Source organism: Lepidochelys olivacea (genome assembly GCF_965140295.1).
Source record: "Lepidochelys olivacea isolate rLepOli2 genome assembly, chromosome: 8".
NCBI lineage: Eukaryota > Metazoa > Chordata > Testudines > Cheloniidae > Lepidochelys > Lepidochelys olivacea.
The window spans coordinates 7,405,850-7,527,745 of record NC_140418.1 but is presented as its reverse complement, the minus strand read 5'-3'; the positions used below and the strand labels follow the sequence as shown (position 1 = coordinate 7,527,745).

The 121,896-nt window shown below is 49.0% G+C and overlaps 2 protein-coding genes across 5 annotated transcripts in view; both read right to left on the bottom strand.

Moving 5' to 3' along the window:
- Nucleotides 1-2,473: 2,473 nt before the first annotated feature.
- Nucleotides 2,474-106,988, bottom strand: FLT4 (fms related receptor tyrosine kinase 4). 2 transcript variants are annotated; one of them, XM_084637243.1, is made up of 30 exons: nucleotides 106,747-106,988; nucleotides 68,346-68,442; nucleotides 59,171-59,445; nucleotides 50,787-50,899; nucleotides 49,720-49,882; nucleotides 48,604-48,743; nucleotides 47,184-47,355; nucleotides 46,128-46,245; nucleotides 45,043-45,197; nucleotides 43,598-43,760; nucleotides 31,079-31,220; nucleotides 27,690-27,798; nucleotides 25,612-25,971; nucleotides 25,162-25,308; nucleotides 23,924-24,055; nucleotides 23,387-23,493; nucleotides 22,769-22,904; nucleotides 20,820-20,924; nucleotides 16,110-16,223; nucleotides 15,735-15,823; nucleotides 15,250-15,397; nucleotides 13,988-14,082; nucleotides 13,176-13,298; nucleotides 12,477-12,588; nucleotides 11,999-12,098; nucleotides 11,453-11,558; nucleotides 9,741-9,880; nucleotides 8,685-8,805; nucleotides 7,971-8,056; nucleotides 2,474-6,694 (listed from the first exon to the last, which is right to left on the bottom strand). In XM_084637243.1, the coding sequence occupies exons 1-30, from the start codon at nucleotides 106,802-106,804 to the stop codon at nucleotides 6,484-6,486; spliced, it is 4,137 nt and encodes a 1,378-aa protein (XP_084493369.1). In that variant the 5' UTR covers nucleotides 106,805-106,988; the 3' UTR covers nucleotides 2,474-6,483. The 2 variants fall into 2 exon arrangements, with proteins under 2 accessions (XP_084493369.1, XP_084493368.1); XM_084637242.1 differs by having other exon boundaries at nucleotides 2,474-6,691; nucleotides 106,747-106,921.
- A 14,524-nt stretch (nucleotides 106,989-121,512) lies between these two features.
- Nucleotides 121,513-121,896, bottom strand: part of LOC311525689 (zinc-binding protein A33-like) — a 15,637-nt gene continuing 15,253 nt past the window's right edge. For all 3 annotated transcript variants that reach the window (XM_084637995.1, XM_084637997.1, XM_084637996.1), the window contains one exon: nucleotides 121,513-121,896. This exon is cut by the window's right edge and continues 2,510 nt beyond it. The gene's annotated coding sequence lies outside the window, so the exon portion shown is untranslated.

The following is a 121,896-nucleotide window of genomic DNA, read 5'->3' as shown; positions in this document are numbered from 1 at the left end:
CCTTTTACACCACTCAAGCGGACCTGGCCACTAGAGAATTTCCCTAGGTAGGGCAAATCTCTTGCTAGCATACAGCTGGCATAATGCCTCTCTGTCACACCCCCTGTAGTCACATGCACTGAGGGCCTAGTTAGGAAAAATGGGACATGACCTTATGGCTCTAGGTAGTCAAATTTAAAGTAGAGCAGTCTTAAGGCTTTAATTACAAAGGGGACTGAGCAGGACCCTGGCCAACCTGAGAAAAAGGGAAAGGTAGTTTAAAGCCATATTTGTTCTCTTACACCCTGTTTTTGTGCCAAGGACAGCACAGCTGCAAGGAAGCATTAAACCCAAGAGGCAAGGCAGTTGTGAATTGTACCCCTTCTATGCCTGGAGAGGCAGCACTGGCGAGTGTACTTTCCCTCTTGCTCCCCATGAGATGCAGCTACTTGAAGAGCTGCAGGGAGTTTTGCTGAACTGGGTTGTCACAACGTCATCTTTATCTGCTGTCCAGCATCTGAGGGTTTGTCTACGCTGCAGTAAAAGACCTGCGGCATGGCCATGGCTGGTCTGGGTCAGCTGACTGAGGCTCACGGGGCTTGGTTTGTGAGACTAAAAAGTGCAGTGTAGACATTCTGGCTCAGGCTGAAAGGGGTGGGGTCTCAGAGTCTGGGCTCCAGGCTGAGGTAGAACGTCTACATTTCAATTTTTAGCCCCATAGTGCAAGCCAGAACCAATTGACCTGGACTCTCAGAATTTGTGCCTCAGATTTATTTTTATTTTATTTTATTTTTTTTTGCAATGTAGATGTACTCTGAGGGCCTGTTTTTTTCCACAGATTCAGAGATTTTGCAAGCTCACCCTATTGTGGTTAAACAGAGGAGGCTGCCAGGGTTCGGCTGGCGTTAAAGGATATGTATTTTCAGGAAACGTTCATACTTTTTCTTAACTGCACAAATTTCCCCAGTGAAAGAGCTGCTGAAAATTTCCGTAAAAGAACATCCTTCCTCTACCCCAGTGTAAGAGGCCTACATTTCGTCCTGGTCTTTACTTTTTATGGTACAAACATTCTTTGTCAAAAGTTTCCTCCACCCTTTTCTGTCTCTGTCTCCTGTGTACCCCTCCACAAAACTGGCTTCCAATCTGCAGTGCCTCACCTGCCCCTGAGCCGTTTCCCATCCTGTAGAGGACACTGTTAGAGCTACAGCACCACCTAGGGGAGTACTGGAGAAGAAAAAAATTCTCACCTACTTCTGAGGGCAGCTAAGTGGAGCTCTGCAGCCCACAGCGGAAAGGGGTATGACAGGGGGTGGGATTCACAGGGAGCAAAAATGGAGCTGGAGGGGTCTTGAGACTCTTGATCATGAGGTCAGGAGAGCTCACCTACGGTAGGGTGTTTCTGACAGGGTGCTTTGGGGCTCGCTTTGACTTTTGCCAGCCAATCTCAGAGCATCACCATATTTGGAGGAGGCCAATTGTACATCCTTCTAGCTCAGCCCAAGGGCATCAGAGCCTTCCCAAAAGTGGTGCTCCCCCAAGGCCCCAACCCCAGCCAAGCCGTAAGAGCAGGGCCAGGGAGCCCACCCCCTTCCTGCCTGTGGTGGGGCCAAAAGCAGCTCCCTGCCCACCTCCCCGGAACCCCTGCTCAGGACAGGTGGAGGGACCCAGGCTCCTCACAGCTGCCTGTGTGGCTCTCCCCGACCCAGCTCCAGCCTGGGGAGGTGCCTCAGAGCCACAGCCTGGCTATGGTAAGAGCTGGGCGGGCAGCTGTGGGGAGCTACAGCGCAGACCCTCCACCTGCCCTGGGCGGAGGGCCCTGGGGGCAGGGACATGTGCTGGGGACTGCTCGGGCCCCCCGACCAGGGCAGGTGGAGGGTCCGTGCCACGGCTCCTCACAGCTGCCCAGGCTCTCCAGCTGGGCTCCAAGCTGGCCTGGCCATGGCAAGGAGGAGGGGAAGGGGCGGGGTCTACCCCAGTGAAAAGTGGACAGGACAGGCCCCCCCACTTTTCGGCGCCACTGGCTCAGCAATTCTCAAACTTCATAGCACTACAACCCCCCTCTGACAACAAAAATTACTCCATGACCTGAGGAAGGGGGACTGAAGCTTGAGCCCTCCCAAGCCCCACCACGGTATCTGGTCAGTATTTTAAGGGTCTTGCTGAGTGAAGCTCTTAGTTTTCAGGTCACTGGTTCAGATAAACATACTTATCCAAAGCGTATCCGGCTTTATCCAAGGATCTCATGAGAAAAGACTAACTTTCATCCTGGAAATGCCACAAGAACAGCTGTTTCCTGCCTGAAAGGAGGAAATGCAAAGAGACACAAATGTGAAATAATAAAACCAAAACATGTTAATTGATCTGAGTTAGATTGCAAACAAGGTTTGGATTCAACCTTGAGTTTTGTGCGAAGACCACAGTCATGCGACTTAGCAAGGACCAGCATCTCTGTAGCTGCCGAAGCTATGTAACTTCAGAAATGACAGAAAGCAGGTGAAAGTTATGACTTTATTTTATTTCACATTTAGATATTACAACAAAACTCTTAATGACAAAGTTTAACAAGTACTATAGGAGGAGAGGGGGAAAAAAAGCAGTGTTCTAACTGGTTTAATATATAACTGAACTGTCAGAGACAGGACTCAAATAAAGTGATTTTAAAAAACCCACAAACACTCCTGTGTAACACAGAGAGAGACACACACACACACACACAACATCCACTTACACTCGCACACAAACACACTTATCCATTCACACGCAACCCCTGTTATCCTACTTGCATCAAAGGCCACTTCGCCGAAACGTTCAATGCTGCTGTGGTAACAACTGGTACCAGCTTAACATATTGGCATATAAAGGAAGCATTACTTGATTCACATGTATGCCACTGGTTTTGATTGGGGGTGTGCATATGTATGAGCAAGTAGAGAATCCATGCCCGTGCTCTGTGTCAAACACTTTATTTTCATGAGAGAGGAATGATCTGTAATAACTAATGAGTGGTAAAAAAAATGAAACTAGCAGGATACTGGTCATTTTTTATGGCATAACAACAAATCTCTTAGTCTCAAAAATTAGGTTAAGTTAAAAAAAAAAGAGTGAGGGTGTTGCTAAACCTAATAAGTACAGAAATTAAACCAGGGGTTTTAAAAATTGAAATTGTCTACTGCAATTGTGGAAGCCCAAACATTGCAGCATGGGGCTAGTGCATCAGAACCGAAAATGAAACAGCCATTTCGTTGCTCAACCTAAGTTGCAGAATGTAAAAAATGGCAGATATGATGAAAACATTGATTTTTAAAACTGTCAATTTTAATAATCATGGATGGTGGCAATAACATAGGAAAGAATGTCAACTTTTTACACTATCATTTTAATCTTGATAGTGTGCTTTTAAATGACTGAAAATACAAGTGTCTATACAACTGTGCATGGTCACACGTTACATTGATACTACATCAGAGGGAGTGTCTGCAGAGTAGACAGGTTTACTCATATTATGTGTATGTATTACTGTTGTTGCAAATATAATAGGATTTGATTCCCACACCCCTCCTGTCTCTCCACCCTAAAGAGGGTACAAAGTATAGGAAGCAAAGCAAACCTCTGCTGAAATTGTATGACTGCAACATTCAAAATAAAAGGTCATTCCAGCTCCTTGCCCTTGACCTGCAGATGGGCTCACCCGGGCTGCCTTTAAACAATGGATTTCAGTGCAATAACTTTTCCATAGACTGATGCTTGTGTACATGTACATGGAATGCCCATCCACTCTGTATTCTGAATACAGAAGCACAGAAAGAGTGTGGCTCATAGCCTGGTTATCATCACAAGCAGTTTCAAAAAGCCCTGGACACACTGCTCTGGAAACCTGTGCTAGGACCCTGTTAAATGTGGGGTTTGCTAGTACATTTTCATCGGATGGAGAAGGTCTTTTGGCCCCTTTATACAGTGGTGTTTTATTTGTTGTTTTATCAGTAAATATTTTTCGGCCTTTTTTTGCAGCTGAAGTGTATTTCCAGGTGAAGTCTTTCCTGTGGCACATTGAAGGCTGGCAGGTGTGATGAGTATAGTCAGGACAAAAAAGGCTGGATCTAAAGGATGCATCAAGAGAGTGGGCTAAATTCAGCCTGGGTTTATGCCACAGTGAACTAGGCACAGAATCAACCTCCCCAGTGCCAAGGGCCTGCTGCAGCTGAAAAAGTGGGTGATAGTACAGGACATGGCCTAGGCACCTAGAGGATGCACTGATTCAGTGTCTCTCCTAGCAGCCTCCATCAGTAGGGTTCCTTACTTGAGTCATGACTGCAACTTAAAGCTACTCGAGCAGCTGACAACTGTGGGTTGAATTCCCACGGGGTGCAGTGGGATTAGCAGGCACAGGGAGGTATGAGTTTTGGGGAATCTCCTCCAGCTCTCTGATATGCACATCATACTATAATTCCACTGACACAAAAGGGAAGAACAATATTGTGGTGGACTGATTTTGTGCCTTGCAGATGTCTATATGTAATTTTAAAAACAAAACCACCTACATTCCCATTCATCAAGTAAACTCACAGCCCCACACTTGTGCAGAGAATTGTAATCAAACAGACAAGACATTGAGTGTACCCACGACATACAACTCAAGGTGGGAAAGGTACAGACAATGGTAGTGCCAGCTTTGTAAATGCACAAAACCCTCTTATGGAGGAAAAATATAATCTGGAAAAATATATCTGATACCAAAATAATAATAATAATTAATAATAATAAAAATAAAGTCAAAACAAAACCCTTAGTTCTATACATAGAAGCCTGGCCTGCAAGCAGAATTCCTCTGGTGCTGAGACGCCAAAGGTATAGGGAGCTTCTGCCTCTGAAAGGTGTGTAGGATGAGATGCTAAAAGGAAACTCACAAGCTGCTCAAATGAGCCTCTTCACAAAGATTTCTCTGACACTTTTGTGAAGCTGCTCTGTGGTAGGGAGAGGAAAAGCAGGTGGGGAATGGCAGGGAACCAGAACAGAAATGTGTTTAGAGGAACTGCACAGAGAGTCCACATAGCTTCTGAGCTCATGTGATTTCACATAAAAAAGCCACTGACGCTGCTTCTATAGAAACCAATATTTCTTGATCCCACACCTAAGAAAGCCCATTGGAATGAAAGACAGGTTCACTATGCTGGAGACTCTGGCAAAGTGCTGTGATAGATGCTGAAGAGGAGTCTGTCTGAGGTGTGGTCTCCCCTTTGGAGATCCTGCTGGGGCAATGGCTGAGTGGCTGCTGAAAGTGGATGCAAATGTATGTGAAGCCAATACAGTCTATCCAAGTTAATAGCACTTACCAGACCCACAGCGCAGGGTTCTCTCTTCCACTGCAGTGATGCCAGCAAACAAAGTGATGCAATTAAAGGGACCTTATCTTTGTGCTTTGTATTCTCCATTGTTCATAAAACCCTTACAGCTCATTGCAAATAAAAAGGTCACATCCGACCACTTTGATCTTTTCTTTTCATCAAACACTGATTTTCCCTCTGTGTTTAGAATCCAGCTGAAATTAACATGACTTTGTTTTGTTTATTTTCTAACTGGAGCAACAAACTATAGCAGGGCTCTGAGGAGGGGGATGGTTAGTTACTTGCTGCCAACATAGAGTGTATAAAACTTGACTTTTTCACAGGGTCTACAAAAACAGTGGATATTTCTCTGTCTTACTGGGGTGACTTTAGCTATTAGCTGATAACTGTTTCAGGGCTTGTTGCTTTAAGGTGGCAAAAATAATCCCCCTGATTAGAGATAAAGGCAGGTCTCCATTGCTAGGGATGCTAAATGCTTGGGGATCATTCACAAAGGAATATTGGTGGGATTGGATGAAGTAGTTTTGAGGGGCCGGGAGTGCTTTTGTGCCTACTGAGTTACACACACATTGGTATGTTTACGGGGAATATCTGAATCCACTGGGATCCTCTCATCCATCGCTCGGAAACGTCCTGCTCTTGTTGCTGGTACCACTTTGTCAGTCTTCCCTTTTGTTCTGTCCCTCTCCTCAGTGGCTGAAGTCATGAAGACTAAGAGAGTAGAAAAAACAATCCAAAGGAAATAATTTAAGGCTGCACATCAGGAAGAGTCTTGACTCAGACATCTATTTATATCTGACCTGAAATGGGGCTTAGTGAGTGGAAACCTATCTGAATAGAGGCTGGATGTGGAGAGGAGGTTGCAGCACTCAGCACAGATGCACACTAACCAGTGGAATTAGTCTGTCTCACCCGTACAAATAAAACAAAACATCTGAATCAGTGATGTGCTCTCTCCCGTGCCTGTGTGGATCAGAAGCTGCATCCCGAGTCATCAGTCTGTAATTCCAAGGCGTTCTCGCTCCCTTTCTCCATCTGTTTGGTGGGGATTTCCTGCTGTGGTTTGTTCTAGGTTGGAGGGGAAGCTCCGTATGGCAGTGGCAATGCAGCATGAAGGGTGGAAGGTGGTGTCTCGGCATGGTGTCTCCGCAGCCTGTTCCTGTTAATACTGCTCTGAGAAGAAGGACGCATGGACAGCGGAGGGACTGGCCCCCTCTCCGGGTGGGGTGTAGCTGCCGTCCTCTGAGTGTTCTGACAGTTCCCCATATTCACTGTTGTAAAAAGTCTGGCCTCCGACCTGGGACTGATACAACGGTCGACACCTGCCTCTCAGGTCTGACTGTTCCTCTGCATTTCGACTGGGCCCTTTACTGCTGTTAGCAAAGAGAGATGCAGAGAATCAGTTCAGAGCAGTACTGGAGAAACCCAGCACCTCTCAGAGAGGCTTCCCAGCATCAGAAAGAACCTCATTAAATAGCTGTTAAAGCACGGAAGCAAGGGGGGCATTCAGGAGGACACTCTGCATGCTAACAAACAGCCAATAAGCTAACAGCCAGCTCTCTGACGCCCAGCGTGCTAACATCTGGGGCACCCACCACACTGATATGCAGCACACTCAGGCCCCAGGCCTGAGACTGGGCAGGGGTGCATGTGTTAGAATCTTCCCACAGAGGCTGCTCTATGGAGGCTATTTCAACTCAATGACTGAACTAGTCTTTGTGGGGCCCTTATGTCCAGAGGAGGATCCACAGGTCCCACTCCCTGACCTGCCTCCCCCTCCCCCTTCTCCTCAGTGTGAACTGCCAAGCAGGGAGACCCACACCCACCACACACATTCCTGCATCCAGTTCCCTACTGGCTCTGCTGCAAAGTAGCCTTTTGCAGCTGCTTGATTATTATTATATTGTTTTAGGCTTGCAGCTGGGAACCCCAATCAAGTTTCAGGACCCCATTGTGTCAGGCACTGTAGAGACAAGTAACAATGAAGACAGATCCCGCCTCAAGCAGCTGCAAGTCTAGGTGTCAGACAGGATGCAACAGGTGGCAGAACAAACCAGGTGGGGGAGGGCAGGAGGACAAGGTAACAACATGAACAGAGTTCAGCAGAAAAGCAGAAATCTCAACTTACCCCCTGCCTAGCTAATGCCACGGGGCAATGATTTGTAGGCATTATGACAGAGGAAAGATGTAAGGAAGGATTTTAACAGATGTGGTGGCTTTATGAAATTTGCTGGGGAGATTTTCCCAAATGCAGTGGGTGGTGTGGGAAAAAAGCATGGAGGTGCCTGAGGGAGAAGTGGACAAGTACTTTCATGTGCCTTGTTATCTCAGCAGAGCCATTACTCCTTGGCCTTATGGAATGTGTTTTGGGTGGTAGACAAGGTGTTGTTTTTATTTGACAACTGCTTTCACAGGTCGATTTGCTGAGGTATTTTCCACTTGTTAGTAGTTTATACTCAGCCCACCCATACCATGAAAAAGCTGTAAGACCAATCAAGCCCTTCATTGCAGAGGGCTCTAGGAATTCTGCCTCCAGTAGCAGATTCTGTGGGTAGGCAACTGCAGATATTTCAGTGATCTCAGTGCATTTTGCCTCAGGGTGCCCCACAGCAAGCAAGAGTGGTCCACGGGAGCGAGTTAAGGAGGTACCTGAATCCACCTTCTTTTCTGTGTCTGTTTTCTAGCCTCTCAAATTCCTCTGATGCTAGGACCATCCCACTGTCTGTTTGATTGTCCTGGGAGGAAACAAGGAAGCAACATGCATTATGAGTACCATCCCTGTCAAGAGATCCATTTGCTCATCAAGCGCAGCCTCAATCCTTCATTAAATCAAATACAGGAGGTAGCTGGGAAGGGTGAGAAAGTAGCCCTGAGGGGATTGTGGGACAATTTTATCTGTAAGTGCCATAGTTTCACCCGGGGCCCACTTTTCAAATGTAGCCTCCTAAAAATGGCACATGCAAACGCAGAGTTTGCATGGGGAGCATTTCCAGGTGTTATATGATGCAGACCAGGGATTGTTAAAGTCTGGCACAAGGTTATTAGCATATGACTGGTCCTGTTGTGATTTCAGTGTGCTTGACCTATTGGCCTTGTTCTTACAAACCTGGGAAGGGTGAAGAGCTGAATCCCCTCTGGACGTTGCTGGCAGATCTAATTTACTTGTTCAACACTCAGCTCGTACAGTGATGGGCGCTATAGAAAATCCTTACATGAAAGATCTATGAGTGTGCATGGGATGGGATGAGATAGTGTTGGGATGGACAGATAGAGAACTGTCCTTCCTCCATCACCAGTAAATGGGCCAGAAAACAAACAATCCCCTCATCCCTCCCTGCCCAACTCCACCCAGACTCCACTCACCGGGTGTGTTTTATACATTGTGTGTGTCATGGGAAACTCTTCAAATGTCTTAATTCTGGATGGACACCTTATCTGATTTCCTCCAGTCAAACAACCGGGGAATGACACACAGTTATAATATCTGGCGAGAGAAGCATACAGCACACAGTAAACCAAATAAGCCAATATCTGGATCAGTGCTTCACAACAGGTCACTTGCCCTATGATGCCTTCTCAATATAGAGCTTACTCTGGGGAGCAGACAACCACAATGAGGCATTTAAGGGGGCTGGAGGGATTCATACACCTCAAGACTCCAGTGCTGTGAGGTATCCTCCTGTTCTTACACTCATGGAGTAGACTATTGGGTTCCCTGTCCCTCCTGCAGCAGAAAGCACACTTTAGTGAGGGTGGCAGCAAGGCAGACTTTCCAATCTAGCCCCAGTCCACAAAAGGTTTCCATCCACCCAAACAGAGGAGCCGTTCACCTGAGCAGGGTAGGGTTACAGTGCTTAGCAGCAGGAGTAGCTGCTGATGTATTGCTGTAGGGGACAAGGTGAAAGGGACAGAGCCAGTTACACTGAACAGAGACATGATTAAAGCCCCAACACGCAGATGTCCTCATGTCCCAACATTAGATTGTGGAATAGCCTCCCAAAGAAAGAGGTGCAGGCCTGTCACTTGAGTCATTTAGAAAGGGACAAGATAAAGCACAGCTGGGATCAACCTGCATTGGAAGAGAGAGAGACTGGACAGTCTAACAGGTCTCTTCCCTTGCTAATGCACAGGACCCTGAAATCTATAGCCATGACTGCCCTGTTAGTGTAGCTAGAGGTGGGTGGAGGAGGCAGGTCGTATGCTCAGACATCAAGGTCTCTCCCCAGTCACCGAAGAGAACATGAACAGAACCCGGATGCAAAATCTCTAAGTGTTGGAGTCAGACCTGCCTAGAATGCACCTCCCAACCGAGCACTACTGGAATCTTAGCACTTCCAAAGGGCATCCTTAGAAGTCTGGATCCCTGTTGGCTCTCTCTTTGCCTCTCAGAGTGTTTCCCAAAGGACAGCAGGAACTCACCTCGCTGCTAAGCTGTGGCAGCGTAGCCTCATGTCAAATTCCTCTTCATCAGAGTTCTGCTGGACAGAGGAAGGCACTTGGGAGAAGCCGTCATCTTCAGAGCTTTGAGAGTCATTCAGTGGGATGTAATCCTTCCCCTCCTGAAGGGAAGGAAAGTGAATGTGCTTACAGAGAGAAGAGGACTCTGCAAACAGGAGAGAACTTTGTACATAGACACCATCAATAATGGGAAGGAGTGTTTCCATTGTATGCAGCGTTTTTGTAGCCGTATTGGTCCCAGGATATTAGAAAGACGAGGTGGATGAGGTAATATCTTATATGGGACCAACTTCTGTTGGTGAGAGAGACAAGCTCTATGTAAGCTCGAAAGAACAGAAGTTGGTCCAATAAAAGATATTACCACATCCACTGTGTTTCTCTAATATCCTGGGACCAACACAGCTACAACTACACTGCATAAAATGGAAATATTCCTTCCCATGATTACTTCACCCACCTTGTCTCTCTATTCCTGTTTTAGGTCTTTTGCTTTTCTGAAACACAACAACCCCCTAGAGATTTCCATGTCCTTTGAGTACAGTCAGTTAAGTGCCTGCGTGCATACAGGTGTGTACAGTGTGTGTTGATGTGTATGTATGGGGGGAATAGGGAAAGAAAATAACTCTGATTCCATAACTTGATAATGCATACAGTTTCTTAGGCTTTCCTCTTCGGTGTTTATAACAGGTATGTATGGTACTTGTTCTGCTGACCTCCATCCCTAGGCTCTCTGTTAGCCACTTAACTGCCTTTGGGTGTCCTGTACATACAATACAGAATAAACCCTATGTCAGGTGCTGCCTTGGGTATAGTACTTCCCGCTAACCGACTTATCAACAACTACTGAGTAGCACCTGCAGTGTGTTGCATGTCGCACACCTGTTATGTGATGTACCAATAAAATGTCAGCATTCCAAAGACACACAGCTGCAGACAAGACATGTCTGCATTTATAAAATGGTTAATTTTTGTTTATAATTGAGAAGGTTAGTCATATTTAAGCATCCAGCTATCTTCACCTAAAATAGTGTGCAAAGGAGAAGTTAAAACCACAGTGGTGTGCTCATACCAGATAAAAGTGCTGATAAGCTACTGTGTAGTAACAGTAACACGTTAAGGTAAATCTGTATGGCATTGTTTGCGTGTGTTTATGCAAAAGAATAACTATTTAATTCAAATGTCCATGAAACTCAGATCCGAAAAGTTTCAAAAATTCCTGGTGTTTCTTAATTGTGCCGGACAGAGGCAGGAGCCTGCCAGGAGTTTGAATCAGTTTAAAAACGAACAAGTCATAATTTACAGATAAGGATAAAAATACTAAAAAGACAACTGAGAAATAATTAAAATGATCTGTCCTATAGCTAGACAATAGTGATATGTTTGATACCGTGAAATATACATTTTACAAAGTGAAATTTACACTAATTTATACCAGCAAACATATATATTGTATTTCCAATGGTGCTATGCTGATTTGCACCAATGTAGGCTCTGACCCCCTGCTATGCCCCTCTGCTTGCACACACATGCACAAACACACACGGAGTCAGATGTGGACATAGCTGGCCAGCAGGATGGGAAGGAAGGAAGGAAGGAAGGAAGAACGAGCTGTTTGAAGAAAACTGGCCCAGCGCAGTTTGGTGCTGGATTATGACAGTACACGAGAACCTCACCTGCTGGACATTTTCCTGAAGAAGGTCCCCCAGGATCTCCACCAGGTCTGAGAAAGTTGGTCTCTCCTTGGGGTCCCCATGCCAGCAGCTCAGCATTATACGATAACTGCCAAGAGGAAACAACGTGCACTGTTCATCAAGTTCATCCTTCTTGTTCAAGCTGCAACCCCCAATTGAACACAAGGACTACTGTAACACCCCTGTGATGGAGGGGAATGTGATCCCCCATGTCACCACCTGGCCTCCTACAGCACCATCCCAGTTTGGTTACCCTGCACAGAAGGAAGTTTAAAGTTGAATTATTTTACATAGCTCTGAAACATCCCTCCAGTTCTTTTGATTATTCTTACTTGTTTCAGGCTCCTTCCTGGAGACTTGGTAGCAGGCTAAAGAGTGGCAGGGCCTGCCCACCGCACACTGGTTGAAAGAGAGAGGCTATCCAACCCACCTGTGGGACTTTCCCCTGGCCTCCTTGGCCCCCATGTTTTCTTGTGTTTTTTATAGTATTTCCTTAGCGGGAGTTCAGGTCTGAAATCTCTAACTCACATTTCTGCAGTTGCGTATTCTGGAGCTCTCATCCTGGTACCATCTTTCAGTCTCTGACAGAATTCCTCATTGATCTGCACTCCAGGGTAGGGCGAGGCACCTAGGACAAAAATCCAAAGATGGTCCGGGGGTTGGAAAATGAAGTCCCTAGGATAACAACCAAACTTTCTCCTCATTCTACTTTCCTCTCAAACCAAACTGAGACGCAGTAACTATTCTGTTCACTCCCACTCATGAAGTGGATCTTCCTTCTCAGCCAGAAACCCTCACATTAGGAGGAGGCTGTCTCCAGACCTCTAGTCTTGACTACCACCTTTATTTCACACTGGGAGGAAGTGATCTCCAGAATGCCCTCTGCCCCACATTGGGAGGAGGTGTAATTTTCTTCCCACTTCTCCCTCAGACATACTGCAGAAGAGAACATTTTTCCTGCACAGAAAGGCATGGTGACATCATCATCATGACCACTACCACTTACCTAGTGAAAATATCTCCCAGAGGAGGACTCCAAAGGACCAGACATCACTCTGGGTGGTGTAGACTTTGTCAAAGATGCTTTCTGGAGCCATCCACTTCAGAGGAAGGCGAGCCTGTGGGACAGAAACAAGCTGTTGGAATTCAGTCACCATCACAGCCTGGAACAAGGCTATGGATACCAACAGGGAAGCAAAGCCAGACATCCTGCAACTGCTCTTCTCTGGCCAATGTTATAGACAGATGAAGACGCACATGTGAAGTCAGGCAGTTCTTCAGTCAAAAGTAGGGAATCATTGAGGTCTGGTAGATACAGAAGGGGGTTAGGGATAAACAGGCAGGGAAAAGAGGATGAAAAAGGATAGTTAAGAAGCTAAGAAAGGAGAGAAGGATGGACTGATGGGCAGAAGGGATAAGGATTGATGTCTGGGAAAGGAAGAGAGATGTACACAGATCTGCCATGCTCTGTTTAGAGCTCATTAGTGATTATAGCAGTATATGCACGGATAAGTAAATATCCCATTCCTGGCTGAACCCAGTGAGGGATTACAGTCTGAATGTTCTCCTGTCACAGATGGTGTTAGATCACTCGCTCATTCCTCTTTCCCTGGTCTTTCCCTGCATATACCAGCCACAGGATGGTTTTTATACTTCCAGTCCCAGTTCTAATCCAGATGTGAGTTAGCTTAGATTCTATACTCACACTGCCCTTCCTGACATAGTCAGGATCCTTGTAGATGTCTCGGGCCAGTCCAAAGTCACAGATCTTCACCACATTGTTCTCTGACAGCAAGATGTTCCGAGCTGCCAGATCTCTGTGGATACACTAAGGGGAAAAACAATGGCAAAATCACAAAGAGTGGGACATGTGGGGGATCAGAAGGGGTAACGGGGGAAACTGAAGTGCCTCTCATTCAGTTCCCTCGTAGCAATGAAAGTAGGATCCCAGCACTTAGATGCACTCGCCTTCCACCTCTGGAGATCTGGGGTCAAATCCCATTAGCTCACAAAGAATAAATAACAACCACACAAACAACTGCCTCACAGAGTATTGGATGCTGGAAACAGAATAAAACAAGTTACATTTTGCTTCCTTATGGGAGCTGGTACCTTTTTTTTTTTCTTTTGAAAGAGGCTGAAGTTAAAAATCAAAAGGAAGGTTGGCTAAGGGCCTGCACTGGGACTCAGGAGATCTGAGTTCTATTTGCACCTCTGCCTCAGACTTCTTGAGACCTAGCATAAGTGGCTCAATCTCTCTGTGTTTCAGTTCCCCACCTGTAAAAAAGGGAACTAAGAATAGTTTCCTACCTCACAGGGGTGTTCTGTGGATAAATTGATATCCCCCCTCACCTCATTGCCATTTTACAGATGGGGAACTAAGACACAGAGATTAAGTATATGTGTATGTATAAATAATACCCACACCTACATATGAAGTATTCAGTAACTACGATGGTGGGCACCATGTAAGGTCATTCATAGATAGACAAATGTAAAACAGTAAGGCAAACTCACCTTTCTGGATGCCAGGAATTCCATTCCACGTGCCACCTGGAAGCTATAGCAGATTAGGTCTTCCATAGTCAATGGACTTTGCCACAAATCATCCACTGTCCAGAAAGGAAAGAAAAATTGTTATCTCACCCAGCTGGTGGAATTTACCCTCCCCCCGCAGACCACCTCCACAACTGCTGGACCAGGTCAGCATCTAGGCAAACTACAAGGATGTTTAATGGAACCTCTTTCCTAAAAGTACCAGATCCACCGTACAGTTTCCCTGTGACCATTGCAGGTAAAGAAATGTTCACTGAAGGAGTCTGTGCAAGTTTGAGGAAGAAAATTCCCACAGCTTATGCTCTTCAATTAGGACAGTCACAGAGAAATCCCAGACCTATGGAGTCTGTGCCAATTGCAGAACTAGGCAAGCAGAGGATGCTTCCAGATGAACCATATTCACCACTATTAATATTTATTATTTATATCGTGGTAGAGACTAAAGGCCCTGCGGTATCAGGGCCCATTACTTAGATACTACACACATACAGAGTGAGAAGCTGGTCCTGGCCCCAGAGAATTTAGTCTAAGTTTATTACAAGAGACAAGAGATGGATGGGGGGAACCACAAGGCAACAGCAAAGTGATTAGATTAATTAATAGTCTGCCTCAGCATCAGAGGGGAAGAAGGCTCCCTCTCTCCCTTTCAGGGATCTCCCTTTATCTGTTCTCACATAAAGAGGAAGACGCATGTCCTACATCACATGGGGAGAGGAACTCACTGGGTAGCCCCAGAAAAGCCACTAGTCTTCCATGTGACTTAGTCAACCCATCTGGAAAACTGAATAAAATGTCTAGTCAGGAGACCAGGGTTCTACCCCACCTCTGCCAAAAACTTGCATTGTGCCCCAAGGCAAGGCATTTAAACAGTCTGTGTCTTAGTTCCCCCATCTGTAAAATGGGGTGATAACTTACCTGTCTCTGTGTAGCTTTTTGAGACTCCAGACGAAAAGCTCTTTGTAAGAGCTAAGGATTATTATCTGTTAAAAACTGCTAGCATTCTCCATAGACAGTATTAATCTTCATCACACTGTCTTTTGTAACATAGGATCACGTAATATCACAATTCCAACTAATGCAAGACGAATAGCCTATTTGTCCTGGTGAATCAGAGTTCCCTGCTGTACATTGTCAGATGCCTTAATTATTCAATGTTAATTAAGTTTGGCACTAGTTTAACGGGATGCAGTGAGGAGCTGCTGGTGAAGACTGGGGCTCATTACCTTCCTGTCTGGGCTGTGCTGTCTGGCTCTTGTTCATCAGAAGCCTGTTGAAGATTGCGCTGTTGCTGGTACCAGAGCGACTCCTTCTGTCTGCTCTCACTGCTTCTACTAAGGACCGGACCTGGATGCGCAGTCTGGGTGATTTTTCCTGGGAAGCAGGCCAGGCCCAAAAGGTAATCATGGGACACATCGTCTAACCACTGCAGCAGTAACTCAGTTGACACATTCATTGTATCCTAGGCTTCCCAACTCTGATCCACCAATAGAGCCCAATCCTGGCCTTGAATCACCAATCTCCCATTGGACAGGAAGAAATTTACTCTCTGCATTCACACATCAAACACACTGTTACGTGGAACTGACACATGAGGTCTTTGTATCTTATTGTCAGGGTTAAGCTCATTCCAAGCCAGACATATTCTTCTTCCTTTACTAATCATGGGAAGGGCCCTTAGAGATGCCACAAGATGAAGGAGGCTACATACCGTGTAAGGACTGAATCCTTCCCGTTTGGTCCGCAGGTAGTTGGAGAGGTTTCCATATTTACAGAACTCAACAATAACCATGAGTGGGCCTGGAAGAGAAGAAACAAAGGAGTTCCTGGGGCAGAGTTAAGGACATGGGGTTAAAATCTCTCTTGATTTACACAACTACACAATCCCATTGCGCTCAGTACATACACAATCACACACACACACAAATAAATACAAACAGTTGCATCCTTACGCTAATGCACACCTACACAGTCACACACACAACGGAGGAAATGGCAGAGTGAGGCAGAGGGAATGATGCCCAGCATAGAGGTGAAAGAGCTTTTCACTTCACGGCCAGCTGCCTTGGTGGTCTTGGATATTTACCATTGGGCTTGGTGCAGGCACCCAGCAGGTTAACGACATTGAGGTGATTTCCAATGTGAATAAGGATCTTCAGCTCCGACATCAGCGCCTTGTGCTCACTTGCAGTAGCTCCCTCTGGAAACAAATGAACTGAATTATGGTTCCCCCTTAATTACAGCCCCTTCTTCCTCCCTTCTTTTTACTGAGGCTTTATCCCCAGTAGCCTCCAAACCATGGCAGCATGATCCATAACTGAGTTAAAACAATTCTTGTCAACATGGTTATGGCACTAGTGTAGATATGGCTTTAGGACTTTTGAATATTAGCTTATAAAGTAATAACCTCAGCCCTGCAGAATCACTGTTCGAAGGCGGGGTGGGTTGGACTATTAATGTAGAACACTGAAGTAAAAGCGAACACAGGTTGGGCCCGACACACTTAGGCCAGGGGTAGTTGGAAGTGGTTTATATTCACGGATAAATGACCACACAAGGGTTATAGACACACAGATTTAGACACACACACACACACTTGTAACTTGGCCTTTTGACTTCTTGAGCTGATGTGATGAGCCACAAACCCATTTCAGGGAAACAAAAGGAATTTGGGGTTTTCTGATCCTGACTGAAGATAGGAACATACAGGTTCAGAGTCTCCAGCTTGATTTCAACCCAGGAGTTCACTCTCTAGTCCATTTACTATTCTAAACACCCAAAGGTACTCTTTGAGCAGCTCATTCTACATGGCATTTTCCCCAGAGAACATGAACAGCATCAGGCCTTGTGTCTTGGTAGTAATTTAGGCAGAAAGATACTTTGTTATTTCTCCATGACTCAATTTAACTCACAATTTGTATCCTCCTTTATCATGAGCATTTTCTCTGCTACATTCCTCCCTCCTAATCTCACCACCTCTGGGATTTGCAATTTTTGGCTGTTTCACTGTGGAGATTTTCCTAATTTGTGTGGAAGGAGCTCCTTCTTAAACAAAATCTGCCAGGCCTCAAAGTCAGAAAACAACAGCACCTAAAGGGGATCTGCAAAACTTCCGGAAAAATGTAGTCACAAACAGACACATTTTCAAATGGGCTTCTGAAATTGCTCCCACAGATTTTACATGGTGCATCCATATGTACAAATGTGCACTGAGATGAATAGTTACTTGTAAGGCTGTTGATTAATCGCAGTTAACTCATGTGATTAACTCAAAAAATTAATCGCGGTTAAAAAAATTCATCGCGATTAATTGCACTGTTAAATAGAATACCAATTGAAATTTATTAAATAGTTTTGGATGTTTTTCTACATTTTCAAATATATTGATTTCTATTAAAACACAGAATACAAAGTACACCGTGCTCACTTTATATTATTATTTTTATTACAAATATTTGCACTAGAAAAATGATAAACAAAAGAAATAGTATTGTTCAATTCATCTCATACAAGTACTGTAGTGTGACCTCTTTATTGTGAAACTTACAAATATAGATTTTTTTTGGTTACTTAACTGCACTCAAAAACAAAACAATTTAAAACTTTAGAGCCTACAACAGGGGCGGGCAAACTTTTTGGCCTGAGGGCTGCATCGGGTTTCTGAAATTGTATGGAGGGCCGGTTAGGGGAGGCTGTGCCTCCCCAAACAGCCAGGCATGGCCTGGCCCCCGCCCCCTATCTGACCACCCCGCTTCTTGCCCCCTGACAGCCCCCCCGGGACTCCTGCCCCAGCCAACCCCCACTATTTCCTGACTGCCCCATGGGGACCCCTGCCCCATCCACCTCGCCCCGGCTCTTGGTCCCCTGACTGCCCCCATGCACCCCGCCCCTAACTGCTCCCCACCACCCCATTCAACCCCCCCTTCTCCTTCTTGACTGCCCCCCAGGGATCCCTGCCGCCATTCAACCCCTGTTCCCCGCCCCCTGACCACCCCGACCCCATCCACGCCCCGGACCACCCCCCGAACTCCCCTGCCCTCTATCCAACCCTGCCCCTACTCCCTGTCCCCTTACCATACTGCCTGGAACACCGGTGGTTGGCAGCGTGGCTGCACTAGGACAGGTAGCCGTGCTGCGCCATGCAGCACAGAGTACCGGGTCAGACCAGGGTCTGCAGCCCCGCCGCCCAGAGCATTGCACCACATGGCAGCATGGCTGCAGGGGAAGGGGACAGTCTCCTGGGCCAGGAGCTCAAGGGCTGGGCAGGACGGTCCTGCAGGACGGATGTAGCCCGTGGGCCATAGTTTGCCCACCTCTGGCCTACAAGTCCACTCAGTTCTATTTCTTATTCAGCCAATTGCTACGACAAACAAGTTTGTTTACCTTTATGGGAGATGCTGCTGCCTGTTTCTTATTTACAATGTCAGCTGAAATTAAGAAAAGGCGTTCGCATGGCACTTTTGTAGCTGGTGTGGCAAGGTATTTATGTGCCAGATATGCTAAACATTCGTATGCCCCTTCATGCTTTGGCCACCATTCCAGAGGACATGCTTCTATGCTGAAGATACTCATTAAAAAAATAATGCGTTAATTAAATTTGTGACTGAACTCCTTGGGAGGAGAATTGTATGTCTCTTGTTCTGTTTTACGCACATTCTGCCATATATTTCCTGTTACAGCAGTCTCGGATGATGACCCAGCACATCTTCATTTTAAGAATACATTCAAAGCAGATTTGACAAAACACAAAGAAGGTACCAATGTGAGATTTCTAAAAATAGCTACAGCACTTGACCCAAAGTTTAAGAATCTGAAGTGCCGTCCAAAATCTGAGAGGGATGAGGTGTGGAGCATGCTTTCAGAAGTCTTCAAAGAGCAACATATGATGCGGAAACTATAGAACCCGAACCACCAAAAAAGAAAATCAACCTTCTGCTGGTGGCATCTGACTCAGATGATGAAAATGAACATGCGTCGGTCCGCACTGCTTTGGATTATTATCGCGCAGAACCCATCATCAGCATGGACATATGGAATGGTGGTTGAAGCATGAAGGGACATATGAATCTTTAGGGCATTTGGCATATAAATATCTTGCAATGCTGGAAACAACAGTGCCATGTGAATGCCTGTTCTCTCTTTCAGGTGACATTGTAAACAAGAAGCGGGCAGCATTATCTCCTGCAAATTATAACCAAACTTGTTTGTCTGAGCGAGTGGTTGAAGTAGGACTGAGTGGAGTAGTAGGCTCTAAAGCTTTATACTGTTTTATTTTTGAACGTAGTTATTGTTTTGTACATAATTCGACATTTGTAAGTTCAACTCTCATGACAAAGAGATTGCACTACAGTACTTGTATTAGGTGAATTGAACAATACTATTTCTTTTGTTTTTTACAGTGCTAATATTTGTAATCAAAAATAAATATAAAGTGAGCACTGTACACTTTGTATTCTGTGTTGTAACTGAAATCAATATATTCGAAAATGTAGAAAACATCCAAAAATATTTAAATAAATGGTATTCTATTATTGTTTAACAGCGCAGTTAATCACGTGATTAATCGTGATTAATTTTTTTAATTGCTTGACAGCCTTAGTTACTTGGTTTCCACATGCAAATGTTCCTCTCTATGTGCTTGCCCCTTTTGCTTACATGTTAGGTAGTTGTATATATGCCTGGTAACCAATACGTGCAAACAAAAGTGATTTTTTTTATCCAAATGGGCAACATGCAGAAAAGGAGGGTGCCATTTTAGGGGCCTGCTTGAAAACGTGGCCACAGAAGTTTAAGATCTCAAATCTGTAGAATGCAATTTTACTCCAGCTCTGAAACTGGCCCTAAGGCAGATTCAACTCTCTTGACTTCAACAGAGTTCTGATCTACTTACCTCTGATCTGAATGTGGCGCTTAAACATGAATTACAATCACATTTGAAAGCAAACAATTTGAAAAGCAGCTCCTCCTTCACTGACAAGCCGAGAGTGGGGTTCAGGATTCTGTATCTCTCCTTTAAGAGCCACTGATATCACCCAAGCTCTTGAAATGAAGCAGGAAAGGAGTGTTTTCCTGCTCTATGTACAGCCTCTTAGGTGTCTAATATTGGCGTTAACTCCAGCAGAACCCTGAACTCGAGTTTTGGCAGCTATATGAAAGAACTGATTTTTAAATATTTTGATTCTTAATGTTATTGTACTTTGTCAGACGTGCAGTGATCTAGAGACTATGTTACCAATTTGAGACTTTAAACAGTTCTACACAATTAGGGTCAGGTTTTCAAAAGTATGTAGGTGCCTAAAGATGCAGATGGGTGCCTGGTGAGATTTTCAAACGTATTTAAGCACGTCAGGTGCCTAACTCCAATCTGTGGCAGAACTAGAGCTGGGCACTTTTGAAAATTCTGTTAGGCACCTAAATACCTTTCAAAACCTGGCCCTTTGTCCTTCCTTCCCCTGTCTGCTCTGCCATGCTTCTTCCACTGGACCTGCATGGGGACAGGACATCACTTATCAGAGGTCAACAGGGTCAAAGGCCACGGAGTTAAACGTTAAGAAGGAAGGTTGTTCCTTTAGGGCATGATCCAACCTCCATTCACGTCACCAAGGGCTGGATCGGGCCCTTGGACTCTTTAACGGCATGAGTGCAGGTATGTGCTCTAGCGATGACAAGGGATCAGTTTAAATCACTCGAGATGTTTCTGTGAAAGACAGATATTAACCAGATGGACGTTCCCAGGCAGATGACTAATCCCCTGCTATCCACAAAAACCATTCATCATGCCTCCCCATCTTCGTACCTTTCAGCATTTTAACTGCCACAGTTTCACAGCTGTTACTCTTATTAATCCCAAAGGCAGAGGCTTCCACCACCTTCCCGAAAGCACCATGGCCCAGGACTTTACCTGCCAAGGAGGAAAACATGGGGTAAAAGGGAGCGTCATGGAGGACTGGTTCAGAGCCTGGGGAATGGGACAAAAACAAAACAGGAAACGGCGAGGAGGAGAAAAGGAGTGACAAAGGAAGAGGAAGAAGTGCAGCGTGCACCCTTCCCAGGTGGCTGCCTGCTTAGATGGTTATAATGAGAGAAAGGACAAGGGGGGGAACTGAGACAGACCCAGCACTGACAAAGCAGAGGAAGGAAACAGCTCGTGGAGGTGAGGTGCCATTTGTTGCCCTGGAGCGGAGTGCGTGGGAAAGGTGTGTGGGACACCTTGGAGCAGAATGGCCAGGGCTGATGTCATTATTCCAGTCCTTGGCATTCTCATACACAGCACTCTGTGTAACCCTTTGTAGGCTATAAGAAGTGGAGTGGAGCGGTGTTGTGTGTATGTCTCTCTCTCTCTCTCTCTCAGGGTGGTGGAGTCATTCCTAGCGCTGAGTTTTAGACTGGAGCTCTGATGTGCCCTCAGGCTGGCACACTCTGCCCATGCAGCTGCATGTTCCCTCAGGACAGCTGAAAGGAGATGCATGCCCTGGACAAGCCAGAAGCCCCAGGCTTCAAGTACATTTGCTGCTCTTCTGTTGGCCCTTCTGAGTTGTAAGCCATGTCCAACAGAGGAATACTCCTGAGTGGGAGATGGACCCGAGCGATGGGGTGGCAGAGTTATGAGCTCTGCGGTTTCCCTGGATTGAGGTGATGAATGGAGTGGAGGAGTGTGATCAATTCCAGACCAGGAGCTCTTTCATAAAGCAACCACCACATCAGACAGGACACAAATAGTAACACAGCTCTGCGATAGTAAATTCCCTCCCTGGGTCCCAAATACTAATCAGCCCTTAATCATACCCCTGCCTGGTACATTAGTATTATTATACCTATTTCACAGAAGGAGAAACAAAGAGATTAAGGGCCAGGTTCTCATATCTGTGCTCCTTCACAATTGCACCTTACTCCACAAGTAGCCACACTGAAATCAATGGGGTTAGTAGTCCAGTAAGATAATACGCAGTGTGAGCTAGGGTTGCAAATCCGGCCCCAAGTGACTAGACAAAGGTCACAGAGTGGGGTTAGAACCCAGGCGTCCTGACTGTAATGGCAAAATGACATACCTGACCCTATGAAGTGTTGTTGTAGCCACATGGGTCCCAGGATACTAGAGGGACAAGGTAGGTGAGGTAGTATCTTTTATTGGACCAACTTCTGACCCTAGCTGAAAGACGGAGCACTGGGAGACTCAGAAGCATTGGTGGTGGCCTTCCAAAGTGTTACCAGAGCCACCGCTGGGGAATGATTTCGTAAAAGTTGTCCAAGCTTCTCCTCCTCCTCACTCATCACCCAGTGTAGACAGGAGCAGGGTCTCACAGGGAGAGCTACTTAGCTCCAAAAGCTTTTACATTGAGGTACAAGAGTTCTCAGAGAGAGGACAGCACATGTTGTTCACACAGAGAGAGAGCACGGTCCTATAGGGGCCTGGTTTTGGGGACCTGGCCATGACAAAAGAGTGACTCCTGAGTCCCAGGAATACAGGGGCCTCAGAGAGCAAGGGAATACAATCCAGAAATCCACAGTAGGTCCCAGGATGGTGGCCGAGGAGAGACAAAGAAATCTGCCAAGCATAGCTGAGCCAGGAAACATTTGAAGGTAGAAGTGGTGGCCCTGAAGCCAAGGAAGTAGTGGACACACAGAAGGAGAGAGAGCGAAAAAGCTGGAGCCCAACCATCAGATGCAGCCAAGAGGCTCACAGCTGCCTGGTGGTGAGTGCATAGCAGGGCCCTGTCTGTCCTGTGGCCAGCAAAGAGCTCTCACCTAGCCGGAGTCGCTCCCGTGGGAATTCCCACTTGCTGGAGTCATAGGGCAAGTATTCGCACTGCTCCTCCAGGGGAACCTCTCCAGGGTCCATGATGATGGACAGGTAGCCGGTTTTGATGTCAGCGTGGGCGGGCTGCAGGAATCAGCAAAGAGGGGGTGTGACTGGGCAGTTCAGCACCAGTTCCAGTGGGGAGACGCTTACACGATTCCTGTTCTATCCTACCCCCTTGTGCTGCGACCTGACTCCATTGTTTTCTGGCACCACAGAGTAGGTTTAATCATTCTGAAGGGGGGCTTGGGGGCTCCCCCCATTTTCCCTCACCCCCTTTGTTCTGGGTCCTCTTCTCCAATGCCAAACACCATTCTGCCTCCTTCCTTGTGGCTGCTGTGAGCCCTGTACTTGGAAGGGAGCCAGTCCAGAGCACCATCCAGTGATCATCCTGCTGGCAATGCTAGGACTAGGGACACGCTGCAGTGGCTTTGAGGATCACCTTTGCAGCTAGACCTCCCACCCTGAGAAGCAGGAGCCTTGTGAACTCATATCTCATTCTCCCCGCTGCTCTCCTACCCTCCCTCCCTGGCTCCACACTGCAGGGGTAAAAGCAGGCAACGTACCCTTTTGATGTTGCAGAAGATGAGGATGAGGAGGATCCAGAAGAAGACAGCGATGACCCCGGTCCCAATGAGGATCACGATCTCCACGTTGGTCCGGTCGTCAGAGCCTGCAGAACGGGAAGGGAAATTGCCAAGTCAAAGAGATGCTCATTCTCCACTGCCTGTTCCAGCCTGCCCCATCCTCATCATGGACTCCAGAGTATACTGTGAGGCAGGTGTTGGAGAAGCTGCATCTATGCCTTCCCTCTCGCATGGGGCTGAGCACAGGAGAGTAACAGACACTGTTGTGAGAGCCCTGTTCCCTCTCTGGAAGGAGGGCTGCGCTGCCCTGAGGGTATCCAAGCTTGGCCTAGCGCTGCCCTTGGACTCCTCCTCCTGGCACCTTCACTCCAGCAAAGATGGAGGGGCCTTCACTCTCATCTCTGCATCGGCTGTCTCAGAGCACACAGAAGCAGTGAGGGGCCTTACTCCTCCTGCTTTGTCCACACTCCCAGAGTCTGAGGGGATTGTTCCCTGGGGTCAGGATGCTGGCGGTACCTTCCACAGAGACGCTGGCTGAGGAGTTCACGCAGCCCTTGGCGTTGCAGACACTGCACAGGTAGAGCCCAGCATCCTCTTCTCTCACCCTCTGGATGCTCAGCCTCTGGTTTGAATCCGCTAGGTCAATCCCTGAAAGGTACAGAGGCTAATGGTATCAGTGTGAGCTGGTGCAGTTTCCGGAGGGAGGGGATTCCCGTGCCAGACAAATTCAGACTTGAAATACAATGCAGCCTTTTAACAGTCGGGGCGATTAGCCTAGGCTTCCCACTGCACATGCCCACAACCAGCTAACAAGGTTTTAAGCATGGCTTGCCCACTTTCCAGTAGGTGCAGGATCTGGTCTAACAGACCATTAGTTAAAAGATGTTATCTAACACGTCACAGAACATGGCCTCTTTTCCTCATCCAGACATGGCCTCCAACTAGGTTATAAAAAGCCCCTCCGGGCCTGTCTAAGGAAGTGGCTCTTAGAAGCCACTGGAACATGCAGGACTCAGAGCACAAGGAACCCTTGCAGGGAAAGCGGGGAACGCTCCCATTACTGGCTCCAGTTTCATAGAGCACTCACATGTGCACAGCACCGCCTATGAAGCCATCCCATTTGGAGCATGCCCTCTCCCTTCAGCCCTTCCGAAGACATGCCGGCAAATGTTACTGTTGCTAGCAGGGTTCCTGCAAGTTTCCCTGGAGTGGTGTGAATGAGGATTTTTTTTTTTTTTGACATAGAGCCGCGCAGCTAAACCATGCCACAGACTAGCCCCCTCCGTAACCTGCAACATGGTTTCATTACCTGACCAAACCGTACTCTCAGACCAAAACCTCCAGGCTGTTCAGGGAAAATAAGCCAGAAGCGCTTAGCAGCACCACTATTTAATTGCCCTAGTATCTAGTGACCAAAGCAGCCTGCCGTTTCAGATGGAGTATGGACAGAGTCTAACTTTGCTACACCCTGTAATAGTCCAGCAACTCCTGTCTGCACAGGTCTCTGACCAGCTGTGTGTAAGCATGGCATAAATGCAGCTGCGCCTGCACCAGGTCCTAATGTGGTCTGGCTGGCCAATGAGGACACAGTCAAATTGTGGCAGAACCTGGTTAAAAGAGATATTCCAGCCCAACGATCTAGTAGCGGGATCTAAACTAGGGCATGCAGGGCCATGATTCAAATCTAGTTTGCCTGACTGTCCTTTGGAAGAAGATTCCCTGACCTCAACTCCGCCCTCTTGAACCAACCGTACCTGAAACCTCTTCCACCAGCTTCTCGTCTTTATACCAGCTGATGTCAGGAATGTGAGCGCCATCCACCTTACAACGCATCTCTATCGAGTCGCTGATGTTCACCCATATGTCTGTCAGGTTCTGCTTCAGTCTGGGGACCTCGAGGGCTAAAGGAGCAGCAGCATCCAGACAAAGAGGAGATTAAAGACAAGCAGGAGATTGTTTGCTTTGAAGACCATCTTGACCCATACAGGGGGAAGAATTCTAAGGGGTCCTAATATACTGTACATTTTGAGTATCTAGCCCCTTCTGGGTGAGGCTGAGACAGGCAGTGCTGAGAACTCTCTCATACCCAACACCCCTTGCTGCTCAGGCCCTGTTCATCCCATCCCGGTGCTTCCTTGTGTGCTCCTTGCCCTGCATCACGCCCACCATCACAGAGTCACTCTGCCTGCTCCCACGCTCCTCACCCTGTACAGAGATGTATTTTTTGTGGCAGTGTTTCTCTCTGGTCTTTCGGTTCTGCACCTCACACACATAGTCTCCCTCCTCCCCCAGGGAAATGTTCGGGATGGTGAGCAGCAGGGCAGCGTCGTTGGAGTCGGGTTCGAAGTGCAGCTCCCCTTGCATCTTGGTCGCGTAGTGGTGGACATTCTTGCAGTCCAGGACTAGTGGGTTGCCTTCCTCGTGGTGCAGCTTCGAGAGGTTCAGACGGTACCACTGCAGGTTCTCATAGGTGTAGTTATCAGCATTGCAGCTCAGTTTCAGGTCCTGTCCCTCAGTGGGCTCCTCTGAAGGCTGGGATTCAATCTCAAATCCATCCGGAATGGCTGCCAGGAAGGCAAGGGAAGGAAACGGATGTGTGACTGAGATTTTAAGGCTCCATGGTGCATCACTGCCTTACAGGGTGGAATTGTCGCCCTCTGCTTCGCACTCTGAGTCCGTCTTGTATATAGACAGGGATAAAAAAACCTCCCCAAAGCACAGTGATAACCTGCATGATGCTGCTAAGAAATTGCTAAAGCGAAGAGGAGTCACAGGTGGTGAACTGAAGGGCTAGGCTCAAATTAAGCTTGGGTCACAAATGAAATAAGGTTGCAGGGTCTGAATTTAGCTTTTGGTTTTTACTTCCCTGGTCCGATATTAAAACACAGGGTTCTAAACCGCTTCCTGCTTCTGCAAAAATGTGTTTGTACCCCACCACTTGCACATCCAAACAGGCATTTGTGCATACAAGCTAGGCAAGTGCACACACAGAAGATTACTTGGGATGCAATTACCCAATCTGCTTACGAAAATGTATATTTGCATACACAAATACTGGCAGAGCACGCACACAGTGTTGTTATTAATTATTCAGACAGAAACCAACTGTGTGCTGGGCTTTTTGCAGGCAGGCTCCACCCCCAAACAGCATATAACCCACACAGCCCTCAGTCACAAAATCACTATGAAATCCTGTCCAACTCCCAATTTCTACATAGCAGGGACATGGGCCTGTAACAGCAGGGGGTATTGCAGGTCAGGATTGTGTAAAGGAAGTTTACGCAGCATTTCACTGTGCGATCCCTGGCTTTAGCCAGTACTGTCAGTCTCTAGCTCTTAAAAACTCAACTAGATCAAATTAATCTCTCCCCTGCACCCTCAGAATTCCCCATGGCTCCTGCCAAGTGTCTCAGGACCCGAACGCAAACCGGGAAGAGTGAAGTTACCCTACAGAGCACTAGAGGGTACTGTTGCATCAGATACACCTGAGAGTTGCAGGCTCTGACTTTTACGATTATTACAGAATAAGGTTGTGAACTCTCCATTCCAGGGCAGGCAGGATAGTGTAAGGAGAAAGGATTCACAATCAGTGACTAACGGGCAGAGTCTGAGAAGATGCTGACATAGGCACTGTTTTTCCAGTATTGAATTAAAAAAAACAACAACCTGCAGCAGTGACCAAGCTGGTTTCTCCCCATCTATGGCGGCCTAAAAGATAATAAAAGGAGTACTTGTGGCACCTTAGAGACTAACCAATTTATCTGAGCATGAGCTTTCGTGAGCTACAGCTCACTTCATTGGATGCATACTGTGGAAACTGGCAGTTTCCATGATTTCATGCATCCGATGAAGTGAGCTGTAGCTCACGAAAGCTCATGCTCAGATAAATTGGTTAGTCTCTAAGGTGCCACAAGTACTCCTTTTCTTTTTGCGAATACAGACTAACACGGCTGTTACTCTGAAACCTAAAAGATAATGACATTTTACTTTAAATGCTAAGTTTGCTACCAGGATCTGTGCCTTTGCCAGCCTTCTCCAGGATTCTTTATGTGGGGTTACATCTCCAATTAACGTGGAAGCCGAAGCTAGTGCAGAATGCAACTGGCTTGCTGAGATGAATTTCTGATTGTGAGCACACGGCACCGGTTCGCTGGGTTCTGCACTGGGTTTCCAGGTGGAGTTTGAGGTTTTGACTTATAACGCCCTAAGTGGCTTTGGGACCTGCCTATTGGAGGGACCCAAGATTGACAGACAGACCTCCCTGGCATCTGGTGGTACTCACTGGTCACGTAGAAGTAGATCAGCCGTTCATCTCTACCCACTTTGTTGGAGGCAACACACTTGTACATGACGGAAACATTGGCTTCCTGGATCACCAGTTTGCTGACCGTCTGATAAAGGAAGTGAATGTCAGAATGAACGATGGTGAGGGGAGAGACAGGATCTTCACTGCTCTCAGGCCGACAATGGGACAGGCAGCAAAACACAAACAGCAAATCCTCCCTCCTTCCCCCCCAAAACCCTTAAAGTGCTGTTCTATTCTGAACAGCGATTGTGCCCCTTCCTATGCAGCGTACTGCTGTTGATTCTTGTGACAGCAATACCTTAGCATTGCAGAGCCTCCGTGGCTAACGGAGAGTGAGCAGGATTCTCTTGTGCATCAGACACTAAACTCCAATCAGTTATACAGGGAGCAAGCCCATGGAGGGCTATGGAGACAATGGGGCAAGCAGGTGTGCCTGAGCGCCCAATACGGCCTGCTGAACCTTTATTCCGGGAGACGAAGAGTGAGAAGGAAAGAGCTCTGCTTGATTCCCAGATCCCAGGTTTAGTTTGCAGGATTTGCAGTTGAGAAGAAAAAAAATCTTTTTATTTGTACATTGAGCACATGTGAACATGACGCGCCTCAGTATCATTTTACGGCTGCGTCTCAGAGCAGAACTCTACTTTGGCCCTCATTCAGGAAAGCATCCCTATAAAGGAAAGCAGGAAAGCATGTGCTTAAAGTCTCGCTGAAGACAATGCGACTTGAGAATATGCTTCAAGTGTTTTCCTGAAGACGGTTCGTTAGCATCAAGAGAAAATCAGGGGTATGAAAAAAACATTGCTCATCTCACCATTTTAGAGCCTGTTGTAATTTTTTCTGCATTCCAAGCTTTTCATTTAAAATTCTTCTCCCTTTCCCCAGCCAATGCAAAGTAAGCAAATGTACTGCTGTTCTGATAGTTCAAACTTAGAGTCATTGAGTTTAAGGCCAGAAAGGACCACCAGATCACCTGGCTGACCTCCTCTACATCACAGGTCACCAACACTGCCCAGCACCTAAACCTAAACCAGCAACTGAAATTAGACCAAAATATTACATCCCACAGGAGATTAGACTATTATGTGCCACAGGCAGAGGATAGGAGGGAGAGAGCTGCACCAATGGCCGAGGCCCCTGTAACGGCAGGGAAATGTCTCAAGAAAGACAATAGCAAGCAACATAAAAGGTTCGAATTCACTTTTCCTCCACCCTATTCACCTCACTCAGGTGAGGACTTCAAAGCTGTGTGTTATGAAGTGCTTTCCATTCAAAAGACATTGCAGTATGAAGCCTGGGCAATTTCCTTCCCCCCATTCTTTATTTGAAAACAACAAGATAATTAAATGCAAAAAACTACGAATCAATGTCTAAAATGAGGATGAAAATGCAAAAATTAAAGTTCTGACAACAAAAATAATTTGCCCACATTATGCATCCTGTACATTTTATAATATTCATTTTGTGATATAAATAATAATATACTAAGCTAGGTAATTAACCAGAATAAACAGGCATAGAAAATACTATATGTCTGCAACATGACTGCGTTAACATTATTGGAACCTTATGTATTGCATTTTCTGACATCTTGTGTTTTTTGCTCTGCAGCCATAATTTTGCATTAATGTAGGGATTTTTACATTTCACATACGTCTTTCTGTATAGACTGGATTATCCTATGCTGAACCCACCATTGCACGCATTGGCCTTTTTAGCCAATTTTTACATCACCTATGACCTGTTAACTAAAATCTGACTGGAGGGTCTCAAACTGAGATCTGTGGACCACCCTAGATTGGAGAGTCCTTTGTGAAGAATGAAGAGTGAATCCAGCAGTCAGAGTTAGGAAGTTCAGAAGGGAGATGGGTCTCTCACAACACCTCTCTCTTAGGGGCCTGCAGAATGAATTGTAGGAGACACCTTTGGGGACACCGCTTCCTCCCACAAGCAGCAGAATTCGCTCTTCCCAGAGCTTTAGTAACTCCCATGGGGCTTCACTGTCTGACTTAGAACTTTGGAATATTTACATTTAAAGTTACATCTAACTAGCTGGGGAGCGGGGAGGACAGAGGTGAAGAATGCAAGAGAGGAGGAAAGAAGAGGGGAAAAGGAGGAAAGGAGGAGAGGAACAACGGATCTAGATGCATAAGAAAAGATAAAACTGTACTAAGAGGTTCCAGGTTCCATGACCATCTCCCAATACACCTATTTGTCCCCAGTTCACACTCCTGCTCCTGGTGTGGACACTCAACCACTAACCCCGACTCAGAACTGCTCTGAGCAGATGCATAGGCAGCGTCTTCCCATCCACCGCCCTTTCAGTCGCAGTGACGGATTCCTGGCTGGGGCCTTGGAACAGGAAGTGACTTTGGAGGTGTGTATGAAAACAGGAAGTGACTTTAGGAAGCTGGGAGCCGTTTGTTTGCATCCCTCTGTGTGTGTTTGGTGTCGAGCACTCTAGCCTTGAACAGGAAGTTAGTCATGAAGGAGTGCACAGACCACTGACACTTATGGCTACCAGGGGGATGGAAAGAAATGGCTATTGAATGCTGGCCATGCTTTTATAGGGCCACACATCAGAAAGAGGGAGAGATGTCCTTTCCAGAGAGGAAATGCACTGCGAGAGCCAATGGAATTTCTTGGACTCCCAGGGGCACCTCCTGCACAAACACGTTTTCATTCACAAAGCGGCAATGGACTCAGGCCAGGATTTCTACACAACCTTTGTTCACTGGCTCTTCCCGCAGCCCACACAAGCAAGTGAAATGAACCACTGAAGGCAGGCATTTTCCTGGGATGTTTAGAAGCTTCCCCATCAGCCCTGGTCCCCATTCCCGCTTTCTGGGGGGCTTGGTGACTGGTCAGCAGTATTTGGCTGATTCCCCCCAAATTAACTGATTTGTTCCTGCTTTTATATCGGCATTCTGCTTCTAAGAAGCAATGTCCATGTGTGGGATTGAAGGGAGGAGAGTTCAAGGCACGGAGTGAGGTGGGAGAGGGGCCTGTCTCTGGGGCTCAGTCCAAGGTAGGATTGAAGCCAGGGGAAACCATTCTCTCTCCAGCTTGGTTTGGCAGAGACAAGCTGGAACTGCATGTCAGGCAGCCAGGAACTACCCCAGCCATTTGACAATACTGCCTCCACCTCTCTGTGTCTCAGCTCCTTCTCTCGTGGTCATTGGAAGGGCTGGTACTTTTATCTCCCACCTTAGTTCTTGACAGACACATGGGCACGGCTTCTCATTATTCTGTAATCACTAGATAACCTGACATTATGTGGCCCATGCCAATAAGGTGTGCGGCTAATCGTGCCTGAGAGGTTCCACACGACGAGCCCGGGCAGTGGGGATACAGAGAAACAACCTCACCTTATTTCTTCCTTCTACTGACTCTGTCCAGGTGTCGATGCTCTCGATGGGGTTCACAGCATCCTGCTGGGACACATCCTTCCAGTCCTTGCACTCGGGCATCCGGTCCCGCTGATGGCGCCTTGCCGCCCGATGCTTGCTACTGCTCACCCGGCAGCCATGCGAGAGAAGAGGGGACGGGGAGAGAGGGTGCTCGCTGAGAATGAGGCCAAACAGTGGCACTCCTCTCTGCAGGGCGGGGACTGAGAGCTGGCATGCTCCTTCTGTCAGAACCAACAGGATTTCCCGGGATGAGGAAAGCTCTCCCAGCAGCAACACTTCACACGTCCATGGAGGCCCACAACACTTCCATGAGCTAGGTAAGCTGATGGTTCCTCCTTACATGGAGAAACTGAGGCAGAGAGCGAGAGGATGTAACTCTTAGGCTCCTGGCTCCCAGGCCACTGCCTTCACCACAAAATCATCCTTCCCCCCCCAGTGATGGATGAGTGGGTGTAACAAGGCGGCTTGCTCTTGAGCTGGGGCACTTGGGGCTCAGCCAGCCCTGATTACAGGAGGAGTCTCACCTGAGTCAGCAAATTCCCTACAAAAAACAGCGGGCGGGTGCAGTAAGGGTGGGGATGCTCAGGAAGGAGAGGCCTGAGAACGTATAGCAGCTGAGAACTGGAAGCAGCAGCAAGGAACAAGCCTGGGTCTTGCAGAGACTTTGAACTGTGCCTGGCTCTGGGAAAGAGGGCTGGGGACCCCCAACAAAGGACGAGAGACACTGAATTGGGGTTGGGGCATGGAGGGTCAGTGTTTACTGAAAGTGACTAAGTGGGACCCCAGGATATGTTTTAATTTCTTGAGTTTGGTTAAGGAGACAATGGGTCGGAGCGCTACAGAGCGACCTCTAGCCGCGAGGGACGCTCGGGTGGCAGCCAACCCTGCAGCACTGGGAACGAAGGCCAGTCATCTGTGCCATGCTCAGTTTCTGGCTCTGTTCTGGTTTGGTTTACTCTGTAGCGAGGCCTAGATCCATAGTGTTTCTTCTGAGCCTGATGCACAGCACCGAGGGTGTAAAAGTCACCACATGGCTTATATAATGTTAGCAGATGTTTCAGCCCTGCAAGGAGTGCACCTTGGTTAACCCAGGGGAAATGTCTCAAACACAGTTGCTGTAGGCAGCTAAAAGAAACAGGACTGAGAGATTCACCTTGGCACCAGAGCCTCCCAGGTTATTACCACTGATGCCAGGGGTACAGGGAAGGGAAGGGAGCATTCGGTTTTTGATCTCCAGGAATGCAGAATCCAGTCCTCACAGGGAACCTGAATACAAACTGCAGCCAGGCCTGACTAGCTGTGTGTTTCAGAAATGCATATGCACTAGGGCATGCGGTGAGGAGGGGGTGCCCTGGTGGGTCAGGAAGTGGAGTGGAGCCAAGTGTGTGTGTGTGTGGGGGGATGGAGGATCCAGGCCCATCCATGGGGTAAGGCACAGGGATGTCTGCTCACTGCATGCAGGAGAGGGCTCTGCTCTGAATGAGCAGATGAACCAGAATGAATGTTTGGGGTGACAGGGAATGAGGAGCAGGGAGTATCCGCTGTCTGTGCAGGGGACAAGGCTCTGCAGCGAGTGCTCCCCAGTTGTGTCTGCTGGCCACGCAGGGCAGAGTGCTCAGCAGTGTGAGTGCCCAAGGAATCAGGGACAGGGGGCGTCTGCTGGTAGCACAGGGCAGAGTGCCCTGCAGTGTGAGTTCCCCAGGGGGCAACATCAGGAATCTGTGTAAACAACAGGAAGTCAGGAAGAAGCCTCCTGCATCCTCTGGAGCTGCACTAAGCAGAAACATTGCGGCCTTGGGAGACAGTGCTCATAATTCATCAGCCCCTCTGCTTCCTGACGGGGCCACCGAGTGCTCACATGCTATTGGAAATACACAGTTACAGCAGAACCTTTGTGGCCTAGGTGTCTCTGTCGGCGCCCCATTTCCTCCACGCTCAGTGACTCCGCCTCGCTCATGTTCTGCTCTCTGTTGGCTTCTTTTTCCGTGTGTCTCGCTAGATGCATCTCCACTACGTCTATTCCCCTCAAATGTTCTCCTAGAGCAGTTCCACTGTGGAAGCAACAGCAGGCGCACTGAGGTCAGAAAGGCAGCTGGGGCCCCTGGCTGCTTAACCACCATGTCATCTGCTCTGAGCAGGGTTAGATATCACCGGGGTAAACATACCTGGGCCCTGTCCTCACTAGTGCACCCACCGCTGCTCTCACTAGGACACCTGCCACAGTGCGAGCTCTGTTGGGAAACTCTGCAGAAGAAAATCTACTGTAGACAGGCCCGCTCACTGATTCTTGCCCTTTACAACCCATCCCACTGGAGGTCCTGTGTTCTTGAGACCTTCCTTCAGCCAAGCAAGGTTGAGATTCTCTTCAGAGCCTCACATGGCTCCTACTTGGGCCAGTGGGTCAATGCCACAGTGCAGGCCCTCTTACACCATGCAGCCTGAGCACACGTCTTCTGCAGGGTTCCCAGCTCCTACCGCTCCGGTTGCAGTCCATACATGGCAGGCTGCTTCTGGAGGAGCACATTTCTTGCATGTAGTGACCCACTGTGCTGTATGACTCTGCGCTACAAAGTCCCATCCAGGTGCAGGCCATTCACATTCAACAGCCACAGTTGATCTGTTCAGTTCAGTACAGTTTTCTAACCAGCTTCCTGTGGCCTTCTCTTCCCAGCTTTCCAGGCAGTGGTGAGCTCTGCTGGGGAGAGCTGGCAGGTGGATAAGGGAGACAGACCCTCAGAGACATCTCTTCCTGTGCCAGCTGAGAAAACTCTCTGCACTGAAGCACTGGAAAGCCACAGAGATTTGGCATTCTCTCCAGAAATCAGTAGTCCTTTGTCTGTAAAATGCCATCTTCCAGTGCACATCCAGGGAATGGAGTCTGCGCTCCTCGTTAGCAGTGTGTGGCTTCAGAAAAAAGACAGGCGGGTATTATTGTCTAGTTTAGGTGAAAGGCCGAGATTACTTTGAGGGTGAATTTTGTGTGTAGTCTCAATAAAACCTTAACCTTATAGATAATTGTGTAATGTGGATCAGCCATAAGGTAGATCTTGCCTGCATCGTCACTGTGCTTAACAGCTGGAGGAGATTGAGGTCATCCTGGTATCAGCACCTTCAGCAGCAAACTTCCTTCATGTAAAGAGAGATCACTTACCACCTTGTACAGGAACTGAAGTTCTTTGAGATGCATGGTCTCTATCTGTATTCTACTGTGGGGTACGTATGCACTGTACAGCAGAGATTGAAAGATTTTGGCTGGCAGTGTCCCTTGGTCCGTGTCTGTGTTTTCATCTGCCTGTGCTTCGGACAGAGGATGTATGGGGCAGTGTGGACCAGCCGCTTCTCCAGTTCCTTCTCTACTGCGAATCATTACTGAAGGATCCGAAGCAGGGGGGAAGGAGGGCAAGTAGCAGAATACAGAAGAGAACCACACTTCTAGCAGAATTGTAACTATTATACAAGGTCAGTAACCTCTCTTTCTTCTTTGAGAGCAGGGCCCTATGTGTACTGCACTGTGGGTGACTAACAGTCAGTACTTACTGAGGAGGAGGGCGCAAGGACCTACGCGGTATGGATGACTGAAGAACCATTGATCCAAAGGGTGCATCAGCTGCAGAGACTCACGCTGGGGCCTAATGTCTTGTGAAGCTTTGGCTAGAGCTCCATGTTGCCGCTTGTCAGATGTCAACAAGCGGCACGTTCATGAAGCAAGGCTACAGGAGCTGCCGTGGCTCTGCTAGAGTGGGCCCTCATACCTTGTGGGGGAGGGGTATCAGCTGACTGATAGAGCAGGATACAGTTCGAAATTAGGGTTGCCAGATATCTGGTTTGACTGGAATGCCTGGTTTCGACTGGAACACCCTGGAGCTCCGGTCAGCACTGCTGACCAGGCCGTTAAAAGTCCAGCCAGTGGTGCAGCAGGGCTAAGGCAGGCTCCCTGCCTATCCTGGGTCCGCGCAGCTCCCGGAAGCTGCCAGCATTTCCCTCCAGTTCCTAGGCAAGGGCGCAGCCACATGGGCTCCGCATGCTGCCCCTGCCCTGAGCGCTGGCTACTTAGCTCACATTGGTCGGGAACTGCAGCAAAGGGGAGCTGCGGGGGTGGCGCCTACAGATGGGGGCAGCATGCAGAGCTGCCTGGTCGCGCCTCCACCTAGGAGCTAGAGGTAAGTGCCGCACGGAACCCACACCCTGAACCCCCACCTGCACTCCAACCCTCTGCCCCAGCTCTGAGCCTCCTCCCAAACCCAAACTCCCTCCCAGAGCCCAACTGCACCCCAACCCCTTGCCCCAGCCCTGAGCCCCCTCCTGCACACCAAACCCCTCATCCCCAGCCCCACCCAGGAGCCCGCACCCCCAGCCCAGAGCCCATTCTCCCTCCCGCACACTATCCCCCTGCTGCAGCCTGGAGCCCCCCCACACCCCAAACTCCTCATTTTTGGCCCCACCCCAGGGCCCACACCCCCAGCCAGAGCCCTCATCCCCTCCTGCACCCCAACCTCCTGCCCAGCCTGGTGAAAATGAGCGACTGTGAAGGAGAGTGAGCAATGGACGGAAGGGTGATGGAGTGAGAAGGGGGCAGGGCCTTGGAGAAGGGGGTGTGGCTTCTGGAAGGGGCGAGGCAAGGGTGTTCGGTTTTCTGCAATCAGAAAGTTGGCAACCCTACATCCACTTGGACAATCTCTGAGAAGAGATTACTTGTCTCTTCACTCATTCTGCTAATGAAATGATCAGGCTATGCAACATCCTAAACTTTCCTGATTTTGTCCTTTGTGAGTAAAATGCCACCACCCAGTGCACATCCAGGGAATGGAGTCTGCGCTCCTTGTTAGCAATGTGTGGCTTCAGAAAAAAAGACAGGTGGGTATATTGTCTGGTTTAGGTGAAAGGCCGAGATTACTTTGGGGGTTAATTTTGCGTGTAGTCCCAACAAAACCTTAGCCTGATAGATAATTGTGTAATGTGGATCAGCCATAAGGCTCCTAATTCTCCAACCCTTCTAGCCAAAGTGACGGCCACTAGAAAGAGGACCATTGATCATTAGCAACCATGGTTCAAATGGTGATTTAGTTACCACCAAGAGGACCAAGTGAAAATCCCGTGTGGGAGCAGGTTTAGTTACTAGAGGGAAGGTTCTAACTAAACCCTTTAGAAAACGTTCAGTCACCGGATGGGTGAAAATTGAGTGGGTGTCAACTGGGGAATGGCAGGTGCTAGCTGCTGCCAAGCACACTTGCAGGAAACTAAGGGACAGACCTGAGAACTTCAGGATGAGCAGATAGTCTAGAACAGTCTAGAACAGTCTAGAATGTCTGGTTCTTCTGGGTACAGCAGGTGCTGTTGAACCCAAATAGAAAAATCTCTTCCACTCAGCTAAGTCGCATTTTCTGGTGGATTCCTTCCTACTATACTTAAGGATGTACTTGAACTACTACAGAACATGTCTGCTCTAGATTCAACACCCATCCAAATAGCAAGCCTTGAAGAGGAGGGACTCTGGATTGGGATGTCTGATCTCATGCTTGTCCTGCATCAAGAGGTCTGGGAAAGACTGCATACTGATGGGTGGATGGATGACTGCTGGAGAAGTTTGGGGGAACTAAAACTTTCTGGGCCATCTGGGTGTGATCAGTGATCACTGCCCCATCCTGCTGAATTTTTCTGAAGACTCAAGGCCAAGAAGAATGGATGGAAAGGTGTTCCCGATGAGGCCTTCCCATGAGATTAGAAGGGCATCTGCTTTGGAGTCCTGACTTGGAGCAATATATCGTGCATTTCATGTTATCTCATGATGCAAACAGATCCCAAGATGGGAAGCCCCATCTGAATATAGTCTTTACCACTGAGTTGTATAGCTCCCATTCATGGTCAATCGAGACGTGGCTGCTGAGGCTGTCTGCTAATGTATTGTGTATTCCCAGAAGGTGTATTACTAATAGAGTGATCTGGTGATGAATACACTACTTCCACAGGTTGACTGCCTCTATCTACAGAGGGAAAGATCTCACTTCCCTTTGCTCGTTGATGCAGAACACTGTTGTCATGTTGTCTAGCACCACCTGAAGATGTTGGGATTGTATGAGCGATAAGAATTGTTTGCAGGCCTCTCGGCCAGCTCTCAATTCCAGGAGGCTTCCATTCAACTTGGCCTCTCGAGCAGTCCGTGTTCCTTTTGCTGCATTTGTCCAGATGGGTGTCCCACCCCAGGAGAGCAGCGCCTGCAATCAACCTCTTCCGGGGTGGGAAATTTCAATCTGCAGATAAAGACACTGACTTGCCGGAGGTCGAAGATGAGTCTCCATCCTGCCTTTTTCTTGGGGATGAGGAAACATTTGGAATAAAATCCTTTCTCCTGATGTTGAGATGGTAGTGGCTCTATGGCTCCCTTCTGGAGTAGAGAGTCTATGTCCTGAATAAGTATCTTGTGGGAGTGGTCCCTGAAAAAGAATTCCATTCAGTTTTTCTCCCAGGTGGTGGGAGATTCTGGCCACGCCCAGTTATTTCCACTGGGTGGCTTATACACAGGACCCAGTTTCTTATTTCTTGCAAGGGGAAACCTTCCCTTTGCAGGCTTTCTTAAGTCCCTTCTGCTCGGGGATCAAAACGAAAGTTAAATGTCCCAGCGCGCCCAAGAATAACTGCTTCCCAGAGCCAAGACAAAGGAGGAAAGGCCAACAACAGTACCTTCTTATTTTGGGGCCATCTGTGTAGCGGTTTTTGAGGAGCCCTTTTGACTGGGCTGCTGAATTGAGCTAGCCCCTGCAGGTCTAACCCGGGAGTTCACTTCACTCTCTATTAGGGTTGGGGTGGAGATCTCCTGGATGGGGGGGGTCTCCCTGGGGCTTCAGGAATCAGTCAAGCTGTTTCCTGCTCAGGATGATCTCTCCACCCCACAGCTGATTGCAGTGTCCTCCTTTTTAAAGGCCTCCTCCCTACTAAAAATGATTGACATGGCTAGAGAGGAGGAGTGAGCCCTACACACAGGGCCTCTCTGGTGCCTTCCTCATCATTATGGGATCTATACACCTTGTCACAGTCCCTGAAAAGAGATGAGGAAGGTTTTTTTTGGGGGGGTGGGAGGGGACTCAATGGTGTAGCCAAAATGGATGATGTAGAGAACCATTTGTCTGCTATCATTCACCAAGTCTGGGAAAATTGGGCTAGGTGGCCACCAAATTTGATGTCTGGGTCGGTAGGAGATGAGTTGGTTTGCAGCTCTCAAGGTCTCATCAAAAGTATCCCTTAGTGGGAGGTTGTGGTTGGAAGGAGGAACATTGTGTTTGGTTCTCTGCATCCTTCGCTGCTTCTGTGGTGGTTCATATCTGCGTTGGTAGTAGAAGGCTTGTGGCAGTGATTTAGGCTTGTAAGGCTGTCTATCATACTTGCTTTTCAGTGCTGACCTATGTATATAACTGGGGAAAGAAGAGTTGCCCTTGAGTCTTTCAAGACTCATTAGTCTTTTCGGTAAATAAGTTATACCCATAACAGGGTGAATCCTCCACAGTGGATTGAACTTCCCTGGGGAAACCTGAGGATAACAGTCAGGATTTGTGACACATAATGATAGCAGTTGCCATTGACTTTGAGGCTGTGTCAGCTAAGTCAATAGCAGCCTGCTGAGATGTTCTAGCCACCAATTTACCCTCCTCAATAAGGGCCTGAAATTGTGCCCTATTCTCTTAAGGAAGCTTGTCTCTGAATTCAGAAATCTTTGAAGCGTTAGAAAAGTCATACTGTCCTGTGACAACAAGGCCTGGTTTGGAACTGCAGGCTGGTGGATGCAAACTCCTTCCCTCTGAGGCAGTCCAAACATCTGGCCTCTTTCCCTGAGGGATGCTGTTTCCTGCTCTTTTCAGTGACAGCCTGAACCACCAAAAGAGTTTGGGGCAGGAGGAGTGAACGAAAACTCTGCTCCCTTGGCTGTACTTCTTGTCTGCCCTCTTAGGAGGAGTGCATGTACTGCTGCTGGAATATGCCACACGACTTTGGCAGACTTTAGGATGGCTTCATTAACAAGGAGCACTACTTTGTTAGGTCCCACGGTCCGTAAATATATCTGCAGCCTGTGAGGTAGCCTCTGGATTTCCTCCAGAGGAATCTGGAGAGAGTCCATAACTCTCCTCAACAGATCTTGATACTGTGGTCATCTGGTAGACATGATGGGGCCATGGCAACTGCCTCATCAGGAGATGATGATGGTACTCCTATTGGGCCCAGCAGTACTGCTGGATCCAGCTCTTCCTCCTCCTCTCCATGGGTTCCTGAGGGAGCTCTGGTAGATCTCTGGAGGGGAAGGGATGGTGTGATTCACGGGGAGACCACACAGATTCAGAATATTGCATTTATGAGTCTCATGGTCCCCAGTACAGCCAGTGAGAGGGATCCAACATAGGTTGAGGAGGTCCCCAAGGCATAGGGTATCATGATCAGGGTGTGGGGCCCCCCTATCTTATAAGGTCGTGGCAGGGCCCAGCAGATTCTGGATCCTCTATCTGGGCTCACTTCTCTCACTGGAGGTGATGTCAGTTCTTCCCCCATGTCAGAGTCCCCCGAAGAGGAAAATGTGGGCTTCTCCAATGGTGGTGCTATAGGTACCATTGATATGGAAATACCTCGACTGTTAGAAGGAATCAGGGATTGACCTGTCTTGTAGAGTTCATGGAGAGATGGTGTCAGAATCTCCCTTGTAAGGACTGGGTCTGATAGGAGGGAAGATTCTGGATCTGGAAGGGTTATGATATCATGCGAAGTAGTGCACCTATCACCAGTCATCGGGGTGTGAAGACTCTTCTCTCTGTGCATCTTTAGAGCTGGCATAGAACAGCCCTTGGAAGCCAGCATTTCCTTACATGAGCGTGTCCATATCGTCGGTGCATGGGGTTTGTGATGCTGCCAGACCAGATGCCAGGTCATGCCAAGGGCCAGGGCCTCAGTGAACACTGATAAATGCACAGCTGGAAACCAGTCTGGTTTATCTGTGGGTTAGTATAGTTAAAATGGATATTAGCCGAATAAGAATGTGTTTAGACTTTATGGAATGATACTGCTTATAATCTCTGTATCCCTTGGGAAAGTTATATTGCAGGTTTACACTGTAATCCTCTGTAATTGTGTAACTCACCGAACAAGAAAAAGAAGCATTAATTAAGGCAGTGGTTCCCAAATTTGTTCCGCTGCTTGTGCAGGGAAAGCCCCTGGCGGGCCGGGCCAGTTTGTTTACCTGCCGCGTCCGCAGGTTCAGCCGATCGCGGCTCCCAGTGGCTGCAGTTCGCTGCTCCAGGCCACTGGGAGCTGCTGGAAGGGGCACGGGCCAAGGGACATACTGGCCGCCGCTTCCAGCAGCTCCCATTGGCCTGGAGCAGCAAACTGCAGGCACTGGGAGCCAGGATCGGCGGAACTTGCGGACGGACGAGGCAGGTAAACAAACTGGCCCAGCCCGCCAGGGGCTTTCCCTGCACAAGTGGCGGAACAAGTTTGGGAACCACTGAATCAAGGTAAAGTGCTTGTTTTGCACACAAGATGGCCCATTGACAGCAAATGAGGCATTGTGTAACAAAGGCCAGAGACCTTGTTGATTGCATTCCTAACTCTCTTCAGGAAGGGGAAACATGAACTCATCCCATCAGCTTGGAATCTGGGGAATAAAAAGTCCCTGACAAGGAGAAACTTGGTTTCTTTATGCTGTCTAGACTCTGAGGGTCAAAGATTCCTAAACATAAGCAAGAGATTCCCATACTGCTTGGCATGGGACAGCCCTAAAGGATGCATAGAGCTGCTTATTATAGATGCTTATATTACTTTCATAAATTGAAGACTGTAACTCATTTGTGTGTGTGTTTTTCCTGTTTTAACCTTTTAAATAATTCTCTTATTTCATAGATTCATAGAATCTTATTTCTTTTCTTACTTAATAAATGTTTAGTTAGTTTATTACAGGATTGGCTACCGGTGTTGTCTTTGGTTTGAGATCCGAGTACAAATGACCTGGGGTAAGTGACCGGTACTTTGGAACTGGGAGTACCTGAATATTGGTGTGATTTTTGGTGTAAAGTGGTCACTTATCACATAGTCCAGCTTGCCTGGCTGGCAAAATAGCCTGGAATGGCCAAAGGGACTGGTTGTGACTCCTGGGTAAGACTGTCACAATGCTTTAGGAGTTAACACTTGATACTGGGTTGGTGAAACCTAATGATAGAACGCACAGCTACTTGGAGATTTCTGCCCTGCTTTTTGACAGTTTGCCCTGAGGCTGGCACACATTCTCACCAGCCACTCCACACGGCATGACAGGTTCTTAGTGTTTGACCTCGGCAGGTACTGCTGATTGTCCCGGCCTTGGCTCATGTCTCTCCTTGCTTGGCACCAGTGGTCCCACTCCTGTCAATGGCGGTGGTGTGGAGGGAACTCTTATTCTTCATATCATGACTCCTATAGGCCCTTGAGCCTCCTGGAGCCAGGCATGAAGAATCATCCAACTTATAAGGCATTGGCGATACAGGGGTGGGGGATTTCTCTGTAGGCTTTTGAGGGGGCTCCCTGTTCTGGTGGTGAGCCTAAGAAGAGGAGCCTTTGGCTCTGTCTTTGCTCACCTCCCCCTCAGAAGCGGTACTGCCAGGTGGAGTGCTCCTCAACACCGCTGCCCGCTCTACAGGTGGCTCTGCTTGGCCTGGCTCAGACTGGCATCTCCTAGCACACTCCATGAGATGTTTCCTAAATCTGAACTCCGGCACTTGCCGGGGTTGGCTGGGAAAGGAGCAGCAGATACGGCACTTAGCTTCTCTGAGGCAGCGTAGGCACCTCTGACATTGGTTGTTGCTGACCGGGCAGGACTGGGGGTAGAACATACAGTTCTTGAAGCCTGGAATCCCAGGCTTAATTTGTGTCCTGTATTGGCGAGGGGGGTGGGCGGGGGCCGCAGATAATCCTGAATTCTAACTAACTAAACTAACTCTAAAACAAAAACCTAACTAACAACATTTATACTTTACAATATTTACAGATTTGATGTCGGCGGGTTAGCTCCCTCAACACGGGAGGGTTATGTCTCAGACCATGCAGCGGGAGAAAGGAACTGGAGAGGCGGTCCGGAGCACAAGGAGAGGAAGAGTGCAGGCAGAGACTAACAGACATTACTAGCAAAAATCTTCCTGTCTCAGGCACATGAGTACCTCACAATGGAAGACACATTGGGACCAGCAAGCCAAGAAGAATAATGAAATTCTCCTGCTCCTCCTAGCAACATGAGATGAACACATCCAGCAATGCAGCATCAGGCTCACTAGGTGCGGATAGGACACAGGTCACCTAAGCAACAGGTGTTTCCTCAGTCAGAGCCCTGTCCTTCCATCCCTTCCAGTACCCAGAGCTCTGCAGTAAGGATCCAGGGACATTTTGGGCTGCCCTTCCTAGCCCTCGCAGAGACAGCTGCTTTCTGACTCCTCTTTAGGATGTTTCATTTACCAGTCCAGAGCTTAACCACTTAGATACCAAACAAACACCACAGACTTCTGACCTTCACCTTTCTAATAGGAGACAAGCAGGAAGCCAGATCTGATTCTAGATTCTGCATAAGTCATTGGTCACTGATGCTCGTCACCTGTAAGATGCTGGGTTGGTGTTTGCCCCCCAGGGTAGGAATGAGGCAAGAGAAAGCCCTTTGGTTTCCGAGTACTTTGTATTTCGCTGGCCGACTGCAAAAGCAGCATGGTCTAGTGGATTTCACCAGACATTGGCTCTGCCATGGGCTTATGGTGTGGCCTTGAGTGAGTCATTTGGACTCTCTGACTCAGTTTCCCCATCTGTAAAATGGGGATAGTAATACTTACCTGCCTGACAGGGGTAATGTGAGGATCAGTTAAGGTTTGTAAAGTGTTAGGTCTTATTATGGCAAATGTCTTGGAGTGTTGACAGGTTCATGACCTCACTGGAGGCATTGGAAGTCGGGGGATGAGGAGCCAGGAGAAAGTTGCCCAGGCTCTGTGTTAGAGGCTGTCAGGGGTTAGACATATGACACATCAGGAATGCTCCAAAAGTCTGTTTCAGGTGGGCTCAGCATCTCTTCCTCCATATCCCATGTGAATGAACAGGCTGAGGCAGCTCCATATCCATCGGATACTGCAGTTTTCACCTCAGTGTGTCACAGGCAAATCCTGGACTGGAGCTTTGTGCCCAGCAGATGGTGAAACTGAGCCGCAGGGAGATGAAGTGATGTAACCAAAATCACTGAGTGACTTAGTTGCGAATAGAACCCTGACTCCCTATGTAAACCGACAGACAACACTGCCTTCCCCCAAGCAATGAATCACACCCAACACACGCCACGCACCACTCACATCTGCAGCCAAGTGGCATAGCTTAGTTTTGAGGGGCTACTGGCTCCGTGTTTTCTGAATATGCCCAAGGCCTTCTCCTGAGTGATATGACTGGGATCTTGGCACCTGGTGCTAGGAAGCCAGGGCCAAGATGGTGAGGAAGAGCACTTACAGGCTACGTCGTGAGAACATCCGGCAAGGCCTCCACGGCCTCCACTGCCACTGGATCACTTCTGGTGCTGGGATGCCATAGACTGTGCAGGTGAGGGCCTGGTGGCTCCTACGGGAATAGATGCTCGGGGAAGAGGCTTCCTTCTCGTGGATGTGCGGAGGAACTGAAATCAGCAGAATGACAAAATTTGTAATCTGGCATCAGCACTGCAGTTCCTTTTGCTGAGTCGCCACGCCAGACAGAACATCGTTCCTGTTCGGGGTCATGAAAAGACAGGTCACCAGAACGCCCTGGGTTTCAGGGCAACTGGGTCTAGAGGCAGTGACCTGCGGGGAGGCTCCAGGTGGGCGATGAATTAAAGCAACACTCTTTAATCCGTGGAGCTCTTGGGCCCAATGTAGAGGTGCTGTGCAAGCAGGTAAGTTATACTTAGCAACATTTAAAGCGAATTCTTCCTCTACAAGACTTCACTGATGTGACTGTCCAATCGCTGCATGTATCAAAGCAGCTCCTAGCAGTCCTGCACACCCAGTCCATTCCTGCCAGAGCCTCGTAAGTCGCAGTTACAGTGGATGCCAAAACTACGTTAATTAGTGTTAGACCATCCCTTCCCCTCACACCCCAGAATGCCATGCTCTGCCGCGTTATTTCCACATTGCAGGGATGCACGAGGGATCAAATTCATCCCTGTTGTAACTCCACTGAGGTCCATGGAATTGCATCGGGGTGAATCTGGCACAAGTACCTAGGGGAACATAGATATAAACCCCAGGTATCATGTTTCTATTCTGCCCTGGCACAAAGTCCTAGTCGGAATCATTGTCACTCACCATCCTCCATCAGCTCTTCCTACAGGAGCTTTTCTAAACCAGATCAGGGAGACAGCTGCAAAGCCCAGCACATCAGCGTCAGAATTTAGAAGTGCATGAAGACAAGGAGGATTGCTCATGGAAAAGAGGTTGCCTTCATTTTCTATATTTGTCCATGTTCAGTGACAGAGAAATCTCTGATGATACTAATATCTAGCTCTTATCTAGCACTTTTCGTCAGGAGATCTCAAAGCACTTTAGAGAGGAGATCAGCATTTTAGAGATGGAGGAACTGAGTCACAGAGAGGGGAAATGACTTTCCCAAGGTCCCCCAGCAGCGGCAGAGACGGAAATAAACCCCAGATCTCCTGAGTTCCCCTCCAGTGCTCTGTCCACTAGATCACGTTGAAAAGGCCACGTGTAATTATCCAGCTACGATTGATGGAATGGGGAAAGAAGAGAGGTATCAACTTTGACTGCTACAGAATAGTGACATCCTCCAATGAATTAAATACAACGGGCTAATGATTTCAGGGGAGTTACTCCAGGAATGAGTTTGGCCTACTGCGTCTAAGAACACCACGAAGGTCTCTTGGCCAGTTGCCTCCTGCCATTTTCTGCCTTATCCTTCCTTACCATTGACTATTAACTGGAGGCTAATGCGCTCCTCCAGCCCAGCCAGCCTGTTCCACAGAACTAAGGTGTAAGTCCCGGAGTTCTGTTCTGACACGTCTTTGATCTGCATCGAATAGGGAGATTGCTTGTTGGGAATTAACTTGCCGTCCTTGTACCTGCAGGGAAATAGAGAGCAAATGCATATACAGAGAGGTACAGTCCTACTGAAATATAGCCAGAGGCCTGCAGGCGCTAATGCTGGGAGCCATCTGGCAGCAAAATGTGCTCAGAGGGCTTCGGTCACTAATGCTGGAAGCCCTTTTAGAGGGGACTTACCAGGTTTCTGAAGAAAACAAGTTAGGGGCAGCTCGCTGTCCTAAAGGTAAGAATGCTCCAGGTCAGGATGGGTGTAAAATACCACCCCTGGTGTGAGTGGAGAATTCTGGTTGTTAGCATTTTACACCATCTAGGCACTGGTGCAATTGGTGACAAGTGGAGAATCGGGCCCGTGGCCTTTCTCTTCCAGGCTGCAGCAGCGACCCCAGCTGGCTGGTCAGGAGAGAAGCAGCACCAACGGAGCTCCCAAGGGAGTTCAGTTCGGCCCCTTTGCTCACTGCAGACCCGAATCTTTGCTGTCTACATGCCAGGTTCCAGGACCTAACCTACTGTCCCCTCTCCCACCGCCCCACTCCCAACCCCAGGAAGGGCTCTGCCCTGTTGTGTGCAGCAAGGAGCGCTAGGCAGCCCTGTGGGTGCGGGTGCGGTGGGAGGAGAAAAGCGAACGATGAGAGAGCAGAATGTGGCCAAAACCAGAAGACTGAGTGTGAGGACCAATTAGGGAGGTTTTCTTCCTTGGCTGGCTGCCAGCTGCCTGGGAAAGAGCTAAGGGAGATCTTTTCCATCAATATAAATTGCTGGGCTCCTCAGGCCAGCCGTATTAGCCAGCTCCTTCTGCTGCAGAGTGGCTTAGAGACATCTCCCCTCCTGCAAGGAATTTCTGCAAGACCCTGGTTAATCCCAACCCCCCTCCCACCCTGTCCTTAGTCCCTCCTCTGTGAATGATGGGCATGAAGGCTGGGGGACACAGGCTAAGAAAGGTGGGTTACCACTGGAACTCTGGCGGGGGATAGGCGACAACCTTCACTGGCAGTTTCACGACTTCGTCTCCTGCTGTGGCTTCTATCACTGGGCCCTTCTTCCACTCCACGTTGATGAAGGGCTTCTCTGTAAAAGCAGGGCCACGAAGACAGGTGTCAAGACAAAAAGTGTGGGGGGGGAGCAGAAAGAGACCTGTCAAGCTGCCGTGCTGTCACAGTGACAGAGATGTCACTTGCCCAGCAACACGAGAAGGGGGTTGCACTTTTTGAGACATTCACAATACTGTACCCAGCTCTTCTTTCACACTTTTCATCAACAGATCTCAAAGCATGTTACAAAGAAGGTTAGTATCATTATCCTCATTTTACAGAGGGGGAAACAAACAGTGATAGAGAGGTGAAGTGACCTGCCAAGGCACCCAGCAGGCTAATAGAAAGCCAGGAATAGAACCCAGGTAGTCTGAGTTCCAAGCCAATGCTCTAGCCGCTACCCTGCCCTGCCTCTTCAATAAAGTGATGTGACTATGCACCTCCAAGTGCGTTTGTACAAGTGTATGCTTGTCCGTGCACGTGTGTGGCTGCACGGACACATCTCTGCAGCGAGCACTCGGACGGGGGTGAGTACACCCCCATGATCACATGGGCACTGGGTGGTGATGTGCAGGCGCGTATGAGAAATTGTAATTTATTGCCACAGGATGTCTCAGCTCAAATGAGTGTTTGCCTTGCAGTGAGGCTCATGCTAGTTCACACCCAGCTGTCCAGTGTGATGACAGGGGTACAGAGTGGTTGAATGACTTGCTGTGTGGGGGTGAAGGGAGGGTCACATGCGCTGAGTCCGTAGCTCAGCCGGTACTGGAATCCAAGGGTCCCGGGGCCACGGGGATCCTCTAACCTGTAAATCGCATGTAACAGGCAATGCTTCAAAGATAGCTCTCCGGTGTGTTAGTGAACAAAACGCCTCCTGATAACTTTTAGAATTCTCTTCTCCTTGGCTATCTGTTTTTGGTCTCTCTGCCCACTGCCCCACCCCTGGTGTCTTGACAAAGCAGAAGCCTATTGTACCATGCACAATGACATCGGTGCTCTCCTCGAATGTCTGCTCCCCATTGCTGGCCATGCACACATATTTCCCCAGGTCCTGCTGGCTCACGTTTTGGATGATCAGGATACTGGAGAGCTCAGTGTGGGTCTGCTGGGAGCGTCTCTCGGGCAGCTCAGTGACAGCCCGGTGCATCTGCCAAGAAGAGGTGAAAGGGGGTTAAAAGATAAGTCAAGGGAACAGACACAGTTTGGATGGGTTACATGCGAGGCTCCTCACCGCCAGGAGCATTCAGTCTTCCTCAGTTACTTCTTCCCGAGTCACTGTTTAAAAGATGGGCAGTGCCAAGAACTGCTTCAGCCCTTTGAGCCATGATAGGCCTGGCAAAGAGCCATTCCTGTGGGCCTAGGAATACACGTCATAGTCTTGTAACAGGTCCTTTGTTATCACAGGCCCCACTCCAATCTGTGGGCCAGTAGCCTGGGGCAGAGCGTAATCAGTCTGCAGAGCCCCCTCACTACAGAAATGTCTTGAAGCCCACAAGATGATATCACCCTCGAATAACATTCTGCAGAGAGAAATCTGGTCTGTGGCTATTCTCCCTGAAAACCTGCTCCTCTGTAGTTAAAGTTACCACAAGCTAGCAGTGAGCTGCCAGAATTGGTAAGCATCTCAACAGACAAGAGGGTCTCACACTCCCTGTCCTCCTGCCTTCCATATTTAACCTCCATGTAAATAATCAACTGGATGTCAAACTGACAAACAGCGAAGTTGCTTTAATGCAATAGGCTTGTTAAAGCAAAAACTCAAGAGGAATACAGTGTGGTGCCTTTAAAGAGAACACCCGCTAAAAGAATCAGTTTCTATCATGAGGGAAAATGTGCTCGATCAGAGGCTGGATTTTGCTCTCAGTTACAGACTGGAAACCTGGTGTAACTCCATTTAAGTCAGGGATGTTACTCTGGCTTTGCACCCATGGAAATGAGATGAGTGTTTGGTCTGACAACTGCTAACGCAATAAACATGTTGAAAGGGATTGTTATTTTTTGGGGTGGGAGAGAGGGAGGAAAGGTTCTTTTGTTAACTGGCTTCTGCTGTAGTGGCAAAATGGGAAAGTTGGAGGATAGCAACCTAGTCACACCATCAAAATGGGATGCCCTGCCTCAGCCAATGATGTCACAGCACAATTGGTATTGAACTCTCACAGTCAGCTGTGAAGGAGGAGTTTACTGACTGGCAAACCCCTTCCCAGCTCACAAATTGAGACCACACATCCTGCATATTGGCCACTGATTTCTTTAACCCAGCACAGAAAGAGTAACTGAATTGCTTAGAGAGGGATGTCTGAGCAGACATCCTTTAGAAACAGCCAGCACAGATTGTTCCCTAAGGAAAGGGGTTTGTGGAGGGAGCAGCTGAGGGACAGGGGAAAGTTACATGTACCTGTTTTCCAGGATAATCCCATTGGAAGTTTACTCCAGCGTTAAACTCAGCACACACTGTGCAGTTGAGGACCAGCTTTTCTCCCACTAGTAGCTCCATGGCCTTCTTAGGAAACAACTGGATGTCATACAGCTCATTCCCTGATATAAAGAAGGTGAGAAAAATGCATCTCTAAGCTAAAGAAATGCCATTAACTCTTTGACACTGGGATCTGGAACGCTCAGTACAATGCGCATCGGCTCCCTGGGGGCTTGCAATTCAGCCAAACCCGTCATCCCTTCACCTCCCTGCCCCTGGGTTTCGCTTCATTCTGTGGACATCTGCACCTGAAGGGGGCAGTGGTGGGTAAAGCAGCAACACTAAAAGGAAGGCAAAGCGCTACCTGGTCACTGACTGTTACCAATGCAGACAGTTGTAAGGGGATCATAGAGTGCATGCTACAGCATGTTATATCCCAGCATGGAGTGCTGCATATGCACAGCACAGCTTGAATACTATAAATCCAACATAATGTCATATAGCACAGACGCCTGGGCAAGGCTCGTGCCATCACACTCTGCCACGACTCACCTCTCGAACACAGGATTTGAGAACTGCAGCGCCATTAAAACTGCCCCATTTGCACCTAACCGAATCTCTAAGGGTCAGATTCTGATACCTTTCAATTCAGTAATACCTTACTCCATGACTAGTCCCACTGAATCCAATGGGACAGCTTGAAGAGTAATGGGCCACTCAGCGTGAATAAAGGCATCGGGATCTGGCCCCTTAAGTGGTCATGGAAAAGATGCCTTCCTAAATTAGAAAAGGAGCCATTTAGATAGCATGAGGGATTCCTCACTTTTCTAAACGTCAGTGATTCCAGAGTGGGTGGTGTGTTTTGGGCCACCAAGAATTAATTAGCAATGAAATGTTCCCAAACAGACTCTGAAACCCACCCACACTAAAACAAATGGGAAAGTTCACCACTCTGCTAAGAACTTATCACCGTCTGCCCATTTGCACCAGTACATCCCATCATTTCTTTCTCCAAGTTACTGAGAGGAGAAAACTAGTTTTATTTTTCTACTGAGAGCTGAAATTCTAGAGTGACCTGCTGCCCTGCTCCAGCCTCACCTGTGACGTGTACAATGAAATAATTGGACCTGAAGAGTTTCTTGTCAATGATGGTTTCGCACTGAACAAACAAGGAGTCCCTGATCAGGTGGGTGGGAACCAGCATCCCCTTCTTGTTGTCCCAGAGAACCCTTCTCCCGTCTGGGTAGATAATGGAGCTGGGCTGCAAAAAGCAACATTTTGAAAACTGTCTGCAGAAGTACACGGTGGCAGCATTCCCTCACCAACCCCCCCTTCTTCCAAGGCTAACACATTCCATTTTTGTTGGCTGGGCAGAATAAATGCAGCATCACGCCACACTGGACTCCTGCCCTATCTTCCCCCCAACTCTTTGTCCTATAGGAATCCCAGCATCCTCTGCTGCTTGGGAAGTGACCATAAAAGACCCTGGATCCATACAGTTAAGCTCACAGTCTGCAGAATGGGACTGGAACTTCCAGGAATGGAAACAGATAGTGATAACTAAGGAAATTGCTGCTGATTCCCCAAACATAAGCCCAAATGGGATGAATGCTGACCTCGTGTGGGGTCCTTCCCGGGCAAGGGAAAGGCCCCTGGCCCCCAAAGTGTCCCAGGAGGCCTTTGCACAATAGTAACACTCATCCTGGAAGGATGTATTAGCATTGTAAAAAAGTCACAAAGCAAGCTGATAATAGAGTTGTTTTTAATCAGCAGTCCCCGCAAGTACAGGCGCCTGTCCCTTGGGAACACTGACCATCAAGGGTATATGAAGATCCAGGAGCTAAAGGTAGCAGAGACAACAATGAACAAGTATGGATGCTATTGGGAAATGCTACAAAACAAAGATTTTACAACTTCAGTGAATGGGAGCAGATCTAGCAAGAAACCCACAGGCCACGTGGCAGGGAATGCCCAAAGCAGCTGGTCAGCAGAGCTTGGGCCAACACATAAAATGAGGAAGCCAGCGGCTTGCATGTTCCATGGAAAACCCACCCTGTGCATTTCCCAGCTCCTTCAATGTCTATTCTGCTCCTTCTCAGCCAATTAAAATGCATAATAAAGAAGATATTGTCTATACCGGAGCCACATCCAGGCAGGTCTCTTACCAAGAACAGGGTGATGTTAAGATCTGGGATGGATACCAAGCAGGGCACCCAGGTGTTCTCTTTCTTGTTGATGAGGAGTGTTTCGGGTCTGTTGATAAATGGTTGCTCAAAATCTGAGAGAGAGAAGTGAAGAAAAGAAAGAATAAACAGAGGCAGGAGAAGAACAGAAGGGGGAGAAACAAGAAAAAGGTGAATTTTAGGCATTTGTTAACCCAGCAAAAGCTTGCCAGAGATAGCTCTGCTGAGCCTGAAACCCTGACTATTCAGGGGCTGGAAAGTTTAAAAGACTCCTTGTAACTGAGACTCGGGTGACTTGCCATTGAACAACCTCTCAGCATCCAGCAGACACCCAGCGAGCAATCAAAGGCAAAGAAAAATGACTTGGTAGAGGCAACGAAAGGAATCTCTGAGATTCAGGCCTGGCCTGCAATTCATCTTCTGATATCATCATGAGCCTCCTTGTTATAGGAGACCCCACCCTTCATCCAGTCAATCAGGGTTGTCCATTTGTTGGGTGTCCCCTCTCAGCCCAATTGCCATGGCAGTTGAGTGTTTTTTTGGTTTTTTTTTTTAATTTTTGTAAATTTAGGAAGTTAACCCCCCCCACACACACAACCCCCAGCTCTCTACAGGTCTCTCTTTCTGGGCCCTCGGTTCAACTCTACCTCAGGGGACTTTGTGAAACAGGCTCTTCATCTCTTCAGTTCAGTCCCTGGCCGGCTGTTCCCCTAATACCTAAATGGCTCTGTGTCACTGGGCACAACTAGCCAGGATGTGCAGGCCTGAAGTAAAGGCAGCCAGCACGACCTTCTGGCCCGAGGAGGAGATGATCTGCAGCCCAATGGCATGCAGATGTCATCCTGTGGAGATCCCGCCTGGTAGATAAACAAATGAGCTGAGATTTCCAGGGCTTCCACCCAACCTCCTCTCAACTTTCACAAGCACAAATATTGACAGGAAGAGCAAAAACACCAAGTACACAGAATTAATGTTTGAAGCTGTTTAATAAATGCAGATTCTTAAGCTAGGCATGTCAGAGCCACACAGGATCCTAGTGAGGGCCTCCAAAGGAACATCCAACAAACAAGCACCCCATGGAGGGGCTGCTTTCCCTGTTCTGCTCAACGTACTGCCTGGATCACATGAGAGAAGGTCCAAAATCTCAGGGACGCATCTAACCACTAGCGCATACGGCGCTTCCAATGACATTGGGGGGTGGGGGGGTGTCCATTTCTGTAGCACGGATAATGTTTTCTGTAAACACCGTTTCATGACTCAGCATTTCTGATGTCACTACAAACAGTGGGACTGGATAACTGGATGATCCAGCCAACTGGAAATGGGCTACAGAGATTTTCACCTTTAAATCATCAATTCAAATCCAGCCAAGGGCCTCAGTGAGAGAGAGCTGAGAGCAGCTGACGCCTGTTTGGTGGCATATAGTGGTTGCCATTATTATTTGGATTGTGGTAGCACCTTGGAGCCCCATTATGCTAGGTGCTGTATAAACATAGAACAAACAGGCGATCCTGGCCCCAAAGAGCTTACAATCTAAGTAAAAAGATAGAGATTCCCAACAGTGTCTAAGATGCGTTATTTGTTCTCCCCTCCACCCATATTTAGAATAGGAAATAGCACATGTAACTGTGTGGTGTCTGTTGGCGAATGTTGACTTTTAAATGGCAACCACTGTACTATGTGTGCAATAAGTTCTTGCGGGTTTTAGTGGACATGGGTTCACATAATAAAATCCATTACCATAATTAGGCCTCTTTTGGGCAGTCTCAATCATAACAAAGTCAATATAACCCACACAAACACCATGTGGCTGCTGTCATCCTCAAGCTGCTAGTCCACATACACAGATGCTACAACGTTTGTGCCGCAGAACCGGTGTTTTATAGTTTGGGCGGTAGAGACTCATGCTTTTAAGTCCCAGGGTCAATCCCAGGATGCTTTAACAAGAACTGAAGAGGCCGAGAGACCAAACTCTCTTCTCATCCCTAATCGGTGTTCCCCTACAGGGCTCACTGACAGGGGCAAGGTGGGAAGTTTGCACAGCCACTGCTCACGTTCAATGCAGGTGATACACAGGGTTTTTCTGGTGCCCTTGCCAATACGGGGACTTTGCAGTGTTTTTCTCCCATGGATTTCTTTGTTGTTAAATGCTCCTGCCAAAAGGTTCCGTTTTAGGGGTTATTTCATCGCTTTGGTTTTATATAATAGTGCCTTCAGGACGCACGTGAAGAATAGCCACTGATGTTCATATGAAGGACTAAGGCAAGATTAGAATAGGAGACAACTAACATTTGGGATGGGAATTCCTGCCAAGTCTCTTCTGCTGCTGGCTATTATTGTTTTGAGTTTGTTATGGAAGGATTTGTTCTGAAATATCAGGACCAGCTACCGAGCTGGGTATTCGGTGCTCTGCAAACACCAGCCACACATGCTTAATTGGCCATTATAAATCTAGATCAGATCCTACATATCCCATGTCTAGAATCTATACTGATGCCAGCGTCACTCCAAAGTGAAGGCAATATCCTTTGAAATGTCTGTGTTGTATCTGATCTTGTCTGGCTTCACATGTGCAATCTGCCCATTTGGATTATAGGAATATTTCTTACTTAGGGTTGTGGCAGATCTTCAAAAAGACCTGGGTTTGGTGCATGAATTGCTGGGTGAACTGTGTTATGCTGGAGGTCAGACTAGATTATCACAATGGTCTCTTCTGGCCTTAAAATCTATTACTCTATTTACCCAGGTCCCTATAGAGACTATAACCATAACTTCCAAGGGAAGTGAGGTTCCCCTTTGCATAGCACCTTACGTAGGGCCATGGGCTAAGATGCCTGTGACCCCTTTTTCTCATTACCAACCACTAGAGCTGTCTTTTTAAAACAGAAATGCCCAAATATTGCCCAGCTGAGAGCCACATTTGCAACTTGCCAGGAGCCTGAGGCCTGCACCAGTGTCTCAGTGGGCCCAGCCAGAATAAGCTCATCCCATTGGCTGCTGCTGGTATAATATGTGACAATGATTGCCATTAAAAGGTGGGTTTTTGCCAGCACACAGCACACAGTGGTATCAGATATACCGTGGTCTTTCATGCCCCTTCGAAAAAGGGAATAGCTGCAGCTGCTGCAGATACTGTGTCATGGCAACTCCACGCCAAAGACGAAGGTTGTCACAGCCCCCAATTTAGGATCATGCAGCTCAGACTTAGGGGTACTCTGTTGTAAATTTCAATTTGCATGGAGAACCTATTGGTTCATTTTCACAGGCTCTTTGCCCTACAAGTCCGTTATCTCCATGCTCAGGGCTGCCAATTTGTTTGTGAACTTGAACACAGCCCTGATTCCTGTCACTGGCCCTTTCCACAGTTTTGGAGAAGGGGACGGAGAATAACTATCACAGGTGAGGCACTATGAGATCACCTCTGAGCTCACAGATGGCAGCAAAGAACTCAGTTACTAGGTGGATCACTGCCAAGGAGACTGTGATTCATAATCTCATTTTCTGGTCTGACCACATCACGTGTTGTCTATAAGGCTGTCATAATGGGTGGGCTGGGACCCATTTAACATCTTCTTCAGCCATAGATACTAAGTCCTCTAAGACAGGGGCTGCATCCTATTCTGTTTGTTATAGGCACTCAGTATGTTTACAGCACTGACTAAAAAAGTGTAATAATAAAATAATAATAATAATAATAATTCATACACACACGTGGGGAGAGAGAAGACCTGCAGAGTGTTAATTTTAGTGCTGAGTGCAGAGGATCAGATCAAAGCAATAGAGGGTCCCACTGTTCTATCCCAGCACAGACATCCTCCCGTCACTTCTGCAGAGAGCTCTAATGTGAACACTGATGATGAGTGATGAATGAGTGGTTTGATCACCATCTCTCTGGACGTCTCCAACAAATAAATCAGCCCTCTCTAGCTCTTGGGATGGATCTACAGAACAGAGCACAACTCAGCTGGAGAAGAGCAGAACTTTATCTGGAAATCCTACAATTGGCAACTCGTCAGTGGGGATGGTGAGGGGAGTGGGGAGAAGTTCCCTGATCACACATTGAATTCCAAGTATTCTCTAGGGTTAAAAAATTATAGGCCAAAGTCTTAAGAATGGATGTCAAAATCCACATGCAAAAAAGGCTCCTGGAAATGCACACGATTTACTTTCCACATGTAAGTCAGGTATCAATTATGCACATTGTTAGCTAGACACCCAACCAGCCATATTGCTAGGTACTTATACAGTCCTCACTATTGTCATCTGAGCCGCCATCCCACATTTATGCATTAGCCTCCTGGCACACCGGTGACATGGGAAAATAGCACGTTTTACAGACAGGGAACTAAGCCACAAAAAGGTCAAGCAATTCACCTTCGGGCACATGTGTCAAAGCCAGGAATTTTACCTCAGTTTCTAGAATCCTGTCTAGTGCCTTAACCACAAGACCATCCATCCTCGCTGTCAGCTGTATCGATTGATCTGATTTGCCACTGCAGTAACTGTGCGCCCAGACGCAGCCAGAATTTTGTGTGCCATTTTTTGGCACTGAGCTGGGCCTTTTGAAAATGTTGTCTCCCATGTCATGACTCCTGTCTTATGACAAGTGCACCGGCTAAAAGCAGGAGAAATAACTGTACAGCTGAACTAAGCCAACAGTTTCCAGTGAAGAGAGTCAGACCTTTATCTTAACAGCATCTATTTTAAGTCTTGCAGCGGGAGAGTGTGGGAGGAACTTTGCAGAGTGCAGAAAGTTTGTGCATCAGCCTTTCGCCTCTGCAGACCTTCAGATTTGAATTAGGTCGCATGTTGGAGTGGGACAGTCTCGATTTCATCCTGGGCGGACAGTCTACCTCTCCATAAAACACCCCAGAATTCTGCAGGGCTGGCAGGCTGTCTCTGCTCAGAGGAGGTCAAGACTGGAAGAGAAGAGGGGGCTGCATATCAAGACCGATAAAACTGGCAGAGGTTTTGGGGGATCCTGAACCGGGACTGACCTAGAAAGAGGTGCTACAGATCAGGGCTGAAATACACTGGCAGAGCAGTGTGTGGCTGGGTTGCCCAGCATCTGGGCTGCACTCTGTCCTGCTCTCCTCAGTTTGTCGGTCCAGCACTATACTGAGCATTACAGTTAGTCCAGCTTTGTTTCTTTGACAGCCCCCCAGTAGACCAGAGGCTAATTGTTTTATTTATTTATTTATTTTACAGATAGAGCTTCTCCAAGGCCCAGTGATCTGCGTCTAGGGCATGGCAGAGCTGAAAATTCCTGCATTCCAGTCCGACTGGAACAATCACCCCAGGCACCAATGTAATTGAATCCTGGACGGAGCAGAGCTTCAGCAATCCCCCAGGAGTGGACGGATATTGGTTTGCTCTCAGCATGGGGAGATGGCCCTCCGCCCCACTTCCCAAGCCCTCTGGATTCCAACAGCCTTTTGCAGACAAGAGGATGAGCATGTTTATGGAGGAACCTTTCAAGAGAGGAGGTGTGAACTCAGTTCTGTCCAGCTGCTGCTGGAAGACAAGTTGCTGCCTGAAAGCAAGGTTGGACTTTTTTCATATTTTTGTCATTGTTACCAAGCTTTCCTTGAATTTCTGTCTTTATCCCCCACTCAGTCAGACTGACAGCACCGCTGCCCTCACTACTGTCTGTGTCTTGTGATTAATCCAGGGCTGCCGATTAATCACAGTTAACTCATGTGATTAACTCCAAAAAACTAATTGTGATTAAAAAAATTATCCATGATTAATCATACTGGTAAACAACAGAATGCCAACTGAAATTTGTTAAATATTTTCAGGTGTTTTTCTACATTATCAAATGTATTGATTTCTATTACAACATAGAATACAAAGTGTACAGTGCTCACTTTATATTATTATTTTTAATTGCAAATATTTGTACTGTAAAAATGATAAAAGAAACAGTATTTTTCAATTCACCTCGTACAATCTGTACTGTACTGTAGTGCAACCTCTTTATCGTGAAAGTGTAACTTGCAAATATAGTTTTTTGTGTGTGACATAACTGCACTCAAAAACAAAACAATATAAAACTTTAGCGCCTACAAGTCCACTCAGTCCTACCTCTTGTTCAGCTAATGGCTAAGCGAAACAAGTTTGTTTACATTTACAGGAGATACTGCTGCCTGCTTCTTATTTACAATGTCACCTGAAATTAAGAACAGGCATTTGCATGGTATTTTTGTGATGTTGCAAGGTATTTACATGTCAGATATGTTAAACATTCGTATGCCCCTTCATGCTTCAACCACAATGCCAGAGGACATGCTTCCATGCTGAAGATGCTTGTTAAAAAAAAATGCGTTAATTAAATTTGTGACTGAACTTCTTGGGGGAGTATTGTATGTCTCCTACTCTGTTTTACCTGCATTCTGCCATGTATTTCCTGTTACAGCAGTCTCAAATGATGACCCAGCACATGTTGTTTTAAGAACATTTTAACAGCAGATTTGACAAAACACAAAGAAGGTACCAATGTGAGATTTCTAAAAATAGCTACAGCACTTGACCCAAAGTTTAAGAATCTGAAGTGTCGTCCAAAATCTGAGAGGGACGAGGTGTGGAGCATGCTTTCGGAAGTCTTAAAAGAGCATCACTCTGATGTGGAAACTACAGAACCCGAACCACCAAAAAAGAAAATCAACCTTCTGCTGGTGGCTTCTGACTCAGATGATGAAAATGAACATGTGTCGGTCCGCACTGCTTTGGATTGTTATCGCGCAGAACCCATCATCAACATGGACGTATGTCCTCTGGAATGGTGGTTGAAGCATGAAGGGTCAGGACATATGAATTTTTAGCATACCTGGCTCTTAAATGTCTTGCGATGCCGGCTACAACAGCACCATGCAAACACCTGTTCTCACTTTCAGGTGACATTGTAAGCAAGAAGCAGGCAGCAGCATCTCCTGCAAATTGTTACCAAATTTGTTTGTCTGAGAGATTGGCTGAAGTAGGACTGAGTGGAGTTGCAGGCTTTAAAGGTTTACCTTGTTTATTTTTGAATGCAGTTATTTTTTTGTGCATAATTCTACATTTGTAAGTTCAACTTTCACGATAAAGAAATTGCACTACAGTACTTGTATTAGGTGAATTCAAAAAGACTATTTCTTTTGTTTTTTATGGTGCAAATATTTGTAATAAAAATAAATATAAAGTGAGCACTGTACACTCCGTATTTTGTGTTGTAACTGAAATCAATATATTAAAAAATGTAGAAAACATCCAAAAATATTTAAATAAATGGTATTCTATTGTTGTTTAACAGCGCAATTAATCTCACAATTAATTTTTTTAATCACGCAATTAATCGTGATTCATTTTTTTAATCGCTTGACAGCCCTACATTAATCACATCCAGGGTTTGAAAGTCCTGATGCAAGTAGGCAAACGGAATTGCTCCTCTTCACCCAGATGACCAGGGATGCCACCAGCCAACGGTGATCTTTCATACAGAGAGTAATTTCTTACCATCCGCCCCAGCTTGTATGTATTCCACCTCCCTGCTTGTACATATTCCTGTAGCCAGGCAAACTCTACACTGCAGACCGTTCTCGGGTACAGTGATGCTCCCACGTCCCTGTATTATTCACAGAGCTATGTCATCTTAATCGTGTCTACACTGCAAATGCAGTGTGGACAGGCATACCTGTGCTCACTTTAATCTAATTAGCATGGGCAACACTAAGAGTGAAGACACAGTGGCAAGGGCTTCAGTACAGGCTAGCCACCTCAGCACAAGCCTGCCAGGGCCCTGGGTATGTACTGGGGCAGTTGGCTCATGCTGAAGTCTATGGCGCCAGGGCTACACTGTTAGTGTTACCTGTGCTAGCTAAGTTAAAGCTAGGGTGGGTATGCCTAGGAGTGCTACACTCACACCTGCATTGGCTGCGCAGCTGTGCCCTTAATGTACCAGTGGTGTACCAGCGTGGGGCGCTGCCAGCCTACGCTGAAGAGACGCTGGGGACTGACCTAACAGGGAGCTCTGCAGAACGGAAGTGAGGTGCACGGGCCGAGCTGTGCGAGAGGGGGTAGAGGACTAGCAAGGGTGCTTCAGGTCAGGACTGAAGTGAAGTGGTAGAACTGGGGAGTTTACACAGATCCCCATGTTGTCCAGTTCTAAACCTGCACTTATCAGTCTCCTTTTAGAAGGCAGGTGGCCCTTTCCCACACACACTGAATCTAACCACTCCGCTGCTTCTCCTTGGGCTAGTCCTCCCCACCTGCTGCGATAGCTATTTTCCATAAAGGGTTTTAAGGCTCGCATGTGGGCCAGCCCATTAGCTCACCCAGTCCGGGTCTGTGTTATGGCAGGTGAGGTTGCACAGTCACTGGTTTCTTACCTCTCACAAACACGTAGATGCTGATCGCTGTGGTGCCCTCGATTTTGGCGCTGATGTACTTGTAGCAGCACCGGTAGTAGCCTGTGTCATTAGCCTGGGTCCCGGTCAGCACCAAAACCTTGCAGTAGGGCTTTGTGTCAATGCCCTCGCAGTCCTCCTCCCGGATGGTCCGGCCACCGCTGAGGTTCACCAATACCACTGTCTCGTTTTCCTTTTCGCCCTGGTCAGGGCCCACCAGGCCACCAGGCCACGACCACTCCAGGGGGTGCTGCCCTCTTTACAGAAACAAAGGGGAAGGTTAGCCAGTGAGCAGGAGTGGAAGAACCTGGGGGGCTGTTCATCCTTACTCAGCCTACCCTTCATTCACATAGGAGTGTGGCTGCTACCCTCACTGCTGGGGCATCTTTTTTTTTCCGACTTCTCCTGTGCTGATTGGGAAAAGGGGACCCCAGGCACCAGGCAGCTGTCCCTATTCTCCCTCAGGAGAGCCAAATAAGGTGTGCCCAGCCCATGTCTGCACATGCCTGGAAGTGCAGGCCATGAACACCACTGTCAGGCTGGTGCCTGGAGGAACCATCTCATTCCTCATGGGGAGGAAGGGGTGTAGTGTGATGGTGAAAGCATATAGGTCCATTAACCCAGCCAGTGACACACAGGAAGATGGATATATCCCATTGCCATAGGGTCACCTCCATGGGGAATTTCATGCTGTCAAATATCAGTTCACTGGCAGTAGGGAGTCTACCCGTCCCTAGTTCCCATTACTTTATCTCACTTATTCCAGGGTGAGGATTAGCCCAGGATCTGTAGAGAAAGGATCCATTTCTTCAGTATTTCCGTCCCCTTTACTAAGAAGAGTTTCCACTGATATAGACAACATTTAAGGGCTTGTCTACACTACCGCACGGGGTCGATCTAAGATACGCAACTACCGCTACGTGAATAGCGTAGCTGAAGTCGACGTATTTAGATCTACTTACCGCAGTATGACAGGTTTTCAGAGTAGCAGCCGTGTTAGTCTGTATTCGCAAAAAGAAAAGGAGGACTTGTGGCACCTTAGAGACTAACCAATTTATTTGAGCATAAGCTTTCGTGAGCTACAGCTCACTTCATCGGATGCTGTAGCTCACGAAAGCTTATGCTCAAATAAATTTGTTAGTCTCTAAGGTGCCACAAGTCCTCCTTTTCTTTTTACTGCAGTATGTTCACTGTGGTAAGTCGACAGCTGACGCTCTCCCCTCGACTCCGCTTGCGCTTCTCGTTCTGGTGGAGTTCCGGAGTCGATGGGAGAGCGCTCAGCGGTCAATTTATCGCAGCTATTGACCCCCGTTGGATCGATCACTGCCCGCCAATGTGGCACGTAGTATAGACAAGCCCTTAGACATGACATATTCTGTCCTTACCCCATGTGGGGCAGCAGCTGACTCAGGCTCTGATGTGATAAATGGAGTGGAGAGGAGAAATGAAAGAGGAATAGGGTGTATTGGAAAGAAAAAGGAGAAAAGAAAATGAGGAGAGAGCAAAAGAGATCAAAAAAGGGAAGAGAAAACAAAGGGAAAGCTACAAATTCAAGCTGAACTTCCTTAAATCCAGCCGCTGGGTCTATTTCCCTCCCTTTCATACCAGCTGGGACTCCCTGCAGCCAATCACCCTGGCAGAGGCTCTCACCATGTGTTTTTATTCAAGCAGTCCTGCAATGCTAGTTCCTCTAACCTTTTCTATATGGGGCTGCCCAGCGAGCTCCTTACAGGCCGGCTCCAAGCTGGTTCATGTTTCTGCCATTGTGGAGAGCTCTGACTGCAAATGTTCATCAAACCCAAGGAGGACACCAGAGTTTGCTCTCTATCCTTCAAGGAAAAAGTGCCAGGGAACAGGAAGAAAACTCCCAGGCATGAAATACAAGTGTGTATTTATACACGGTCTAGGATTTATGGAGCCTGGGATATACACAGACACTCATCTGTGTGTAAAAACCCACCCACCTGACCCACCCACACAGCTCGACACAACAGCACTCTCTCATTAAAAATAACACTATCGTGTATTCTACACTGAAGGTTTCATTCTGCGAAATCAGACCCTGCCTCAGAGAGAGAGTGATTACCACCAATAGCTGGATTCTTTAAGCAAGGAACTAGGAGGAGGAAATTAGATAAAGATAAGAAAAGAAATTAGATAAAGAGCCCTCACATGGCACAATTCGATATCAGCTGAGACTAGCCCACGTTAGGATTCCTGTTCCATGGTATTGGAGATGCCATGCCTTCCTCTTTGTATTTGTCTTTAGCAGAGGATTGCCCTTCCTGAGAGCTCTGTGCTGCAGAGACCTTGCTTGGCAGAGGAAGGCTGGAAGGAATTTATAGTTCCTCTAATTAGCCACAGAGGTCCCTGTTGAGTGATGCAAGAACCCTCTCCTACGTCCACAGCAGTCCCGGTCTCCGACAATATACGGAGCAAGAGAAGTCTCAGGAATTGTACAGACATATTATAATAGTTCATGCTAACAACTCTTTTGGAAGGGATGTTAAACCTTATGCTTCAGGGTGTAAGCCAATCTCTAACTATTAGAGACCAGGATGAGACCTAATATGGGGGTAGATTATCCTACACCTGGCTACTGTGAGGTTCTTACACTTCCCTCTGAAGTTGGCTGCTGTCAGAGACAGAATTCTGGGTAAGATGGACCTTGGTTCTGGTCCAGTCTGGGGTTCCTGTGTTCCTAGGTGTTTCACGGCATTGTGGCATGCTCACCAAAGGACCAAGGAGCTGGTTGCCTTCTCCACCGATCAGGATCCAGAATTAGATGCTTAATTAGTTACAAAGACTCTTTGTACTTTTTGGTCCAGACTCAGTCCAGAGTCTAAGCCAAATTATACCAGTGCAGATGCAGGGGAAAGGTCCAAGCAACAGGAGGTGCATGAGGAAGGGAGGCTGTTGTGACCTGTGGCCCCAGGGATGCCCACGTGGGGACAGTGCAGCTTCCAAAGTGGGTGGTGCTGGGAAGAGAGAGTGGCCAAGGGAGCTGATTTAACACAGCCACTGAGCACCCTGTCTTGATGGATATATTGTGAAACCCTTACCAGTACTTATAGCTGCCCTCCTCTGGGAATCCCCTTCTGGGGTTCAGAGAGATCAGGAGATGGTGGGAGGTGTAATTTACATGATGCATTTAGCCCCATCTCTCTAACCGAAGGCGCAGACTGGAGAATTCCAAGGCTCTTTGCTCTTATCGTCCATGGCTTTTGAAAAGGGCTTTGTAGGCTTGCCACAGAGTCCTGTGCTCTGTTAAAAGGTGGCTCTGCTGTGAAAGGTGGCTCAGGGAGGCACTGTGGAGTTCCATGTTCATTGTGCCTCATGAATGCGCTCACATACAAGTAGAACAATGTAGGTTCTAGCTGCCTGTCCTGCAAACTCAGCGTGGACTCGGAGAGCCGAGCTGGGTCCTTTCCTACTCATCAAGAATAGGAGCTTCAGGCTACATTGAGCCCTCAGTCATATCTGGGTATCCCCATTTTCTTCAAAATTTGCCCTTAAGGCACCTGTGCCACCCCGTTGTCTTCAGTGGGCTCGCACCGCAGTAACTGACTGGAACATTTCTGTTTACTTAATTCTGTTGATTCAGGAAATGGAATTGAAACCACAGTTCACTCAGTCTCACAGAGCTAACAGGAATAAAAATGTCCTCTAAACGTATCTTTATCGCTAAAATGAGCAGACCTGACAATACACAGAAGGATAGGTCCATCGAGCAAGAAGGGGCTATTTTTACAGTGGCACCTGAGCACAGTTGCACTTCAAGTCTCTGATGTAGCGTGAATCTAGTTTCACTAGGACAGAACAAGCCAGAGTTGGGGAGATGCTAGATTAAATTGACTCTTTTCCATAGGCTCTTATTTATATTTTAAAAATATATTTGGATTTTTAAATTGTTTCCATCCAATGCATATACATGAAATCAATCAATCAATCAATCAATCAGACATCGAAACCAGAAACAAATGATAAACCCTCCTCCTCCTATCCAGAGTCATACATGTCATTCCCCACTGAGTCCACCTAATCCCTCTGCACTTAACTTACTTTTCAAAAGCCTGGGAGATCAGACTCTTTAGCTGGATAGCAGTGCTTATTAACTAGATATCAAGATTTTAAGGCAGACAGTATTGTGGAGCCTCAAAACCTCTTGCATTTGTTCAGAAATTCTTGGGGCTGCATGTGAAGCTTAATAATTCTACAAGTCTCCAGAGTTTCTGCTTTCTGTTTGTTTACCAACTGGGGTTTTCATATATTGTCCAATCCATTGTTTTATTAACTATCAGGGCTAGCAGTAGTTGAGTGATGGATATTTATATAAACACATATCTGAGATGGGCCAATACAAACAGACTTGTTGACAGGCCCATGGGTTGTTCTTAATTGAAGCACTCTTGCCTCAAACATTTCTGGTCCAAATTCCATGGTGATGTGTATGGGGGTGTGAGTTACATGTCGGTAAGTGGGAGTGAGTCTAAGTGACTGTAATTTGTGTGTTAAGTGGGCTAGAAAGAGATGGAAGTTACACCAACTTAGACTCACTTAGATTCACCTCTGAACCTGGCCTGCTGTGTTTGGAAGAGGTCCAAGTAATGGTTTCTGGGCATCTCCCTCTCAGCTATACTTCATCTTTGCAGTTTTGCTTCAAAACGGTCTTCGTTACACTGATCCAGCATTGGCCCATCTGTCAGGTCCTTGACAGCATTCTGCTTTGCTGAGAGTTAGGAGACAGGCAGTGCTGGTGCCACTAACAACAGAGGCAGTACAGACTTCTCAACAGCTGTTTTCTTCATTAACCAAAATACTTTCTGAAAGGACGCTCTTCAAGGGAGATGGAGAGGAACTGACAGCACTCTTCTTACCAGCCCAGCCCTCTCTGTATCTCCCAAACACAGACTGATGGATACATAGCAAAAACTGCAGAGGCTTTGTGGTCTAATCTGTTGAAGAGAGATCACCCAACTTCAGATAGGACTTTTTGGGTCTCCCATGCAGAGCAGCGAATCAAAACGGGTGCAGTTCTGCTTCTTCCAAATGCTACCATGAAAGCTTCCATGCAGGGCAAAGGTTTCTCCTTCCATGCTTCCAGCACAGCAACAGTGCTCACGTATTTGTCATCGTGCACCAGGAGGGGTCCAGGATCAAACTTCCTTTCTCCCAGAGCAATATTTGTGCAGCCACAAACATTCATTAAACAGCTCTATTAAACCGTTGTGCAGTTGACAATCCTCCACTCCCTTTTCTGAGGCTTGCTCTACACTTAGAAGTTTTACTGATATAACTATGGCAGTTAAGGATGTGATTATACGTTCACCAAAAGAGTTATACCAGTGATAGCCCTGGTGTGGATGCAGTTGCCCGGGTCTGATGGTGATTTATACTGGTATAGCTATCCCTTTTCCTGTACATGAACAGCTATACCAGCATAAAGTACATGTATATAGTTATAACACCATCCCCAGGAGAGGGTTGTACAGTTTTAGTGATTCCAGAACAGTTAAGGCACTAAAACTTTCTAGCCTAGACCAGCCTTGAATTTCAAAGCCACTTACACCGATCCAGCACACCTGAGTGACTAAAACCTGCAGGAGGATGTAAGGGGCAGGTAGTGAGAGGTGTGATACCAATCTCTTTTTGCATTTCTTTCCTCCCAACATTTCTGCTGCTGTGCAATCAGCTCCCATGTCCTCTGCTCCAGTATTCAGGAAATGGAAAGGCATCGTCTCTCTGCTTCCCCTCTGGCAGGTGCTGCCAGGCCATGAACACTGAGATTCATCCCAATATTGTTTTTGCCATTCTTGGGACTTGCGCTCATAAAAGATGTGCTGTATGTGTGGACCTCACCCCTTTGTCCCTACTCCATCACATGCTTGGACTCAATTGCTCAGCTCTGCCGATGGGCAACCCAAGGGCCCAGAGCTGATGCCCTTTTCCAGAAGCAAAAGAGGTTTTTTTATATGGGGCCCAGCACTGTCTGTGCAAGGAAAGAAAAGCCAGCTTGAGTGCAGTTCTCTGCCTAAACACTGCTTAACAGCCTTGTACTACAGGGATGGGAGGCAGCTATAAAGGACAGTTTCTAGGAGTTACAACATGGACAAACAAAAGCCAGCTCCACTTTGACTCCCAGCAGGAGGGTCACTGGATACTAATCTGAAAGGACATAATTTTAGTTCAACAATCTCCCCCTGCCCACCCGGCACCCTCCCCCTTTTCTCTTCTCTTCCCCCGCACCTCTGTGGTCTGGAAGCTGCATATTTTTGCTGCCATAACCCTTCAGCTCCCATTAATGTAAGCCATGTCTTTTCAGGGTGGTCCGTGGTCCAGGGGAGACTTGGAGACACAGCTGGGCATAATTAACGACGTATGAACCAGTACGGATTTGCTTTTCATTCCAATGACGGAGCAGTTGGGGGTGAGGATGATAAGGCAACTGCCTTCTCATCAGAGTCATGCCCTTGAGATGCGATAGAAACACCAGCCCTAGAGCTCCATGGGAGGAGGGGGAGCATCTGAACTACGCTGAAGGTGCAGAGAGGAAATTCCAGCAGCATCTGTGGAGTGTCCCTGTAAAGTGATCATTCTCGGGGTAATGTAGGGAGCATGCCCTACTCTGAGGGGAAGCAGGATGTCAAGTGGGCAGAGTTTTCATGATCCTGTGGAAGGTGCAGGGATACCTCTCCCTTAGTGCTGTTTGCAGACCCCCCCCTTAAGATCTTTGGCTGGCCACGTAGTCTCCCGAACATCTAGGAGCTCAGGACAGAGTTGCTCCTTTTTTGCCTCTACCATTTCCACCCTGGCCTGCAGTTTGGATGTCTTCCTAGTGAGCATGAAAGATGAGCTGAAGTCAGCAGCAGGGAACGGGGGAAGCTGTAAGCTATTTGGGTAGTTTCTTCTGTTTCTCAGATGCTAACTAAGAGCCTGGGTCATTTTGCTTTGGCAAAGGAGGCCTTTCTGTGTAGAGTCCAGACTGGAAATCAGACTCTTTTCTGCTCCCCATGGTTTCCTTTCATGTAAATAGATACAGAATAAGGGTATAACTACAGATACAATGTTAGCATAACTGCTATTTCCTGTGCTGGAGGGGTGGAATTAAAGAGAAGGGCTTCACACAGCACATTAAACAGGCAAGTATATGCATACAGGACAGCCAGGGGCACTGACTGGCAGGGGGTATTTTTTATTTACCCACCCATTTCTAACCGGAATACATCGTCTTTGCCTTAGATCAACCAGCAACACAGGACTCTATATATGCATTTATCCATCACTTCCCTTGCCCTGCTTTGGTGTAAGGATACCTGCTCTTCCCAGCTGTACATCTGGCTTGAGAAGGTTTCCTTCCATGGCTGAGCAGGACGGGTCAGGGCTGGCGACTAGCCCATCGCAGGGAGCGTGTTGCTCCGTGTCTTGTGCAGTGCACATCACAGAGGTAATGAATAACTATACATATGCTTACATGTGGGGTTCAGCTCTGCCCTTGCGTGTGTTGCTGCAAATGGGGGCAAAAGGGTGCGGCTTCCACAGTCGCATGCAAAAGCCAAGATGGGTGAAATCTGAGCTGGCAGCCAGCTTCCCTCCAGAGTGTACAGGACAGCAGAAGGAAGCCTTGCCATCAGCAGCCAGCACTGACTCACAGCAGGTCAGGCATGCACGCTGCACCAGCTCAGAGGTGGAGCAACACTCACCCTGCAATATGTCAGATGCCAGCCCGGACCCTTCCTGCTCAGCCGCGGCAGGAAGCCTTCTCAAGCCATATCTGCAGCAGCTTTCCTAGTGTGCGGACATGCCATTGCGAAGGAACGAAGGAGGGTGTATTCAGGGAGAAGGCACGGCATGGGCACAGCCGCTGCAGAAGCGCTCCAACCGCTGGCATGCCCGTCCGCTCCTGGGCCTCCCTGCTCAGAAGGGTTCCACTGAGGTACAGTAGGTTTTGTGATGTGAAGACAGGTCCCCTAAACAGAGACCAATTACACTGTCTCTCTCCTTTACCTACCAAGGTCCAAGTGAAGCCATCACCACTGTAAAGGGAACTGGGCAGGCAGATCGCTGAACCCATGAGGAACCCCACTGATTTCATCTATATTTTCTAGCCTTCCGCTTGCTCCCCAGAACCAGGATAACAAATGACTTGCAAGTGGTGCACAGTTATGAGGGGTGTTCAAGAAAAGGCTAGATAATCTTATGTCAAGATGAGTGGACAAAAGTAACGTGCTTGCGGAGAGATGGGGAGTGGACGCGCCGCTGTAATCCTTATTGCTGAGGGCGTTCAGTGGCACAGCGGGCTGCATGCCACCACTGGAGACATGCTCTCAAATCCTGGCACCCGTCACTTTAAGTTGTTGGGGTAAAACTATTGGTTCACCAGCCAAACCCAGTTTGAGCCAGCAAAGTCTTTCTCCCCACGGATTTATTTTCCCTTAAGGGCTGCAGGGCAGCGTGTGCAGCATAAACGGAGAAACATCCCAGCGTGGGGCAAACCAGTCCAGGCAGTGTAGAGCTCTGTCTTCTCAAAGGCATCTTCTCCTTCCGATTGCCAAGTTCCTCTTGTAGAGTTACCCGTCCCTCCCTGAGAGCTTGACGGCGGCCGTCCACCCACAACCACCTTGCCTTGCTCATCTGTATGAGGACTAAGCAAGGCATTAGCCCCCTGCTTGCTGGAAAACAAGGAGGGACTCTGGACACAGTCACAGTCATCGATGGGGGTGGCTTTCTCCCCCCAGTCTCTATTTCTCCACAACATAAAACCACCAAATGACTGACACCCTTTGCTCCAGAGAGAAGCCAGAACTAGCTGGAATTGCAGGGAGAGCAGTGCCAAAGCGGCTATCACACAGAAAAGGAAGAGGAGGATGGTAAGGAAAACACCTTACTCTAGAGCCAACAATGGAACCTGTGAGATCATGCAAACAGCTCCCCATTCTTCTACTAGCTGCTTCCAGCTGGTCCTACATGCAATGGAGGTTACCACCATCTCAGGGGATGCTTCGTCAACCAGGCACTTTTAACAAGCCATGTTAAACTGCCCATTTCCAGCTGTCCTGAAGCTAGGGACTCCGCTGATGACCTCCTGTTGGACTTTTCTTTGAGCACTTAAGATCTGGCCCAGGTAAGCTACCCAAAAACATTTTTATTTGTCTCTTACCTGCAGGTAATAGTCAGTGTATCCTTGGAGTTTATGGTGTGTTCCTCCTCGGTGATGCTGAGAGTGGGTGGGGTCATAGAATAGCCTCTCACCAGATCTGGGGAGAGAAAGAAGAGAAGGAGCAATGCGGAAATGTGATAAATCTGGTCACTCTGCTGTGTGTTAGTTTGGTTTGGTCTCTGAAGCCAGTCTAAGTAAATGTAGGAGGGCGACTAGGCCCGCTGAGGGAAAGACTTTGTAACAGAGCAGTGGGATTCTGTTGCCCCCAGTTAATTTACTGCTGACTCACTGGGGCAAGTGAAGTTCATTAGACTCTAATCATAAGGGAGCAGTTCTCCAGCAAAGGGTCTGGTACAGGTGCTGAGGGAAGAAAACACAGGAGCAGATGAGGCCTGGAGAGAGGATTATGGCTGGGTTGAAGGAAATCTAGGAATAGCCCATCCTCAAGAGCTGGTTGAGGCTGAGATTCCATGAAGTATTGTTTTGGAATTACCCCTTTTAGTAATAAACCAGAGTCTGGGTAGTTTTGTCTGAAATTGGGTGTGAATCCCATCTGCTTACAGACCCACAATTTAAAAACGCAGAACTCTTACATATATACTGATGACGTGGGGAAAACCTTTCAACACAAGGCTCTCAAAAGGCAACAGCATCTTTTCACACTTACACTGAATGTTTTCCTAACTATGGACTCTCTCGGATATGACTGAGACTGTCTGGGAGGATGTTATCCCTTTTGGGATTCAGGCAGAACCATTTCCATGGCTGGTGGAGTAGAATTCCATGAGACAAATTATGCACCCTTATGCAGGGAGAGTCGTTGTTTGGCTAGGTGAACACAATATAATTAATTTCTTCTTCAAGTCTTGTGTGGATCCCTCTTCCAGGACACAAGCCACGCATCTGATACACATGTCCACCATAAGAGGGACCCACACTGAGAAAGCATCTTGAAGAACCACAGTTAGTGGAAGGTAAATAACCATTGATTTTCATTAACACAGTGTGGCCAACTCTCCTGATTTTAATGTGAGCCTTGTGATATTTGATGCTTATCTCAAAGCCCCCGCTTCTGAAGGGATGTGATTAGGAAAGCCCCATGGCTTTCATTAAAAAAAAAAAAAAGTTTCTAACTCTCAAGATTGCAAAAGAAAGTTTAAAATGTGACCCAGGTGCATGCTAAAGGAGAAGGAGGCAAAGCAAAAGAACTAAAAATGTATTATTAAAAGCCTCCTGGTTTTTAAACCAAAGTCAGGCCTCAAAAGTCACGAGACTGAGCTTTGAACTCCTGAGGTTGGCCATCGTGTTAACATCCTGGCTGAGGGAGGGCAGCTAGGTTTTGCTCCTGGGCTGGTGAGTTTGGTTTTATGTTAGATAGCAATGTGACTGAGGATATGGAAAAGGCTAAAGAAAGAAAGCATCTGGTGAAACTACTGGCTCCCTCTAGGACTGAGCTACTGTCTGGAAAAGCACATGAGAAACGGCTATATGGAGGCTGGGACAGGCTCCCGCAGTCAGCTGTGAGACGTGCAGAGTAACATCCACCTTGTGTGAATGGGCCTCCAGTAACGGAGCTCTGTGCAGACAGCCTGGGTTTTTAATTGTTTTCCACTTCCTTCCCACCTAGAAGTCATTCTGACGGTGGTCACGTGACTGGCTGTGTCTATGGAAACAGGGATAGCGCTAGCAATCGCCCAGCTCTAGCTCTGACTGATGGACTGTTCTCCCAATCACTCTTTTCCTGTTCCTGTGATACGCAATGAGTGGGATGGGGTCAGCTTTTCCCGGCTTGGCTCTGTGATGAGATGACTGTACTTGTTCATAGCACAGAACCAGGTGATCTCCTCGCTGAGTTAAAGGAATCCATGCCTTTGTCCACATAGCACCTTTAAGCACAAGCACGCACTCACATCCACTCCCGTCCACACTGCCCCCTCCCCGCTCATTCAGATCCTTCCAAGAGACTCACTTCTTCCACAAACCTGTGAGCAATGAGTCAACAACATTCATCACTTACAACGAAATAAGCAGATCCTAGTCAGCCACTCCTCTGGCTTCTCAGTGGGTCTGGCCTGCCCCAAGTCTGCCTTGTTTGGACTGAAAGCTCTTTGAGGAAGGCACTGCCTGCTTTTTGTTCCTTGGGTCATACTGAGCACATTGTCGGCTCCCGGCAAATAATTAATTATAAAAAAATACCTGGGAGGGGAACAAGATATAAAGGATTTGAAGAGACAGTGGTAGGGATTGGAGGGCCTGCCAGAGATAGACATGATGAGAAAAAGGCCCCTAGAGAATTGTGCACACGAGCGGGACAGACAGACAGACAGGGTGAGCATCTTTTCAAACAGGTCTCTGACCTTGCCCAGGCAACCCGATTGAAGTGTGCCAACTTGGGGGGCTTGCCTATGCATTCTGAAACCCTGGCACAGGGTGAGATTGAGTGAGTGAAAGAGGATAAGGCAACGTGTGGGCAAAAGAGGATGGCAGTGTGGGAATGAGGGGGAGACCGAGAAAGGGAAAGAGTGAGTGAGTGTGGAAGACAAGGAGAGAGAGGCATAGACAGAAGGGGTTAAGTGCCCCATCCACCCGCGGCCATCACTTAAACAACTCGTTGTTAGAAAAGAAAAGAAAAGAAAAGAAAAGAAGATAGAAAGAGACTTTGGACAACATACAAAAAATATGCCCCATGCTTGTGAAAATAACTGAAAACATTTTTGATAAAATCGCTGAAAAATATAATAACATTTATTAAAAAAAAATACAGCTTCTCTGCTACAAGCCTGGTCTGAATACAAATCTGTCTTTCCTATTACTGCTGGACATGTCTATCCCTGTGCAGACACTGCTCTCCACATGGCCAGCGAGCACCCAGTCTGTCTGGCAGAGACTCTTCACTGCCCTGCAGTACCTGCCCCATGAATGGGTCCCAGCACATAAATGGAAAAAACAAACCAAGCTCTGCAAGCTTACATTGTGGCCCACCCCTGAAATAAAACATGGGAGCCCTGACAGCACCAGTTAGACACGGGGTGCTATTATTTACCCTCCAAGAAGCTTCCCCTTTTTGTCTGTTGGGGGGAATTTTCCCACCCTTTCAGAGTGAATGCAGTGGGCTAGCAGCTCTGCAGCTCTAGCAGCCAGGTACGGCGCAGGTAAGCACTGTGCGAGGATCTGACCCTACAGACAATGCGCTCCCAGGAGGGGTCCCACTGGAGTCAATGGGCATGTCTAACTGCATCTGGGAGCGAGCAGTGTCAGTGGGGCTCACACTAGCTGTACAAATAGCTGTGTAGATATTACTTCGGACGCTCTCAAGCCCACCCCACCCCCAGGCCAAGCTCCAGCCTGAGCCGCTGTGTCTACACAGCTATTTCCAGAGTGTTTGCATGAGCCCCGCTATGGGACACGTCTGTGGACCCCAGGCTGGGAGGGTTGCTCCCAGATGCAGCGTTTGCATGCCTGAGGGACTACTCACATGCTGGAAGGTAAGCACATGGGTAAGTATCTGCATAGTCAGAGCCTAAGCCTCTCCTGTGCACCTCCATCAATGTACCTCGGGCTTGACCTGCAGCACTGCCTGAAAATTCCCCCCCACGCCCCGTACCAATGCGATTCAGTCCAGACCTTTAGCCCCTTCTGATACTCCTCCCTTTGGTCCCAGCACTGCTCTGAGAATGCAGCTCAATCCAGACTTACAATCCCTTTGTTAGTCCAGTGCTGGGTCCCCACACAGCTATGCAATGCTTCTCAGGCCTGCATGGACTCCTTGCTGGTCCAGGCCTCCCCGTAGCAGAGCTCCACTAAGATCTAGGCTGAGATCACCAAACTCATTTCGACATCTGGCTGGGGTGTTGTGTCAACAGAAATGTGCATAGAAACCTTTTGTTTGGGGCATTCCCCACCCCCCAGTTTTTTAGATGAAAAACTAGACCCCAGCAACTGAAATGGTCAGAGCTTTGCTAAAAAAATATTCAATTGTAGGTTTTCAAAACTGAAAATTGTTACCGAAAATGGTTTTCAAAAACGAAAAATGCTTTGGGCTTTGCTTACAGTTTTTCATTGAAAAAATCAAAACAGAACAAAACAAACAAGTCCGAAAAAAATTATTTAAAAAAAAAAATTCCCCACAAAATATAAAAGGCATTTTTGACCAGTTCCACAAGTTTTGTCTGTGACGGGGGCAATGTATGAACCCAGTTCTTCAGAGCAGAAAGGTGAGTGCATTAATCCACTTCCCCAGCTGGAAGCTCCAGATGTCAGCACTGGCCTGAAAATAAATCAGTTCTCGGATCTGGTGAGTTTAACTGACAGCAAATTAAATAACCCTAATAATTAATTCGCTGGGAAAGAGTTGGAAATTGATTTGCAGGTCCCAGCTCCCTGATTGTACTGGGGAAATGTTGAGGGATGCTTCAGCTGCTATATAGTTCTGTCTCTGCAAGGGCCTGGTTTTCAGAGGCACTGAGCACCGAAGCCCCAGCTGGAGTCAGTGGGAGCTGTGCGGCTCGCTGCCATTAACCATCAGCTGTGAGTTGCTAAGACTTTCACCCTGCTGCGCCCCTTGTATTTATGGCCACATGTTAGTATGATGTATTGTACAGTAGCGCCTAGAGGCTCAAGCTGCGATAGGGGCACTGTCCCAGTAGGTGCTGTACATAAACGTAGTGAGAGAAAGCCCCTGCCCCAAACTGCTCACAAACTAAAGAGACAAGACAGACAAAGGGCGGGAGGGAACATCAGAGGCACAGAGGTGAAGTGACTTGCCCAAGGACACACAGCAGGTGAGTGGCAGAGCCAGGAATAGAACCAAGGGCTCCTGACTCCAAGTCCCATGCCTATGCTGCCTCCCTAGGAAAAGTGAGGCCTGTTAGCAGCAGCTGATTGAGATTGGTGCTCTGGGTTGTTTCCCTAGCGGGGAGGTGCAGTCAGCCTGGGTACCTGCAGGAGGCTCGGGGCAGAGCATCTCCTCCAGTGTAGACCCAGGTGAAGACCCAGTGGAGCACCCACAGCCACAAAAACAAAACCCTCACTCCCTTTATGTGTAACTTTATAACCTGTTAGAAAACAGCACCGGGGGGCGGAGGGAAGGCTGGGGAAGAAAGAAAAAGTACAAGCTGTGCAGGTTTGGACTCTGGGATTCCTGCAGATGCATCCTGTCCGTGGCTGTCCACAAGTACAACAGGAAAAGGAACAAATGCTCCATCAGAATGCGCCATGGCCTGAGCTCATCGCCCTGAGCAGGGGACAGCAGTGTGACTGACCAGCCAGCATGGAGCCGGCCCTCCCACCAATCCATCCCACCTCGCTCAGCTTCCCCATGGATCCCAGCCTTTCATAACAGCAAGTGGGAGTTTCCCAGGCTCCCTGATCCCTCTAGATGCAGCTTCTTGTGTTGAACTAGAAAAGCACCTGTGACCCTTAGGCCCCAAGCTGTGATTTGGCAACTGGGAATCCTGGGGGCTGGAGTTAAATAAGTACCTAGGGAGGTGGTAGAATCTCCTTCCTTAGATGTTTTTAAGGTCAGGCTTGACAAAGCCCTGGCTGGGATGATTTAATTGGGGATTGGTCCTGCTTTGAGCAGGGGGTTGGACTAGATGACCTCCTGAGGTCCCTTCCAACCCTGATATTCTATGAAGTAGTTTGGGTAACTAGGCGGATTATGGGCAGGAGGGTACATGTCACTGGTGGGCTCTAGGGTGATCAGATGGCAAATGTGAAAAATCGGGACGGGGTGGGGAGTCAGAGGTGCCTATATAACAAAAAGCCCCCAAAATCAGAACGGTCCCTATAAAATCGGGACATCTGGTCACCCAAGTGGTCTCTGATGGGGTACTGACCTCCAAGACTTCAGCGCAGGCATCTGACACTCTACAGTTTGAATCAGAACTCATTCCAACTCCTTCCCCCGGCCCCATCCTGCTCCTTCACCAAATCCCCCCTGACGCATTCAGCATGGATACCTTGCCTGCACGGATGTGGTGGAGGTTCCCGAGGTAATGCACCCTGTGCTGGAATTCTCCCCAGTGCTCACACAACACAACCTGACTCTCCTGACAGTTGATCTTGGCACTGGGTTTTGCTATTAAACATCAGCTGACTGACATACAGATGGTTCATGTCTCTGGCAAATCCCAGAGTGTGAGGGAGATGCCTCATGCGAATACAATGCTCCCTCTTCCCCAGGAGAGTCTACAAGTTATCACTCAGCCACTTCATCTTACAGGGGGAGCCCAAGGGAACCCAACTCTTATATGTACAGTGACGTACAATTTTTGTGCGTGTCTGTGTGCAGTGAAGGGGGCGATATCTAAAATCACACACACACTTAGGTGAAGAAGGAATTAATGTAATTAAAAAGGCATGCAGCAGCCCCAGCCATCTTTGTTTTTTCAAGATGGTTTCCAAGTGAGTTGGCAGCAGGATATTAAAATAAACAGTGCTGGATTGATGGGACATAGAGAGAGGAAGCAGGATTCCACAGCCACTCACACCTTGTCTATTTTGGGAAAAGTGCGTTTCCCATCGGTTTTCCTATCCTTGATCTTTCAGCACCCGGCTCTTAAAGGGGCAGGCTGCAGACCAACGACCTTATCCTTACTGGATTTATTGTCTATGATTCCTTAATCTCCTTGAAACCCCCCTCTTCTGCTCTCTGAAATCACTATACCAATGTGGAGCTCTCTCGGAATGAGGGCTAGTCTCTGATATGGAATGGCTGGCCCTCCCTGTCACCCACCCTCTCTGCAACCTGACCCTTCTGTCTCACTGTTGGACTCACAAGGTGGGTGAGGTGATCTCTTTTATTGGGCCGACTTCTATTGGTGAGAGAGTGAGAGAGAGAGAGAGAGAGAGAGAGAGAGGAGCTTTCGAGCTTGTCTGACTGTTGGACTGCCAGGGAAGGAAGGCTAATCTCCCTAAAACAGTTGCCAACCAATGGTGTACGCTAACCACCTCTTGCCGCACTTCTCCAACGTTCAGTCTTTTGTCCGACCAGCTAATAATTCCATGGCATTAGATTACAACAAAGACAAAGAGAGTGCTGGAAGCACATTGAGACAATACAGCCAGGGAGCTGGATTTCCTTCTCCCTTAAATGGTTTTACACCAGCCAGGCTGACTTCAGTGGAGTTACTCCTGATTTACACCAGCGTATGAGAAAGGACAGTTGGGCCCAATGTGTGTGAATTCATTCTCTGCCCTTTCCTATTGCCACTGGACCATCAGCTAGGACTTGGGGGCGGGCCTGAAGTGCTGTGCAGCTCTGCAGCCATGGTCAGCCACGGAGTAACAGAGCCTTTGCCTGGGCGGGGGAAAGCGGAGCCATTCATGGCACAGAGGTGAGCGTGCTGTGGTCAGTGCCATTCAGAAAAGTGAGTGCCTGTGAGCTCCCATCCTCCTCAGGCCAGCAGGAAGCTCTGCTGGGATCCTCTCTGAGCCCTCTCAAACCACTTCAGCACTTCTCCGTTTCCCTTTCCCTCCCTCTTGGAGGAGTCCGACCTGTTAATTAACACAGTTCCTCTCTGGAGAGGGATTTAGTTCACACTCTGTCCCTCTCGCTGACTTCCTTTCCTGTCCAATGCCGGACTGAAACACGCCGGCTGCAGTCACCCCTAAGTATTGTACAGCCCCAACCGGGCCCCAGGATGGAGATATCCCCTCGCTCCGCAAAGCCGCTTAATAAATGGACTTTTAAAAGGCTGTTTGTTTTATCGCCAGTGGCCCCAGTAAGTATTTCCAGAGTTGGAGCCGCAAGCATTTAGCAAAGGGTTCATTAACCCTAGGCCCTCTGCTCCCTATTCCCACCCCCATCCTAGTGCCACAGACTCTCTCCCCTCTTCCTCTCTCCTCTCTCCTCTCTCTGCTGTTCCCACATCTCCTCTTCCCTTCTCCCTGGCCCTCCCCCTCCCCATCTGGGCCCCCATATAGTCTTCCCCTCAGGCTCCTCTTCCCTCTCTTGTCCCCCATTTCCTCTCTCCCTTCCTTGACCATCTTCCTGTTTCATTGCACACCTCCACACTGCCCATGTTCTAAACCGCCAGCGGGTTTGAAACTCACTTGGCTCTTGTCACTGTGGCCACAGCTACGCTACACTGGGGTGCCACATTGGGCTAATTGGCCCTTCTAGTCTCCCTGCTCAGACAGGGCCATCTGACCCCTGATGGGACAATGCAGGGTGGCACTGGTAAAGGTTACCAGGAAAAGCTGAGTAAGAAAGTGCATTTCAAATCCGAGTGGCTCCTCGCTGGGGAGAGGAGCAAGGAACCAACTTGAACAAGGGGAATGAAATCAATCTATTTTGTTATAACAAGGCAATTGGCATTTCCCTCCCCAAGCCCCCCTCTCTGCCTTGTTTGCCTTCAAGTTGAGCTCTGAGCATTTCCAGATATTAGCAGAGAAGCTGGCAGCCAAATGAATGTCTAGACGGCCTTTTGGGTGAGTTCCTTGTGTCAACAACAGCAGAGGTTACTGCTGATGGGGGATGTCAGCACCAGAAATGTCAGGACAAGGCCATAGATTTCCACTCCCCTTCCCCTTCCCCCCACCTGCCCCATGGCTGGGGGCACATTGAACAGCGTGGTTCTTCATTTCTCTGATAGAGCTCTGAACCTGAGGCTCATCACCAGTCCTTTCGCAGGCATGGAACACACTTAATTGTCACACAGACTTTTCCACATCTAAGGTAAAGCTAAAAAGGAACATATGTGCATTCTTCTCCCCCACCCAGCAAAGGGACAAATCCTGACACACTCATCTTATTCAGGCAAAACTGCCCGTCAATGGGAGTTCGTAACAACCAAGAAAAGCCCTCAGACTTTGGACCATTATGTTTATGAAGGGCATCTCCACCCAGACAAACATCTGGTAACCAGTTCCCACAACATGGTTCAGGGCTCCTGCCCCAACAGTTTACAGTCCTCTCCCATGTGGTCTTATATGAGACGGCGCAGCTTAGTGGGCTGACCAGGGCACCATGTGTCAGGAGGATCCCTTGGGTTCTAAGCCTAGGTCTGATCCGGAATCGTCAAGTGGGTATCATTCAACCCCTCATCACCTTGGCTTCTCTATCTGTAAATGCCTACATAGACCTGCTTTGTGGGTGCTGAGAGGAGTCACTACCCAATGTCTGTAAAGAGCTTTGAAGATTTCAAGCGCTCTAAGGGTTAACTCCACTCTCAGTTACAGTGTGTAAATTGGGAGAAACTTGACTGTAGATGTAGGTGTACCGGGGATCAGACTGTGGCCTTAGTGTTACATCCTGGAGAGCCTTCTGTAGCCAAGGAGAGTTGGACTGGGTGACATACTCTTCAGAATCCATCAAGACCATTCCAAAGCTGATCCAAGGTGCAGAACAAAGTGAAGCACTCCCTGCCCCAGGGGCTGAACATATGACATCCACAATGAACCTAGCCTCCTGCAATCAGAGACTGGAGCTGGGAATCCAGATCAGCTCTCTTCAGGGGTTCCACAGAGCCACCAGGACAGCACGTCATGGGGTCTCCTTTAAAGTGTCTTCAGTTTCCTTTGACCTTTGTGTCATGAATTTGTGAGCCTGAACTCCTGGCTGGTGGGAGCTGTTGCATTTCAGAGGTAGTCTGCTCTCCCTGAACTTCTCCAGACTACTCCCTTCTCAATCTCCCTTTGTGTTGATGAGCAGAGTCTATTGAGCCCTACCAGGCTCCCATGCCTCTTGCTGGGGCGTGGTAATTCCTGCTCCTTTCCCCCATCATTTTTATAAGAATAATATCTACAGCTGTGAGATATCTTAGCTCTTTTATCTGTTTGCAAGCCCCAGGGGAAAGACCCTTTGCTCCATCCCCTTCCTGGGTTCCCTAGAGTTGGGAAAAATGACAGAACTGCCTTTTGTGTGTTTGCACCTTAGAAATTTAACTTCTTGTTCCGAACTACTCCTGACACCTTGAAAAGCGAAACTGACTCTCCAGACAGTAAGGACCCTAGCTGTAGAAGGAGCTATGTCCAAAGCAAATACTAGGAAGGAACCCTTCTCCATTTCTCAGCTTTGTTTTTCATGGCAGAGAGAAGCAGGTGAGGGGCACTTGCTACCTACCCAAGCCACATGAGACATATGTAGCAGAGACAGGATGGCTGGGATTAGGAAAGCTTATTTAGTCCAGATGGGAGGAAACTCTGTGCATTGTTTGATGGTTATTTGGCAGCTCTTACGAAATGGGTTGGTGGTCAAGTTCTATTAAACTAGTTCCTAGGAGACAGGGCACAAGAGTCACTATCAAAATGAGCACTAACACACCTGACACCCTCCACGGTGTAATCAGCAGAGAGGCCAAGGAGTGGACAGGGTGTGAGACAGAAGACTTTCCCAGTCTGGGCTGTCAGAACTAGCATCTTTCCCCAGCATTAAATCCACTTGACTCAATATTTCTGAAGCCTGATTCCCCATTGCCCTGCACCTTGTGCAGTAATTTACACCAGTGCAAAGCAGGTGCAAATCATTACCATTCTGAATGTGTAGCATTTTACATCCGCTTTGCACTGGTATCAACAATTGCACAAGAACAAGGAATCTGGCCCTGGTGTCTTTATACACCTTGCATACGCATAGGAAGTGCATGTGACACAGGCAAAACTGGCCCCATTTCCCACCTACTGGGACTGGAGTTCCCAGAAAAGAATGACTCTTCCTCTCTTCTCCAGGATAATTTTATAGAGTCATACGTGAAAAACAAAGTGTGGTTGTCACATAATGAACCTGGGAGCTGGCAGGTCTACAAGGGGAATTTGAGTGCACAGCTGTCACCTACTCCTCCTCATGGTCACTCACGTCAGGAAAGAGGATGAGGAAGGAAAGAGGAAGGCTTGTTTGTGGAGGAGTGAGATATCACAGAAGGCTGAAAAATGAATAAATCTGCTCTCGCACACTCTAGCCACAGCTGGGATAAACCACCACAAAGAGGCCCCAGGTGATTTCTCTCCAGCCTGTCAGCTGGGATGAGCAATCCCAATGGCTGGGTGGAATTTACTTTGGGAGAACGGAACAGTCTCTTACCACCAGCCTGTGCCAGATTAGGCACAAGAGCCATGATAAGGTGAGTCACGGCTCAAAGCTGGGTTTGAATAGCTCTGATCCTCTTTCTGTTTAAAGGGTCCCTGCAGGAAGGAGAGGGGCTCAGACACTGCCACCTTACAAATAATAAAGAAGAAAAAGAAAGCAGGAAATGTGCAAAAGTAGCACGTTCACACGAAGCACAAGGAACTGGGTCTCTTTCTTGTGCTTCTCTTAAGGGGCTAATTAGAGTGGATTCCAGTTTGCTTTCCCCTGTTCCACAAGAAGTTACAGTAGAACCTCAAAGATCCGAACACCAGTGTTACAGACTGACTGGTCAACCAGACACCATGTGAAACCGGAAGTAACCAATCAGGCAGCAGCAGAGACAAAAAACAAACAAACAAACAAAAAAAGCAGCAAATACTGTACTGTGCCTGTATTGCATCTTAAAGGCACATCTGGGCTGCCTCCCCCGCACCTTTCCCACTGCCTGCAAACTCATGCAGGGGTTGAGTAGGGTGCTCAGCTGCTGCCGAAACCTAGCCTGGATTGTCAGCTGGTGGATCTGGAGCCTGAATTGTGCTTTGTTCAGAGTTACGAACATTTCCGAGTTAAGGACAATCTCCATCCGAGGTGTCCGTAACTCTGAGGTTCGACTGCAGTGCCGTAACTCTGAGGTTCGACTGCAGTGAGTCAGTCCGTGTCCTGTCTTTGCTCCGTAGGACATTAATTGCAGCTCTTCATTCAGCATCTTGTTCCTGTCCCACAAAGAGTTAGTTACAGGGGCTCAGCTAGTGCTTTCTCACTACCAGATGCAGGGCTAATCGCAGCTGTAGGTGTCTTGTCCATGACCACCAATGTCTTCATTATAAGGGGCCAGTGTCTTTGTCCCACACACAGTTATCCCCATTAGAGAATTAATCACATAATCCCATTCCTAAATAAATTAGGAGTTACTTAATGTTCTCTCTCTGTCACACTCCATGTGGTGTTAATTACAGGGTGACATGCCCTGTCCTACCCAGAGTTCATTTAGCTCATAGGTCAGCATCCTCCTATCCTCACCCCTGGGGCTTGCTTATAATAAATGATGCTTACAATACTATATCTAGCTGCTTTATCGTGCCTTTCATCCAGGAATCTCAAATCACTGCATATATACACATTAGTGAATTAATTAAACTGCAGAACGTCTGTGTGAGATAGGTGTTATCTCTACTGACTAGGAAATAAAATGGCAGAGAGGCCATAAGTCATCTCTGCACCAGTAGAGAGACCAACGCGGGGATCGAGGAGATGGAGGGATGGTTCTTGACTTCTCTGAGGGGCTGTCCTAGAAATCCATCATGCAGCATGTCCCTGCAGGGAGAGACCTACCCCGATAATGGGCGGTCAGAAGCTGTGGAGAAAGATGTGTGGTCTAAGGGATAGAGTACTCAACTAGGACTCAGGAGGCCGAAACTCTATTGGCAGCTGGGATATGAGGTGACTGGGGCATGTCATGTCACCTCTCTGTGCCTCAGTTTCCCCATAGCAAAATGGGAATAATGATACTGACCTTCTTTGTAAAGTGCTTTGAGATCTGCTGATGAAAAGTGCAATGTAAGAGCTGGGTATTGTTATTAATGCAATGGTGCCAGTGGGAAAGCTGGTTTATGCCAGAAGACGACCCTGAGAAGAGACAGGAGCATGGAGGGAATCTTGATGGGGCTGCAAGCATCCAGCAGCAGAGCATCTGCCTGAGTGCAGGCCAGAGGGAGCAAAAGGAATGGACCAGCAAGACCAGGCCATGTGGAATCATGGAGGCAGGAGCAGCCCTCTGCCCAGAAGATCTTTTGGGGCCATTTTAACCTTGCAAAAAGCTCCTGTTAAAATTGGGGCTTGTCCTTTGAAATAAGAGACAGGAAACAATCCCAGTCCAGCTGGAGGAGAAGAGTGGCCAGAAGAACCTGGTCCCCTAAACTCCTAGGCTTAGATTTTACAAGGTATTTAAGTGCATAATCCCATTGCTTTCAATGGTAGTTAGGTGCCTGAATACCTTTAAATATCTGGCCCTAGTGCTGCAACAGAAGAGCTCCTGGAACCATGCAGGGGGAGGTATATCATGAGGGGCCACGTATAGGCCTATAGGGGAGGAGCAGGCAATCCATTACAGAGAACACAGTCCAAAAGCCTGCTTTGCCTTCCTACGTAGGTAGGTAGATCCCCCCCATCAATGTATCATCTGAGCTCCTCACAGATATTAATGAATCAATTCTTGCAACCCCGTAGTGTAGTAGGGAAGTTTTATCAGCCCCATTGCACAGGTTGTGAAATGATGCGCAGAGAGAGTCATACTAAAACTTTCCACTAATTTTGGGTGCCTCCACTTTTGGCTGCCCATCTTAAAACCTCAAAACCAGAGGCACTCGAGAGAGTGGCCCCTTTTGAAAATGTGGCCCTTAGAGAATTGTCGCGGGTTGCGTAGGAAGTCGGGCTGTGGCGGAGTCAGCAACTGAACCCAACTGAAGAGGCTCCCAGTAGGTTGGTTGGGGATGTCCAGAACTCCTTGGGAAGGCACAAAATGTAAGAGAGGAGCCTGAAGGGGCATCCTGAGTATGTGATCTGGGCTGTGTTGAGGGGCAAGGTTGAGATCTTTGGGGCTTTTGAGAAGGAATGTAAATGGATCTGGTTTCCTGACCAGCTATAACACTACATTGTGACTCAACTCTTTGGAGGAAGGGATGCAGCAAGACCTGTGGACTTGCGCTTAGACCTAAGGCCTCTCTGTGCCTCACGTGAGAACGGGAATAGTATTTACCCATCTCACAGAGGGGGGTGGGGTAGGCGCTTCTGGGTCCCCAGAAAGAAACTGCTAGGGAATAACATTGCATTATTAGCACCAGCCCTATTAAAGAGTCCTGTCTATCTGAGGGTATGTGTGTGTCAGGAAACCACCAGGCATTAGGGCCTATAGGACCTTGCCCGTGATCATATAGTGCCCTTAGCAGGCTGCCAGATGTTTGAGAGTTTGGACTTGCCTTCACAGGCTTGCCATGTCTGCAGGGCCTTGGTGCCCTGGATTTGTTTCCGGGAGAGAGGAGACGGGGAGCAGGGAGGGGAGCCGTACATGGTAAGCTGCCAAAGTTCAGTCAACTCCAGGACTTCCAGCATCCTTACTTTGCTCAGGGAACAGCATCAGTTCCTCTGGTCATTGACTGTCTGAGTGTTTATCTGTCTGTCTCTCTCCCTCTCTCTCTGCAGGAAGCTCTATCTCACCAATCCCCTGGCTTGCTCCAGCCTGATTTCCTGCACTATCCTGCCAGGTCTACCCTGCTTTTTCCTCCCCCACCCCCACACTATGGCTGTCAGGCCATGTTTGCATTTCTGTCTCCCCCAGCCTTTCCTCTCCCCTCCCTCAACCCCCCCTCCCTTTCCCCACTCGCTCTCTGTTCCATCCTCCCAGAGAGGAGATGTCCTGAGCCAAAGTTAGTCTCTGTCAGGTAGCCACATGTCCGGCCTGGAGCAGTGGGTCAGCCGGGGCCACCCTGCAGACCTCCTCTCAGATCTGTGCTGTCAGCAGCCGCTCCGGCCCCCAGGGGAGCTGGATGTTTGCCACTCTTGGTTGGGGAGGGATGCTCTCTGCACATCTGAGAGAGTGTTTCCCTTCAGGCCGGCCAGCCAATAGCTGTTGTCCCACCCTTCTCTGATTGGCAAGGGGCTGGCCAGAGCCTCTTTGTTTGGTCCTTGATTCTCTGAATTGCTTTAGGATTGTTGGCTGCCCATTCCTAGCGGGTGAATCTTTTCCCTGTCTTTGAGCTAGAAGATGCTCCAGCCATCTGTGTGTTTTATTTCCTCATAGAAACTGAAATGCCCAGGACTGCTTCCTCTGCCAGAGCAAAGCTTGGGTTTTCAGTGGGACACAGGCCAGGGAGACAAGGGAGGCGGGGGGGGAGGGGGGAAGAGAACAAGCACCTTCAGTCACAAGTCAAGTTGGACCTGCTTTGATCACCAGATTCAATCTTCAAGGAAGAGAAAGGAGCTCTTCAAAACCTGACAGGCTTCAAGGTGTCTGCAGTGACTTCCAGAGCTGTACTGTAGCCATCAAAATCAGAGTCAGGCTCAAGGACTTCTTAGTAGCACGGAGCAGAGGTTTTCTCCCAATTAACGTACTCTGCCAGCCTCACGGATGCAGCTTCCATTGGTCGCATGGTTAGACCCTTGCAAATCAACTAAATATTACCTGTCCGCATCTTAGGGTCTGTCAGTTTTCCTCCCTGTCCCTTGTCATTTCTCTCTCTCACAGCCTGGCAATCATACCATTTTACACGTCAGTAAGTTCTGACTAATTATAAAAAGCATGGGGCCCAGATGGCTCAGTGGATTGGTAATGGAAAATAGCACATTTTGCTTGCAGCTCACTAGACATAGTGATCCAGCCTATATTGGGCATGAGCAATAGATCTGATAGCTGACTGATGGCCTGTGTGAATTAGTCTAAGTCCAGCTCCTAGCAGACAAGTGTCTGTGTCACAAAAAGACACCATCGCACCTGGTACTACTTGGCCTTCTCAGCAGAGACCAAGATTTGAATGGGCCAGGAAGGTTGAATTCTGCTTGAGTTGTAGTGGTGATCCCTCTCGGTCAAGGTTGAAGGCAAATGGTTCTGTGAGCTACGTGCATGCTGGTGGGGTGGCTTGGGGGAAGCCTGCATGGCCCTTGCCCATGGGGACTCTATTCTGTGACTAACCAGAAGACTGGCCAGATCTGTGCTTTTCACTAGCATTCTATTTATAGAGAAAACCAGAGGTAATCCAGCCTGGTAGGAATAGGATATTTCAGGACCGAGGGGTCAATCGAGGAGGTCAGGCTGGCCCAAATTCTGCCCTTAGCTACAGAGATACAACTCTCAGTGACTTCACCGGGGTGAATGCAGCCAAAGATACGTAGCAGCAGCGGTAAAGAAGTGGGTGGGTACCTGGGATGGGTGCTGGAGCATTTAGAAGGGATCAGAAAGCCTGGGATAACAGGGGGGAGGATGGTCCAGCAATTAGGGTGATAGCCTTGGACTGGGAAAACCCTGGTTCAATTACCTGCTGTGTCTGGGTAACCCTGGACAAGTCATTTAGTCTCTATGCCACAGTATGCCCAATGGGGATAACAGCAATGTTCAACTTCACAGGGATGTGGGAGGAAAAATACACTAAAAGACTGTGAGACGCTCAGATGCATTGGCAATAGTGGTCATATAAGTAGATTAGATAGAATGGGAGAACTTTCATTGGAGAGGACAGTTTGAAAGGAGATGAGATAGGAGACCGGGGAGGTGGGGGAATCAAACGAGGGAGGAAGAATCCTTGCAGCTCACAAAGAAAGGTAAGATAGGGCAGAATAAAGGGGTTTATTACAGAGACCACCTGATGTGAAGGAGCTATGGGAGGTGGTGACGACAGCAAGGAGAGTTTTCCAAAGAACAAGCTGACAGTGATAGGAACCTTTAACTTACTTGGATCTTAAGGGCAGGTTTTTCAAAACACGAGATAGAATCTGTGCAAATAAAACTATAGAGAATTGTGTGCAGATGCATGTCAAATCAGACATTCATAGACATTCTTAGGCAAGGTGCTGATATATACATCCACACCCCTCTGCAAGACTTGTTCTGTCCACTCAAAAGTGGGTGTGGAGTGAGCAGAGCCAGGAATATTAGTCACACAAGTGTAATCTGCAAAAAGCGATCAATGCTGTGGGTGGCATCAGGTAAATGAAAACCTCGGTGACAAGAGGCTAGGGTTCATGTACAAATGGAAGCAGCAGCAGGAATGCCTTTAATCACTCACTTGAGCTATGGAGACTCCTGTGTTTGAATTAGAAGTACCATTAGCAGGACCAAGTGATAGATCCCAGGAGTATGAAACATAAGAATGGCCACACTGGGGAAGACCAATGGTCCATCTAACCCAGTATCCTGTCTTCCAACGGTGGCCAATTCCAGATAGTTCAGGGGGAATGAACAGAACAGGGCAATTATCGAGTGAGCCATCTCCTGTTGTCCAGTCCCGGCATCTGGCAGCCAAAGGATTAGCCCTCTTAGCTAATAGCCATTGATTGATCTATCCTCCAAGGATTTATCCAATTTGATAAGCAGCACTATAGGAATCAAAAAGGAATTCCAACCCCCATGGAAAACATTGCACAAGTGGCTTCTTGCCATCTTCCAAAGCATCCGGCATTGATCAAATCTGGACCACTGGTCTAATGTGCTAATGCAGATCCAATTGACTATAGCGCCTTCTGGATCTCACAGAGGAACAAGTTTTAAATGAGTAAATGGCAGGGAACTCATACCACATAAGGTATGGAAAAGAGCCCTGGTTTACTTGTAATGATGTAAATTATCTTTTCTATTCCCTATTAATAAGAACCTTTAATACACAGATGCTGTTGTAACAGGGCTGGCCCACAACATTTTGGCACCTGAGGCAGGGAGCTCAAATGACGCCCCCACACCTGGGCCAAAACTTTGAAACTCTGGGTCCTAGTGGCGCCCCCGCACAGTCCGGCACCTGAGGCGGCTGCCTCAGTTTGCCTCCATGGTAAGGCCAGGCCTGTGTTGTAAGGACAATTAGCCATATTTGGGACCAAACTGGCAGCTTTTAATTTACTCCTGTGAGTAGACCCCTTGACTTCAAGGAGAATAGTGAAGGTTGCAGAATCACACACACGATTTCTTTTCCTCTTGGTATACAGCTGTGATAGCCAGCCATGCATGATTTTATTAAGCCATTATATTATGATCAGCTCTGAGAGCGATAGATTGAATGACAGGGGGGCAGTAGCAATGCTATACTAAGGATGAGTTTACTGTTTAACAGCTGTGCAGGTATCTCTGTTGACATCCAAACAATAAATTCCACGCAGACATTAAACTCATTTCATTCCTTTCAAAAGATAAGAGTTAGTTATCACAGAGAACGGCATCATCATACTGAGGAGCTATTTGAAGGCAAACAAGCTGAAAACCTGTTTTTTAAATAGCTTACAAAAGGTTTGCAGAATGTTGTAAATATCCAAATTACTTTATTTACTCACACTGGCTGATTGCTGTTTTCATATTTAAGGTTACTTCCCTTACAAAGAAATTCGATCCATGGAGCACACAACCAAACAACAGAAAGGAAGTGTTTACATATGCTAATGACTGCCATTTAAGGAGCATAATTAATAGCTGAGAGATTGCCTAGAGAAACAGCATGCTAAGATGCTTTGGAAACCACAATAAGAACAAGCTGGTTACCTATGTAACCCTGGATAATTGCAGTATAGCCGTCTAGGCAAAAATACATGGGGATATGACGAAGCTCGGTTTACCCATGTCACAGTCTTTGAAGACAAAACAATAAATAGACACAAGCATACAACTGCACACACTGCCTGCTCAAAACGATTTCCCAGAAACACTATTAAACTTCCCTGAATCATCAAAAGTCTAAAACAGCCAATCGGAACTGCCAAGCTTTGTGCCACTCCATATGTGACATTTCACTCATTTCCCCTTTCCCACCCTGAGCAGAGAAGGCACAAATCCCTGCTGAACACTGAGAACAGGTGGGAGCGGGAAGTGGCGGGAACAGCCCGCCATACGCACAACCAGGACCCCAATCTCCAAGTAGAGGGTGCTTAGGAAAGCTGGGTGGGTGGTTGGCAGAGTGCCTGGGGTTGGTGCTAGGACAGCCAGATGGATAAAATGGTGCCGGGGCAGTTGGGTGGGAGGATGGCACGTGCGAGTGGGGTGTCTGAGGCAGCTGGTTGAGTAGAGGGGTGTTTAGAATTGCTGGGTGAGTAGGTAGAGAGGTTCCTGGGGTGGGTGCTAAGGGCAGCAAGGTGGGTCCCTGAGGCAGCTGGGTGAGGAGGTGGATGGGTACCTGGGGTGAGTGCTGGGGCAGTAGGATGGATGAAGGGGTGGCTGGGGCAATTAGATGAGTGGGTGGTGGGGTGCCTGGAGATGCTGGATAGGTGCTAGGGCAGTGGGTGGATGGAGGGGTGGTGTCTGGGGCAATGGGGGGCATGAACGGAGAGACTGGGGTGGTGGGTTGGTAGAGGGGGGCCGGGATAGCTGCTGCGGCAGTGGGTGAGTGAGTGTCCGGAGCCACTGGCTAGGCGCTTGTGCAGCGGGAGGGGAGGCTGGGGTGGTGGGTGGGTACCAGGGGCAGCTGGCTGGGTGCTAGGGCAGTGGATGGGTACCTGAGAAGCAGGTGGGTCAGGGGGTGTCTGGGGCAGTTAGGTGGGTGTTGGGGCAGTGGATAAGGGAGATGGGGGGCACTTGGGTAGGGGGCACTGGGGGCAGTGAGTGGGGAGTATTGGGGCGGTGGTGGGGAGTACTGGGGGCAGTGAGTAGGGAGTATTGGGGTGGTGGTGGGGAGTATTGGGGCGGTGGTGGGGAGTACTGGGGGCAGTGAGTGGGGAGTATTGGGGCGGTGGTGGGGAGTACTGGGGGCAGTGAGTGGGGAGTATTGGGGGCAGTGAGTGGGGAGTATTGGGGCGGTGGTGGGGAGTACTGGGGGCAGTGAGTGGGGAGTATTGGGGCGGTGGTGGGGAGTACTGGGGGCAGTGAGTGGGGAGTATTGGGGGCAGTGAGTGGGGGTATTGGGGTGGTGGTGGGGAGTACTGGGAGCAGTGAGTGGGGAGTATTGGGGCGGTGGTGGGGAGTACTGGGGGCAGTGAGTGGGGAGTATTGGGGTGGTGGTGGGGAGTACTGGGAGCAGTGAGTGGGGAGTATTGGGGCAGTGGTGGGGAGTACTGGGGGCAGTGAGTGGGGAGTATTGGGGTGGTGGTGGGGAGTATTGGGGCGGTGGTGGGGAGTACTGGGGTCAGTGAGTGGAGGGCACAGGGGTGGTGCTGGCTAGGAAGTCCCAGCGGGGGGCAGTGCATTCTCCCTGCCCACCCCCCTCCTCCCATCAGCCCTGGTCAGGGGAGCAGCGAGAGACGAGGCAGAGGAACCACCTGCCTCATGCCTGCTCATCAAGAGCCACAGCAGCCTGGGGCTGGCGGGAGGATCGTCTGCAGGGCTATCCAGTCACGGGCCTGTGCACGCAGGTGGGCCGCAGGCCCGAGGCCGGGCTCCAGCAGCCCTGGCCAATGCAGATTGTTATAAAACGTATTTGCTAAGAGCAAGGCCGCCGTGGGTGCACATGCAGGACGCCGCTGGTGCAGAGCAGTGCCGAGTCAGCACCGTGGATGCCACAGGGAAGATTATGCCCCATAAATCTAAGAGCTTTCTTTTGCAAAGAAGTGATTAAGGCTGGGGGGCCTCCTGGCTAAGCAGAGAGATAAAGGGGTACGGCTCGTTACACCTCTACCTCCCTGTTTCTAATCCGAAAGTCGTTACCATCTGATGGCTGAGTGGTGGCCTCACTGAAATCACAAGTTTGGTTGCAATTCAGTTCCTAGTGGACAAGTATCCACATCACAAACTACTCCTCTAAGAACAGATGCAGATTGCCTTGACAACTGAGAGTGGAGAAAAAAATCTAAAGTGCAATCCTGGTCCCACTGAAGTTAATGGCAAAAGCACTGATGTCAAGGGGCCAGGATTTCACCCCTAGACTCCAAATCCAAACAGAATTTCTGGATGTCTTACGTTTTTCAGCAGAGTACCCGATTTGGACAAACAATTCTCCACCTGCTTTTGTCCATCCCTGTATGCTTGCAAGCCCTTCCTCTCTTGCAGAATTTTCTGCTCCATCCGCTCAGCGTTTGAAGGTCAGTTTGAAGATAGTCCAGCTGCCTTTCTGTGGGGCATCGCAAGTGGCAAATTTCACACCTGGTGGATCTACCTACCACAGAGTGCATCTCAGAGCATCACAAGCATGAAAGATGTGGAAGGGGGTGCAGAACAAAGGGAACCAGATCAGAAGGAATTCTTAAATGTAGGGGAGAGAAGAGAGTGCAGAGTCTGGGGGGATGTGGGTAGCCATCAGAGCAGAGCGAGAGTTGTCTGGGGTTACAGATTTCAGAGTAGCAGCTGTGTTATTCTGTATCCGCAAAAAGAAAAGGAGGACTTGTGGCACCTTAGAGACGAACAAATTTATTTGAGCATAAGCTTTCGTGGGCTACAGCTCAAATAAATTTGTTCGTCTCTAAGGTGCCACAAGTCCTCCTTTTCTCTTGGGGTCACAGAGAGGCATGATTGCCTATAATGACCTTGTATTAGAATGCAGCACTGAGCTCTGTTTTATTTGTCTGTCTTAATTTGCATCTATCTCATCGCCGTCCCAAAGAGCATCCTTGCGGTCTCAGCGGCGGGGGCAAGGGCTGAATGCATGTGGACAGAGAAGGACCCTCTGTAGGGGAGATGATAGAGATCTTCCCTTCAGATCACGGTTGAGATGCATTTTGGGGCTGGAGTAAGCTTGTGCTATTGGATTCTGTGCTGTACCTCATCTGTGCATAAAAAGAGGATTTCTGACCCCAGGGCTGTCAACCCATCACCTCTCACCTCCACTAGAGTCACCTCAAAATATTTTTTTCAAGGTATCAGGGTGGTGGTTGAGAACAGGAGATGCTGCAACTCTCCTTCACTAGGATCTCAGCAAAGCCTTGGTTGCAGTACCATGGAAAGGCTCAGTAAGCCTTAGGGACACAGTACTGGCAAGAGTGAAGAAGTGGCTTGGACTCTGAAGGGAGGAGAAGCAAGTTGGTATGGTGAGCAGTGGCCAGGTGAGTGATTTCCCTAACGAGGTATTGAGAGGCTGAAAGCAAGAACTGTGACTCTCCCTTTTCAATGACTTGGTTCTAGAAGAACATTGCCTGCTCCAGCTCCCATCTGGTAGGTCTGATTGCAGACGTATCTTTTTACACTTGCGCAGGTCTCGAGAGTTCACACAGGGCCATGTTTATTATTGTGTTTTATCTACTATTGTGTCAAAAAGTGTTTTCTTTCGGTGAGGGTGACTGAGAGGTGAGGGCTGCATGGAATCTTCTGCCTTCCATTCACAGCAATAATCACTAAGCAGCAGCCCAGGCCCGGCCAGTGGCTCTTATCTACACTTTAGGCAGGCTTGTACTTTCCCCTGCATATAAAAAATAGTTTCTGATGTTCCCCCTTTCCCAGTCCTCTCCCACTGATAAATTCTTTGAAATGCCACCCAGCTCTTGTTATTGCTACAGAGGCCGGAGAGCTGAGGATTAAATGCCTTCCGTCAGCATTATACTTTATTTGTCTAAGCAGCTGGGGGTGGGGAGGGGCTGTGAATATTGTAAAATGCCAAATTCTGTGAGTACAGACCTTGTCCTGGTGTCATTGAAGTGCAAAGCCAGGAACAAGCCATTTGCAAGTCACTATCACTTTGCAATGTTCATTGAAAGCCAAGTCTCACACTGGGCCTGATTCTAAAATGTTTTGGGGGGAGGAGGGGGAGAATGGAGCTGACAGAGTTGTCTTTCCCTCAATGGAGATTTGGATGATACCATGAGGAACTGTTCCTGCTTTGTTCAAACCTGCTCTTGCTTGTGCTTGAATATGGAGGGACCAACATGACTAATTGTGAGGTCAGTGGATCCTGGAGTGGATCCTGTCAGTCCATAGGACTGGGTGATAAAATTCCTATTCAGGCTGTGTGGGTGTGCGCACGTGTGTAAACAAAGGACTGGCACGACAGACTGTTTTCTGAATTGGTAACGGACTGATCATTTTCCATGAATGAAATGGGTCACATACCCCCTCCCCAGCACAGTCAAGGAGCTACCCGTGCAAAGAAATCTTAGGCTCTGAATTCTGCAACTGAACCTGCTCATTCTCTTCAGCTTTCTCTCCTGCCGGAAAACTGGCTCTAACGAAAGCAGATACAAAAATTGACTTCTACAGCCTGCTTAGAATAATGTCCATGGTCCTTCCCGTGTGTTCTACACACCAAGAGCCCTCTGACTGACTCCCAAGGCCACAAGAGACTTCTACCTGCCTCCTTTCTGGGTTCCTTATTAATTATACATCAATATGTATGTGCATGGTACTTAACAGACAACTAAATCAGACATCTATCCACACATCCATTTTTGCCAGGGCAAGTTTGTGGGTAGGCAGGGCCTCTTCTTCCCATACATCTTTTATATGAATCTGATGCCACTGCATTTCTATAACCACGTTCCATCCAAGGATCTTGGAGCTTTTCACAAACACTAATGAGCTGAAAGAAAAGGAGTACTTGTGGCACCTTAGAGACTAACCAATTTATTTGAGCATGAGCTTTCGTGAGCTACAGCTCACTTCATCGGATGCATGCCGTAGAAACTGCAGCAGACTTTATATATACACAGAGAATATGAAAAAATACCTCCTCCCACCCCACTGTCCTGCTGGTAATAGCTTATCTAAAGTGATCATCAGGTGGGCCATTTCCAGCACAAATCCAGGTTTTCTCACCCTCCACCCCCCCACACAAATTCACCCTCCTGCTGGTGATAGCCCATCCAAAGTGACAACTCTTTACACAATGTGCATGATAATAAAGTTGGGCCATTTCCTGCACAAATCCAGGTTCTCTCACCCCCTCACCCCCCTCCCAAAAACCACACACACAAACTCACTATCCTGCTGGTAATAGCTGCAGTTTCCACGGCATGCATCTGATGAAGTGAGCTGTAGCTCACGAAAGCTCATGCTCAAATAAATTGGTTAGTCTCTAAGGTGCCACAAGTACTCCTTTTCTTTTTGCGAATACAGACTAACACGGCTGTTACTCTGAAACCTATAATCAAGGTGGGCCATTTCCAGCACAAATCCAGGTTTTCTCACATCCCCCCCACCCCCATACACACACAAACTCACTCTCCTGCTGGTAATAGCTCATCCAAACTGACCACTCTCCAAGTTTAAATCCAAGTTAAACCAGAACATCTGGGGGGGGGGAGGAAAAAACAAGAGGAAATAGGCTACCTTGCATAATGACTTAGCCACTCCCAGTCTCTATTTAAGCCTAAATTAATAGTATCCAATTTGCAAATGAATTCCAATTCAGCAGTTTCTCGCTGGAGTCTGGATTTGAAGTTTTTTTGTTTTAAGATAGCGACCTTCATGTCTGTGATTGCGTGACCAGAGAGATTGAAGTGTTCTCCGACTGGTTTATGAATGTTATAATTCTTGACATCTGATTTGTGTCCATTTATTCTTTTACGTAGAGACTGTCCAGTTTGACCAATGTACATGGCAGAGGGGCATTGCTGGCACATGATGGCATATATCACATTGGTGGATGTGCAGGTATACGAGCCTCTGATAGTGTGGCTGATGTTATTAGGCCCTGTGATGGTGTCCCCTGAATAGATATGATGAGCTGCAGCTCCTAGCACTCCTGGGAGGTAGGTATTACTGTGCACACAAGATAAACATCCTGCCTCATGACTGGCTGAGAACTTTCTCAAGACGAATCGTTAAGTTTCTGTTATTTACCTCCTGAGAAATGAAAAGGGGTACTTGTGGCACCTTAGAGATTAACCAATTTATTTGAGCAAAACTTTCGTGAGCTACAGCTCACTTCATCGGATGCATTCAGTGGAAAATCTGAGAAATGAATACTAAGGTGTGAAGGAATGTTGACCAATCAGATCACATATGCACCCTGATAGACTCTGTTGAATATAACTCGCCTTCCAGTAAGTGAATAATAGATTTTTCTGTGCTTCTGACTTCCTTTCCCCTATATAATCTTATTTTCAAATGGGGAAAAAACCCCGATTGTCAGTTTATTCAGTTACGTGGAATTACAGACTAGCTGTTTTGAACGACAATGAATGTCAATTACAATTCATATATTGACTTCTTGTTTTAGTGAATATCAAGATTTATTATCCTTCAAGGAAACTATCAACTTAAGCTTCACTTTGATCAATATTTACTTTTCAGGTCAATACATCCTGAAGTCAATATGTTACAGATGGGGAAACTGAGTCACAGAAAGACTAAGTAACAAAGGTTACAGACTTAGTAGCAGAGCCAGGAACAGAACCCAGGAGTCCTGACTTCCAGTCCCTTACTTACACTAGTAGAATAACACCCTCCTTATGGGGGCTTCAAAGTGTCGTATGCACGCCTTCTACATTGGGTGATCATATAGTGTCCATGTACATTTCCTATGCTGTGAACCTTTTACAGATTCTGGTGCCCAAGCTACAGCTACATACCTTCTACAGGCTGCCTGGGGGCTATAAGGCCTTTGACAGACCTCATTTGTCCCATGTAGAGCCTATGTGCCTTGTACAAACTTTCTATGGCCAATGAACACTTTATAGACCTTCAGGGCTCTTTTAGGACTTATGAATCTCTTGATATGCCTCTCACAAGCCATCTGATTCACGGCATGACTCCATGCATCTATCATAGGCCCTGCAGGGTCCACGGGAGAAGAGCATCATGCCTTCCAGAAGGACATCCAGTAGCGAAGTCATTGATTGATTATATCACTATTATCAGTGTTAATCCACCCATGAAATAAACACATATCACCTTTAAAAAAAAGTGATAGTGACACTGTTTGGAGGCCTAGCATCTGGTGTACGTATCTGAACTGCACTCTCTGGCTAACTTAGGACATGAGCTTCTTGTGAAAGACACCATATGCTTGTGGATGCTTTATGCTCTCAATAAATAATTCTAATAACAAAGGGTAAATCCTGAAGTCCTTACTCCAGCTTTACTTAGGCTGAAATCATTAAAGCTTTAGCCTGAGTAAAGATGAAGGACTTCAGGATTTGGTCAAATAATAAAGACTTCCTTCCTTCATGTAGTGCTCACTCTGCATGAGGCTGTTAAGCCCTATTCTCTTCTGTCCATGTCTCTGGAGACCTGGGCCACCAGTTATTTTGGTTATGTTGCTCTCTGTCGTTGTACCATCTGCTGGATGAGATGCCCATCCCTTCCTGCAGCTGCGAGCTGCCACGGTGGAAGTGAAGCTTTTGACCATCAGCAAGGAAAAGGGTGTGGACCCGTGTAAATAGCAACACAGCAGATGGGCACTACTACCCTGCTGGAATGTGGAAGGTTGGGTCATGTGGATTGTTCACATGAGGTGTATAAATGTATATAGGTAGGAATTAAACCATCTTAGTGGAAACACGAGTATACATAGTTATAATGAGCAGCACGGGCCAGCCTCTCTAGAGGAGGTGACAGTATAAGCAGTGCGTGAATAATTTGAAACGAGAAATTTACTCAATGCTTTGTGCTTATTTGTCTGCTCTCAGAATATCTGCAAAATGTGTGGTTTCCTGGGTGTTGTTATTTGAATGCATCTGATGGTTTCAAAACATTGTTCTATGGAATGATCACAGTTCTCCGTGAGCATTCGATTCTTGAGCACCGACATTTCAGATATGTTTAGGTGGAATTGGCAAGGAAAGTCACATGGTATTGTTTCTAGTTCCCATTGGATGAGTATGCATGTGACTTTGAAATTCACTTTACCTGAACCTGCGTGTCAGTGACACCTGAATGCACAAATGTTCATGGAAAGTGAATACAAAAAGCACCTGAACCTAGCTGAAGTGAATTCATTTAAAAATCCAAGGATACGTGCACAGAAAATGGTTAGGTAATCCAAGGTCATGGCATTGAGTGCAGTATGGAGGTAGCCTAGGCCATGATCCTTCAGAGACTTTTGTACATGCTTAACTAGATGCACTGGTGATATTTCTACGCTGCAACTGGGAGGTGTGATTGCAGTATCAAAGCTAGATCAAAGTTAGCTCAGGTATGTCTACACATACTGCAGTCGCACCTCCTGATTGCAGCGTTGACATAGCATGGGAGTAACCCCACTGAAGCCAATGGGGCCACCCAGTGCATGAAGTTAAGCATGAGCGGAAGTCTGCCCTAGACAGATTTATGCAGTGTTGTAGCAGTGTCAATCCCAGGGTATTCAAGAGACGAGGTGGGTGAGGTAATATCTTCATTGGATCAACTTCTGCTGGTGAGAGAGACAAGCTTTCGAGCCACACAGAGCTCTTCCTCAGGTCTGGGAAAGGTACCGAGAGTGTCAGAGCTAAATACAAGATTGAACAGATCATTTGATCTTAGCATTACTTATGCTAAACTATCTGTTTGCTCTTGTATTTAGCTGTGACACCCCTAGAACCATTTCCAGACCGGAGGAAGAGCTCCGTGTAGCTCAAAAGCTTGTCTCTCTCACACACAGAAGTTGCTCCAATAAAAGATATTCCCTCACTCATCTCGTCTCCTTGTAATATTTGCCCAGCTCACACAGAATATATTGTTTGCAACTATTGCACGTAGTGTGCTAGTCCCTTGGCTTCTCCTCCACTGCATAGCATATGAAATCAAAGCTGTCTAAATTACACCACTCTGGGGAAACTGTCGTGCCATCCCACTGTGCAATGCAGAACAGGCCACCCAGTGCAGTGGCTGGGCCCAAGCCTTGCCCAGCTCCACGAATGTGTGTGACCAACCTACGAGAAGGTAAAGCCACGTGGACTATGGGAAGGCTCCTGGGCAATCAGTGGCTGAGGAGAACATCCAAAACCAGTAGGAAAATAACTTCACAGCTTCCTGTTGCATCACCTGCTGGTCCAGATTTTGACTGCAGTTATACCAGTGTGAATCCAGAGTCTTCCACTGACTTAAATGTAGTGGAACTGAGAGCATTAATCCTGTCAATGTATTAGGTCATTTATCTTGCTTGGTGTTTGCCCTTCAAAAAAACCTCTCTTCTCATTGTGTCTCTTTGTAATACATCAATTACGATGAAACAAGGATAAATATGTCGTTGGTACGAGAGGATCTTAATGGTATCCCCAAATGCAGGATAAAAATCAATGGGTACAATGTTTTCACCCTACTTTGGGGCACTTTGATGTTTATGGGATGATTTGCATGAGCACATACATTGTAGGGGGATATAATATGAATATTTCACTAGTCTCTGAGCCAGTGAGATGCATCTTTCACCAGGAGAGGATGGGGAAGAGATGAGGCACATGGTGGATGTTCCCCTTGATATGGTTCTCTGCTTGACTGGCTGATCTTTGTGTATATAAGGCACATCTGTGTCTAGGTGTGGGGGGCTCGTATGTGCACCGCACGAGGGAAGCATAGATAGTACACATGCAGGTGTGTGTGTTGTTTCATAGCTCCCTGGTGCACAGACCTGCCCTTCCACCCCTCTCACTACACCCAGCTGACACGCCCCGTGTTACCATGCCACACCATTGTTATCACTGGCCTTGCTGTCACATCATCACCATTAGTAATTGGAAAGGTCTGCCCAGCTCTGGATCCCAGCCAGGAGGCTTTACTCCAGGATCTCCCCCCCGCCCGCCCCCGCAGTCTCCTATCCATCCGCCAGCTTGGATGCCTGCAGCAGTGCTCCACAGAAAGACGTCATCACGTCTCGCCCTTGATTGCCTTGTAAACAGAATCTGGTGTGGTTTAGGCACAAACAAGCATGAGTACAAAGGGAGGGGCTGAAAATACCATCCCCCACGCCCCCCCGTCACACCCAGAGGCGGCGTTTATAAAACAGCCAATGAAAACATGGCGCAAGGGGGCAGCCCAAGTTGCCCTGGGTAGAATGAAAGCTGCCTGTTCCCTGCGTGCTGCCCATCATAAAGGGGTCCCTGGGCTGTTATCAGGCAGTGACAGTTTCCGCCACCAGGTCCCTCCTGTCCGTCAGGAAGGCTAAATAAGGAACATCGCTCAGGCGGCTGCAGGAAGAGGGGAAATGCAGGACATCCGGCCCAGCTGCCAACTTTTCCTTTCCCATGAACCCCTGCTGACCTCCACCAGCGAGAACCTGGACACCAAGCCTGGCATCAGGACCACTCATCTTCACTTAACCCTTGGGAGGTTAGCCACACTGGCCACTCCACGTGCAACGGGCATCCCAGACCTGCTGCCACGTTCCTTGGCTCAACCCCGGGAGGGACGGCGCGTTTGCGTGCAAGGCACGACGTCACTTGGTTTAGCACCGCCATGGGAGCTGGAAACCAATGCAGCTTGATTCCAGCACACCAGCTGACCTTCACTCAGCGGCCTGCAACCGTGCAAAAATTTAACCCTTCAGCACCTACAAGTTGCGGATTTGCGCAGCTAGAAATCAGAATGGTGTCTTCTACACGTGTGCATGTCTTTAGCTTTTTAGAGGCAGCTTTGCCGCTTCTTGTTTGCATTAAGATTGCACATGAATCCCATGATACTAGTTGAGTCTACTCCATTTTGAAGCTATCGGGACCAGACTATGTCTTTCCAGAAGCTGATCTGAGTTCTGACCAGCGTGAGAGTTGCTGCGATAGGAAGACAAAATTCACCCCCTGCAATTACTGCTCTGCCAACGCTCCAGCATAAAGCCCAGGAGGTTCGGACATGTCTATGACATGGTTTCTGTCTAGCCCTTCTCATGAACATCACCATGTGCGGTTACGGCTTTTGACCAATCAGACAGCACATTTTCACCACAAAAATCAGCAATTAGTTCTCAATGCAGAGGCAGAGGAGAATGAAGATGAACAGTATTATTGTTACCATAACAGAGAAGGAGGAACAGAGCGAGAGCCAGAATCAGAGGTGATTTTAAGTGTCTGTGTCTGGTCTGATTCATGCCTTTTCTGTATGTTACACCAGCTTGGATTTATTCTACACTCCCTTAGAGTCACATCCATTTATCCATATGTGACTTGCATCCCATCTCACACATCGCTTCTGAACTGGGCCTGCTAAGCCTAGGAGTCTGAGCTGGGGTAAGTCACCCCCAGGGATCAGGGGAGAGGAGTGCTGCAAGAAAAGCAACTCAGCTGGGAGTAAGAAGGTGTACATGAAAGGACAGTCAGCTGCTATAATTTACTTTAGGTTCTTCAGCATGTACACTTCTTCAGTTTTGACTCCCTGGATTAAATCATGGGCCCGCTGAAGTCAATGGGAGTTTTGCCGTTTCACCGACTTCTATATCACCATATGCATCACTGCAATACTGAATTTGAGTATTAAGTGACTTGCCCAAGGCCACAGAGCAAATGCGTGGCGGAGCCAGGCTCTGAACTCAGGAGTTCCTGCCTCCCCGCCCCCTTGATCTCTCATAATTCCCATTTCCAGGAAGGCTTGCTATGTTGCTTTAACAATGAGACGCTGCAAATGGGCAACAACACTTTACGCTGAAAACATCATAACAATTCTGACCACAGAGGAAACAGACCCCTGGGACTAATCTAACCCTTCACATTAACAGCTTGAAATAAGCAACAAAGGTCTGGGATAGCCAGAGGCAATAAAACCTTGGGATTAATTTAACCAGTCGCTAGATGCCAGTGCAGCTGCAGCTGTATTTCTTTGCTCATAAAGGAGATATTATGATTCCTGATAAGAGCCCAGGGAAAACTTAGGCTCTCGTCCCAAAGAGCAGACAGTGCCGTGAAGCCTGCAAACACCACGTGTATAGTTGTCTTCCGCTGAACACTATGACAAATGCTACCGTCCCTGGGTGTTTGTCTGAAGGAACTGCTGCAGTCAGCACCTTCTGCGTGGCCTGTGTGCTGCTCCCACCACAACCAGTCTTCGGACTGGATCCTCCCACCCCTCTGGTGACATAGGCGGAGATTTTCGAAAGGGGCCTAGGAGCTGGGCGTTGGGCAGCTAGGTCTCCTAGGCAGATTTGGAAAATCTCACCCAAAAAAGTCGGAGACGAAATGAAATGAGGTGCGGAAATCTCCTCTTCGGTATCATCGAGATGTAAGTGCAACCTCACATCGACTGGCTCGGGCTGTCAGGTTCTCCCCGCCCACAGACTCCCATTGGTGATCATAGGGGACACTCCATGTAGGGTCACCCCAGTAAATGAACTCAAACCATGCTACTCCCTTATGGTTGGGTTGTTACGGTCAGGTTTCTCATGCTGTAGGAGTACCCCATCAGCTGGCTCCCTCTGTAGGGTCCCCCCTCATCACTGGGCTGTTACCGTAGGATTCCCTCAGCCATGGGTTCTTATTGGGTTTCCCTTAAAAATCCCTATTGGATTTAACGTAGGATTCCTCCAGTAGTGGGGACGTGCCGTAGGGTTCCTGTCACGAGGCTGAGACTGTAGAGTCCCCCAGCAATGGGTGCTGTCTCCGGTCATAGAAAAGACCCCAAACTCTTAAACAACTGAAAGAGGGATGGCAGGTAAAACCGGCCTTGCTTGGCAGATCCCCTGAAACCTGCTCACGGACCCCAGACCCCTGTTGAGAACCACTGTCGTAAAACACCGATTTGGAAGCTTCCCCTTCTTGATGCCCGTCCGCAGCCCGCGCCATCCTCTCTGTAAAGTTCCTTCTGCACTGGGCTCTTAGCTGCAGTGTAACAGTCAGTTTCATGAGGAGGTCACGTCTTGTTGTGGTTCCCATGGAAGGCAATTCTCCCTTTTCTTCTGCAAGAAATTCCTGCAGGGAGCTGTAAAACCACAAGCTTTCTCCCCTGTCACTTCTGTTAACCAGGGACACTGGTGTCTTCCCATGCCAAGGAGGGCAGAAGTGGAAAATGTAAAGCTAACAGGGAGATATTCTAACCCCCTGCGCTGTGATCTCATGCCCTAAGCGGAGCCGAGCGTGGTCAGCACGCGGATGGGAGACCTCTAAGAAAAACCTAAGCAGTTCTGGCAACCCCCTAGGTAGCTCTTCCCTATGAGCTGGTATTGTCCCACACTGGTAGGGGGCACCCTGCTGCAGGTGGTGTGGCCTTCAGAGGAGATGCACAAATCAAGGTCCACATGTGTTAAAAATCTCATGGTGGTTTTTGCAGGGGTGGGGGGTGTTTGCTCTGGTATTCTGGCCACATCCCAACTAGGCAATGCCATTTGCTCATCAGACATGCTCTTCCCTTTTGAAATGAACTATCTAGTGTTGGAGTGTACTGTATAAAGGCTGCCCCCTTCCCCTCCACAGGGGGTGCACGGCCATGAGAGGTGATGTGATCTCTGTATAATTTTCAAGGCTCAAGGCACAGCTCTACCCCCTATGTCCTCTACTAGTGCTCTCAGACTTTCCTGCTCCACCTAGTCTGGTCTCCCCAGTGCTCCCTTTGTAGCCTTCCTCCCTGCCTCCCTTATGCTTGGAACGCCTTCCTTCATCTTGAGCACACTGCTGGCACTCACCACATAGTTAATTAAAGTAGAGCTAATAAATCCATGTCTAAAGATTTCACCTTAGGTTGCACGTTCTTGGATCTTTGCATGAAGGACGTTATAGAATTGGCTGGTATTATTACTAACAATAAATAAGTCTGGATTTAGCTGCTTCACCCACAAGATGGTAGTGGTACAACCATCTCTCCACCACACTCATGCCAAGGCTGGATCTGTATTGCCATTGCATGCAAACAGAGGGATGACTGAATGCTCTTGGAATCTGGGTCAGGGACTTTGGTCAAAGTGAATAACTCTGTTCCTGCACATGTATCCTGGCCACCAGTGGGATGGTGGGATGCTTACATCTATCTATCTATGAAGATAATCCCCAAAATTCAATGAGCTGGCCAGACTGTCCTGTCCAGGAACTCCCGTCCTACGACTCACGTGGCTGGTCAGGTAGACCTTCCCCGCAGCAGTCAATAGGATGGTTAAGCTTTCAGACATTGCACTCCCACGGAGCTTATTACACTGGTGGGGTGACAGTCCTATGCAATTCCAGCCATGCAATATCCATTGCCAAAGGGAAATATGCTGCACTGACCCTGATGCTCTCTTTTGTGGCAGTTTAGATCTGTCAGTGTTGGATTTACCACCCTAAAACACCCAACCTGGCTTCTGATCCAAGAGAATGTTGCAGTGAGAAAGGAGGGTCTAGAAATCCTAATCCATGAACTCGGATAGTCATATACCCCCACCCCAGATACCTACTGCATTTACCAAATCATATCAGTCAATCAGATAATTGGTCGTGAGTGTGGGATATCAACCAGGATAGAACAGAATAGCTCTTGCATACATCCAAAGTGAGCTGTACACTCCAGTTTCTCAGAGGATAAGCCTCTGCACTTGCCCACAATTAGGAAGATAATTATATTTGTCTAATAGGGGCTAATGTGGTGAGGAGTTTGTGGATACTTCACATTGTTGTGCTCTACTCCAGGATACCCTTGGTCATAGGTAGAACTGAAAAATAAGCCATATGTTCCTTGGTAGAGTCCCATGTTTCATATGCAGGTTTCCCTGCTTCTTAGCGCTAATATTTAGCCCTTATATAGCACCTGTTAGGTCCAAAATGCTGTACAAACAGTTAATTAAACCCACACATCACATCAGTCTTCATTGGGCCAGACACTCATCTTACCAAAGCCTTCAGCACTAGGACAAGAGGAAAGAATTTAAGGAACAGCTGTAAGAAGCTTTACAAAATGCCACCGAAAGAGCTTGGCTGGACATATGGCAGCTGGGAAGCTCCGTTCCAGCAGCAACAGGCCAGTGTGTTCACCCCGATGTGCTCTAACCCAGCAACATGAGGCCCAGTACAACCTTTCCTGGCAGCACATCCCAGCGCAGGGTGCTCCCTGCATTGGTGCAGCACATTCCCATCTCGACTTCTTTCCTGCCCCTCATTTCAGAGCACAAGCCTGCCCTTAGCACTAACGCGGCAATGAGGAGTCCTGAAGCTGAGGTTATAAAAAAGGTTCATTATGATCCAGAAATTGATCCTCTCTCCTTCGAAGCTTCCTGCACTGTTACGTGCCTTGTGGTCTCGCTCTGATGTTACCCTGCACATTTGAGCTGTTGCAATTTGTGCAGTAAAAGCACTGGCCCAGCACCTGCTCCATGCGGCAGTGCAAGTCCAGAGCCCGCTCCATCCCAGCTGCCCTACCCCAGTGCTCACTCCATCCTGACACCACCGGCCCAGAGCCTGCTCTGTCTGGCCTCCTGATACCTGCTCAGTCCCTGAACAGCTGGCCCAGCATCACTCCATCCTGGCAGCAGAGGCCTGGCATGTTTTGTTTCTAGATACCCCCCAACAATCGAGTGGGCTTCTCCCAGTGCTCCGATATGGCTACGCCGGCCCAGAGCATTTCGCTGCTGGATGCACCCACAGAGCCCACCTCCATCACTCCAGCACCTACTCCATTCTGGCTATGTGAGCTCAGTGGGCTTCGTTCGTAGATGCACCCATAGGACCAGTCACACTGCCCAGGAGCATCCTCGGGGACAAGCAACCCAAGGGACTGTGAGGGGCTCTGCTTCTTGAGGGGGCTGTGCAGCCCTGGGTCTCTGTGTAGGTTGTGTATCAACCTGACCTCATATTCTGGCCATGGGATCGGAGGCTGGAGCACATGATTTATGAGGAGAGGCTGAGGGAACTGGGATTATTTAGTCTGCAGAAGAGAAGAATGAGGAGGGATTTGATAGCTGCTTTCAACTACCTCTGAAAGGGGGTTCCAAAGAGGATGGATCTAGACTGTTCTCAGTGGTAGCTGATGACAGGACAAGGAGTAATGGTCTCAAGCTGCAGTAGGGGAGGTTTAGGTTCGATATTAGGAAAAACTTTTTCACTAGGAGGGTGGTAAGGCACCGGAATGGGTTACCTAGGGAGGTGATGGAATCTCCTTCCTTAGAGGTTTTTAAGGTCAGGCTTGACAAAGCCCTGGCTGGGATGATTTAGTTGGGGATTCAGTCCTGCTTTGAGCAGGGGGTTGGACTAGATGACGTCCTGAGATCTCTTCCAACCCTGATATTCTATGATTCTAACTCTCTGCCCAAACCACCCCGTTGCCCCCCCAGAGTGCTGTTGACGAGAGAAGTGATTCACAGCCCACTGCCCTGGGGGCCTAGCGAATTCGTGCTGAGTCTGTGGGAGGCAAGCTCTGGCCCCCTGGGGAGGCCGCACCAGAAGGGGTCTCATAATGCGCTTACAGAGCACTTTTCCTCTGCAGAGCACAGCGCAGACATTAACTAATTAATGAATGACGTTAGGAAAAGTAAATAAACAAGCCATCAAAGTGCTCCTCCCTCCCAATTCCCCGGCCCCAGAACTGGAGGTGGACAGAAGACTCCTTTGCAAATGGGACAGGGGCTGTCCCCCGTGATACAGCATGCCATGTTCCCATGCCGATCACAGGCACAGGTACAGATTAGCCCCTGACCCATAGTGCTCGCCACGGGGTGGGGGGGGGAGAATGGGGCAAAACATTTTAAAAGACCAGTGAAGTGAGAGACCCGCATCCCACCAGAGGGGGCCAGCGCAGGCATGGCCGGGGTCAGCCATGGGAAAGGCCTAGCTGGTCCCACCCAGTCCATCAGCCTGGGGGCCAGTGCAAAGCTTGTGCCTCCAGCTACTCGTGCTCCGGGCTGGGGGGAGACACCCCACGCAGCTGACCCATGGCTGGCTACAGCGCCTTCACATTGGAGCGCCCCCTGCGGGCAGGCCGAGGGACAGTCTCAGTCCCTCTTTGACTGGGTTTGTATCATCTATCAAAGGTGGACCAGCTAAAAGCAAAAGGTGTGTGTGGGGGGGGGGGCAGATCGCCGGGGGAGGTGATGAGGAGTGGGGGAGTAGCAGACGCGGGGGGGGGTTGGGGATCAGGGGGTAGCAGACGTGGGGGGGAGTTGATGGGGGGTAGCAGACGCCGGGGGGGGATGATGGGGAGCGGGGGGGGAGTAGCAGACGCCGGGGGGGGATGATGGGGAGCGGGGGGGGGATAGCAGACGCCGGGGGGGAGAGTGATGGGGGGATAGCAGACGCCGGGGGGGAGATGATGGGGGCCGGGGGGGAGATGATGGGGAGCGGGGGGGGGATAGCAGACGCCGGGGGGGAGAGTGATGGGGGGATAGCAGACGCCGGGGGGGGGATGATGGGGAGCGGGGGGGGGTTGCAGACGCCGGGGAGGGGGTGATGGGGAGCAGGGGGGGAGTAGCACACGCCGGGGGGGGGATGATGGGGAGCGGGGGGGGATAGCAGACGCCGGGGGGGAGAGTGATGGGGGGATAGCAGACGCCGGGGAGGGGGTGATGGGGAGCGGGGGGGGGGTTGCAGACGCCGGGGGGGATGATGGGGAGCGGGGGGGGGGTTGCAGACGCCGGGGAGGGGGTGATGGGGGGATAGCAGATGCCGGGGGGGGAGAGTGATGGGGGGATAGCAGACGCCGGGGGGGGGGATGATGGGGAGCGGGGGGGGAGTAGCAGACGCCGGGGAGGGATGATGGGGAGCGGGGGGGGATAGCAGACGCCGGGGGGGAGATGATGGGGAGCGGGGGGGGAGTAGCAGACGCCGGGGAGGGATGATGGGGAGCGGGGGGGGATAGCAGACGCCGGGGAGGGGGTGATGGGGAGCGGGGGGGAGTAGCAGACGCCGGGGGGGGATGATGGGGAGCGGGGGGGGATGATGGGGAGCGGGGGGGAGTAGCAGACGTCGGGGGGGAGAGTGATGGGGGGTAGCAGACGCCGGGGAGGGATGATGGGGAGCGGGGGGGATAGCAGACGCCGGGGGGGAGATGATGGGGAGCGGGGGGGGGATAGCAGACGCCGGGGGGGGAGAGTGATGGGGGGATAGCAGACGCCGGGGGGGGGATGATGGGGAGCGGGGGGGGGTTGCAGACGCCGGGGAGGGGGTGATGGGGAGCAGGGGGGGAGTAGCACACGCCGGGGGGGGGATGATGGGGAGCGGGGGGGGATAGCAGACGCCGGGGGGGAGAGTGATGGGGGGATAGCAGACGCCGGGGAGGGGGTGATGGGGAGCGGGGGGGGGGTTGCAGACGCCGGGGGGGATGATGGGGAGCGGGGGGGGGGTTGCAGACGCCGGGGAGGGGGTGATGGGGGGATAGCAGATGCCGGGGGGGGAGAGTGATGGGGGGATAGCAGACGCCGGGGGGGGGGATGATGGGGAGCGGGGGGGGAGTAGCAGACGCCGGGGAGGGATGATGGGGAGCGGGGGGGGATAGCAGACGCCGGGGGGGAGATGATGGGGAGCGGGGGGGGAGTAGCAGACGCCGGGGAGGGATGATGGGGAGCGGGGGGGGATAGCAGACGCCGGGGAGGGGGTGATGGGGAGCGGGGGGGAGTAGCAGACGCCGGGGGGGGATGATGGGGAGCGGGGGGGGATGATGGGGAGCGGGGGGGAGTAGCAGACGTCGGGGGGGAGAGTGATGGGGGGTAGCAGACGCCGGGGAGGGATGATGGGGAGCGGGGGGGATAGCAGACGCCGGGGGGGAGATGATGGGGAGCGGGGGGGGAGTAGCAGACGCCGGGGAGGGGGTGATGGGGAGTGGGGGGGGGAGTAGCAGACGCCGGGGAGGGGGTGATGGGGAGTGGGGGGGGATAGCAGACGCCGGGGGGGAGAGTGATGGGGGGTAGCAGACGCCGGGGGGGAGAGTGATGGGGGGGTAGCAGACGCCGGGGGGGGATGATGGGGAGCGGGGGGGGATAGCAGACGTCGGGGGGGAGAGTGATGGGGGGTAGCAGACGCCGGGGGGGAGAGTGATGGGGGGGTAGCAGACGCCGGGGGGGAGATAGCAGACGCCGGGGAGGGATGATGGGGAGCGGGGGGGCATAGCAGACGCCGGGAGGGGATGATGGGGAGCGGGGGGGGATAGCAGACGCCGGGGTGGGGGTGATGGGGAGCGGGGGGGGGGAGTAGCAGACGCCGGGGGGGGATGATGGGGAGCGGGGGGGCATAGCAGACGCCGGGGGGGAGATGATGGGGAGCGGGGGGGGGAGTAGCAGACGCCGGGAGGGGATGATGGGGAGCGGGGGGGGGATAGCAGACGCCGGGGAGGGGGTGATGGGGAGCGGGGGGGGGGGAGTAGCAGACGCCGGGGGGGGGATGATGGGGAGCGGGGGGGGATAGCAGACGTCGGGGGGGAGAGTGATGGGGGGTAGCAGACGCCGGGGGGGAGAGTGATGGGGGGGTAGCAGACGCCGGGGGGGAGATAGCAGACGCCGGGGAGGGATGATGGGGAGCGGGGGGGCATAGCAGACGCCGGGGGGGAGATGATGGGGAGCGGGGGGGGGAGTAGCAGACGCCGGGAGGGGATGATGGGGAGCGGGGGGGGATAGCAGACGCCCGGGAGGGGGTGATGGGGAGCGGGGGGGGGGAGTAGCAGACGCCGGGGGGGGGTGATGGGGAGCGGGGGGGAATAGCAGACGTCGGGGGGGAGAGTGATGGGGGGTAGCAGACGCCGGGGGGGAGAGTGATGGGGGGGTAGCAGACGCCGGGGGACAGGGCTCATGCCCATTTGCGAACGGAGCTGGGCTCCCCGAGCCGGCAGCAGCGCCCCAGGGACAAAGTCCCGCGCCTGGGCGCGCTGGGCAGGGGGAGTCCCGGCCCCGGCTCCGGCACCCCCTCCTCTGCCCTGCCCAGCCCGGAGCCGAGGGCAGCCTCCGGCCCCGCAGCCCCCGGGTCCCAGCGGGGCCCCGCCCGCGCCGCCGGGCTGCCCTGGCGCCTCACCTGCCTCCGAGACGATCCCGATCCAGAGCCAGAGGGACAAAGTGCAAACTCTCTTCATTTCCAGCGCTCCGTGCCGGGGGGCGTCGGGAAAGGCCGGGGCTGGCGGCGAGCCGGGGGCAGGGTCCCCTCTCCCCTGGCCCGGGCGGGTGCGCGCTGGCTGCGGGTTCGGGCGCAGAGCCCCGCGCTGAGCTGTGCAGCCGCCGGCTCGCCGCGCACAGGAGACGCTGGCCCCGCGCGCAGGGGAGGATCGGGCCCCGCGTCCTTTTCCTTCCTCTGCTCCTGCCAGCGAGCCCGGCGCACTCCCACTGCAGCGCGCTCTGCGAGCACGGGGGCGGCGTGTGCGCCGGAGGGGAGGGCGGGGGGCGATGGCCAGAAGGGGGGGAGGGGGTCCTAGGGCAGGGGAGGGGCAGGGTGGGGGCGATGGGCAGAAGGGAAGGGAGGGGGTCCTAGGGCAGGAGGGGGCAGGGTGGGGGCGATGGGCAGAAGGGAGGGGAGGGGGTCCTAGGGCAGGGGAGGGCAGGGCAGGGTGGGGACAATGGGCAGAAGGGAAGGGAGGGGGTCCTAGGGCAGGGCAGGGGCAGGGCAGGGGCAGTGGGCAGAAGGGAGAGGAGAGGGGCAGGGTGGGGGCGATGGGCAGAAGGGGGGGAGGGGGTCCTAGGGCAGGGGAGGGGCAGGGCAGGGTGGGGGCGATGGCCAGAAGGGGGGGAGGGGTCCTAGGGCAGGGTGAGGGCGATGGGCAGAAGGGAGAGGGGGTCAGAGGGGAGGGGCAGGGTGGGGGCGATGGCCAGAAGGGAGGGGAGGGGGTCCTAGGAGAGGGGCAGGGCAGGGTGGGGGCGATGGGCAGAAGGGAGAGGGGGTCAGAGGGGAGGGGCAGGGTGGGGGCGATGGGCTGAATAGAAAAGAGGTCATAGGAGGAGGGGAGGGAAGGAGCAGAAAGGACCCACTGATTTGTTTTCAGTATGTTTCTATCCGTTCCTTCATGGGCTGGCCTGGGAGGGAGACATCCGTGTTAGTGTCTCTGCTGTGGGATATTTGCTGGGAGTTGCAACTAGGGAGCACCAGGACATTTCAAGTGAGAGCTGCCAGGCGTATCCGGGCACACAGAGAGGCAGACGTGCCCCAGGGGGCACACCGGCTATGCCCACGCACACATACCCATGGCCACCTACATGCGCAAACAGGAACACACGGAGGCATACGGCGCTTACACGGTGAACACACGCAACGGTATGTACACGTGCAGGCATGTATGTACATAGATGCATCCAGACACAAGTCTACATGTAGCTACACCGGTGTACTACACCTCCCTCCCACCCAAAGGAACACACACCCATGCATTTCGTGCCCTATATGGTATGTGTGATTGCAGCTCTCTCTCCGTCTGCAGCAAGCCCACTCCTGGGGCCCAGAAGTGCTGATTACTGATTTCCTCCTCCAGCTGTTTGTTGATTTCTTTCCTTTCCTTTCCTTTCCTTTGCTAGCCCCGTTAGGAAACCTAGAACCGATCCTTCAGAGAATGTCTAGGCCGCAGGCAGAGCGTGCCCAGCGAATTTACAAGCATGCTGGTTTAGTGTGGCTGCTAGGGATGGCACTGCCATCAGGGTAGGGTGCACCACAGGTCTTTGCACTAGTCAGCTGTGTTATAGGATGCAGCCATCTCGTCTAGAGATGGCAGGAAATGCCAGGGCATGCCATCTGGTATGCTCAGTCAGCTGGCAAGGGAGCACTGATTCCTTGCGGTCTCAGAGGTGTTGAGAGCCTGCGATGTACTGGCTTTGTGGGGGGATGAATGAGTGAGAGAAGATATCCTCTAGTGGTTGACCTGCAAAGAGGATAAGGAGCCTACCACAGCTACTTTTACAAATCCCGAAGAGCTGCATGCTGGGGGTGGGGGGGTTATATCAGTGTGTTTGGTCTATCACCCTGTGTGTATCCATGACTGAAACAAGAGTACTGCAATGCACAGTACTCGACCTTCCCCTTCATTCATGTAATGGATAGTTTTGGTTCTGTGGACTGTCTAATACATTGACAGGTTTCAGAGTAACAGCTGCGTTAGTCTGTATTCGCAAAAAGAAAAGGAGTACTTGTGGCACCTTAGAGACTAGCCAATTTATTTGAGCATAAGCTTTCGTGAGCTACAGCTCACTTCATCGGATGCATGCCGTGGAAACTGCAGCAGACTTTATATATACACAGAGAATATGAAACAATACCTCCTCCCACCCCACTGTCCTGCTGGTAATAGCTTATCTAAAGTGATCATCAGGTGGGCCATTTCCAGCACAAATCCAGGTTTTCTCACCCTCCACCCCCCCACACAAATTCACTCTCCTGCTGGTGATAGCCCATCCAAAGTGACAACTCTTTACACAATGTGCATGACAATCAAGTTGGGCTATTTCCTGCACAAATCCAGGTTTTCTCACATCCCCCCCACCCCCATACACACACAACCTCACTCTCCTGCTGGTAATAGCTCATCCAAACTGACCACTCTCCAAATTTAAATCCAAGTTAAACCAGAACATCTGGGGGGGGGGGTAGGAAAAAACAAGAGGAAATAGGCTACCTTGCATAATGACTTAGCCACTCCCAGTCTCTATTTAAGCCTAAATTAATAGTATCCAATTTGCAAATGAATTCCAATTCAGCAGTTTCTCGCTGGAGTCTGGATTTGAAGTTTTTTTGTTTTAAGATAGCGACCTTCATGTCTGTGATTGCGTGACCAGAGAGATTGAAGTGTTCTCCGACTGGTTTATGAATGTTATAATTCTTGACATCTGATTTGTGTCCATTTATTCTTTTACGTAGAGACTGTCCAGTTTGACCAATGTACATGGCAGAGGGGCATTGCTGGCACATGATGGCATATATCACATTGGTGGATGTGCAGGTGAACGAGCCTCTGATAGTGTGGCTGATGTTATTAGGCCCTGTGATGGTGTCCCCTGAATAGATATGTGGACACAGTTGGCAACGGGCTTTGTTGCAAGGATAAGTTCCTGGGTTAGTGGTTCTGTTGTGTGGTATGTTGTCTAATACATTGGGGCTACTCTCTTCCATCATTCCCCTCCAGCTACAGCCCGGGGGTTCTTAAATTACAGAGGGTACAAAAATACCTCCACTCTCGCCTCTGTGGGGTGGGGGGAGGAGGGGAGAGTCCTTTCCCAAGAAATTTTTTAAAATAAATTAAAAAAAAAAAATCAAAGCAAAACAGCCATAAAGAAATGCCATAAAATAGCAACTTGTACGTCATTGACTGTAGAGCCCTTACTAATTACATTAAAGACTCAGCAATCTGGACACCAGTCCTCACGTACATTGCATATTTCCATAGTAAAAAAGACAACTAACCAACCAAAAAAAACCAAAACAACAACAACAAAAGTCCCAGGTCTGTACCTTAGAGATTTATGTATTATACAACTTTGCAGACATCACAAAAGAGGCCTGGAATGAGAACCATGTATTCTGAGTTTCAAAATGGCATGGAATTCTATTGTGTGTTTAATTGCATCCTCAAACCTGTGGAAAAAATGCACCACGCCCTTTTCCCAAAGCCATCAAAGGAAATCTAAGCAGCTACAGGTATTCTAAAAGATATCTCCTCTCCCCCGCCATGAGACACAAATTTGGAGATTCAACCCCCTAAAATGTCTACGCATGCACACACATTGTACCCTCAGTACCCATCTTTCAAACTCCCTTTAGAGGTCAGAATTGGCAAAGACTCATGCATTTTCACCTGAAATTTCCATAAAAAAGCTTTTCTGACCTGCTCAAAACTGCCAAGTTCTCTCATTCATCAGTTCAAGAACTTTCCAAGTAGGAAAAAGATCTGTTAGTTTAATTTAGCCAACAGTTATTACAGAATAACAGTCTACCTGTCAGGACAATTTTAGATCCCACCATAGGCCAGAAATACCATCTGTAATTCTGGATCAGAATCTAGAGCAGATACACCCCCAATTGTGCAGCAGCCCATGTCCCATTTTGGAGCAACTCTGCAAATTTCTGCTGCAGTCCCTTCTGGAACAGTGAAATGGATCATCTCTGTATAGTTCTATTGCACTAGGGCTGAAGAACTCCCAGTGAAGGAGCTGGGCCCACTGTGGTAGGTGCATTAAATATAAGTAACCAAATAGGCAGCCCCAGCCCCAGCGGGCTAACAGCCTGTACGGCCAATGGGGATTGGTGAGACAGAGAACTGAGACATGTTTTCTTAACGTTTCTGTAAACGTATGTTTAACATTCTTAGGGGAATCAATTGCCGGTGACAGCTCTGGAGCCTGAGCCTGTCTGGAGAAGAGGCAGCAGGGTGAGCAGCAGCTGTCCACATTTCTCCTCCCTGCTCTGCCAACGTGATTCAGCCCTAACGGGGAGGGACCATTTAGAATGGTGAGTCTGTGGCCCCCAGTATTGAGATTGCCAAAGAGGGTGCCAGCTGTGGGGGCAGTAGGGGTTGGTGACATGGGAACGGGACAGAGAGAGAACGTGTTGGTTTTCATTAGCGAACGTGAAGATTGTTTTCCTGAGTCTCTGGGATGATTCTCGTAGACCATTTGACAGTATGAGCTTAGGTCTCCTACCCTTTGAAAGGCTACGAGAGGCAAAACACGTTTTTAACTCATGGCTATGGAAATCAACATCAGAGTGGAGACTTTCTGTGAACACCTGTTTTAACCAAGAGAAGCAAAGACAGACACCTACCTGGGCATGGACCAAGTGACAAAGAGGCAGCTAGCTTCAGAGAGTGACAGATCAATCACATGGCTCTGACAGACAGGTCCAGGAGGAAATATAGCTCTGCTCTTTTGAGGGACTGGCTGTTAAACTGATAAGAGAGGACCACTAGGGGTGGAAATGATGAAGCGTGGCTTCTATTTCACCCATTCACCGCTCCCCTGAGGATGCCAGGCCGAGGGGCAGCGAACACAGAACTCAATCAACAATCCCAGGTGGGGAAGGGTGTGTTTGTTACCAGAGCAATAAAAACAGCATGACACAGCCTATGGAACAGCCCGGAATTGGTCACATAGGGGATGTCTCACACTGTGCCCCAAAGGGGTCTGTCACCCAGCCTTTACCACACTGCCATCTAATGGTGGGAAGTGAGGCAAATTTTCCATCACAAACACAGGGTTACTATGTGACTGACGGGGCCTTTCTATTGTTGTATTCTTGGGAAACAAAAGGATCTTATTTTAAAATCTTACCCTTCCCACACCCAAAAAACCCAACAAGTGGAATGAAGTAATCATGTTTCTACTCAGCTAAAGCGAGTGATGAGACTTGGTGGCGTCTTCCTCTCTCCCATGGTCCGGTCCACTCAGAGTCAATACCCAAACAGGTTTCAGAGCAGCCGTCGTGTTAGTCCGTATCCACAAAAAGAAAAGGAGAACTTGTGGCACCTTAGAGACTAACAAATTTATTGGATCATAAGCTTTTGTGGGCTACAGCCCACTTCACCGGATGCATAGAATGGAACATATAGTAAAAAGATAATATACATACAGAGAACATGAAAAAGTGGAAGTTGCCATACCATCTTAATTAAGATGAGCTATTATCAGCAGGACAAAAAAAACTTTTGTAGAGATAATCAAGATGGCCCAGTTCAGACAGTTGACAAGAAGGTGTGAGGATACTTAACGTGGGGAAATAGATTCAAAATGTGTAATGACCCAGCCACTCCCAGGCTCTATTCAAGCCCAAGTTAATGGTATCTAGTTTGCAAATTAATTCCAGTTCAGCAGTTTCTCGTTGGAGTCTGTTTTTGAAGCTTTTCTGTTGCAAAATTGCCACCTTTAAGTCTGTTACTGAGTGACCAGAGAGGTTGAAGTGTCCTACCAGTTTTTGAATGTTATGATTCCTGATGTCAGATTTGTGTCCATTTATTCTTTTGCGTAGAGACTGTCCGGTTTGGCCAACGTACATGGCCGATGTACATGTGCTGGCACATGATGGCATAGATCATTGGTAGATCTGCAGGTGAACGAGCCCCTGATGGTGTGGCTGATGTGATTAGGTCCTATGATGGTGTCACTTGAATAGATATGTGGACAGAGTATGGCATCGGGCTTTGTTGCAAGGATAGGTTCTTGGGTTAGTGTTTTTGTTGTGTGGTGTATGGTTGCTGGTGAGTATTTGCTTCAGGTTGAGGGGCTGTCTGTAAGTGAGCACTGGTCCTTCTCCCAAGATCTGTGAGAGTGAGGGATCGTCTTTCAGGATAGGTTGTAGATCTTTGATGATGCGCTGAAGAGGTTTTAGGTGGGGGCTGAAGGTAATGGCTAGTGGCGTTCTGTTATTTTCTTTGTTGGGCCTGTCCTGTAGTAGGTGACTTCTGGGTACTCTTCTGGCTCTGTCAATCTGTTTTTTCACTTCAGCAGGTGGGTATTGTAGTTTTAAGAATGCTTGATAGAGATCCCGTAGGTGTTTGTCTCTGTCTGAGGGATTGGAGCAAATGTGGTTGTATCTTAGAGCTTGGCTGTAGACAATGGAATATGTGGTGTGTCCTGGATGGAAGCTAGAGGCATGTAGATAAGTATAGCAGTCAGTAGGTTTCCGGTATAGGGTAGTGTTTATGTGACCATCACTTATTAGCACTGTAGTGTCCAGGAAATGGACAGCTTGTGTGGATTGGTCCAGGCTGAGGCAAACAGACTCCCATTCCGGGCACTTACCAATAGCCTTGATTCAGCTAGGATGGCATGGGTTGTAGGCTGCAGTTCCTCTCAGCTGCTGCAAGGGGGCCACATTATTAGCCATCTTGAAAAAAGAAAGGCTTCTTCCCAAGAAATACAACTGATGTGGCTTTGCAGATAGTCAAGACACTGTCTCCGAAGAACTGCTGGAGCTTTCCGCAGCAGAAGGAATAGGTGCTTCCATCCTACAGTACCAGCAGATTCAGAGATGGGGAGTTCCAGGGTTCATCAATATAAATTAGCACATGAGGTTTAGTGACAAGAAAGACATGGTTCATAAACATCTCTCAGTCACATGGGGGTCGTGTGCAATGGGTTTCGTGCAGTGGGTTTCCGTAGCAGCAGGTCTCTCAGAATGCTAAGCAGGCGTGGAACAGAAACCGTCCCATTCAGATCACAGTCAGTGATTAAGCATCTCTCATATATGGCCCTACTTCAATAAAGGTTTAAATAATGTGCAGAATAAACAAAGGCTTGAGGCCTGTTTGAAATGGAGGCTTCGACAGAGTCCCCAGCTGCAGCCTATTGGTTTGATCCAAGAACCTGGCCTGGCTTTGGGCTAGCTGCTGCCTTCATGCCTTAGGCTGCGATCATGGGTCAAGCAGCAGCACTGGTTGGGATATGGGTTTATTAACAAAGTTCACCAGGAAACAAGAACTCCCACCCAGCCTTCCGAACTGGCTCATGCCCTTAGTGCAGGGTTCTTATGCCGGGGCCTGCTGAGACTTATCCTCCATGCTCCAGCTTTCCTAGCTAGCTCCTGCTCCCTGCAGCAGGCTGTACCTCCGGCCCCCTGGGAGCTACAGGGGGCTTCTATGAGCAGAGCATCTTAGGCAGCTGACCTGCTCCTTTGAATCACCCCCAGCAACTCCTGGGACTTCCTTTCTCTTATTTACACCCCAGAGGCCTGATTGAGTCACAGGACCTGCCTGTCATGCAACATTGCTCATTTTCTCCACCCGGAGAGGCATAGGACGCATTTCCCAGCAGGGGCTGGATCCATTCTCCTTAAAGGGCCTGTCACCCTGTGGCAAACCCTTCCATTGGGTGGGCCAGGGAACTTGTCCTTTTTAGCAACGGGGCGTGCAGCACATGGGGTTGGGAACATTGGATGGGGTGTTACAAATTATTCTTTTTGCAGTGTTTCTCTGGGTAGATGCAACCCCACTTCATAGACTCAGCTGACATCCCCTTGATTGCAATGGGACTTTAACCTGCTGTTGTCACCTTCAGACCTACAGTGATCTTTTAAACTATCTTATCTGGGGTGGGTCCAATTTTTCCACCTAAGGCCCATTGGCTGCAGCCTTACTGCCAATACTGATACTGCTAAATAGGAGGCTTGTCTTATTTTCAGAATGTTTCTCTGGCAGTGGGTGATTTCCCCCTTTTTACAAAGTTATTCTCCCTTGCACTTTTTGTGGAGGCTGAAAGGATGCCCAAGGGTTTGGTGCAGGAAGTTGTTACCCTCAGGTCTGCCTGCTGCCCCAGCAGACTCCGTACTCTGCCATTGTTACTTGTGATGACATTACACCATACAAGTGAGATGCTAAGGAACAGATGCCTCTGGAGTAGTTGGTGGGAAATTGAGTATGTAACCCAAATGTAGTAACACTCCTTTGGAGGGTGGAGTTAGAGGGATGGGCGTGCATGTTTTCCAGAGTTAAGGTACCGTAGTGAGACTCAGGGGATCTGGGTTCTTTGACACCCCTCTGCTGCGTGATCTTCTGCATGCCACTTCCCCTTTCCCCTTCCCCACATTGTCCATCTTGTCTAGAGAGAATGTAAACTCTTTGGAGCAGGGCCTGCCTCTCACTCTGTCTTTGAACTGCATTTAGTACAATGGAGCTGGAGCCTCACCTAGGAATAGAAATTGTACGGTGGGCTATGAATGCTCACAAAATTGGGTTAGGGGTGCAGTCAGAAATGAGTTCAGGGTGTGTGTCGGGGGGCTCTGGGCTGTGGCAGGGGGTTGGGGTGCAGGAAGGGGTACAGGCTCTGGCTGGGGGTGTGGGCTCTGGGGTGGGGCTGGGGATGAGAGGTTTGGGGTGCAGGAGGGTGCTCCAGACTGGGATTGAGGGGTTTGGAGGGTGGGGGGAGGCTCAGGGCTGGGGCAGGGGGTTGAGGTGTGCAGGCTCAGGGGTGCAGGCTCCGAACGGCGCTTACCTCAAGTGGCTTCTGGAAGCCATGGCATGTCCTTCTCTGGCTCCTACGTGGAAGAGCAGCCAAGCGGCTCTGCATGCTGCCCCATCCCCAGGCACCGCCCCTGCAGCTCCCATTGGAGCACTGGAGAGGGCCATTGGAATGTGTAGGAGTCAGAGTGGGGCTATGCCATGGCTTCCGGGAGCCGCATGGAAAGGTCCTCAACCCTGTGCCCTGGCTGGAGCACCAGAGTGGGGCAAGCCCCAGATCCCGCTCCCCAGAAGAAGCTCATGGGCTAGCTGTAGTTTGCCCACCCCGACCTAGAGTATATTTTTGGCGTAGAGTTGCTTCCTGGCATTGGTGCTGGGGTTAAGATTTCTGAAGGTGGTTTGCCCAATGCCATTTATAAATAAACCAGTTATGCTAAATGAATCCCCCAACTCCTCTGTGCTGATTTCTCCTCCACTGGAAAACTGCTCCTGCTCAGCAGAGGGTGGCAATACTAGAAGCTTGTGTGAGATCCCTGATGAGAAGCAGGTAAATATGTTCTTACTGCCCATAGCGCCTCTCATTCTCTCTCATCGTCCACTTGATGATGTTCTTCAACATACCTGTATTGGACCATTTTTTGTGCCTTGCTCATTGTCTTATCATTTGCTTGTTCTTGTTGTGGCTGTGTTATCCCTATTCTGCACTGTTATAGTTGATTAGTAAAATGCATTTCTCATAAAGCCCTGCAGCAAGGGGTTCGAGTTTGCAATGCTGATTGTAGGCAGTGCTGTATCAGACGGATTTTAATAGTGCACGTGAGGCTATAGTGAGATGCAGAAGAGCATTTTACGTGCTTATAAGAATGTGCTTAATTTACCTGCCACACTCTGCAGACCACAACAAACCCACAATTCAGAGTGCTCTGCCTGCAGCAGGAGTCTGCCTGTTACACTCACATTGCCTGGCTGCCGGCAGGATAATATGCCCTGGATTACACCATCACCAGGAAAAGGAGGCCATACCCCTGAATTATGGCATCACCTGGGACAGGCACATCACTACATGGACAGTTACAAATGCTTGGGTCATATCTCTGCCAATGTCTCATTTCCTGACAGTGACCCTGCAGGGTCTTCAATATGCTTCCTCCCCTTCTGACCCCCAGTGCAGGCTGTTGCCATTTCAGGTCCCTTCCTCACAGAAGAGGGTATAGATCAAGGGCATGGTAGCACTCAGAGGGAGACCTTCCTGGGCAATCAGGCTCTCTCTGCAAAGCTGGTGATCACCTTTCAGACCCCGCTCTTGTGATCCCAGTTCCCCTGGCCTCTGCCTTATGGACAGTGTGAAACCTTTGCCTGGCTTTTCCCCTGTCAACAGGAAAAACACCCACCCCTTTTAAAAACACAGTCCATATTGTAGCATTGAGCAGCTGCTGTCAAGTATGGTTATAACAAAGAGCAGCTAATTCAGGAGGGTAGGGGGCGCATGTATAAATGGGGAACTGTACTGAGGTTCCTCCCCCAAGTTCAATCTGACAAGGCACGACCCAATGCTGCAGCCTCATTTCAAGAGCAGCATCTTAAAGAGGCAGATGGGCAGTGGAGCAAGGCTCAGAGAGGGAAAGCTGCAGGGGGAGCACAGTCCCTATAAAGTGCTGTCTAAAACCAACACACATTTAGAATTAAGGGATTATGTTCTTGGTGACTCCATTTTTGCTAGTTCTCATGGTTTGGGACAGCACCAGAATCCCCTAAGCGGAGTTACAGCCTGTTATTGCCAGCTGCCCGGATAGCAAACGCAGAACAAGGCCCAGTGCTGCATTCAGCCCAGCAGTGACATTATGGGTGGGCGTCACAGGGAGACATGGAAATCTCCCACTGGGAACTCTGATGATTCTAACAGAGAAAGTCAGTTACTTAAGCGGAGCAAGAATGAGCAATGGCGTGCGCTCAAGCAGTCAGCGCTGTGCATGGGGTCATTGGAATGCTAGCTATAAGGCTGCAGTAAGGACACAGAGCACATGACATGCTCTGCTAACAGCAACAGCCACCCCACGACACCCGAACGAACTCAGCCACAGCAACATTCGCTTTGTACCGTTATCTCCCCCAGCACTAACCAGTTAGACCGAGGCTCTGTGCCTAGCTCTGCCCGTGACTGGCTGTACACTAGCCCTTTAACCTGCATGTCTCAGATCCCTGATCTGAAAAGTGGGGACTGTAATATTGAGCTAGGTCCTCGCGTGTTGTGAGGTGCTCCGAGAAGCAGAGTTTTGGATTGCAGTTACCAAATAACAGGTCTGATGAGAGGTTCCCAGTGAAAACTCTCGCAGATGGGTACCGAACAGACAGAGCGATGCTCCCGCTGCCTCGCTGTAGGGACAGAGCTATGCCACTTTTCTGACTGGAGTCCTTATTGGGGGGGGGGGGTATTTAATCCCAGTCCAGTATGGGTGGGTCAGCCAGTCTCAGCTATGATTAAACTGTCCTCACCTTTCCTCCTATCCTGCCAGAGTCCACATGGACAAAACATCCCCAGGAACTAGATTTATCCCTCACAGCAGGAGTTGTCAAACAAACAACGCTTTGCTGCTCTGTTTTTATTTCATCTGTGGCCAGCAGGCTATGAGGGGGCTAGTTCTGTTCCAGGACTATCAGGGAGAGGGCAGAGCATGCTGCTTGGGATCAGTGCAGTACACGCAGCCAGAGCCTAGAAGGTAGATGGGGAGGGAGTGCAGCCCGTAACGCAGCACCGCAGTTAACAAGGGAGACCTTGATTCTTGGAAGGGGGAAAACACGGCAGCAGTGCATTAAATGCACTCCCCTGCAGCTGTGGGCCCATTCCTAGAGCACAATTGGTAACTGCCTCTAGGTCCCATCCATCTGAGCCAATGTTAGAGCTGCCCTTCTAGCTGACCAGTCCTTAAAGAAACAGTCACACTAGGGCCATGTATCCCATGTGACATCTGCCCCCTCCCACTGCTGAGCCTTTAGTGCCAGGCTGCCAGGTCTCAAAAAGGCCCATTGTTTTTGAAGTCCATCCCCATGGTAAATCCACAATACTTGGTGTCATGGGGGAAGTGGCCCCTGACAGGAAAAGAACCTTTCCCCATCCTTCAACAGATAAGAGAAACAGAAGAGGCAGGTGGTAAGGGAAGGACTCTCTTTGTACCAGGAACTAGATACACCACTGCAGTCACACCATATCAGCCTGGCTTCCTGAACAACCCATTAGCCTTGGTAGCCCCAGCTACCCGCAGCCCTTAATCATGAGCGCACTACACTGAAAAACAGCTGTCAATGGGCATTTGGGCTTTATAGTAAGCCAGAAAGCCAAGCTTCTTAGGATCACGAATCTGTGCTCTTCATCCAGTACTTGGGGCTATATAATCTTATATTGGCTCTGGCCTCTGCATTGCGCTCAGAGTAGGATTATGGTGAGATAATCATGACAATCCCATCCACCCTCCATCTCCACAACATCAACAATTCTCCTCCCTCCTTGACCCTCAGGCCTGCTCACTCTTGCCAATTCAGACATCACTCTTGCCAGCCTGGCCTGGATCTGCCAGCTTGGCTGCGAGACTCACATCAGAGAGTCTCCTGGCTCCTTTGGAAATGCTGTTGACAGATGAGAGGTAGTGAGCCAGCCGGGGCTGCAGCCAGTTTCCCAAACCTAAGAGCAGCAGCAGCAAGAATATATGCAACTCCCCCTCCAGCAGCCAAGACCATCTTCTGGTTAGCGTCACTCCAAACCTGCTCCCAAGAGAGGCACGAGTCAGTACAGTACAAGTGAGTACAGGAAGTGCAACAACTTGACAAAGCAGTGGGTAGGAGCCTCTCAACAGGTGCTATAGTGAGGGCAGAATGGTATTCGCTCACTTACCCAATTAAAGGGAAGTCGTTGTTTTAAGAAATGCAGTGTTGGTGAGAGGGTGGATGCTGCAAAAGCTTCCCCACAGAGCTCTGCTTGGAATGGTCGGTGTTAGGCCCAGTCTGGCCCCCTCAGTTTTGTGGCGGGCAGCGTTAGAGGGGTCTCAACTCACCACTGGGTGCCTCCTCGAGGCTACGTCTGGGGAACAGCTCTGCCCAGTTGGACGCCTCCTTCAATCATTCACGCTGACACCCCTTCCCAAGCTTCAGGAGTTGCAGTGCTCCCTCTTTGCAGCTCGGGGCTCCAGCCAGGTCAGTACAGTGTCCCTTTCTGGGGTAAAGTCTCAACAGACTGCCTGTCCAGGTATTGTTCCTGGCCATCCTTTACCTCAAAGCTATACCACTTCTTCAGTGGGCAGTAGGGGAACCTGGGCCTACCCACTACTCCAGGTTCCACCTCAGGGACTCTCAAATCAGCAGTCAAAGATAGCACTATCCCAGACCTTGCTGCCTTTTCCCAAGCCTTTTCCTAATCCACCCCATCAGGCTTCTAGGTAAACCCCCCTCCTTCAGGGCCAGGATCCCAGGCTGCTTCTGTCCCTGCGGGTTTCCTCCTTTGCCTTGCTAAGCTCAGAGAGTGACTACAATCTTCTGCACTGCAGTCCTTTTCTGTCCTATCTTCCTGGCCTCATACCAGCCCCACCTGCTCCTGCTCAGCTGGGTTCCATCCTCAATTAAGGACTGCTTATCAAGCCTCATTATCCCTCAGGGGTGGCCTGTCAGACTGGCATGGGGGTGAACACCCCATCACAGGCAGAAATGCAAACCCAGTTTGTTCTCATGTCTGACTGGAGATGGGATTTGAAACTAGGCTCTAGAGGGAGACGACCAGGGTTCCCCCAGAACTGCATGAAATTCAAGTACTCTAAAGCCCGTAGAACTAGGAACTAAAAGATCTTGGCAGCCGTAGAGCAGTGTGTAGAAAGGATGATCTCAATCAAGCAGGGGCTGCTTGGCATATGGGGTGAAAGACAAGGATGCCTGATGAACTCTATGGTAAGGCCAGTGCTGATCCTGTCTCTCTCCCTGTACCATTGTTTATTATGTAACACCATAGTGTGTTTAGCGATAGAGCTGGGACAGAAGATGGACACAAAGTAAAGCTGTATTGTCTAAGGCTTGGTCTACACTTAAGTTAGGTTGACAAAGTTATGTCAAAAAAGAGATATGAAAAAATCATACCCCACACCAATGTCGGTATGCTGCCCTAAACTCACTGTAGATGCAGCTGTGTTGTTGGAAGAAAGCTTCTGTGAACACAGCTACTGCCCTTCAGGGAGGTGGTGTTCCTACACAGATGGAAAAACCCCTTTTGTCTGTGTAGGCTGCCTCTGCACTATGGGACTAGGCTAGCACAGCCATAACATACATGTACCCTAAAAGGGAGCAGGGCGGAAGGAGGCAGGCCATGAAGAATCCAGATTTCAATGGTTTTAGATTAAGTTCCACCAGTATAGTTCTGATGGAAAATACCTCACTCCCCTCCACCCACTGACTGGAGCCTAGTCACTGTTGCATCTTCTTTTGGCAAGTTGCTTGGAAACGAGAGGAAAGTGCCCACCAAGGCTACGAAGAGTGACAGCAGCTGACAAGGGTTTCAGATCTCCACGTCTGGGGCATGGGTAAGGGTAGGTCGTGGGGAAGGAATTTTCTTAAAATAAAGGCAGCATAAGAGTCCCTGCCAGCGAAAATGAAACCACATTGCCCAGCATCCTCTCACTGCATTGTCATCTTGTGGGTAGGGAGTGTTGGGATGGGTTCTTCCCTAACCCAAAGGACACACTGGTGACAGGGGCCTCAGATTCCCCCTCCAAGCCTTTTCTTCAAGACCATCCTCCCTTCTTTCCCAGCACCCATGATCCACATCCAGCCCAGATGACAGGGGAACAAGCTAGCGACAGAACTACAAAGAGACAGGGCAGGTTGTCTGCTGCAGCCAGGTGAGGCGCTATTGCTGGAGTGGAGACAGGAAGACTAAGGCAGCATGCAGCTGTCTTTTTAAAAAGCTTTAATAGCAGCACAGCAGCGAAGAGTACAGTATATAAATCACCTGCAGCTATAACAGCCTGTCAGCATGGAGCTGTTCATTACATTCACTTAGTGGAGAGTGCCCTCTGCTGGCCCCCCCGGTTCCCATGCAGGGAGCAGCAGCAGGAACCCCTCCCTCGTATCCTCGGAAGAAACAAACTTCAAGTGAAGGAAATTCCACAGCTGGGATTAAGAAATTCTTCAAGCATCAACACTAGATGAAAGGCCAGTTTACCAACTGCTCAAGCACTGATGTGAGAGGGCAGCACAGGCTGGGGATCAGAAGTGCTGGCTGCAGAATGAAGACATTCCTGCCGAGGATTGCGTAGCGGAAGATTTTAAGATTA

What these genes read in the sequence shown, in the direction of transcription:
- FLT4 (XM_084637243.1), bottom strand. Translation starts at nt 106,804, where the DNA reads ATGAAGAGAGTTTGCACTTTGTCCCTCTGGCTCTGGATCGGGATCGTC. An exon ending in AGCCAGCGTCTCTGTGGAAG is followed by an intron (nt 23,494 to 23,923) that starts GTACCGCCAGCA and finishes CCCGTTCTGCAG; the next exon opens with GCTCTGACGACCGGACCAAC. An exon ending in TCTTCTGCAACATCAAAAGG is followed by an intron (nt 22,905 to 23,386) that starts GTACGTTGCCTG and finishes TGATTCCTGCAG; the next exon opens with CCCGCCCACGCTGACATCAA.